The following is a 126,334-nucleotide window of genomic DNA, read 5'->3' on the forward strand; positions in this document are numbered from 1 at the left end:
AGCTATAGCTATGCTATAGTGCTAGACGGGAAAATAAAGATAGTTCATGTAGGCATATGCTTTATCCTCCCCCCCCCCCCCATTGTTCGCTTTGTATTTAAAATTCATTTGTTCACAATTTATATTTTTCAATAAAAATTTTTACCCTGAGAAAAATTTGAGATATTATAATAACATTTGTTGTATGTTTACCCAACAATATCTTAAACAAAATAAATACATTTGAAAATTTTACCTCTGAAAATTCAAAAAATTGGCTATATAAGTATATCGCTACATACAATTAATTTTATTGAATAATACTTTATTGGATAAAATATTCATCTTTTACTTTGATCATAATGAACCTCATTTGTTCAAATCGTAAATAAATAGCTGAGATACCAGCGATAATTGTTAAAATGCATCGCAAAATTTCTGTGTGAAACAGGTATTAAATCGATTGCATCTGTGCAGTCTGAAAATACAAATAAATAAATTTCAATAAAAACTCCCCGGTCACCCTTCTGATGTTAGATTCTAATTTGGCGATCCGTAGATGTAATAAGCCTCACGTTTATATAATACACGAACAATAATTATAGTTGCCTACGGTACTCCAGTGTATAAATCTGTAGTAGATGTATCCGGAAACTTCCAGAATATTATATGAATCAAATCATGAAAGGATGTTATTTTTCTATAAAGTTTACACTTGCGTACGTGTAAGTCACTAAATTTATGTTTATGAAATGTTTAGAAACTAAATTACGTGTTATATGTTTTTTAATACATCTGTTAACCCCTAATTACAGGAAGTGAAATGACTTCCCGTTGCCTTCTTTACTCAATATCAGATGACTAATGTTTGGTTTGTCGATAAACTAAACGCATTAAAATTCGGGTTCCAGCATTGTAATGACACTTCCGCTCTAATCACAACAGGGAGTATTTGTATAGTGAATATTATTCAGGGTACTGTCCGAGAAAGTCGGCTGTTCCAGTCGGGTGTTGCACATACATCATAAACTGTAATAAGTATTTTAAAGCGAAAAGTAATAAACTACTTTTTGCAAAGAAATAATGCGTTATACAACAAGTAATAGGAATTATCTCTTAAGTATGAACTATAAATATGCTATTTATTTCATATTAAGTTTTATTAAAAACTTAATTATATAAACGGGCGTAGCTTGTAGTGTTTAAATCAGTAATTTTATAACAGTGTAAAGCAATTAAATTTTTTTTGTCTTTGGCCAGTTTCCTGTTTATTTCTGGCAAGTAGGCGAAAACTGGCAGTATTTTTACCTTGGTCGACTTTCCTGTTACCAAATTATAAAGTATGCTTAAATAACAATCTGAATATAAAATACATGAATGAATATTTTGCTGAAAATAAGTATATATATACTCGCGTATTTTTAACAATAATAATTTTTTTTGCAACGTTACATGAAAAAAAGAATGTGGTCCTTCAAAATTTTTCTTTTTGTAAAAACAAGATTACTTTAATTTAACGTTTCCTTGAGTTGGGAGATTTGTCGATAGATATCCCGTAATACGTACGAGTAGATCCATAATCTCTTAAAACCCTCTTCATGCCGTATACAGAAACAGCTTTTGCTTAACAAGCACTAATATTTTAAAAATTGTTAAGCTGAATTTCTCAAAAAGTAATTTGTATAGAATTTTTATGTAGAATACTTTATTTTTGCAGATTACTTTTTATTGTAGGTCACCATTTTTAAAATTTGAGCAAAAGGATTTTGTATTATATTATTCGTGCATATTATAATTACAATTAATTATTGTAAAAAAAGATTAAAATCGGTCTTTAAGAATTGATACAGTAGCTGGTAAAACACTCATCACAATGTCAATTAAATATTCCTCGCAGAATAACCAGGGAATTTTTTAATTTCTTTCCTTTTTTAATTTTTATTGTTAATTTTGAAAGAAAATCCTGTTTTTGATGATACTAAAATAATAAATATTTTTATTTCACTTAACTACAAATCTAAAAAGAGTAACAAAAACAAAAAATAAAATAAAATATTTGTCTGGGAAAGCGACTGAATTTTTTTGAAAAGTTTCGTCCCTTCTCATAACTTTGGTAACTAAGACAAAATGACTTTTATAACAAAGGTCTCGGTTTTATAATTTCCTCGTTTAGGTTTTGAAAAATTCATTATTTACTGCTAGACCTGCTACTGTTAGTCGAGATAAAATCGTTGCATTAATTTTATTAAAAAAAAAAAAGAGAAAGGATTTCGTTTTCACTGTCGCTTGACCTAACATATTAGAAAGGAAAGGGAAAGGTAATATAAATTAATTTTATTACTTAATTTCTAAATTTTTTTAATCAGTTTTCCTTTTCTAGTTTTGAAATTTTTGTTTTTTTCGTTAAATTAATTAATTTTTTATTTATGTCACATCAACAATTAGTCATTAATGACTTATCAGTTGAATGTAAACAGTACCGGTAAACGTGTAGTCTTGGACAAACTAAAATACCATTCCTGTGAGATGAGTGATTAATCCCAACTGTCAAAGTACACCGGTATCCACGATCTAGTATTCAAATCCATATAAAAGCAACTTTATTAGGAGAACTATGTACTTCGAAATCAGCTGATTTTGAGTTTATAATAACCCAAAAACTATTTTAATTTACGGTACAGAAAAAGGAACTTACTTAATCCAATAAATAAACATCACGACCGTGTAACAGGAAAACTCTTATATTATTTCTATTTTCTTTTTTTTTATTCAACAGTTGTAGAATACGACAGATCTCTTTTATTGTTTATTTTCTATTCCAAATGTGCACTTTGTAATTTGTTCAAATTGTCAGCAATAAGGTCCCGGGTTCGAATCCCGGTCAAGCACGGTATTTTCACACGCTACAAAATTGCCATTTCATCTCATCCTCTGAAGCAATAACGGTGGTCCCGGAGGCTAAAAAGAAAAAAAAAACAATAAGCGACCGCCAAGGTCCAATGAGAAGAGGATAATTATTTGTGACATGTAAATTAGGTGTAGTCTTGTACAAATTCTGATCGACCATTCCTGAAATCTGTTTCCTAATCGAACCCCAAACATCAAAGTATACACCGGTATCCACTGTTTAGTATTCAAATCTGTACAAAAGTAACTTTTTACTTTTCTATATATTAAAACTTTTCTGAATACATAAAATCTGCGACTTCGAAATTTAGTTATTAAACAGCTGATTTGAGACGATTTTTCAAAATAAAATAATATTTATATAAAATGGACAGGTCACCCAATCTTTTTTAATAAAATTAAAAAAAAGTTCAAAGAATAAAAATTTAACACAGAAAATAATTCTGAAATTAGTAAAATTCGGTTTGTCTCGTTAGTTAAATAGTTAAATGCTTGCTCACAAACGCTTTACTGGAAAAAAAAATTTGAAAAAATTTTTTTACGGTTAGTTTAGGATTGAAATAACAGTATTATCTGGATAGCATTTTATAATAATTTCAGATAACAGGCCTGTTTTATTTGAATGCTTTTATTTTAAAACCACTTAATAAAATTATACTTTTTATATATTTTTCTTTTAATTTTGAATTTTTGAAGTCGGCGCCAAATTAATAATTAATAATTTTAATTTTTCAAAAAGTTGAAATTCAAAATGAATAATGAAGAAGATTTTTTCTTACTTTTTAATGCTCAAGTCTGCTATATTAATTTTTTTTAATAATGCAATATACCTATTTATATATAACTTTTAAAAAAAATATATTTTTTAATTAGTTTTCCTTTTTCTCGTTTTGAAATTTTTGTTTAAATTATTTTAATTTTGATACAGAAGAAAAGAACTTATACAAATACTAATTAGTCTTAAAAATATCAAGACGTGTAACAGGAAAGCTCGTGTATTATTTCTATTTTTTTTTTTAACCGTTACATAATCAAAACAGAGACATAGTCGTAGAGTAAAGTAGAACACCTCAATGTACTAGTATACGCAAGCACTAATAATAATGGAACTCAAAGCAGTCTTTATAATGAAAGATTTTCGATAGATGAAATGAAGTATTAATAATTTCAATTCATTTTAAATTTTAGTAAATTGTATGTTTATTATTATAATAATCTTTTAAAATATAATTATTATTATTAATCATTATTTTAATTTAGAGAAAGTTATTAATTTTTCCCCGTTTAATTACATTTTTTCTATCAAAAGGTTTTATAATAGAATCAAGCAATTCAAAATAAAGTTTGTAGAATACTGGTTTTAGTTATTTCACTTTTTTTAAATTTATTATGACCAGGTAGATAACAAAAAAACAATGTGTCATTGATAAACATTTTCTTTGTTACAGACATTGTTTTGTTTGTTATCTACCTGGTCATAATAAATAAAAAAAGTGAAATAACTAAAACCAGTATTCTACAAACTTTATTTTGAATTGCTTGATTCTACTATAAAACCTTTTGATAGAAAAAATGTAATTAAACGGGGAAAAATTAATAACTTTTTCTGAATTAAAATAATGATAAATAATAATAATAATTATATTTAAAAATATTATTATAATAATAAAAACACAATTTACTAAAATTTAAAATGAATTGAAATTATTAATACTTCATTTCATATAATGAAAATCTTTCACTATAAAGACTGCTTTGAGTTCCATTATTATTAGTGCTTGCTATTTACAAACATTTTCCTTAAACATAAATAGAACAACTTCGTTATAATTTATTTAAACTTTTTGTGAAAAAAATTTGTTTTTCATATAAAAAAAATAATTTTTAATGCTTTTATTTTATGTTGGCTATATCTATGTATGTTTTTACCTATGTATGTTTTATTTATCTATGTTTTTCAATAATAAGCAATTTATAAATAGATTAATTCTATTAATTAAAATGATGGTTAGAAACATCTTTATTTAATAAATTTCAGTTGAGGTTAAGATTGAAATTAGGTTAATTCATCGAATAAGGTTTGTTAAGATCGATTCAGTTGTTCTTGCACAATATTAGAACAGATAGAAATCAAGATGAGCTATTTATTTTAATTTTTGAACGAAATGTAGTGATTTCAATAAAAACTTTTAATTGATGTAGGCAGATGAGTATTTAAACTTTATTGGCAACAGATCGTGACAGAATTACAATATTTTCTTTTTATAATGATGGTTATTAGATTAACAATAAAACATGATTAATCTTCAGTAAAAACTGAATTTAAGACGATCAGCTGGTTTAGAAGCCAGAATGGAGACTACTACTTCAACTTGCTGACATATTATTAAAGTGTATTATTTTTTGAAATTAATATTTATTAAGGCACAATATCTGATTAAAATCTCCTTGTAATAATTAGTTTCATTCATTGAACAGAATCATGAGATATTAAATGCTTAAAAATAGTGAATAATTCATTTTCAAATTGCAGGGAAATGGTTTTTCCAGAAGACTTTTTGGAGTTAATTAAACAGTTTGTCTTCTCTTCACAGCCATCTTTAAAAAGTTAGGAAATTCCTTTACGTGCGTAGTTAAATAATGACTACTCAATTAAGCTTATAAATAACATTCTAATAAAAAAAATATATCAAACAAATTAATCTACCTAGTAACAGAGAATACAAAACTATAATATCAAATAATTCCTATATGATTGCCAACGTTTTCAGTAAAAATTATTTTACTGTGCCATTTTCAAAACTATGAACAAAATGTAATAGATCATGGTGCATTAATCAAAATACACTGGCAAATATAGAACCGAAAGGTGTCCAGATTATACTTTAATAATAATGAAAAATACTCATCGGATCAACCAGACGTTTATTCAATCATAAATACAAAGCACTCCTACAGGCACTATACATAGCAACAGATTTCAAATCATCTCATAGAAACAAGACACATATACAATAACATTAATCAAAACATTTAATGTGTATTCGTAGTGCATAAAACTCAAGATCATGATGCAACTGGAAAAAATTAAATAAAAAAAACACTAAATTTGTTTTAAAAAAAGTATATTAAACAAATATTTACTAATATAAATAGCGTTAAATTACACACTAATGACATTTTGCAATTTATAAGAGTGGTGCCAATAACAACAGTCACAAATAACTCAACTGATGAAGGAGCACTGTAATTACCTCTAGTTTAAAATGTAATTTTAAATGGGGATATAATTTAAAGTAATTAAGTTAAAAAAAAAAGTGGATAAAAAAAGTTGAATTTTTACTTTAAATTAGTAATTGATTGTAATATTCATGTTAACTTGTATGGGTTTTTTTTGTAATTAGGAGTAGATTTATTGTGTTAAAATGTGTCACACATATTTCACAATTATTTTCTATTAACTTTTTAATTAACCTGCCTGGTGATCAAAAAGTCATTGATTTGAAACTTATTACTGGTAGAACATCAACCAAGTACTTTCTCCGTTTATTTTATTAATTTTAAAAATTAATTTTATTGAGTATAGCATAATTAATTATGTAAAGATTATCTATGGGTTTTACAAAATTTTACAGTAAACTAGGCATACTTTGGAGAGCTATGAATGCAGAAATAGAGATAGATTTTCCCAGAATCAAAATTGTGATATAATCATTAAATTGCTTCATCAATTGTTTTTAATTTATTGACTTCAAGAATTCTATAGTTTACTAAAATGTAACAGTGTTATATTTTTTCATGAGATAAGAAATAAGATATAAATTTGTTGCTTTAGACTATCTATTCTAGTCTTTCTTATGGCTGTGATGTTAAAATTCACTTTAGGTACAAGATGTAATAGTCAAAGTTTCCTTGTTTTAGATTAATGATGTCCACTGTGCAACCATTCCCTGCACTGTATAAAAAGATTGTTAATTGTAGGCCTAAATATCATCTTCTCTTTAGTGGGCTTTGTCATACTAATATACAATAATATATTCACATCATTAAAGAAGGCCATGCTAATTAGTATTTACCTCCTATTCATTGTATTTAACAGGTTGTAAATCATATTTCAACCCTTCTCATCACCAATTGAATTTTGTTTGTAATAATTAATTCTTGTTTAAATCACATTATCTTTAGTAATACATATACTCAAGTCATGGCAGAACTATACATATGTACTGCAGAATCTTATTTTCTTCTAAGTTTAGTTAAGATAACTTTCCTTGTTGTTTATCTATTTCTGTAACATTAAATTATGAAAATAGACAAATTATTTTATAAAAAATAGATTTCAATTCATTTAATCTTTTTCTATGTTTTGTTTGCAGTTGACACAGGTAAATAAAAGGTGGCAAAAGTATAATAGTGATCGTCAGATTTATGTCCAAAAGCTGTTAAATACCATACAAGATCAACAGGAGCAATTAAATAAAATGGGTGAACAGAGAGCATTTCCTAGTTCTGAGGTTGGTAACTTTTTTCTTTTGACTTATTTATGATAATCAGTTTCTAACAATGGTTATGACAGAAATGTTTAAACTTAATCTAGAACATGGAGGGAAAGAAGTTCAATTTTAATTCTTGGTAAATAAGACTTCAACTGATTTGTGTATCTTTATTATTACAGACCAATCTAAAGGAGCAGTAAGTAGGTTAATTGGAATTCAAGAAAATTCTACTTGGATAAAGATTTTATTCCTGAAATGTTTTTGTTAACGATTTGTGCATTTAAATGTAAAAAAAAAAAGACTAGAATGTTTAAAAAATCAAAGCCATTTATTTTTTATAAGCTTCTAAGTCCAGTCTTAATGAGGGGATCATTATTTTGAAAATTATTCATTTCCGAGATAAATTGGTTCTCTTATATCTTTATGATTTCAATTTTCAGTGAAATAAAATATTATAATCGTATCATATGGATAAAATCCATTGTAAATTACACAACTTTAATCTTTCTATTTAAATTGTATTGGAATAATTGAGCTGTTAGAATATTAAGAGCAAGAGGTACAATAATACACCAAATTTTCTAATTTTTGCAATTTAATTAAAATTTAATATTAATGGTATACACCATTAATAATATTAAAGGTAAATTTTTAATATTATGAAGTATTAATATGATTATGAACTGGGTATAAATGCATTGTTAATTATAGCTTTACATATGAAACAAGTAGTAATAGTAATTTTTATTTTAAATTGTAACCATGATGAACATCAAACATCTGAATGGGTTGTGAAATACTCTTTTTAAAGAGGAAATTTTAGTTTGTGTGCAAATATATCATAATTTTTTATGTATCTACCCATTTCCCATATCGTTGATTTATTCATCCCCATGTTCTATGGATTTTGGCTAGATACTCACTGGATTTATGTAAACAGTTTGGGGTCCTGTAAAATTACTTCATTCCTGGTATTTTTACAGTTTGTTCTGGGCAGCTTTCTGTATGGAACTGTCCGATGGCTTGTGTTTAAACCTATATATTTTTTAAATTTTTAACCTCTGGGGCCTCTGTTAGGTATTGCTACAGAGGATGAGATGAATGACAAGGAGCATGTGAAAATCCCATGGCTGACCGGGATTTGACCCGGGACCTATCTGTGTTCAAATAACCTAACTTGAGCCATCAAGCTGTCGTCCTACACATTCGCACTTTTAGAAACCTATTTTAACAACATAAAATGTTGAAAAATGAAATCATTCCAGACCTTGACTGGAATTAACCTGACACTGGTTTATCTAAAAACCAACTTAGTGTTGTCTAGCTTTCTAATTCATATCTTTCTTATTTAAATCCTATTCTGGCCACTTCAGATTTGTATTTGACAGACATTATGGTAAATATTTTTCCATCGTAATCAATTATCTTTGCTAAAAATTTTCAGTGATAACAGATGTTCACCATTTTACCTCCTATTCATTGTATTTAACAGGTTGTAAATTATATTTCAACTCTTCTCATGACCATATATCTAATGTGTTTAGGGACTATCAGTCAATCAACAAAGTTTTCTGACCTGTAAATATTTATTGATTTAGGTAAGAATGTGAGTAATATTTCAATTTCTAATTTGGTTAGTGTTCTTAGTTATAAATTGGAATTAATGTTGTTATTCATGTATGAATACTTAAGTTTTAATAATTTGTTTCATACATATAATTTTCCTCCTTAATTTACATTTCATTGTTTCTTTATTTCTGTTTATTATGTAACACTTATATATATATATTTTTTTTTTACAGGTACCAGCAGGAAATTCAAAAACAAGTAGCAATATTAAAAGCACTTCTTTTGAAAATGAAATTTCACGGTTTCAAGAAGCTGAACGAAGATTAAAAGAAAAAATTGAAGTTTTAGAATTTCAAGTTAAAGCCAATCGTGATGATTGGGAGGCAGAACATAATGAGAAAAAACAAGCAGTGAAAGAAAAGGAAATTTTAGAAGAGAAACTGAATTCATTGAGAGATGAATTGTTGGAACTTAAGGTAATTTACACTTTTTTCTCTTTTTTGAAAAGTAAAAATATTATTATTAAATTAAATCATATTTTTGTTCATTGATACACATTTATTGTGATCGCAATAAGTTTTACTTATTTACTTTTTAGTTTTTCATTATCTTTTAATATGTAATTCAAAGAAGGAAAGAACTGCTCAACTTTTAATGAACCTTTTAAAGAACTGCATAAATGTAAAAAATTATTCAGCTCTTTAACATCAGATTTGTTATCATTATTCAGTATACAGTCAGATAATATTTGTGAGGTGTATCGTGCCAAAGTGTTATAGGGTTGAACCTAATACATTTTCTTCTTAAAACTGTATCACCTGATATTAATGACAAAAAGTAAAAGATTATTACAACTCTTGTATTATTAATGTATCCTTTTAGTGATTAATTATATTAATAGTTTATCAGGAACTCGATCTTAGAAATAGTTTTTAAACATTGTAATGTTGCAAATTTGAGTACTACTGAGATGTAAATCAGGCTTTGTCTTACACATGCACTTTCTTTTTATATAATCTCTATTACAAAGTGGACTTAACTATTATAATGTTACTTGAGTAGCTTTGTTAGTTGTTTATTCATATAGACTTCAAGGTTTAAGTTAATTACAATAAAAGCAAACAAAACAGGGCAAAGAGCATTAAACAACTTTTGAAATTAGGTAATAATACTTGAATGACCAAAAGAATTAAGCCAATTACATATCTTTTAATAAGTAAACATATTCTTCTAAACCAGAGAACTTGCACCCTTGCACATACTATAAATTTTAATTAAATAGATATATTTTAGTAATAGATATAACATACTTAAACTTAAATCTGATGGTTTTATAAAATTTTGAGAGTAGCATAAAATTGAAAAAAAATTAATCTTTGTTTTGTATGTCTAGTGTGGATTAAAAACAAAAAATGTTTTGTTTTTAAAAACAAAACACTCATAACAACTAAACCTGGATGTATAATATCCATACCTGGATATATAATATGGATAACAGATGGTCCACCAAACTAGTTTTAGGAATCTGCCACAATTTCTATCAATCCATCTAATTTTCTACATTCCTGCTATACCCCATAGCAAAAAGCTCAGTTATTTTTCTTTCTGTTTATCCTATTGATCATGTTTCAAGAATTTTTTTGCAGTATAATTAGAAACTGTAAATATTGTAAACTAAGTAAGTAGAGACAAGTGGGGCTTTTAATGGATGAAAGATATTCATTGAAAGTAGATTTGAGATTAGAAAGAATAATGGAAATACTATCTTCAAGAAGTAATTTATAGATTAATGACAACTTGAATCTTTATTTGATATAAATTATTTATTCTTGTTTCAGCAATCAATTGTAGAGAAAAGGTTACCTAAAGAATTTACATCGATCTGTCAGACATGTCAAGCAAAGTTTCAAGTAAATGGTAACCATTTAATTAATGATTATCCTGGTCATTCTAAACTTTACCGCACTGCTGTTCATCTACCTTGTTCTGTGAGTATTTAAGTCACCTTCTTTTAATTATAATATGGAAATTTTAGTAAATATTATTAACTGTACTGATTTTTTTCACAAACAAAATTGTTATTTTAGAATATCAAAACATGTACATTGCTAGTTTCATAAATGCTACTGAATAGCATGTATTAAATTTTATTGTTTTCAAGATAACATTTTTGGGTTTATTTTTTCCACGATCAAACTAACTGCACAGAGTTGCATTAATATAATGTACAAAATCATGATAGCTAGGAATATAGATAATAAGGAATTAAATAGTAAGATAAGAGAACATGATTTACCAGAGGAACAAAATTCTACAACCTGTTGTTGTTTAAGAAGTAAAATGACAAAAGACAGTCAAAAGTAAGGTAGAAATTAAAAGCATAGAGAATCTCGTGCTGAAAAGAAGTCTGTTTGTAATAAATATAGAGCTAAGAATGAAAAAAATATTGGCCAAAAGAGAGTGGTTCTGCTTAAAGCAGAAAAGAAAAAAGGAAATATGGTATTACTAGAGATAGTTGAAATTTTGCTAGGTTTGTAAAATACAAATGAGGAGGTGTTAAGAATTACAGGAGAGGAGTAAAAACTGTAGAGAAAAACAGTGATTGGGATTAATAAAACATATAACATTACTTCTACACCCTATGTACTTGGTTATCTAATTAGTGTATATAATATAATTAGCGAGATTATTAGCATATGTAACACAACACAAAGACTGGAGAAAAAACATCAAACTAGTTAAAATGACTGATGATTCCAGATGTAAATACTTTATAATATTAAACATTCTTTTTCTTTTTCTTACTAATTTGTCTTAATTTTTATGTTTAGAGTCGTAATGAGAGACCATTACCGAGGAATGAAGATGATTTGGAAAATGGTGATCTTGTTGTGGATGGAGATAATGAAAATGGACGTCATAATGGCCATTGTATTGAAGAAAAATTACAAAATTCAGATCTGATGGACAATAATAATAAAAAGACTGAAAATAATAGTAGTAGTAGTCTATGTTCTTTTAAAAGTAATTTGGATAGTGAAGCAAAAACTGTTACCAATATTTGGAATATAGGACATTCAGCTTCAGCCTCGGATAGTAGTGTTAAAAAAGATATAGGTGCGTCTTATTCTCGTGCATCAACTATTCCGCTTGTTGGTAGTCCTGTTTGTTTACATAATGAAACTGTACCCCCATCGAATACATCAAGCACGTCAAGTTTAGCTTTAACAACAGGCTCTTTAAAAGAAGAACCTGTTAAATATGAATTTACAACTAATGGTGGAGCAACTGTAACTTCATTTATGCAAATTCCTATCGTTAAATCATCTTCTGCACCCGATAGTAAACCAGAAAGTACAATGAAATCTTTCAAAACATCATTAGATTCATTTAATATGTCGTCGTCTTCTTCTGCACCAGTTGCATTGATCAGTACTGCTGAAGATTCATATGATTCAAAAAAGTATGAAAATCATGTAGATGAAGGCATTGAAACGTTGACAAGAGAAGATGTTATTTGTCTAAGTTGCGGTTCAGTATTCCCACCAAAAATGCATATTATGTTCCTTGATCACTTTGAGTCCTGCCAAAGAATTAACTTATAATTAAAAATAAAGGTTAATAATACAATACAACTCAAGATAAAACTGTACTATCAAAAAATTGTCTATTCTTAAGGAGATTATAACTCGCTGTTTTATTATTTATTTGTTTTATTTATTGAAAAAATATTGTAACGGTACTGTTTTATTAGCTTAGTTTTATTTTGAATATTTATCTTTTTATTTATTATAATGATAAAGTAAAATAAAAAGTTTGTTGTATATAATTTTTTATATTTTTTTTTTATTTATCTTTCATCAATCAGCAAAACAAAATTTGTTTAAACTTTTTTTAAGAAATTAACATAATTTGATTTTTTAAATATATGGAATTTTGCTTCCAGAATACACATTTGGAATTATATTATCCAGCTCCTCAATCCGAGAGGTTTTAGGTGACAATGCTGTTAACAGCATCATCTCGAAAGGATTGCACTATACAATGATTGAAATATAGATGTAAATTTTATTTTTACTGCTATATTGTTGACATCATACTCTTACAAAAGCAAAATGAAACAATGTCTTTCATATACTTTTCATTCTCTTATTGTTCACTGAAGAATATAAATTCAAACATTATTGGAATTCTTTCACTATAAAAGTTGAAACAAGCGAACTCAACAAATTTAAAAACCCAACACGACTGATTCAAATTATTTACAGTAGATATAACCATCTCATACAGTACAAACCAGTATTTTTTTTTTTAAATTGCATCACCTAATATAAAAATCACAGTCAACTTAAAACCACATCAAAAAACTTAGTACAATACAACTTAATTAATGTACATTAATTGCTACTCTCACACACAATTTATAAATATAGAAAATAACAAAGTAAACAAAATAGCACTAATATAAACAACCAATGGTCACAAATTTGAGATTTTTAAGAAAGGTAACTGCAACGAAGCTATATATAAACAAAATCATAGAACAAAATAAGCACTGATAACATAGCTAGGAATATGCAGATTATGCTGCAATTACTACAAATTACATTGGCTAACTGGAAACACATTCTCTCACAAACTCAAAGATCTACAATCACTTCAGTAACTGATTACAATGCAAACCATATCATACAAGAAACAGGGCATACATATTAAGATAATAACCATAATATTAAAATTTAACATAAACACATCAAATTTACAATCCCTAAATGCTTTGAGCAATATTAACACATTAATCGTTACAGAAATGCAATGAAAAGTATTGAATAAACTAAACAAAGTATACTCAAAATCATTTTGTCCTAATTACCTGACTGGTGTCATTTACAACAATGTATTCGTAATATACTAACAAAAGAGCTGTATAGTACCAAAAATCTGGAAAACACAATCCCATGTATTTAGAAAGTAGTTTCTATTAGTTTTTAATTTTATTACTTTTTATGTCTGTCTGTTAAGATTAGTTCCTTTTTTATTTAAAAAATACTTTTTTCTTAAAATCAAAAATTATCCTGTAATTTTAAAACTAAAATAATTTCTTTGTAATGTATCAGAATTTCAAAAAATTAATGTTAGTAAAATTACTGTATTACTTCAAATTTGTAATGCCATTAATGAATTTAAACTTCTTTATATTCTAATAATTTTTTTTAATTTCGGTGAAAAATATAAGAAATAATATTAAATTGCATTCAAGCATGTCGTTTTTTAAATTATTATTATTATACATTCTTTAATTGTGCCAACCATTTATAGCAAATCACTAGCAGTTTCCTTCAATATTATTTTTTAAATCTTTTGTTCCTGTTATTCACTATTGCTAATATTCATATAATCTTCATTTATTGTCACAGTCATTCCACTAAAGATTGTGCATGATAAAATCCTCCACGTTTAATGATGCACATTAAAAATGTTACTAGTTACACAATTACATGCATAAATATTTCAGTTCACAATTAACTATTTGTTTAAATGTAAACAATTCCTTGACAAGTTATCATGAACACATATTTGCAATTTTGAGATTTTCTAAGTGATATTAACTCGTATGGGAATTATACAGTGGCAGAAGCCTAGTCAAAGGGCTTAATTATTTAGCTCCAAACATTTCATTTTTACCTTATAATATTAGATTTTAAAAACTATAATCATTTTTTGTTGTAGGCTTATCTAGAAATTATTCAGCCTGTCTTAAAGTACTGTCCACCTCTTCCAGCAGCCATCCCTCATATGCAAATTAAAAATATATCTTTCATGTTTGCAAGCAACTCCATTTATCTTTAATGTCGTCTGTTCTGTTGAATCTTCCACATTTAATTACAGATTTCAGTTTTAAGAATAGCAATTTTCTTACTTCATTTTTTCACTTAACTCATGAATTAGAAATGCTGCATACGTGTCCACTGTCATTATGCAGTAGCAATAACTTGCATTCTACAGCTCAGGTTTTTCCTCCAGATATTTTACAGTTAAGAGCAATGAAAAGTTCAAGAAGGTATTGAGAATACTATGGAATGGAGTGTTCAAATTCATCAGCATGAATTTGATAACTGGGATATTCATTTTGTCAACCAATTCATATGCATAATTTAACAACTATAGACTGCATTTTGTGTTTTCTACAAAGACTTAATGGTACAGAAGAAATTCTATACACTAGTGTATCTTCTCAAATGTTCAGTTAGTGAAAAGATTCACAATTTTCACTTTGACTACAGAATCATACTTAAAAGGCATAACTGTACTGAATTTAAAATACTGTCAATTAATTCCTGACCAGTTTTAGAATATTAAACTATACATAGAACTGTGTACAACTGAGGCAATCATTTCCACAGGCTTTTAAGGATGCGATAAGGATTTTCACAAAAATTTGTTGCTTATATGCTGTTTTTAATTAGCAATCACAAAAACACAGACAGTACAAGAAGATATTTGTCAAGGGTACTGTTGCAAAAGATGACAAGCACAAGTGTGAAATTTTGTATGTGAAAAATATATTAGATTAATTAAATATATTAATTATTATTTAATGCAGTTTTTCTTTGTTTTAAATCCTAATTTTTCTGATCATATGAGAGGATTCAATAGGACATGATGATAAAATGAAACATAATGGTCACATCAGTTTATCTGATGTAACTTGACAGTTTCGTGAGGGATCTGGCTGGTGCAACAAAATAATTTTGGCCTTACAAATAACAAATTTTAAACATTTTTATTTATCAAACTATTCTTTGTTCAAAATGTTACAAATTTTAGTACTTTTTTTTAATTGCATAATGTATATAATAATAATCTTAAACTTGAAGCTTTACAGTAATTTAACTTTTTTTTTTTTAAATAATGCTAAAGGTAATTTTCTTAACAGCTGTAAAAATATTTTTGAATGTATTGTGCTGTAAATTTTCAAATTGATAATAATTTAGATGGAAAATGCTAGTCTCATTTTATAATTTCTTTTTCCATTTAACCGAATTATATTTCATTACTGAATAGCTTTAATAAATTATTATTTTTTAAATAAAAATAAAATGTAAAAAGAGAAATACATTATGAATTTCCTACTATTTTTAATTATTTAAAAATCAGTATTAGTAGAAGCTAATTCATATGTCTCATATGAATATAATGTAATAATTGTAACTAATGTCTTTATAACTACAATTCATATGAAACTTTAGCAATTCAGTCTTTTTATTTTATTTATTTTTATTAATATACTGTAAAGGTATTCTATTCTATCTGATATTATTTGTATTATGATAAAATCTGTTAAAATAATTTAGTTTTATAAAATTTTTTTTATGTGTTAAATGATAAAAATAAATGTATAAACAATCAGAGATTACACTGCTAAATGGAACCAAAATAAATTATGTTTTTATTATAAATAATTTGTACATGTTTTATTTTTTTACTTGTATTTGAATGTTTTTAAACAAGGTTTATTTTTTAACACCTTTGATTACAGACTGGTATAACCTGTTGCCAAATGCTGTGCTTAATGCCAGCAAGTGCGACGCTAGCCAATAGATATCAAGAGAACTTGCAGGCCACTACACATGTGTTCCTTCCACCAAGCCGGCTGACTGTGCAAGCAATGGTCTCACTACATGCAGGTGGCTTTATAAGCAACACTATGGCAATGAGAGAGCATTTGATTGCAGACCAGAAGTATATGGAAGAAGCTCCCTGGCTGGCTCACAGGCCTTGCAGCCACTGGGGCCCTGCCCTTGAGGGGAAGCTAGGTCTGATTCCAGTGGATGAGCTGCAACTCCTTAACTACAGCCAACATATCTGGAAATTAGCGACTGGACTCAACAGCCCTTTTTAGGGCTACCTCATTACACATACAAACAGTGCTTTTCAGGGCCACCACTACAAAAACCCAAAACAACTCAGGGCTACCACAAGTTTCTATTGTATCATATGCCGAGACCAGCAAGGGTCTTGTTGTGGTAGCTGATAACAAGGAGACTGTCCGAGTCATCACGGAGTCTCCCGTGGTCAAGAAGCTTGAGGTCAAGGTAGACCCCAAGCGACTGAGGAGGCCCAGAGTCATTGTTTATGACATTGAGCGTAGCCTGCCGGACGAGGAGGTTCTGTCTCTCATTCGAGAGCAGAATACCGAATTGGACGAGGCGACGTTCAAGCGTGAGTGTAGGTTGGTCTTCAAGACCGGGAAGCGTGATGCCCCAAAATATCACGGAGTGTTCGAGCTAGGTGCTGGTCTCTTCCAGAAGTTCGTGTCTGAGGGACGTCTCTTTTTGGACTTCGCATCCTGCCGCGTTAAGGAATACCTTGACGTGCAGCGATGCTTCAAGTGTTGTCGTTATGGCCATAGGGCCAAGTTCTGTAGGTACGCGTCGGTCTGCGCGCACTGTGGTGGTGAGGGCCACAAGCGCGAAGACTGTCCGCTTAAGAAAGAGGCTCCGAGTTGTGTCAACTGAAAAAGGTTGCGCAAAAACTGTAGAGTCTCAGTTTCCAGCAGGGAGTGCGGTTGTTATCTGAGAGCAGTTGAGATTTATTTCAACTCTCTTGATGGTTAGGTTCGGTCAGCTCAATGCCCAGGGTGCCTACGCGGTCCAAGTGGAATTAGGTGAAGTTGTCGAACACCGGAGCCTCGATGTCATCCTTCTTCAACACCCTTACGTAGTTAAGGGTGATCTGCCAGGTTTTTCAGGCTAGAATAAATTCTATGTAGGTGACAGTAAATCCGCCGTGCTGTGCAGGAAGTCATTAGACAGTGTCTTCATACGGCAGGCCTCTGACACGCATCATGTCGTTGTCAAGCTTGCTGTGGATGGTATAGACTTGGTTGTTGTTAGTTCGTACTTTCAGTACAGGGATCCCACTGAACTTCATTTGGAAAGATGGGATAACATAATTAGGGTGGTAGCGGGCTATCCTATTCTTATAGGAGTTGATGCGAACGCCAAATCGCTTCTTTGGCACAGTGGGATCTCGGATAACAGCGGTGAACTTCTGGAAGGCTTCATTGCGCAGCATCGCTTTGATGTGTTTAATGTAGCCGGCGAGTTGCCAACCTTCGCCGGTGCAGTTGGATTGCGGGGGGCCTTTGGTGGCACCAATATTGATGTGACCATGGGTAAGGACATCCCTGGTAGGATTCTTAATTGGTCAGTAGTCGATGATTGCGAAAGCGATCATCGGCTGATAGTTTTCGATTGGCTGGGTAGGCTGCGCAATGTCTACAGGGCGGACGTTCCTGTTCAGCAGGGACGCTTCCTGCACAGGCGGGCGGATTGGCCCAAGTTTTCTCACACTTTAGCGGCCAAGATGCGGGCTTACACCGGCAACTTGGACGATGTACCCCTAGACGACCTGGCAGAGTCCTTCTCCTCGGCGGTGGTTGAAGCCGCCAAGCTTTCCATCCCCCGTAGCACGGGTCGAGAGAGGGTAGCTGGTTGGTGGACTCGTGACTTAACTGCGGTAAAACAGGCTGTGGGCCGGCTCAGGAGAGCCGCACAGCGTGCGCGCGATCCTGATCGGCGTGCAGTCCTGTTTGCGGAGTACCGTCAGAAGAGGACCGAGTACTTCCATAGTATTAGGTCTTCCAAGCGGGATTCCTGGCGCTCTTTTGTCCAAGAGCAAGGGAATCGAGACCCCTGGGGTGTTGTTTATAGGGTTCTCGGACATAAGCGGAAAAAGGACATTCTTCTGTCGGCTCTCTCGACCCAAGACGGCGTTGTAATAGATAAAGATGGGGTCCTAACTCATCTAATGGACGATCTTCTTCCAGATGATACCGAGGTTGGTGAGAACTCGTATCATCGGCGAGTCCGAAGGGAAGTTGTTGGTTTTAATTCAGAGGTTGCATCGGCTGAGATCACCGAAGCGGAGGTCCGCCACGTGATCTGCAGCCTAGCTAGGAATAACGCCCCCGGATATGATAGTATCACGGTGGAACTCCTTGTTCGCACCCTGCCTGTCATAGTAGGTGTTTTGACTAGGGTTTTTAATAGGTTGCTGTTTGCTGGGCACTTCCCAGCGTGCTGGAAACGAGGTATTTTGAAGCTGCTTTTCAAGGGTGGCGACAAGGAGCCCACCGTCAGCTCCTCCTACCGTCCTCTGACGCTCTTGCCTGTAGTTGGTAAAGTCTTCGAGAAGGTCCTGTACCTCCGTATAAATGCTAGGTTAACTTCTAACCATATGCTGATGGACGATCAGTATGGGTTCCGTCCCGGCAAGGGCACGGAGGACGCGATAATTAGGGTTATGAATTTGGCGTCAGGCAGCGAGTGCAAATATGTACTCTGTGTCTTCTTGGATATATCCGGGGCTTTCAACAACTTGTGGTGGCCCTCAGCCTTGTTACAACTACAAAAGCGTGGTTGCACGCGAGACGAAATTAGAACTCTCTCGAGTTATTTCAGCAACAGAACTGTCGTTCTTCGTGACGGCAGTTCTGAAGTAGGAAAGACCCTGTCTAAAGGATGTCCACAGGGCAGTGTGTTAGGTCCACTCGTTTGGGTCGTCGAGTTCGATTCTCTCATGCTGTTGCGGATGCCCGGCGGCTGTCGTATCGTGGCTTACGCCGACGATGGGCTGCTGCTGGTCGAGGGCAACTCGCGTGCCGAGATCGAGCTCAAGGCGACACAAGCATGTAGGGTTTTGCGGTTGTGGAGTCTTCAACATAAGATGGTCTTCAGCACTGAGAAGACCACTATGATGTTCTTGAAGGGCCGACTCGCTGCAACCCGTCATCCGCGGGTTGTGATGGGCGGCCTTCCAATTAGGTATGTCACAGTTCAGAAGTATCTGGGTGTTATCCTTGATGAGAGACTTCTCTTCAAGGAGCACCTCCAGTTTGTGGCGAAGAAGGCTATAGACGCCTTCTTCGGCGTTCGTAGGGTGATCCATCCCGATTGGGGGTTGAATTACCGTACCATGCGTATTCTCTATAAAGGCGTTTGTGAGGCCATACTGTTGTACGCTGCGCCCGTCTGGGCTCATCGTTTGCGTTTTCAGTGCTATAGGGATATCCTCTTACGAGCCCAGAGACTTCTATTATTAGCGGTTGTCGGTGGTTACAGGACTGTCTCGCGAAAGGCAGTAACTGTGATCGCAGGCATCAAACCAGCGGACATTTCGGCTACAGAGCGTAGCCAGCGGTATATCTCAAAGAAGGCAGGTCTTCTTACTACCGGGCGTATGCGGGAAATTGAAGACCAAGGTTTTGACGCTTGGCAAGTTAGGTGGGCCGACTCTTTCACGGGTCGATATACGCATGGTATTTTTCCAGATGTTAGGGATTTGCGTGCTATTAGTTGGGTTTCCCCCAATCGGTATATAACTCAATTTCTTTCGGGACATGGTGCCTTTAGGAGTAGTTTGGCTAGGTTCAGGTTGGTTGATTCCGGGTTATGCCCGGAATGCGGAGTCGAGGACACAGCGGACCATGTCCTGTACACATGTCCCCGGTACGAGGCTGAACGTACCAGAGTTGGTAGGGAACTCGAGAGAGTGCACTCCTTTTTGGATCTGCGAGTCAACTGGAGGACTCGCAGTGAATGGACAATAGTGGCTAGCTTCCTGAAATCCCTTGCCCAGGGCAGGGCGGCAGAAGGGATTTAGGTTAAAGCCCGGGCGGTTAGGTTCCGTCTGGACAGTTGATTGACCGAAGGTAGGCGGTTAGGCAGCGTGCCTCGGTAGATGTATTGGTGGTATGATATTAAATACGCTGTCGGCGGAGTTGCGGCCGTTGTCGGCGGGCGGGATTATTCTCGCCCGGTGGGTGCGGTCGCGCTCCGACAAGGGCATAAATGAGCTAACGACACTGTCGGCGGGGCCTCTCTGGGTACTACTTCGGTGGTATGTGGGGGAGTCCTGGCGGCAGTCTGCGAAAGATGGTGAATGTCACGCGGGACTCCGTGATGGCGCTGTGCGGGGGTAGGCGTTAAGTCTCCTCTCCCGGGCAGACCGGAGCGGAGTCAGATAGAAACTCATTTCGAGTATTAAGCGGGGTTCTTAAGGGAACTAGGTCTAAATTTCGATGTACAAACTTTAGTGGGAAGTTTATTTAAGAGGTTGTTAGTGCGGATCTGGCTCTTTTTAGTAGGATCTAGGCGCGGGGTCTTCTTTCCGCGGTTAGGTTTCCTAGCTTAGTTCTTGAGGGCGACGTGGTAGCTGCAGGTGTCCGTTGTCTTCATTCTGAAGGCATAAACACATAAATCTATCTCGGGGTGAATTTTTACCGATGTAGATGTCCCTCGGGGCATCTGCATCGGTGGCATCTCAGCGGGGCCTAGACTGAAAGCTGTGTGGCACAATCAGTTTGAGGGCGAGAAGATGTCCTCCGTTAAAGCCACTACTGGCTAGGAACGGAGGGGGTGGTGTAGCGACCGGACACGCTACGAGGTGGGATCTTCTCCCCTCGGGGGGGGAATCGAGATGTATCATATGCCATCAGAACAAATTGGCAACAAATCATATAACCACTTTTCATTGTCTGTTAAATGTAATCTAGTTTCTCTTGCGTTATTCAATTACATATCTACTAAAATTTTAAATATAAATTAAATTTTTATTGTGTTTATTTGTTATTAATAATCATAAAAATAGTCAAAATTTATTTATTTTCTTGACAATAATTTGTTAGCAGCAATTATAACTATTTAAAAAAAGAATTCATTAAATTCTTCAATTTAGTTTGAATAGAATTAAAATTATTTAATTTGGGTACTTTCCTGTGGAATTATAAATAAGGTATTCTGGAGACTCTTTATTTATCGAAAAGTTGTTTGGTACAACAAATTATCTTACCAAATATATTCACTAACATTGCAATGATTAAGATCTGGAAGCGTGGAATTCCACGCTTCCAATGACTAATTTAGTCATTGTCATTATAGTTGACAAAAAATACATCACAAATCTGATACTTGCAGTCATTTTAAATAACAATTATCCAATGCTAGGGGTACTAAAAAGAAAATAAATATAGGGATACTAGGAAGAAAGTAAACAAGTGAAGAAGTTTCCCATTGCCTTTTTACAAAGCCAAATGCACTTGTATACTTAAGTATGGCAAATCCATCAGAAGTACACAAGGTATTAGTAGACCTGAAAAGTGTCATTTTAAAGCTCATGAACTTGACACTTTTTAGGTCTACTCTATGAAAAACAAATGAATGTCAATTGATTCAGTGCAAGTTAACACACTATAAATGACATCAAGATCAAAATTGTTTGTTTTTTTTTACTTTATGAGTAATAACTTATTACAAGTGAATAAATAAATACGGATAGTATACAGTAAGTTATTTGTGTTTTCAGTCATGAGCAAGACTAATCTACAGATCTTTCAAAAGATTCACTGGCAGACTGTATTATGCTGTCCCTTCTCTTTCCCTTTCTTATCACTGATCCCTTCTTCATTGAACTGGTTCCATGAAAAGTTGGTCACCTGCCATACTTTCTGTAACGCTGAGGAAACAGACATAGGAATTAAGTTTAGCATCAGTTCTGCTTGTACAGACTAGGACAAAAGCCTCCAACTAGTGGTAAGGTGCTACTGGATAAAGCAAAGTATCTAAATTTTAAAGTCCAAGAAAGGCAGTATAAATAAATAAAATGCATTACAATTGTTTTACGAATATATATTGGAGCAAAGAAAAAATGTTAAGTATCATTTTTACTAATAAACTTTCTTTTAATTATATATTTGTTAGCAAACTTTTATTGATAAACAAAATAATTAGAATCTACATTTTTAGTTAATTCAGCAACTTTAGGCAATCAATCACCTTAAAAATATAAAGATAAGAAATATGAGATCAATCTACACATATTTACATTTGATTTTATAAAACTCAAAATTATACGTACTTTGGTAGACACATTAAGTGAATTTTTTTAATATATTTGAATAATTTTCAACAGAAGAGACTTAAAAATGACAAAAGAGACTTATTCGATGTTTAAGTGTGTTTAAAGTTTTTTTTTTTATTTACTTAAAATAAAAAGCAAAACATTAATAAATTTATCTCATCATCAACAAAAAGATAGAAATTTAATTAAAAAAATGCAGAATTACAGTTTTACAAGGTGACTGACTTTTGTATAGTAGTAAAATTGTCAAACAACCTATTATTTACATCAGTAACATTAACCACACACATTTTTCAATAACTGAATTGGATTAGATCGAATTATTAATTCCCAGTCTGATATTACTTTAGAAATTAAATCTGTAAAACAAATATAATCATCATTTAACAAGTTATTCAGTTGTGACTGCTTTTGCTTCACCTTATATAGTTCAATACATAGCTGATTAAAAATTTCCTGTAAAAAAGATGATTCAGTATTAACACTTATTTGTTTACTTAGTAGAAAAACTTATACTTAATGATACAGTATTTACTTATCTATGTATGTATAGGGCCTGTATGAATCAGTGGCCCTGAATTCGACGAGTATGCAACTAAGCTGTACAACTGATCACTAAATTGTGTATGAAACTGAACTGTTTGTTTCTGGTACTACAGTTTCTTATTATCCCTGAGTAGTATTGAATAACATCAAACTAACCACTGTGTCATTAAGATCTAGAAGCGTGGAAATCCATACTTCCAATGACTAATTAGTCATTGTCCTTATAGTTCAGAACAAGAAGTGAAGTTACACAGAGTGTTCATAAAGCCACACAACCTAAACTGGCCCCGAACCTATACTTGTTTCAGGATTCTTGTTTAGACAGATATTTTGCCAAGACTGTAATAAACAAAATCAGATGACTTGTCCCTCAGTCTGTGTCACTAGTTCACAGCCAAAATGAAAATCAAGCAGCTGTTTACATAAGTCCAGTATATTTATTGTTGAACATTATTTAATCATTTACTTAAAATGCCAGAATGTTTTTACAGCTAATTTTTATAATAATGCATTACCAAATAAATTAACAACTTTCTGTTTAGTGCCTAGATTTTGTAAGACAGAAAATGTAGCTGATCATAAAGGTAGTACTCATTCCGTTTGCACGATAATAAATAATGACATGAATAAATGCATGGACAAAAATGATGACAGTGCATGACATCTATAAATCTCTTAGGTTTTCTATGAAAATCATTTAGGATATAATCTCAACAGACTGACTTTTGTTAGGGTTGTTTACAAAGCTACAAAAAAAAAAAATCAAGTTACATCTGTAGTAAACTCAAGTAGTGCAAGATTTTGAAAAATCTGATTAACAAATGACTTCAGTACTGTAGGTGATTCAAATGTTTCATTCACGATGGTTGTACATGTTTTGAACAAGGTTTTTTTTTTATTCAGATGAAGCTTGGTCTCATCTTCTTGGATACATTAACTGTAGTGTATGGAGTTCTGAGAATCCTCACATTTATCATGAAAGAGCATTAATTGCTCTTTTGTAATAAAACTGAAGTTTGCTCTCTTCAGCTTGATGTTGAAAAGGAAAAGTGGTGATTACATACCATACTGCCAATCTGTAAATTTTTCGGTTTCCAACAAAATAAGGTCTCCACGGTCCCCAGATATCTTGCAACTAAATTTTTATTTATGGAATCATCTAAAAAATACTGTTTAAAGACTAACCTTCACATTTTGAATGAATTAAAATACTAAAGAATATCTAACATTAGTGTAGAACTCTAAGAAAATAGCACTGAATATAAAAAAAAAGAGTTGACACCAGTGCATCAAAGCTCAAGGTGTACATTTATTGAGCAAAGGAACAAAATTAAAAAAAGTTTGCGTAGTTTCCTGTATTATACAATTAAATAATTCTGTCATTAAATAAGTATAGTTTGTTTTACACATAGATTACATGACTTTATGAAGATCCTTTAATTTCAAACCTGGGAAAAGTTCTGCTTTGTATATAATTGAAAAATAGGGTTGTTGTTGGGATTTGTGATAAGTATTATTAGTAACAAAATTTCAATTTGATGATTTTATCTCAAGTTGATTTTTTTATTTTTAATTAAAATTTTCTTTATTTTTTTGAATTGTCTTGCAATTTTAGGATACACAAATGAATATTGATGCTCTACTGTCACTGTAAAATTGTTTCTTTCATTTATCCTGAATTGACCTAAATTATAAAAACATTATAAGTAAACAGGCTTAAAATAATTTGTGTGATATACCTCACAATCATGGTCATGCTTCATAGGGTGCATTATCATTTGTTAGGAGTGACTGATTAAATACAAAGTTCTCTCAAGTAAGTAAATTTACGATGAAAAGTATGATTAGCATGTAGGGCTACTTTTCATATGATGTGTACATATGTATATGTATATGTACATAGTACATATTTCGTATATGTATATGTACATAGTACATATTTCGTATATGTATGTGTACATAGTACATATACATATGCATATAGTATACTAACTGTACTAATGTATAGCACAAAAGTAGTGAAAAAATGTGGGGGAAAATTTCTTGTTTCACAAGATAATTTTTTTAGTTTAAAAAAAAATTATCTTAGTTATTCAGAAAACTGATTAAAATTATATTTCAAAAAAATTCTTCATTTTTCTTGATTTGTTTTTATCATTATTTTATACAAGTAGCAGAGTAATTCAATAGTTTAAGTAATAAAAACAAAAATACTTATACTGTAAAATATATAATTTTGTATTTTTAAATTTCCTTTTGAAAACTGGTTGTACAAGAATACAAATGTATTAATCTTATAGTTACTTACCACTTTCTCTCTCATTTCTTCACCTTGACGATTAACCATATCATTCATCAATAAAACAATGAAGTACACAAAACATAATTTCATAGTCCACAAATTCCGACAGTTTCTTACTAATGTTAACAGCTCTTCCAACTGTTAAAAAATAATACTGATAATTAAAATAATAATACATTTATTTTATAAATAATTTATGAAGATTTATTTCTTTTGCCTTAACATGTCAAGTCATACAGAATATTATAATGTATTTCATACCTTCCTCCTCTCACTAAAAACATTCCCACCGTCATTTACAGTATTATGTAATGCTAGAAACTGAATTTACATACAAATATACATAATTGTATATATATAAATTTCAGGATTTTGACTCCCACTGAGAGCCCCAAAGAATTTTTATTTTATTTTTAATATTTTTGTTAATGTTTTTCCTTATTTTAATTGTTAATGCTATTCTTTCATAAGTTAATCTTGTTTTTCTATTTACTTATACTAGAACATAACTGAAAATTTTATTATTTAATTCATTATATTATTAAAGTTGTTTTTCTACTTTTAAGTTTGATAATTGGACTGCATGTTTATGCTTGTGCAGAGAGATAATATTTTTTCTTAAATATACAAATTTTTCTAAAATATACAATTTTAGGCTATCAGCAGTTGTAACCACAACATCAGTTCTTGTATTGTTGTTGCGGTGAGTTTAGCGAGTTACTATGTTCTTGGATAAAGACAAAGCAAAGTGTGTTTTATTGATGGCTGAATTAAAATCCGTAATTTTAGTTCAACGTGCGTTTCGACATGAATTCGAAAGAGATCCACCACACAAAAATAACATAACACGTTGGTTCAAACAATTTGAAGAAACTGGATCGGTTAAGAAACAGAAATCAACCGGCAGACCAAGTGTACCAGATGAAACGATTGAACTAATTAGACAATCGACGACAATTAGAAGTCCTGGGAAGTCCATCCCCTGTCGAAGCGTCGAACTAGGTATTCCAAAATCAACAGTTCACAAAGTTTTACATAAAAAACTGAAATTATACACTTATAAAATCCAGATACTGCAGGAATTGAAACCCAATGATGGTGTAAAACGTTACAATTTCACTGTTGACAGAATAAGTGAAAACAAATCATTTTTAGATGACATAATTTTTACAGATGAAACTACATTCCATGTGAATGGATGTGTTAACAGACACAATTCACGAATATGGGGCTCTGACAACCCGCACGCAATTATTGAGAAACAATGCGATTCGCCTTAAGTTAATGTTTGGTGTGGTGTGATGAAAAATCGTGTAATAGGGCTTTTCTTCTTTGCTGAAAAAACAATTAATGGAGTTGTGTAACTTGATATGTTAACCAAAAACATTAACTTGGATGAACTCAAAAACATTCATCAACTTCATTTCCAACAAGATGGTGCTCCCCCGCACTGCATTGGTCACTGATGCTTTGAACGAAAAATTTGGAGATCGATGGATAGGCCGACAAGGACCCATACTTTGGCCTCCAAGGAGTCCAGACCTAGACACCTTGCGATTTTTTCTTGTGGGGGTACATCAAAAGCATTGTTTATACACAAAAAATTTGCGGCCTAAACCGCTTAAAAAAAAACAGGATTAATGAAGCAATGACGACCATTAACGAAAAAATGTTAACTAATGTTTGGAGAGAAGTTGAGTATTGTTTGGACATTTCTCGAGCAACTAAGGGCGCACATATTGAAATTGATTAATTATGTAAAAAAATGTTTGAGACGACAAATTTGAAAAATAAAAAACAAACTGTAAGTAATTCTGTTTTAATTTAAACCATGTTCAAAACCGCACCATTCTTTTATGATAACTCTGTATATAAATGCTGTCACCCTTCATGGTTGAGAACTATCATTTTATTAAGTGAGAAATGAATCTTAAAAAAGGATTTATTGAACCTTTTTCATTTGAAAAATAATTTCAGCATACAATGACAACCATAAATCAATTTATTCCTTAGTTTAGAAATAGAAAGTTATACCTTTCCCAAATTCTGCAATCACTGAAGATGATCTGTCCAGTCTGTTTTCACAGAATCCCTTACCTTGCATAATAATTGGTGACTTCAATGCCCATCACTACTCTTGGGGCTCAACGTTGTGTTCATCCCAAGGAACTATTGTTGAAGAATTTAGATCCCTGCTTATTGAACAATGGATCATGCACATTTGCATCATCTTTATCAGGTACATTTTCATGCACTGATCTGTCCTTATGTTCAGATACTCAACTTTCATGCCTTACTTGATGCGTTTCCAAAAACTTCTTTGGAAGCAATCATAGATTGGTTGTAATCTCAGTCAGTAATTTCTTCAGCCAGTATGACAAAAAGCGGTATTGCAATCCACTACATTGCCAAGTTTACACACCAAATTCTCAATAGCACGAATGAATTCATCCCTTTCACATCTGGAAAGCCAAGGGCCTGCTGTTCCTTGGTGGGATAAAGACTGCAAGTGTGCACTAAGAGATCAGTGTAGGGCTTTATGTAATTTCAATCGAAACTGACACCTGAATTACTCCGAGTCTTCCACAATACAAGGACTTTTTGCCATCAAGTCTTTCGAGTTCTAAAAGGAAATCTTGGCTAAATTACATTAAATTCATTTATCGTACAACACAATCATCTGTTTTATTGAGAAAGGTTTGAACTATGTGTCGATCAGTATATTCACCGCAGCTAACTGGACTGCAAAGTGGCAAGAGACCTTGTTACCACACCAGTTAATGGCAGTTTCACTTGCATTGTCCTGAGTTCATGAGAAATAAGTTGCAGGTAGAAAATATCCCGTTAATGATAGAAGACTCGCAAACTAAATTAAATATACTCTTTTCTTATAAAATAAGGTATGCCTTGAATAATTCTCATGATACTTCCCCCAGATATGGTAATATTAGGCTCAGTACGTTATCACACCTCCCAGATAGTGAGTGCACTACATATCTTTTGTATATCTATAATAGAATATTCTCTGACCAGATTCTTGATTAGAGGCACTGGTGATACCTGTAATGAAACCTGGTAAAGATAAAACATGCCCCATAAGTTATCGTTTATCTCCTTGACCTGTGCGATGAAATGAATGATAAAATGTTGTCTACTGTGGTACCTTGAGAGAAACACCCTAATTGCCCCAGAAATATATGGTTTCTGCCAGTGTATATTGTCTATTGATCACATAGTTGCCTTAGAGGCTGCTATTCAGAATGCCTTTTTATTTCACAAATGGCTGGTTGCTGTATTTTTCAATTTGCAAAAGGCATAAGGCATAAGACACGATAAGGAGGAAAGAATCCTTAACACACTTCATGAATAGGGTATAAAAGGTAATCTCCTTGCATTTATCACAGGTTTCCTCAAGTATTGTTTTGTTTGCTGTAGTCAAATAGTATAACAAACTGCGTTAATAAATCCGTTGTGTTCTTTATTTGTAGATGGTTTTTCTATTTACAAAGCATGTAGAACATTAGCTACAGATGAGAGGCTGTTTGAAAACACAATAACCTATTTAGAATCATGGTGTAAATTTACTGGATTCACATTTTCCTCAGAAAAAACTATGTGCATTTGCTTTTCCCGGTTGAAAGAACATGTTGATCCTCAATTATATTTACATGGTGAACCAGTAAAGGCATTCACGTGGGTTGGACTTGTAGGTATGTGGCTTGATCAGTAACACATTTAAAGGGGCTGATAGTAAAATGTCTAAAAATGTAAGATATACTGAGAGTTCTGTCTAATACCTGTTACAGAGTTGATCATATGTACATGTTGCGCTTCTACCAAGCTCTGATCCGTTCCTGCTTAGACTACAGTAGTTTATTTGTCTGCGCAGGCCACCGCTCTAAAGATGCTCGATGCAGTCCAATTATACATCTTGCTACGGGTGCATTTCAGTCAAGCCCTGTAGTAAGTCTGCTGGTAGACAATGGTGAGCCATCTCTTTGTAATGGACGACAATAAATGATATGCTCCTATGTGGCTTGCATTAAAGTGCAACTGACTCATCCTTGATGTGTTATTCTCAAACCAGCATGTTAATCATTACCAGGAACAGCCTAGATCTACTGTTTCCCTAGCCATCAGAGCTCAGTGTCTTTTTTCAGCTCTAAATATACAATTACCTCCAGCCCTTACTGTTACTCAATGTTATTACCACCCTTGGCAGCCATCTCTTGTTAATTACTGCTTTGATCTTTGTCTGTATAATAAAAAGAGAGAGAGGGGAGAGAGAGAAAGAGGGGAGAGAGAGAGATATCTGGCAGCAAGCTGGTAGAACTGGTTAAAATGATAATAATTAGATTATTATTATGCCACACAATGATAACATATATTTATAGTTCTGCAAATAATGATATTATAAATGAATATCTCCTCCACTTGTATTACACAATGGATAGGACAGTTTGACCAGAAAGAATCAAATTCTTTTTTTATTAAATCTAGTAAAATATTAAAATAATGTAAAGAAACTTACTCCGTATTTACAGTCACACTCTGAAACAGTTTCATCCTTTTTATCATCATCCTAAAAAAGAAATAAGATAATAAGTTTTAAAAAATATCAACAAATTTTGTTACTTCACTTGTTTCTCAGGAGAAAGTCAAATATTTCTACACAACTTTAGAATTACATAATTCCTTTAGGGTTACATTCTCATATACACTGTAACCACTGTCTGAGATACAAATCACTTTCTTTTTCAGTTCCCCAGGTAATTTTTTTTCAGGTTGTGGAACTGAAAAATATAATCTTTGAATGTAGATCTACATTCGAAGATCTACTGAGGATAGATCCAAACCCTTTATGGCCAATATAACAAGCCATTAATGCAGTTTTTTCTGCATGTATAAAAAAGAAAGTCCTCATCAAATTTTCTCTAGCTTCAAAAAGCCATAAATATTTCTAAGAAGATCCTTAGCGGAAACAATTTATATAGACAGGTGATTGCAAACTATCAATCAGTCACTTTATTTTATCACACCCTTATTGAAGATACAACAAAATAAAGGTAAAAGGTACAGTCACTGACCAGTATTTTTATCTTTTGTATTAGGAAGAAATTTTATATAACCAACAGCAATGCATTTTACGATTTTATCGTTAATACTAGATAAAATAATTTCAATTCGCTTGTAATTAATAATTTCTATACAATATTACATTTAGTAGAACAATATGCTTTTACAAGGCCTTAGCTCCAATATACTGCTATTATATTTACATATAAACTACCAAAAAATGTGGATAATACTGTAATAAAATTTGATTCATTTTAAATCATTCCAATATGGAGGCTTAATTTTTGTTTAAGTTTACTTAAAAATTGAATTGCTATTTGGGGATAGATTTGTTTTTACATTTACATATTGCAAATAGTTAAATGGTCTTAACATCTAAAAATAAATCACAGTCCATCAAATATGGCTTAAAGTAATATTTTGCTTGCTTATCAGTAACTATATCTAGCCAGATTTAATATGAAGCAATCTTCAGAAGCTATATGAAAATTTATTAAAAATAATTTTTTGATTTTCTTGATAAATATTGAAATTTGATAAAAAATATTTTCAATATTTATATAAAACCACTCAGGTTAAAACCAATTTAATATTGAGATAGATGTATTTTTTTTAATGTCTTCCATTATTGAATGTAAAGATAAAAGAAGTCCATAAGTAAATTTTTATAGAGTTGTTTGCGAAAGATATCGGACTTGGAAATTCCACACATCAATAAAAGAGAACAAAAGCTGTATTTTATTATGTTTTACTTTAAATGTAAATGATTAATGACAGGCATTAATTTGGTGAGTTTTTTCTAAATGCGGACAATATGATGTATAATCATTTACTGAGGGCTTCTTTTTAGAATGTGCATTATAATTTAAATACCATTAAAAATAAACTTTTTTTAAGTAACATACCTCATTTTGCTGTACTTTAATTAACTTTGATGTCAGTCTTAGGAGATTAAATGAGATACACAATGCCAGTTCATTGCCACGTTTTGTTCTAGGAAGCACTTGTGTGCAAATATTTACTGCGTTTGGTAAATGCTCCTTCTCAAAGCTCAGTTCATTACATATTTCTAATATCTACAAGAGAAAACCTTTGTATAACTTAATGCATAAAAAATATCTTAATGACCTCTCTGACCAATGTATTGCCATCAACTGATTATATAGAGCCTTTCTTCAATTTATTTACATTTTTGCAAAACATTTACTACCAATATATTCTCAATGAAGCTTGTCTTAAGTAGCATGATAAACCAGCATCTAACAAGACATCGGTTTTGAGGTTAGTGGCTAAATTTAGAGAGACAGGTTCTGTTAATAACAAGGAACACAAAAGATCAATGGCAGTGTTGAATGCAGACACAGGTGCTGAAATCAAAGACTTGTCAATCAAAATCAATTAAGACACTTGTCAGCTGAAATTAATTTACCAAAATCAAGCATCATCAGGCAACAAAAAAATTAAACTAACAACTTATCAAATTCAAATACTTCACCTTCTTGATCTAGCAAGAAAAACAGCTAGCATATTGTCATTGGTTTTGTCAATTCATGCGTGAGGGTATTCATGTTATGGGCTCAAATTTTTTTCAGACGGCATGGTTTTATCTGCACGGCTATGTAAACTGCCATAAGAGTAGGATTTGGACTGCTGAAAATCTCCACATGTATCATGAAAAACAATTGAACCTGCAGAAGATTGGGATTAATGGTGTGCGATATCATGAAAAAAATTATTGGTCTTTTTTTCTTTGAGTACATCATTACTGCAGAACAATATCAGAATATTTTATTGCAATTCACTGCAGGAGGAAGATCAATACTGCTGGTTCCAACGTGACTGTGCAACATCACACTATACACATTTAACTTCTGATTTTGTTAATGAATTCTTTGTTGGTCATGGTTTATGAACATTGAGATCTTCAATTTTTTTTTGCGGTTACCTCAAAGAAAAAGCCTACAACAACAAACAACAACCAAAGGTCAATATCAAACAAGCTTTTTAAATAGCAACCCACAAACTATGAAAACAGTTGCAAGAAACAGTGAAAAGTGTGGAAGCATGTATTCATGAAGATGGTGGCCATTTCCAATATTTACTCTAGAATTTAAGGTACTGGTAAGTTTGGAAATAAAATAATTTAATAACTTACAAATGCCTTTTTTTATTTAAATATACCTACTGACATAGATGGGTTGCATTTTATATGGGACAGCGGTACTTAGAACAACTGTGTAGATGCCCATGCTTTACAACCATAAGTAAGAATAGACGTAATTAGTGTTAACTAAACTGCATAACTCAATGCATTGATTTTTAGGTAGTTACAAAATTTGGAAAAGTAAGTGCTACAAAATAATGTAACCAAAGTGGAAAATAATTTCAAATTATTTATCATGCAGTGTGATTTGTCATCTATTACTAATGGTGACCACATCTGAGTTAGAAACAGTCATTACCTACGCCTTTTTCTCATTAATCTGTGCAACCTATGCAAAGTATAACTTTTTCACCCTAATATCTACTTCCACCACTACTAGGACTACTGTATAATCTTGTCATGTAAGTTTCCTCTGCTAGTAATTTGGGAATCTCTTGCAACTCTTTCAAGAGCCAAATTGAACAAGACATGATGCACAGATATCACCCTGACTCAGTCCATTTTGAACTCTAACATGACACCAATCTTTGTCAGCCATTTAAGCAACTTTATTAGTGAACTGGAACTTCTACACCTCTTATATACAGTGTTTAACTTAAAAAGATGCCCCATCACTTCCATCTTCCTGGCTAGTCTTATTAGCTGATCTCTGATTTAATTTCCCGGATGGCATTGGTAATGTTTATCTTCATTCCTTCAGGGTATGTGGATTGCTCCAATAAACAATCTCTTTTAAGTAATCACCCAGAAAGAAGTCTGGACTAGTCAGATCAGGGAATCTTTGTGACCAGAATCCTTTAGAAATGATTCTTTCTCCAAAAAAAAATCCTGAATCTCCATAGTAGAGCGAGCAAGTGGTGCTGTCCTGTTGCAACCAGCAGTCACACTCACACTCTTGCGGTAAGGCTGTGAATTGTTGGATATTTTCTTGATAGACAGCAAGATCACAGGTTTTTTTTAAAAAACAAGGGTTCTATTACTTATCACCTTGAAACTGCACACCATATACCTATTTTCTGTGGGTGTAGAAGAGATTTAAAGAAAATGTGTAGGTTTTCAGTATCCCAGGTCCAATAGTTCTCGAGAGTTCCAGCGTTCAAGTCCTAGTAAAGTCAATTATTTTTACACGGATTTGAATACTAGATCGTGGATACCGGTGTTCTTTGGTGGTTGGGTTTCAATTAACCACACATCTCAGGAATGGTCGAACTGAGAATGTACTAGACTACACTTCATTTATACTCATACATATCATCCTCATTCATCCTCTGAAGAATTAGCTAGACGGTAGTTACCGGAGGCTAAACAGGAAAAAGAAAGAAAGGTCCAATAGTTCTGACTGTTAACATACTCAACACTTTTTTTTTGGATGCAAATGAATATCATCATCAGCATTCTTGACATGATATGTATATTATAAATAAATAAATATAAAAACAAAAAATTAAATTAGAAACTAAAAACCAGTAATATAAAAACACCGCATAACCACAATAAAATATTACATAATCTAATTAAATTAAAACAACAATTACTATCTGCTACATGCACCAAGATCAGACCATGCTTCAACTGTGATAAACACTTCTAAAATGCCAGTGTTCTCTCTAATAAAGTTCTTGAACCACTGGCAATAGTGAACACTCTTAGCATAATCAGCATTAGTTAGCCCATGGAAAACCTGCACTCAATACAGATAACATTTTAACATTCCCCTTACTGCAGTGTGAGCTGAACCAAGTGAAATATTCTTTTCCCTACTTAGTCTATGCAAAGATGTATGAGGAGAACTTGTAACTGCTGCTTTAACGTCCTGTACGACCTACGTTCATTGAAACTGACCTGTGTAGCACATTTCTATTAGCGCTAATTAGCATAGAAATTGATGTCAAACTAAAAAATTGAAAGATAGTATTTACTTTCTTCTTAATTTTAAAAAGAAAGTGTTTTTTATCTTTTTTAAATGAAAGTATCTGTTTTATCATACAATTTTAAATTCATTTATTCGTAAAAGTTTCTATTCATAATAGTATCAAACAAGAAACATCATCCATAATAAAATAAAAATTCAAATAATTCTGAGAATTTGCTGAGGATGGTAAATTACATTTATTTAAAACTATATTACACAAAGTTTGTATACATGTCATGAGTTACACTCTAGATATATAAAGTATAAATCAACAAGCAAAAATAAAATGTAAATGACTGAAGTTGCATTAATAAATCAATTTCATAGATCACAGAAAAACATATTTTCCCCTCAAATAATTGCTTCCTTACTGTTGCCAATTTATACATAAAAAAAAGAAAAATTGTGGGTAGAATCAGTTACCTTTATTTTTTTAGAATAATAATATAAAATAAGTCATATCTTGCCAGAAACTGAATCCAGGGGCAACTGAATGATTGAAATATGCTGATCATTACTAAAACTGACTACTAACCAAATACAGTAACGATGCAATACAGTATTATGCTACTTTCATAATCAAAATAATCAATTTACTTACTGAATTTTTCAACAATTTGCTGTCAAAAACTTCTAAAAGATGTTCAATCCCAGTTTTTATTTTTGATCTGTGTTGTAAAAATTTTATATCTAATGCACAACGAACTAAAATTATTATTAATTTTATCAAATTTTTATGTTTATGTTTAGTTGAATTTATAATAAAATCCATTATCTGAAAAAAATAAAATAAATACTGATTACATATCGCAAAATAAAAAATTATTTAACATACTCAAACAATTAAAATTAAAATAATTCATAAGAAAAATCTGGAATGTTTTATTTTGTATAAAAGCAAAAAAACACAGCAAACTGGAGCCTTTCAACTTGCATGCATGAAATTTAATTTTGTCTTGTCATTCATTGGCACATGCATTACTTTGAAGACAATAAAGGTTATTTCAGCAATAACTTTTTATCTAAAAAAAAAAATGGTGAAATATAAAAACTATCTTAAAGTTACAAATTGTCTATAAATAAAAAATAAAAACCAAATACCAAAAAAAAATTATATTTAAACAAAAATATATTTAATTACATATAAAAAACTATTTTTTAAAAAAGCTTTTATTTAACTAATATTAACATTAATAAAAAAAGGAAACAAATTAGAAAAACCCTCTAAAAAGTAAAAAATAATTAAATCAAATTGAGAATAGCGTAGGGGTAGCGCATGGTTCATATCCAAATTCTAACACCGTAGTATTGTATTGTCATCGAAGTTACATACGTGTACCAAATTTCATTGATTTTCATACGATAGATCAAAAGGTATAGCAGTTGCAAGATTTGATTATAACTAAAGCAAGTTAAATGAAAGCTTATAAAAAAAACTGGTTAAGTTTTACTTTTATTTATGAATTATATGAAAATTTTAAAATCCTTTTCATTAAAGTTGTGAATGATTATCAATTTGGGAGGCTATAAACTTGTGAAAGCTATTGAATTTATGTATGTACCTGTTCAGGTAATAATATCACCTAATTACTACTTATTCTTTTAAAAAAATAATTTTCACTTCTATCAAACCAGAACCATTTTCAAATTTTATAGCTTAATACCTAACTTTACAAGAAAAAACATTTCCAATAAGTACAGGTCTACTCCCAATTACAGCTTTCTACTACTGTTTTTTTAATAGTAAATTAATTTTGTAGTGATGAAAAATGCCAGTTTGGCTGGGGTTTTTCCAGATGCTGTTATTCCACCATAGAGATCAATGAAATTGACTTCTATGTTTCAGTTACTATTTTTAACATATTACCTATAATTTTTAAAGATCTTCTGAACCATTACAAAATTTTAACAGCAATTATATAAACCTAATGTTTTTTGAATAAATGTTTAATGTGTTAAAGTAAGTACTCTACATTTTTTAATTACCATCTTTCAAATATTTTTTTTTTTGTATTGATTTTATTTATTTGTTATCTTCAATCAGATTTATTTTGCACTTTGTAACAATGTTCTGTTGTCAAGATTTTTTCAAAAATCAACCATTTAAATAATGTAGCAGCTCCTTTTCATTATAAATGGATTAAGATCACTTGATGCAATTTATATAATGTATTTATATTTTGATCTGTGTAAAGTATTCTTTATAATACATTTATGTTTTATATTATAAATTCTTTGGTTAATGGAAATGAAAGAAAAACATATATGAAAATTTAATGATTAACAATGATAAAAGATTTTTACAGTATAAGCAATATTAACAAAATAATATTTTTTTAAAGTTTTATGAATATATTTTGAAAACAATTTTAAATCCCCCATATTTCCTTTTTGGGTATGTAATGGTAATTTTTCGTGGATTATAAATTGCAAATTAACAATTTCTTTCAGACTGATTGACACAAACATATTTAGAGATTTCAAAATAGGCTTTTCAGTACCTGCTGCATTCATATTTTCTCTTTCTAAAATTAATGAAATCGTTCTAATGAGCCTTTTTTTAACTCCGGGACCACCATTAGATATTGTTTCAGAGGATGAGATGAATGAAATTTTTGTAGCATGTGAAAATGCCATGCCTGACCGAGATTCAAACCGGGGACGACCTGAATTCTAATGAGCCTGGTTGAATAATAGTTCTTACTGAAGAATAAGAGTATGTATTATCTTTACAGTGTAATACTTATTTGGTTAATATGCCAACAGTAATATATGCTTTTGAAGGGGAAATAATTGAGCAATCTACCCAATAATTCATGGCTCTCAAACAACTTAAGGACTGTTAAAAGGAAGGTCCTAATCTTTAGCAGCTGATTTCACCATTTAGATAGGTCAAATCAAATTTGGACTAATAAACATTCATTGTAATACTATGTTTAAAAAATTAACTCAAATAATTGAATAGTACAGTAAAATTTCCCAATATCGGACATGGCTCAGGAACAATCTATTCATTACTTAGAGGCATGAACTATTCAGAAAAATATGAATACAGTATTATGTTAGGTTATTGCTCAGAAAAAAAACACTTTGAAAAGAACAGCAGTACTGTGTATTTATTTCATGTAAATTAAAATTTAAACAAAATTAGTTGCTAATTAAATCAACTGTAATAGTTCAAGTCTTTTTTATTATTTTTCTAAAAATAAAACACTGTCCTCTATGTTCATATTTGAATAAAAAAGTAATTTAAATAAAATATTCATATTGAATAATATTACATACAGTATTTGTACTACTGTAATCGACCAACAAAATAAGGGAATAAAATTACTGTACCATACAGCTCAGTTACAAGCTAAAGTATACAAGAATATTAATAAAAACACATGTACAAAAATTAATGTAAAAATAAAATATGGATATGTACAATTTATACACAGATTGTTTAAAATAGCTGTCTATTTTAGTTTGAACTAAGTCCTGGTACACATTTTTTTCAATAAGTGACTGGACTTCTGACAAATTAACACCTTCTGGTAATCCTTTTTTTAAGAAATATTGCTTTAATTTTCAAACTCTTCTGTTGCTTCCTTACTAGCAATGGTAAATCTGCATTCATCATCAAGTCACTGTCGTCCGTTTTGTAAGTAGTCAAGTCTGAGGCAGCAACAAGATCACAGATGTCAGTCAATATGTCCTCTGTGTTGAGTGTGTTTTCAATCTGGGTACTTAATATTCAAGTACTCTTTGTAGTTTCCAAATGGTTCAAATATGTTCTTGTGATTAATTCTGTCCCCCAGAATTTTCATTTTGTTCAATAAATTTTCAATGTCCAATATGATTTTCTACTGAGGTTAATTCACTGAAACAATTTCTCACTGTCGTAGTAGTAACCTGCTTTATTACCATATGAATCCATAAAACTGCATACAACAAACCAATGCTTTTAGAAAGCTTATCCAGCTTTCGTAACTTTATTCATTGTTGACAATAAGTACCATAACACCTTTTTTCTGTACTGAATTATAAAGTTCTGAATGATTCCCTCATCAAGCGATTGACATACTACGGTAGTATTTGGAGGAAAAATACCAATTTTACATTTTCTAAGCTAACGTTAGCGTGGGAGTCCAAGAATAGTACGATTTCCCTATTTTGGCTTCCCATTCTATTATCAAAAAACAACCAGTCCATCATTATGTCCCTAATCATCCAATTTTTGTTTATTTGAATACCATTCAATTTCTACATATTCATAACCAAAATAACACTTTTTTTTTATTTCTTCCCTCTGTTCATTTTTCCTCTTTCAAACACATTGTTTTACTAGGCAAAGCCTGGAAAAAACCAGTCTCATCACAATTAAGAATGTTTCTTTCATTATAATTCACACATATTTCATTTAACTTTTCCTTCCACTCTGATATCAAATTCTCATCTACAGCCCCCAATTTGGAATTTAACCAATCCCTTGTGCTTTAAACTCATTGTAACAGAGTTCTTTAGCAATTTCTAGGGCTTTATCACACATCAAAGATCCAGAGACCGGAATTTTATTAGCATGAACTCTGTAAAACCACTCAAATTGGAAAACCACTCAAGTCAAATTGTCAATTGTTGGGACTGGTGTTTTAAGAAATACAAGTTTGCTTTTATGATATATCTGAGTTTTCCTGACATCAAAACATTTTGCCATATCATGGACACTGAGTTTTTCTTTTTTCATAGACGTTTATAACTGTTACGTTTTCTTTTAACGTCAAGCGTTTACATTTTTGAAGCGCTTTAAGTTGCATATAATGGTTTTAATGATTTTTATAAAATGCACAAAATTGAATGTACAGTAAACGTGCGAATAGTGTATATACAAAATATATATAAATATACAATTTATAAGTTGTACATATATGAATAATAAAAAATACAGTACTACACTATAACAAAACTTGTAGTACTTTGGATTTTTATTCCTGACCAAAGCTAATAAATAACAAATATATAAGAACCATGAAGACAACATTTGACCATCAATCAGTAAAACCAATAAGGATGACTACTGTAAATCAAAATGTTGAATCTATTAAGTTAATATGTGTAAAGTATATTTATACTTGTTCTACTCACCACCTCCACATGATAAGAATTTGGAAATTCATTTATATTACTCACTATCACCTTATCACTTAGTTCAGACTTTTTGAATGGTAGAATTACTCCCAGAGTTTCTGGAGTACCTCCTAATAAAAAAAATAAAAGTATGAAACATAGCATAATAATATATCATAATAAAAAATAAAAAAATCATATATAAAGTAATATTACAAACTGCAGTACACTTGGAACATCTAGGCATCCTGGTAAGTGAAGACTATAAAATGAACCTCTTTACTTTGATTTAAATTATGGTCTTACAACAAAAAGTTGTGTAATAAAAATCTAATAATGCTTATCAAAAGATATTTTTGGTGAATGGCTAATTTTTTTGTTGTAAAGACAGCGTTAAGTGATTCATTAATGCTAACCTTCTGATATATACAATGCAATCAATGAATTTGATTAATGGTTTAATTTTATTTGTTAAACCAATATTACCGGTAGTTCTGAGAACATTAACCACCTTTAACTGGTCATGCTCTTTTTATAACATTACTAGTTGTGTTGGGTCACTATGACCCGAACATTCGTAAATTAAATTGATAATACATTATTGGAATTACAAAGAAATGAATACTTATATTCAAAAATGGAACTATTTTTTATTCAAATAAAAATTAATATCTCCTTGTTTAAAACAAAATAATCAAAGAAAAACAAATTACAAAACCTTGTAACAAATAAAGATCTTTATTTTAGTTGGCATTTGCTATCGTAAATATATAATTATTCCCAATTCATTATTGAAGACAAACTAACAACACATCTGTAGATATGTTTCCAAATTAAAATATTTGAACTGAGCCGAACATCTACAAGTAAACAATGGACAATTTGCCTGGATGTCAAATTGATGTCCTGAGCAGTACATTTGTATATATTTTTTCTTAAATTTATAATATCAGAGTTAGAAAGTCTTTATTTCCAACACTAACATTGTTCACAATCTTTACAAATAAAAGAAGTGTGATTTTTACACATATGGTGCCCACATTTCACACAAACAATGTTATATGTATTGTCCTTGGTGCTCGGGCAGAGGTGACAGCATTTGCGTTTCCGTCTAACTTGCACATCTCGCTCGTCTGGTTGTTGAACAACAACTACAATAATGTCGTGTTCTTCAAATATATTTTTATTTTGTTCTTCAAGTTTTTTTGGTTTCCCAGAGTAAGATACCTTTTTACAAGTAAATTTTTTGCTAAAAGGTGGCCTAAATTTTTAAGAAAATATCTTGCTATATCGTGTAACACAACTGGTTGCGTCGGGTCAAATAGGTTATTTCTGTTACTTATATTACATAAACTAAGGGAAGCTGGATACTGACAGTTAGGATGAATTACGAGATTAGCAGGCTTGCCAACCTAATAACATTGAGGCAAATATTAACCTTTAAGTATAAAGTAGTATCTCGGGTCATATAGACCCAACGTGATGAGTTAAGGGTTAAATGAATCATATTATATTGAATTTAAAAAATTGAGCTATCTACAAAATTGAATTAGTGAAAAGAAAATTAAGGTAAAGTGCAAAACATAATTATCATAATTCATGGGAGGTTTTGCCAGACAAAAAGTAAGTATAAATGTAATGTAATGCTTCATTAGAAATATTATAAACAGTTTAAATATACAATTATAACTTAATTATTATAACAGCTGTTACTTGCTAATGGATAATGGACATAATCGATGCTATCAAGGAAGTCCACTATATGCCTCTTTCTATTGGAACAATTATTTTGTAAATAAAATTTAGTTACCATCAAAAACTATTATCTAGTGATAAAATAAGTTGGTAATCAAAAACAAGTATATGGCTGGCTAGGTATTTAGAACAATGTTCTAAAAAAAAAAAATATTGCAGTACCACAGAAGAAATCTAGTCTCAAGACTGTACTGTTAGGTCTGTAAGTGGAATACTAGCTTATTTAATCTAGTTACTTAACTAATTTAATTAATTAGATTAACTGTTTAATAATAAGTTGACAATTAAATCTTCCCCACCACTGTACCTCTCTGTAGACCAATCTAAGAAAAATGTTATTTAAAAATCTTAACTATGTCACATATACACAAAATGCCAAAAGGGTGAATTAATAAGGATCTTACTCCACTTGATTTTCCTGATTATTTTTCTTTTCAATAATTTAAGATTATATTTTTACATTTTTTTAAATATAAAAAAAATCTAGTATTTAGGGTCACCATGCTTGTATTTAGTTCAGTAAAGAAGGTAACAGAAATCCACTATTCCAACTACAAGCCTACCATGTGATTATTTTTCTTAAAAATTGCTTAACATTTTCTATATAATAAGCTATGTTTATCTCATGTCATGTCACCTATAAAAAGTTATGCAAAATAGCTTATATTATTATTATTATCTTTTATGATCGCATAGAATCAGTTTAGTCTATTTATTATCCAAGTCTGATGGAATGTTTAGGCCTTGCTGTCCTCCCAGTACTTTATCATAGCTTTTTGCCCTTGAATCTGTGGAGTCTTCTGGTGTAAGGCCGATTTCCTTCAGATCCTCTCTTATTTCTATGATTCATCTGCATCCTGTTTTGTTGTTTTTCAATTCCAGATTGTACTGTACTAGTTGTTTCAGAAGTCTTGAATCTTGCATCCTCATGATAGGTCTAAAGAATTCTAGTCTCCTAACAGCATATACATTATTTAATAAAAGACTGTAAAATAAAATATCTACACTTACCCCATGTTAAAAACACCCCAATTATATCATTAAATCCTGGTAACCACAGTTTTTTCCTTAAGTAATGGTATCCATGTTTTGTCCAATTTTTATCTTCTGTAATAGCTATTAGATTAAAAAGAAATTTTGATAATCTATTCTGTATATCTCTATCTGTAGCATAAAACTGAAACAAATTTCCAATTTTCAATAAATACCATATACTCAATTACTACTGCTTTTTTCACTTACAATATATTTTTTCACAGGAAGAGATTTTAATAGAATAAATAAATATAAAAACAGATAACATGCATTATGCATCTATTTTTCGATTTACTCATTACCTGAATTAAAACTAATAATAAGCTGCTGGTAAGAACTTGTCACATTTGTACCACAGTTTTTCTTAAATCTCCTGAAGCATCCAACTTTTTTTTTTATCTACCAAGATTAAGTAATTATGTTAGTCCTCAAGAGAGTTCTATTCTATTATATTCTATTGAAACATAAAAAACAGTCTCCCATGTTCCACAAAATGTTGATCACCAAGTCTAGTGTTACAGATTGGTACACGGTTGTGATGCGCTTTTGCGGATTGTTTATGTCCCTGATCTTGATTATGTAAACCTGGGATTTTACACAACCCCACATAACACCATCCATAGGGTTTAAATCTGGGGATCGTGGAGCTCATTGCACTCATCCCCTGCGACCAGTCCACTGGGGATAGTATTTATCTTGCCAATCATGAACCTATGCACCATAGTGTGAGGGTGCACCATCCTGGTTTTCCAGAACCCAGCAAATCAAAATCAAGCAGTAATTCATTTCCTAACATTGCCAAAGTAAGTTTTGCTGTTAACTATTCTGTCAAAGAAGTAGGGGCCAATGATCCAGTCTTTTCATAAACCACACCAAATCATGACGCAATCAGTCTTTGCTCCTTACAGTTGATAAACCAGTGAGGGTTACTGTCGGACCAATACCATAAGTTATGTCGGTTCACCTCACCATTTACAAAAAGTTGCCATCATCAGAAAACATAACTTTAGAAAAAACTCTGTTCTTATCCAAATGGATCAAAAACCAATTGCACATTTCCATATGGCAATCAGGATCGTCTTCTGACATGTGGTGTAACATTTGCACCTTGTACGGATGATACTTGTTTTTTTGCAAGATCCTCCATACTGTTGACCGAGAAACACCCACTTTCAAGCTTGTTAGTTGTTCGGCAAATTGATTTTTTGAACTTGCAGATACCTTGGCCAAAACCTACATCTTCTGAAATGCTCGCTCAAGATCTTTTAGATGAAGAGTCCAGATCTTTTAGTATCAGCAACACTACCTGCAGCCTTGAACTTTGCTAGCAGTCTGCCAGCTGTAGTGTATGATACTGGCTCTTACTGAGGATGCCTCACATTAAATTCATTTGCAACTTGTCTATGAGAGAATTCTTGTCTTCCACAAAGGAGGATAATCTCTACCCACTCTTCAGTGGTCTTTTAGTCCTGCAACTAGAAAAAAGAGCAAAATTATTTAAATCCCTAAAGTCCGAGGTGGACATAAGAATGTCACTTTACTGAATGTAAACTCATTCAAATAACCATTCATGATACACCCTTTTTGTAGCAACCAAATTTTGTTAGAATTGATGTGTCAGGAGATGATTTTTCTTCTGCATTGTCTTATGATTGTCTGTACATTGAGAAAAATGAGAGATTAAAATCAAATATGATGATGAAGTTTTTATGACCACCTAATTATAAATGGAAAAGGTTTCAACATTAACCTCTACAGTTAGTAAGAAAATGTTTTTGTTTTGTACTACTCTTTTATTTATTTTTTTTTATTTAAGACAAAGAAATTTTTTTTAATAAAAAATAAATAAAGCTATGTAATAATGAAGACTAAATGAAGTTAAAAGTACATTTTTACTCTTGCAGAAACAATGTCAGTTCTGAAACTAACAAACAAATACTCAAACTATGTCTTTTAAATGACAAAAAAATACTACAAATTTACCATAAATACTATAATATTACAGTGGTACACAGTAACACACTAAATACTGCAAATTCTCCTGTCATACTCTGATCAACTAAAAAATTTTCAGATGTCCTCTATCTGCAGGTTCCACATTATTGTAGTCAACTGACAACATTCCTTCCACAACCTGCTCTAGAACCACAAATTCTGGAATTTTTTTACAATGAGCCATTCTCTGAAATCTTTCTAATCAAGTTTCAAATAAAAAATGATACAGTTCAATGAATCAACAATTTTGATGATAGTCAAGGAACAAAAGAATATGGTTAATAGTGACAATGCTAAAATATGGACTAAAACCAAATTGAACTACTAACTGAGCTAAATAATTATTAATCTCTTATTGAACTACATTAATCCATCTTTCATAATAATAATTTTCATTTTATAAGATTAAAAATTGGCTTAAACAATAAACAATCACCATATTTTCTGTAAAGAAACCATATTTTTATTATTCTAATACATCAGTTGATTTTGAATAAGCAAAATTCACTTCAGTTTAATATTCAAAGTATATACTTACATTAAAAAGTCCAAAACTCAATAATTTTTTGATATCTTCAACTGATAATGAACAGATCTCTGCTATTTGAGTAAACAGCATTTCTGGAAATCAAACAGATTACAACATTAATAGATTTAGTATTAAGAACATCTATATACTTGTCAATAATAGAAGTCATTACTTTACTAGCTGATGGGCGTTTAGTATTATTGCTATACAAATCCGTGAGAGACAAATGATGTTGTAACAAGATCAGTATAACAGACCTGAGTAATAGATTTCTGCCAATTAAGAAGACAGCAGTAGAAAATATAATAATAGGAGGATCCAGAAAGGGGATAGAAGGAACCCTTTTGGTAAAGCTATCAAGTCTATTTAACAGTCGTTTTTCATAATATTGCCTGCTAACATCTAAACAGATGTTATTCCATGAGAAGAGTTACTGGACCCAGAGTAGGAATGCATGGGAAAATAAAAGGGCTCGGTCAATCGTTCTCACGCTCAACTGGGGTCAAGAGGATAGGAGTATAAATACGCCAGGGAAGATGAGTTGAAATGAATTCTGTGAGAGAGTCTTAAGTGGGGAGTTATTATGTGAGTTTGAAGCAAGAGTATCCTGCAAGGAGGTCAGCATTTCAGTGAAGGAGCAAATTTCTAGTGCGTACAAGTTCAACACAATTAAGGTGACATCACAAGTAATTCCAGTGTGGACAGTACATGAAAACAAGAAATTGTTCAGTGAGTTATTGTTAACACAATTAGTGAAAAGGATAACGTAATAAATTCATTTATATAAATTGCTAGGGCAGTTTTATTTGTGAACAAGCAATGGTATTTTCAGTGAAAGAACTTATACTTGTTTTATCTGTTGTACTGTTGTTGTTAATACAAGATTAGTTGTTAAAGAGTGTTAAGATCAGCGGTCACGCTAATGTCTTTTGTCAATGGGACTGAATTCTGGTTTTCAACATTTAACTACCTGTAAATAAATCCTGACGATTACTTTAAATTCTGTTTTGTATGTAGTCACTGTTTATTATTGTGGTTGTGATTACTATTATTATTGTTGTTTATTATTGCTATTGTCATTATTTTTTTGTCTTGTTTTACTTGCTTTTAAACAAATAAATTGTAATTATATTGTAACATTTTCAATTGTCATCTCTCAATATCCTGATTGAGCCGCGAACACGTGACAATATTTAGGGCAATCAGCTCTAACTGGTTCAAATCTGAGCCAATTAAGAAGCATTATCAGTCAGTTCTAAATTTCATCACTCATTGGACTCATTTCTGAAAAGTGAAGGAATTGAGAAAACTGACTTGTAAGCAAAAAGAAGACTCTGGACTCAAGCGCTATTAGACCAGAACCATTAAATGAAATCATTAGGTCTCTTGCTATAAACACAATTCAATTAAGTGAGGAACACAGGAGATAAGATTTTCCCAATCAGAATTTTGTAAGGGACTGCATTGGATATCTACCCTGATCCTAACTCTCAATAAGCATACAATGAGACAGCTCTAATAAAAATAAGACATTTTATTCAAAAGCACAAAAAAACTTTGGGAATCTGACTGAAATTCTACAAACAAATTTTTAAGAAAAATATAGGATACAGGATACAATATGCAAATTTTGGGTTTTGGCTTTTGCCTAAGAAGCAAAATGTTGAAACTTGGTCAGTGAAGAATAGAATCTGACAAAGGACAATGAACAACTAAGAGCTTAAGAACAAAAATTCAAAAACACCCTTGTGGCCAGTTTGAAGGGCTTACTCCTTTCAATTTCCAATCTAACAAATAAAGATCCTCAGAGACATAAAAAAGCATAAAATGTATGCTTAAATTTGTAAAATAATACTTTTAGGAAGAAGTAAAAATAAATCTATAATTATACATAAGTTTAATAACTTTCATTATCAGTTAAAATTCTTTCAGATGACAGAAATGTAATTTTGATAAAAATTACTACTACAAATTATTAATATTGCTATCACTTCTAATACAGAATTATAAACAATAAATTAGGCTGACTGTTTGATTTTCACATTTCTTTTATTTTCTTTTAATAGTGATTTTATCTGCTTTACACATACTTCTTACTTTCCAGCTCTACTATTGTTTGTAGTCCTTGATCTTCACCACAATTTACCACCACACTTGTTAGTCTCTATTCTTCAACATGAGCATATTATTCTAAATAATTTTTAGTCATATTTTCTTGGGCTACCTCTTTTTCCCATTTTTCCATAAAAACATATTCTTGGGTAATATTTCCTTTAATATTTTTTTACAACTGCACAAACGAACATTTTTTGAGTCACGATGAGGTTCACACCATACCCCTCAATGCTTATTAGTTGTACCACTTCATCATTCCTTCCAATTATCTAGTTACTTCCTTCAAGAGAGATTATTTATCTTATAAACTTACCTTCAAACATGCTAAGCATGTTTTCTTCACTTCCATTTGAGTTGTAAACTTTTAACGAATTCAAGTAATATATAGTCAAGTACAATCTGACAACTGGATAAATCCCATACACCATAGTAGACAGGGAGTAGATGTATAATAACAAAAAAATCAACACATGTACAGAACTGAGTATGGCACAGACAATCATAACAAAAACATACACATTCACTGGAAAAATATTAAGCCGTTAAAGTGGAACTAGTTTATTACAAACTACTGTAATAAATACTTTTATGTGCCCCTCAGATGCAAACTATCATGTTTGCCGTGGTATATTTTTTAATGTATGTAATTTTTGGAATAAAAAGTCCCCATTGTCCAATATTCTTGTTTCCACAGATTCATCACAAGAAACCTGTATCTTACAAACTTTCACTTCTTTAATGCTATTTGTCAGTCATTGAAAAAACTATTTGTAAATTTTATATTCAAATGGTGCAGTACCAGGTCCTGGGATGAATTTAATTCTAACATCAAAATTTAATCTTCAAGATTTCTCAGTAAGTCAAAAAATAAATGGAGGACAGCCAAAAATACACCTGCCACACAGAAGGTAAACTGATGGGAAAATAGGGTGCCTTTTCATAATTGCTTGTTCAGGATGTATGTAAACGGTACTGTAAAATGTTAATATGATTTTATTAATATTTTATAAATTTTAAGTATTATGATATTGCACATGAAACTTTCTTCCAATAATTTATTGCTCATTTCTCCTCATACATATTATTCTCATTATTGGTTTTTATTCCTAAGTATTTTTTTTTTCTTGAAGAAGGCTTTTTTTCAAGAGTTGCTTGTGACTCATGTCAGGTCACCTACCACTGTAAGGCTATTGCGCAACTGACATACTCTTACATAAATATTCGTTTAAATAAATCTTAAAAAAAAAATATTTTAACTATCACTTTTCCTCTAAAAATGAAACAGAAAACTAAAATGTATTATTTTTATTTTTAAATTTCAGATTATAACTAAGTTACCTTCCGTATAATTTCCATAAAGAGAAGGATGTTGTATGAATATATCTCTTCCTGGTGGCAAGTATGTCCCATAATTTCCTCCTGTATTATTTTCCATTAAAGAAAATACAGAAACAATCTTGATAAATTTTTTTTCTGTTAAAAAATTAAGCATGCAAGCACACACTACATGGTTAATAGATTCTATGCAAATGCAATGGACAAAAATATAAAACAAACATTTTTAATTGGACATAAAACAGATTGAAAAAAGGGAAAGTTTAATTACATACAAATGCATAGTACAGTACACTGAAGTTACTAAATTTAGCTAAAATTTTAGTTAAAAATTTTAACTAAATTTTTAATTAAATTTAAGTTTTAAAAATTTTTAATTTTTTAGTTAAAAATTCAATCTAATCCTTTCTATTTGATTGTGACACTTTTATTACAATGTTTTTCTCACAGACTGTGTAAATAAATTACTCTTTTTTCAATAAAGCAAGCCATAGAAGCTTTATAGAAGCACTAAAGATATCCAAAGAAATTTAAAACTAACATGCAAAGGGGTCCAAATGCAAAACTAGATATTTCCCTTTTGCAGCATTTTCTACAAATTAAAAAAAACTTCCTAAACAAACAGTTTTTGATTTAGCAAGATAAAATTTTTTTTTAATAATTCTTTAGGGCAAATACCTACTTTTGAACATGAAATAAATGATGTAATGTTCAATGTAAAGTGGTTATTTTGGTTTAAAATTTGGAAATGTCTGGTTAAGCACCTGAAAATGTAAAAGTCAAATTATGCAATTATACACTTTGGAAATGTCTGAATTAGCATCTTACATTGTGTAGGAGGTAAGGAAAATAAAATCCTACTGAATGTTTTTGATGTTAAGATGATTTATTTTACATTCCAACAAATAAATTACAAATAAATACATTCAATACAAAAAACTCAGATTAAACATGAAGGTCATAATTCATCTCTCAATGTTCAAAAACTGGATCAAAATCTTTTGTTCTACAAGCTGGTATTGTGATTAAATAATGAATATGAATAAAACCAAAGATCAGCTATCAATGGTCCGTATTGCTTTGATAGTAACTTATCTACATCATGGAACTTTGACTGTTTTATTTTCACTCCCTTTTGTAATGCCAATGGATTAATGTTGGCTAGTGTTCTATTTTGTTTCATCAGAGATAATGCATTGCCGATGTCTGATTTGTAGAATGGCTCTCCTCTAACCAGAAGTTTGTAACCTTGTGAAGATTTTTTTAGTGCTATTATGATCCTTGAACATTTACTTATTGAAAGGCCAGTTGGACAGAACTTACACATACCTAAAACTCAGAAATATTAATAAAGTACCATAATGACTGAAAATTTCTAAATAGTCATTAGGTTGTATTATAATAGTTTTTTTGATGAACTTCCATTTCTATTAGGCCAAAAACATGGTCTGTTGACAAGTAACTATTTCCTATTACAGGGAACACATGCTCTATATTGACATTAGTAGGAGCATCATGGGCAAGCCACTTTTGGCACATCATAACCAGTGTTGAATTTTTGTTCTGGCCCCCATACCATTGGGGCCAAATGAAGACCAGATGAAGTGTATCTATTTCTGAGGAGAGTTTGAATTTTTTAATCTGTTAGACGATCAGGTTCTGACCATGTATAATAGAAAATATTATCTTTGGTCAGTTCACTTTTTGAAGACCTTTGAACTATTGTAAAATTATAAATGTGAATTTGTCTTGAGCAGTATATAGCTTGGTCAGGTATCTTTGTTAGTGGCAAAATTAAATTTCATAACATTAGGACTTTTGTCACCCCAGATTTTAAAAAAGGTTTTTGCCAGTACTTTATATAAATGAAGTTTTATTATATGTTTTGAGTTTTTTCATGGTCTTTAGCGCGTTTAAATGCCTTCATCTATAATTAAAAAATAATTTTATCAACAATAATTAATTCAGTAGTTAAAATAGTAGCTACGAGGAAACCTGGTTTCATTAATATTGATAAGCACAAAAAAGATCTGGTAATATTGCAACTGAACTAAAACAGGACTATCTGATTGGTCAATGGAAGAATCCACTTTTGCTCCTCACTGAAGGTAGGACCTTTGCATCTAATGCAGGCAGGCGTTCACACACAAACTGATACCAGATGTTAAGTTTTGGTAGAAAACAAGATTACTATTAGGTATTACTATTAGGCAAACCTTTACAATAGTAATCTTGTTATAGCCAAAAAGTAGAAATATTCAGTTTTGCATTTAGACCACTCAAATACTATAATAGGAGTATTAAAAAAATTTTACAAAGAAACAATTTTTATTGAAAGGAATGTAAAGTGAAAAGAATTTTTAATGTTTCAAATGCATTTTCATTTTACAAAAACTATTCTAAGGGAAAACTATTTTTCAAGGCAAAACATTTCACATTTCATAACATCCTTAAACATACACAAATAAAAATTAAGTACATCCTAAGCATATGCTAAGAAGTCCATTTAAAAAATTAAATTCTCAAATGGGTATAAATTGAAATTGACCAACCAATCCAAAAATATTACACAATCTCAAGAACAGTAAGAAAACAAAAATTGTACATTTCACTTACATAGTGAATAGGCAGTATTTAAATTTTTTTTTTATTACAAGCAGCAATGAGAATATTCAGTAACATTTTACAAAAAATAACATTTATAAAGAGATATGGATTCTGATATGTTGTTTTAAACAATTATTGACAGTTATTATTAAAAATTATTTGGTGATTTGAAGATTGAGAGTTTTTCAGAAAGTAAAGTGTTTGGTCATAATAAATTTAAAACCTGCTAATACCTGTTACCAAATAAATGATTTAACTTTAGTAATTGAGAATTATAAAATATAATTTATTAATGAATCAATAATAAGATGATGAAATAAAAAATGTTAAAACAACTGTTATTACAAAAATAAAACATAAAATTTAAATAACCAAAGGTTTGAAGATTGTACAAAGTAATAATAATTAAATTAAATGAAACTTCACTATTAATAAAAAAACAAAATATAATTTTATAAATTGATTTTTTTGAAAAAGAGGAAGCACAATCAACTCTAATTACACTGAAATTATATATTATTTATAAATATTTAAAATGTTAAATGAATATTTAAAAATTATTTAATAGAATTATAAATAAGTTGTGAATAATTAATAAAGCAGCTGTTAATATCATTAATGCACACATTGTTTGCATGCTTCCAACAATGCTGCTATGCATAATTTTTACAAACACTGATAAGTAGCCTAATTTTCCAACCTCATTAATTGCTGGTATTTACTGTACAATAACTTTTTCTTTTACATTCAAAGTCATCGTTTAAATTAAAAAATTTATATCAGTAGGAATCCACTGGCAAATATCACTTTGCACTAACTTTGTATACAAACAATTTTGTAAAGGAAAAAACTAGAAAATCTGATGAAATAATTTAAGCAAATCCATTAATCATCGATCCTTAAAATAGTTCTTAAAAATAATTATTGGAACTGCATCAGTAACAAAGTAAATACAGTGTATTAGGAAAACAAACCAAATAGGTATGGTATATAGATATAAATGTACAATATGCCAAATATTAGAAATAATCAAAAGAAGGAAAATAAATTATAGCTTTCAACAGTGCAAAGTATTACCAACACAAATTTACCTAGTATCTTGTTTAAAATGTGTAAAACGTTATGTGAATATACTGTGACAGTAGTTTTAGTAGACCTTACCTGAATCAAAAGTTACTCCAAAAAACAAAAGCCATTCTCAAATATAATAAGCATTCCATGCAAGATTAACTATGGAAAGGTTTCCCCATTGTCTTCAGTAAGCTGCATTTGTGCAAATATCCCAGCAATACCCACTGGAAAACAGTAATGTTGCACTGCAGTAATGCCTGCAAGTGATACATTTACTTTGTTCACCACAAGGAGTGAACTTAGTGAACATCATTACTCTAGGGTTAATTATTAATAACAAGAGCCTCTTACACCTCGGTGCTATACATGTGTCACAGCCATAAGAACAATTTTGGTAAACAGTGAAAATCAATTAATTGATGTGCCACATTTGTAATGAAAAAATGTATCATACACACTGGTTCAACTTGGCAAGGGTAAGTAAAAGAAGATAATAAATAATTAGAATGAAAAGTACCAAGAAGAAATGAAACAAAATTTACTTTATTATAGTCATCAAGAAGGTTAAAAAATTCTAAACAAGAGATATAAATATAGCAATACAACTGGATATTTTCACAAAAAAAAAATGTTAGGTTATACTATATCAAAAGAAAACTTACAAAAGAGGCAACTTTAATATATCTATGATGTGATAAAGTACATTAAGATTAATAAGTATAAATTAATAAAAAATAACAAATTAACAAAAACTTTATTTTTTCATTTTCCAACATGCTTGTTACTTTTCTGCACCCTCTTTCCTTTCTATTTTACCTTAAAATGGCTGAATGGGCAATTTCCTAACTCTCCTTAAGGGGTAGCCAGTCACAAATTTATCTTATGATTAACAGGTACATTTATTTGGATATAAATAGATCAAGAACTGAATTAAAAATTTTTCAGTTCTGCATTTATTGCGCTGTCACCGTGAAAGACCATAATTCCTACAACCAACCCCACCAGTTGATTAATTTAAGTAGAGTTGAGAAAAGACAATGGATAAATTAGAAATTCTTAAAATATATCACTGTATTCAAAATAAATCATGCAGTAATCATAAATAACATTAATAATAAATACCTGTATCCATCCTCGGTTTTTCCCTGTATAAAGAAAAAAAATTATTACAATTATTACAGCAGCCACCACGTAAAATTTAGTTTTTTCAAAAAATCAATTAATAAGCAATTATAAAGGCATATTTTGGAATAATGGAATAATCATTATGAAAGAGATTTACAATGTACAACAGAATTTTTTTGTGAGAAGGAAAACTTTCTTAGTAACTTTTATTCTATAATAAAGGCCTACATCAGTTGTAAGCATAAAGAAATGCTGTAATTTGGAATTAGATTAGGCTTTAGGAGTAAATTGGTGAATTCTGTCTGAATTTTGTGTGAATTCTGCATTAAGAGATAGAACTACATTTAACACAAAGATTAACAGCTTGACTTTTTATGCCTTTCACTAAGCATAGTGGAAAAAAGAAGAAGGGTCAAAGAGGGATGAATACAAATTTATTTGCCTTACTTAATTGATGATAGACATAAAATAAAACAGAAAAATTTAATGCTGGCAGACAGATGATGGACCATTGAAATCATTTAAATAATTTGGATCTCAAATAACAGTTATGTAATTTCTGCTATTCCCAATTTCAGTGAACTGAACGAACTATATGCATATATCAAGACTAAAGAAACACAGAGCATCAAGCATCAAACACTGAAATGAAGCTATGATAAATGAAATGTACTCACGCAGCACAAGAGCACAAGGTTGGAACCTGAAATGTTACCACATGGAAAGAAAGCCACAGCACACGTGGGTCTTCAAAATCAAGATAAAAATCCTAATATGTCTGAGGGATGATATGAAGCAAGATTAGTCATCAAGAAGTAGTATTTGTAAAAAAAAAGTTAGTGCGATTATGCAGCCTACACATAGGCTAACACAGAAATCACAGTCACCAGTCATTGTCCAGTTTAGAAATTGACAGAATGTTCTTGGGAGTTCAACAACTGAACTACATTATGTATGTTAGCTTTAAGATAAAATCTATACCCAGTGGCCTGGCAGATATGTTGAGGTTTCAAGACAAGTGGGTAGCTTTTGCAAACATTCTAAACTGAAACAAATTTCCAGATCTTGTAAAATGAAACTATAGTTTAATCAGGATTTAAAGTAAGAGATCAAGATTACTGTATATTTATAAAAGTAAAGGAAAATTACAATAACTACAGCCCTTTAAGGGTAAAAAACAAGATGAGCTACAAAAGTCATATAAATCTAACTAAGAAGGTAGAACTTGGAATCAAAAAGTTATTACTATTACCAATTATGATCCAAAATAGTGGATCACTAATTACAGTTACAGTAAGTTACTTAGTTAATGGCTTTATCAATTTCTACATGCACCTGCTTATTTATGTTAAATAAGCACCAACAACTTGCTTTCTAATAAAGATGCAATGAAATAAGCCACAAAGGAATGATAAATGAAATATTAAATAATTACAATCATAAAAGAATAACAATATGCTATGTTTCTACCAATTACAATTTGCAATGAAAATGATTTAAAACCAAATTTTAAACAATAGACTGAACCAAATTAAAAAAAAATATATTAATTCAATTTATTTCTGAAAAAAATGGTCTTTACATTTTATTGCCTCTTATGATTCTCACTTGGACTACAGTATACATTAATAACATTGGTTTTGTTTATTGTTTAACAAGTTTATATATTTAAACAGAATTAAAATATACAAATTGGGTTACAAAAATTAAAAAAATAATACAGCAAACACTGACAATTTAAACTAAAAAAATCTTAAGTAATCAGACACATTCAATAAAATTATAAGCTAGACACCACATGAATGAATATACTACAAAAGCTACAAACTAAAATTACAAAATCCCCAGGCATTTCAATGGACATAATTAAATGATGTGAAATTCAATAAATATATATAAAATTATTATGGATGTTTAAAAGGAAACACTTCATACAAAGCATACCATAGAAACTTTGTGTACAAAATTGCAGTGGAAAACTATCAATCTGACCCACAATATCATAAAAAAAAATTAACTACCACTACTTAGGCTCTTAGAGAATGGTTTAATGGGTTACTTCTTATTGTTGTTAAGTTTACACAAATGATAATACTTCAAAAGTAAACAGTATACCATTAGGTAACCACAACTGTTGTAATTTCCAAAATTACACTCAGTGTATTTGACCCAATTTAATGTCCCACGCCTTATACTATTATCCGATTTTTATGTTTTTTCCCCCCACCCATTGTTACTTACACAAAGTACGGTCCGCAGCTTCATATGGATAATAACAGATATATCTATCACAATTTAATTAAAACAATGACCCCTAAAATAACTGATTAAATCAAACACTTATATTATTAAGCGTAATAGTTACTACTCTGATAAAATGAGCTTAATCAGTTACCGTCAGCAATTTCCATCTGCCGGTTAAAACGATGAAATAACTAATAACATAGAGTATAAAACAAAAGAACCTAGATCAAAATTTCCAATCTTAACGTAATTTATCCTTAATTCAAGATAAGTTAATAATTTTATTACAATAAAAAGTGGACTGCAGTAATATTTAAATCAATCAGTTTTACAAAAGTTAGGCAATTTTCGCCAAATTATATACTCTTTTCGATATTATTGGTGTTATTCATTTGAAATTGTATTACCAACATTTTAAAATAAATTTTGTAAATGAACCGAGTATTTATTCTGGAGTTAATTAAGGATGATGAATCTAATTAATAACAAGTAATGTATTTGGCGATGAAGCATCTCTTGAAGTTAATAGGAGGAAAACGGTTTATAACGCTAAATATTATTAATTTTCAAACGCGGAGTTTGTAAGATGGCGGCACGAAAATTAGTTTTGGGTAAGTCACCTGGATTCAGAATCAATTTTCATACAAGTAGTTCTATCATTTTAACTCTATTTATTATTTATTTATATTACGTTTTTTGTTTAAAGTTTCATTACTGTTTTAAGTTTACTGGTCGAAATACTTTTAAATTGAAATTCTGCTTTTCAGAAAATGTATGTTTGCAAACAATTCAACAACTTTTTTGGTGTAATTTTTTATTTACAATCGGTTTGCCTTATAGAAACCATAAGTAAATCTTATGTTAAATATTAGGTAAGAGGAGAATACACTGATACTCCTCAAAGACAAAATAATTCATAAATAACTCAAATAACAGCCGGAATAATAATAAACACAAAACTAATCGTAGAATCCGAAAAGTAAATAACACATAATCAGAATAATAGTAAGCCGCAAATATATTATTAATATAATTAATCTAGTACAACCCTTTCGAGACGCATACCATCGTTTTGAATTGTTACGGAACCTCACGTAGATCAACTAAGGAGTTTCATCATCTCCACAATCAGGATCTGATCCCTAGTCCAACACGTGAAGCCTTTTGAGCCGTCCGAGATCCTCGCTAATGTCCAAAAAAATTTAAATGAGATGGTTTACATGAGAGTTAAATCGAGTTGATATACTTCGTGCTTAGACATTCAATCTCATCGCGAACAAACGGAATCCCCAAGTACTCGTGAATTTCAGCATTCTGACAAAAGATATCGGTAAATATGAAAAACATAAAGATTCGTAATGAATAACAGTATACAGTAAAAATTGTTTTCTGTCAATCTGAATAGTTTTTTAAGTGGTGGGAATTTTTATAAAACGTAGTTTTGTGAATCTACTTTCACTTATACTAACGTATGTGATTTACGACAAGGGTTTTTCATCATATTTTGCCCAATTTTCAACCGATTTGCTTGAAAGTATTATTTTTAAAATCAGCAAACTGTGTTTCATAAAGACAAAAAAAATTTGCTAATAAAAAACGCGATAGAAGTGCGCAAAAAAAATCCTGCAATTAAATTATCATAATTTCTGTAGTTTCATTTTTTTTTTTTTTGTTACAGGCATAAAAAATATCAAATAGTAACGGGTTTTTTTTGTCAGAATCTGTTAAATCTCTTTAATATACTGTAATTTTTTGAAATTTTTTTCACAAGAGGGTAGCATAAGAATATGAAGGGAGGCATACCAACATATTTTCGCGGAGCGCTAATCAACCGCGGATCATTGTGATGGGAAAAGGTTAGTACGAGTATACAGCAGCGGCATTGAAAACGTTATAAAATCTGTTAGACCTTTCAAATATCAAATCATAATTTGAGCTTATTAGTATACCTTCTTTCTTTACTGTTTAGCCTCCAGTAACTACCGTTTAGATAATTCTTCAGAGGATGAATGAGGATGATATGTATGAGTGTGAATGAAGTACTGTAAGTCTTGTACATTCTTAGTTCGACCATTCCTGAGATGTGTAGTTAATTGAAACCCAACCACCAAAGAACACCGGTATCCACGATCTAGTATTCAAATACGTGTAAAAATAACTGGCTTTACTTTGAACGCTGGAACTCTCTACTTCCAAATCAGCTGATTTGGGGAGACGCGTTCACCACTAGACCAACCCGGTGGGTAACTTATTAGTAGACCCATATATATATATAATTTACAACAATGAACATTTTATTTTATACAATAATTTTTTACAATTCATATATAAATTCAAAATTATAATTACCAGTGAAATATTTCCAGTAAAAGCAAAGTTTTACAGTATCTTAATTTTTCGTTTTTGGATAAGGATTTTTTAGTAGAGTTTTTTTAATAGGCTATTTGCTAAAGTATGGGTGAAAAGAAAAAATTTCTTCTTTTCCATACAGAAGTCAGATGCTTATCTCGGGGGTAAGTGTTAACCAGGTCAGTTATTGTAATTGCAAGATGAATTAATAACACTTTTCCAGGATAAACAAAAGCCATTCTCAGTATTTTTACAGAACAATGAGTATATATGTTGCTGTTGGCTTTCTTAGCTGATGTATTTTCGCATTTAAATGACTTCATTGTGAACTTACGTGAAAAAACATTTTATTAATGACAGATATGCTTTCATTAAGAAGATTGATATCTAGATTATTCACCATCCGAGCAAACATTTTGATGTTTCCTATCAATTGTTTGCGATTATATTGAGGAAAAATTTGGATGTAGAAAACACTATTGTTCACTACACTTTAGATAACATGAAGATGAATTTGTGTGAGCTAGAAATTCAGTTGGCGGAGTATTTCCCGGAAAATAAAAATGATTTCTAAAAGAGATGGGTACTGAATTCATTTAGTGAAATCGTTGTTGCACCTGCGAAGTTACCGGTTGAGATTTATGACCGCTCGTAGAAATGGTCTACCGATAAAACGTTAAAACTACAATTCACACCTTAAGATTTAGATACGTTTTGGATTGCTCGTCGAAGTAAATATGGAAATTTTGTAACAGAAGCATTGAAAATATTAATTAATCCTTTTCGCCATGTATTATCACTATGAAAAGGCTTTTTCGTCTATGGTTGTGCTAAAAACTAAATATTGGAATCGTCTTTTATCACCTGAAAACAATTTGCTTGTGAGTTTCTAACATAGATCCACGTATGGGGAAACTTTTAAATGTAAAACAAACGCAACCATCTCGTAATTCTAATTACCAGTTGAGGCTTGTATAGCGATACTTACGCTACCTGGTGGAAGTGGTGGGAAAACAAAAGTTTTACAGCCCTGTAATGTAAAACAACGTTAACGAATTCTGTTTAGACAGCCCATTATTATTTTTACTTTTTATTATGCAGCTTTTGTTACTCAGTTAAACTGATCTCTGTGACGAGCTAGTATGCCGCGAGAAAATTATTAATATATTTACGAATTTTGTTTGTTGTATAGATGCCAACAATCTTTCTAACTTCTTTATTATAATTTATATCAACAGAAATTAACGTACACGACTAACAAAACGAGTAAGTATATGATTTTAAGACTACTGAATCGCTATAATTTTAAATTCAGAAACCACAGCCAGCTCGATTCAATGAATTTTTAACTTGTAAACGAGGCACGTGCCTGCTATTATCACACTGAAAAGTTGAAACCTGACGGTTACATAAAGGCGCGCTTAGTCTTGTAACGGTTTCTGCACCCTACTCTTGTTGGAATTCTTTGTTCAACGTTAACTCCTGAACACAACCCACCGAATTGGTCTAGTGGTGAACACGTCATAGCAAATCAGCTAATTTCGAAGTCGAGAGTTCTAAGGTTCAAATCCTATTATATACTCGTATGTTGGTGCAGAGACTGAAGGTCTATTCATTATAATTTTATGTACTAGTAACATGCATTAGCCTCTGTTACAAGCAAACTAAAAACTTTGTCATTTTCTATATGTTATTTGCGGTATGGTTAATATATAAAAAACAAGTTTCATAAACTTGCTGTAGTGTATGTGTTTTACTCTAAATTATATATTGATGTTCTGATCTAGGCCTGCTTCCTGTTGTATAGCAACTAATAGTAATAGAATCGTACAAACATATGAATTGTAAACACAACACGTACTTCTAAGAATTTCATTTACTTATTTTAATCTAAACTAATCATTGAGCTGTGAAGAATCATATGTCACACATCGCTTGTAATTATGTTCTACAAATGGTTATTTTAGAAACATTTATTACGGTATATTTTACTTAATGAAGTGATTAGCTGTTAGTGATATATTTTTACCATTTGTTGTGTTGTTTTTATTTAAGGCTTTGTCATAAATTCGGTCATTTAAATTGTTAATATTTCAATAGTAATTTTCTTTTAATATGTTCAAGTTAGGAGGAGAAGGTACAGTAGTACCTAGCCAGGCGAGGGAAATTTTATACAATGTTTACAATTTTATTTTACAAAAAAAATGCTGGAACCGGAATAGTGAGGAAAACTGAAATGCTGAATATGATTGTTCACACGACAAAAATATGAAAACGAACGGTCCAAAGAATTATAGCAGAGGGGAAATCAAATGAAACTGAGAAGCCATCGTATTCATTTCGCCGTGAAAACGTGTAAATCGTCCCAGTACTGTGTGCAGAAAAAAAATTGACGACTTCGACAAATGCATTATTAAGCGAACTTTAACAAATTTCATGTGTTGCAAGGCCACCACTCAAGTAAGAAACTTACTGTGTATTAAAAAAATCAAAATTAATTTTTCAGGTGAAAAGGGCGTTACGACAAATAATAAAAAAAGGATACAGATGAATAAAATGCCCAAAAGATAACTTTTCAATCGAAAAGTCTTGATTGAAAAAAATCAGAATATCTACGAAACGTTATCCAGGTACAGGACAAAAGATTAACCAAACGCACGGATGAAACTTAGGCGTCTAATCAATGCATACTACATCAAGTTCTTGAACGAACGATTCACAGGAAATAACCAGGTTAGTTGACCAGCTTCTAAGGTTCAAAGAACAATTATTTTTCATAATGGCGGTGAAAAAGTGTTTGTTATTAAAGAGTTATTGATTTTTAAATCCGGCAAATGCCACGATTCTATCAACTTCACAAATTACGAAAACTGTTAAAAAGCAAATTTACTAATTTTATAAGCAAATTCATATTTAGTTATTGACAACGTAGAAGTGGCGGATCGCGTATAGGCACTGTGGAACTTCAGCACCCCCTATTTTTTACTTGATATTATCGATAATATTTCTTTTTTCTTCCTTTCTTTATACTTGTACAATATAGTATTTTTTTTTATTCTTTCTTTATACATGTACAATATACAATCTTTAAGATTAATGTCAGTAGCCATCCCCCAGTTTATGAAATAGATACAAAAATTGTTGTATGGAAATGTGCATTTCACAGTTCCAGCGTTGGTATTTGCCTGTTGCGCACATAGGAAGCTACACGCGAGGGAGAGAATAGTGCCGACCTGGCGTAAGATAGATTTTTTTTACTCCGCGTATGTTGTGCTTAAAAACCGTGTATCATTTTCTTGAATGTAATAAAGTCCATAATTAGATTATTATTATTATTCTGCTTCTAGCTATTCTATTCGATTCATTTTTTTCGGAATTTTATTTTACAGAAAATTAACATGGTTGTAACAATTCAGGTTAAAGTAAGTAAAAAAAATGTTTGATTTTGTTCTTTTAGGATTTTTGAAATTTCTGAATAAATTTTCTTTTTATACATGTTTGTTTCCTTTTACACAATTTTAAAACAAAGGCTAAAAATTTTCTGGAGCAGCACCCCCATTAATTTTAGATAAGAGCCGCCACTGCAACGTACCATATAATATTCAGTTGATTACAGCGGTATCCGCGATCTAGTATTCAAATTCGTATAAAAGTAACTGCCTTTACTAGGACTTACTTTGATACAGATATTATTGGGATGACCAGGGCAAATATAAAAGATCACGTTGATAACAGTAATGTAATAGTTAAACTGGATAACTTTATCAGTTTAGCACCAGAAAAAGTAAGTTTAATACGAGTAAATAACTGTGACTAATGTCAAAGGTGCAAGTATGTAAAAGAATTAGAAGTATTTATTAATGGTAGCCGCGTTTGAATTATCGTAAATAATTATAGTAAACACTAAAAGGGGAGGTACTCCACTGTTTATAATTTTGACGAATAAAAGCTTCATAGAAAAATTAAAATTGATATCTATTATTTGAAAACTATATCTATTTGAGTATTATATGATCCACTAGACGTAGGCTACTTCCCCCTCGACCGTTGTTCCCGCTGCTGGGAATATATCCTCCATCGTAAGCGTCTTACTTGTTTTCCGAATGATAAAATAAAAAAAATGCCGACCAAAGATCACAGACGCAGTTCTCAACACGTTGTATACTTACACTAAAACTAATCTAATGACATTGGTTACGCTGTCAACTGGCATTACATTATAATACTTGATTTAAAGTTACATTTGATAAGATTTATATTCATTAGTTCATGCAACCTACCTGTATACCCGATAGCGAATAAAGTCGCTAAACTTAAAATACTATAGAGCACAACTAATAGAAGGAACATTAATATTAGAACACAATCCTAAACAACATGAAACATGTTTTGATCTTTGGGAGGGAAGCGTCCAGTGTTGTCAAATGTAAATTTTCAACGTGATACATTCCACAATGAATGCAATAACCCGAACACTAAATTCACTGTAGACATGAAGGCATCAACCTCTACTTTAATATACTGCTAGTTATATTTATATTTTACCTGAAATAAACATTGTTTAAGTGGTCTGTTGGCTAAGCTCTGTTTTAAAAAGGTTTGCTCAATGTAAAAATAAAATAGATGCGACTGGTATTTTTTTTTTCATTTTACTACACTATCTAATTAAATTCATTTTATAGAAAATGTTATTTTCAATTACATAAATTTTTAATAAATGGAAAGGTAACCTTACAAATTTTGTTTTATATTTTTGGGATATTGCCATAACTGTGGTGGCAAAACTTATCAGCTGTACGAATTGGTGAACTTATATGATTAACCTCATTTTGAGAAAAATTGGAAATTTTGTTGAGTAAAAATGGCTGTTGTGAAAGACAGTGCATTGCTTGCAAATAAATTTCGTGGTTGTTTGGTTGGTGCCTTGCTTGGTGATTGTTTGGGGGCACCGTATGAAGGTGAATATAATATCTCAAAAGTAGTGTTACAAAAATATTTTGATAAATTAGAAGGGCCGTATTTTGCAAGTAAGTATTTAAATTTCATTTTAAGTTATTTTTAACTTTAGATGCTAGTGTTAATTACATTTTTTGCTTATCCTATGAACTTCAAGTTTTCTTTATTCTCTTCCATTTAACCTAATAAATTATGTTTTTATAGATTAAGCTTTTTATAATAAATAATTTAAAAAGATAGTTTCATTACTATGATAACAGCAGAATGACTTGTGTAGCTCAGTAGGTTCAGAAATTTAAGCCCTGGAAATGTTTAATTTTTCATAAAAATCTACTTTCTGTTGCTATGTTGCCTATGGTCCCTAGGGGTTAAGTTAGGTTAGCTTTGTAGAGCAGGGTATGTACAAAAACAATCACTTACTTACTGTTGTATAAATCCAATACTGTCATCAAAAAATACTGTCACATTCTCGTCAAACTGAACATCCAAATAGGTACTCTGCCAAATAGCCTTCCATATGCTCATTCTTGCCAAATAGTGCTACAGAATACTTCACACTACGCCACCTGCTCACTATTGTTTGTGTGTGTGTAGAAAGTTTTTCATTATTTAATATTTGTTGATTTTTTTGGAAATCATCTTCACTCTCCACTGTACACACAAATTCTAATGAATGATTCACACGAAGATGTTTAAAACCTCATCGTTCAAACAGTTGTATGCCTTCAAGCAATCTAAAATTATGGTTATTCCTGCCAAAATTTTTTTCTTAACCATTAACTGAGAAACCTTGCTTCTTTCATTAATGTGTACTAGGAAAAACTTTGAGCTGTTAACACGCTGAACACCTCTAAACACACACTGTCTCTCCACTCCTCGACCTTTATTATACTTCCTTTTCCCAAAATTTGACTCATCAATTTCGATCACTTCGCCTACTCCACCTATTTGTTCAGAATTTCTAAGCACACTTTCAGTGCATATCTCACTACAATAGTTGTTGTAGTCCACTACTGTGTTTTGGCTAAATTTCAGTTTGTGGCTGAATAAAGTCTCCCTATCCTTTTGAATTTTACACCAGTATACCACAAATGGTAACATTTTCACGGATAACTTGTTTTTTTTTTTTTAAGTTTCCTTCATAGCAGATTTCTGTCAATGACACTTAACTCCATTAACATGGTGTTCATATCGAAATAGAACTTTTCCTCCATTTTTTTATTTTTAAGTCTTTATCACATTTTCCACACTGTCTTCAAATTTAATAATCCATTTGTCTTCTCAAATTCTAATAACTTTGCTTTGTTCCCAACATAAATACATATAAAGTTGTAAATAGAAATATCACATTCGATACACGTGCCTGCCATTATTCTACTTGGGTAACTACTTGAATCATATTCATTCTCCCTTAAGTACGCTTCCGCTTAGTGCATGTAGTCCCAACAATATTATGTATTGATCAGTTTTACAGAGTGTATTTTTATTTAATACCTCTTCCAAATTGCATTAATAACCATTACTCTTTAATTTCTTCAACACTTCTTTTCTGTAAATTTTTTAATATTTACCTAGTTTTGGACCTACTCTGCTATATATAACACCAGCAGAATAATTAGTGTGTGGATGAGCAAGATTGTAAACATATATATCTGTAGTTTTAAATTAAACTTCATAAAGTTATATTCTGGTGAAGATTTTATTTCCTGAAGAAAAGAAAGACAACCCTTCTGTGATAGTGAATTTTGTTTTTATTGTTGACATTTCATGTAACTTAACACGAAATTGAATACTGTCTGAAAAACAATCGTGCTCATTACAACAGGACAAAATAGAATAAAAAATTGTGCCTTTAACCAGATTACCATTATAAAGAATATTCTTTTGTATGTTGGATAAAAAATAATGAAAAAAATGTTTTTACAAAAATCGTTGTAATATATTTATATATAATAATACTTTTAACTCCAAGCCTGTATTTAATTTTTAAGTTACTATTTAACTACTGATTGGTTCATATATACTGTATTTTCTTTTTATATTATATATATATATGTGACATTTAAAGTGGCAGTTAAATTATTAATAGCAAACTGAAAGTAAGTACGTAACACTCAAGTTCTGCTGGATGTTCTTAATTATTCTATAAGCTTCATCTGTACATGAAGCATTTACTATACTGTAAATGTCAGTTTCTGTAAATAATGAAATATATGGAAGACATTTAATTTGATTGATTTATAATATTTTATCACTGAAATATGAAACCTTTCCATTGGCAAAGAAATCCTTTCTATGCTATTACAACACAGAAAGGCTGGTTAAAACTTTTTGCTGTGGCATGCCCTGGTGTTTCTGTTTAAAACTTAAGTATCAAAACAAAGTAAGATTTATTTTAGTTTTCTTAAAGAAATGTTATTGTTGGTTATTATTGCCCTGAAAAGTGGAAAGATCATTTTTACTTAAAAAAAAACCCTTTTTTTGGTTTACTTTAATTGATACCCCCATATAAACCAGATAAAAAACTTTTATTGTTGTATTCAAACTGTAGTTCAATATTGTCATTTTTATAATAATTTACAGTGGGTTGTTTTTGTCTTACGATATAATAAAAAATCAGATGTGGACAACACATGACTTCCTTGTATGCCTATTAAATTACATATACACATTTTTTTTAAATGAAAAGTACATAAAATTTTATTTCATTAAAAACTTATGATATTTTTACATATCCTTTTTTTTGTGTTATTATTTAATTATTATTTATCATACAACTTTTTTTACAATGAGGTTAATAATTATTAATAAATCAGTATATTTAAATTTAAAAAAAGGAGATAAAGTCAGATTTGAACCGATGTGCCTTCCTTGGTAAGATCCAAATATTTCATTAATTAAAATTTTATTTGACTATAACTCTAGAACTGAAGGAATTAAATACCACTTATGATATGTCTTTGAAAAGCTCTCAATGAGGGCTAATTACTGCAGTTATGAAAAAGTCCAAAATCCAATTTCTTTTTGGATTTTGGGCTTTTTTTGGCCACTTTTGGTTCGGTTGATTGCAATCAAAAGGGGAGATGCAAAACTAGTTGTAACAGCAGTCCTAAATCCAAAATTTCAACATTCTATAACTAATCGGTTTTGAGTTATGCGAGTTACATACATACAGATGTCACGCTGAAAGTAGTCAAAATGAATTCAGGAATGATCAAATTGGATATTTTTGTTGAAATCTGAAAACCAAAATTTTTCTCAATCACAATACTTCCTTTACTTTGTACATGGAAGTAAATTACGATAAGAATGAAAATAAAAAAGAATCACTTGTAGGTGAGCATATTTTGATAAAGAGCAGTTCAAATTAATAATTTAGAAAAAACTAGGGACTAGTTTCTTCTCCTAGGAGAACTACTAATAGTTCTACTAGTAACTACTTCCTTCCTTCTCACTAGACATTAATGTTCACTTATGTATTCCTTCTCCTAGGAGAAGGAACCAGGTCCTAGTTTTTTCTTGTAGGAGAGGAATTTGCTATAGAAATTTACGTTTCACATGTTCACAATTTACTCAAGCTACACATTTCTTCCAACACTGAACCAGGTTTCTTGTTCCTTCAATGAAGAATGCTGATGATGATTCCTTGATCCCTTGCCTTACTACATTCATCAGTTTATTCGTTCATGGTGAAATTAATAACCTTAATATCTCTCTTTTATTGCAAAAAGAAGTGAACAATCACAAGGTGCCAAATCTGGTGAGTACAGAGGGAGTGGAATAGATTTAAATTTCAACCTCACAAGAGCCTCGGCAGTTGCACACTGTGTGTATGTGTGTGTGTGTGTATGTGTGTGTGTGTGTGTGTGTGTGCACGCGCATGCGCATGCGCATGTTTGGTCAAGCAGTATTGTGTGGCAGAATTATCAGCTCCAAGAATTTTTAAACTCAACACACTTCTTATAAGGTATTTTAATATTTCTATGTATCGCATAGAATTTACACTCCACCCAGCTTCCTTGCATACAATTGTTAGAAATCTCAGAACGTTGTCAAGAGAATCTTTTGTACACAAGGTTGTGTTTTGAATTTTTTATTGTGGTTAACCATAGAGATCAGTATTCCATGATTCATAATATCAGTCTTCTGATTCATAATAATGCTATCAAGTTTCATCTCCAATCAGTATTGCAAAGTAAGTGATTTCCCTTGTTATAATAACATTTTAGAAGCTGTTCAGAACATTCTTTTCGTTGTTGTTAGTTCTTTACAGTAGCAAATTGTAAGTTATGATATCCACTATGAACAAATTTTACTGAATTCATTTGTGCAGTAATATGTCCTGCTTGTTCTATTGATATGCCTGTCTGGGTGGCAACGCGTTGTTGTGTGATACGATGGCCATTTTGAATCATTTCATTCATCTTCTTTTGGTGCTTCTTATCAATCAAAGAAATTGATCCACCATTGCGAGATTCAACCTTAATATTCATTTTAACGTCTTTTGATGCCTAAAATTTTATTGCATATTTACTTATAATGCTTTGATTAAGAATTTTCTCACCATAAATTATTTTTAGGTGATGATGTTTGCCACTAGCTTTCACCTTTTGCATTATTAATAATTCAATCATTGCACTTTGTTTTAGACACTTATATATAGTAGACATACCCGACTTGATAACAGTTGATCAAAAAATGAGAGGTCGTGAAAGAACAAGTTCTGGAATGTTAGTAGTAGGGAACTGATACTACAAGATGTCACTTCGTGTGGCATTTTGTTCTTCTCTTACATTCCAAGCATTATATTTCAGCCGTTCATCATAGTAGTAGATATAAGGAACTGACCTGGTTGGCATGGTGCATTTTCAAAACTAAAAAACTTTCTTTTACTTTTTTGTAGGTTGAAAACGTTTTTATAAATAATGAGGTAAATAAGGTATTCATATTTTGCCAGTTTAGGGGAAGAAGATATCCTAGTATTAAATTTCTTACCTGACTCTTAAGGTAGGAAATGTTTTAAATAACAGTGGTTTAATTCGTAAACTAACTACAATAAACATTACAAGATTTGGTTATGCAGCAAAATGAATTTTGAGTATACTAAGATGAAGTTCCATCTTCACTGTTTCCAAAACCCCTTTTTGACCCTCTGTACGATGTAAAATAAGAATGCTACAGCTCTTAGAAAAAGTGAAGTGGCTGTTTTTACCTGTTGACGAGTTAGAAAATAGTCTATTGTTCAAGAAACATTTTTTTTTAAATATAAAAAATATTTTTTGATCACTACTATTTGGGTAGTTATCGTATACCAAATATCATCAAAATAAAAAATAGTGATGCAATAAAATTTTTGAAAATTTGTAGAATTAAAATGGAATACCTCAGCATTGTTGTATGATAGCAGTAATACGGTACCACTAATTTTATTTTTGGCTTTATTTTCTTCATTGAAGAGACAAACACATCATTGAACCATTTAGTAAAATTTTCAACATCCATCCAAGCATTTGTTGGGTGTAAGTAATTAACTGAAAAAATTTTTCAGATTAATGCTTTTGAAAATTGGGTTTCTTGAATTTTCTTATAACAGTTAATTTTAATCTGTGGGAACCTTTTGCATTTGCTTACGTCATAATTGTCACACATTCTTTATTAACTTGGAACTCAGAAGCAGATTTTTCATTTCTGAACAATTAAATGTTTTTTGGAAGAGCTCTTCAGTTAAGCCCGGTCTCTTCTACGCTGTAGATTGATTTAATATTATATCCCTTTTCTGTTATAATAAGCAAAAATTGTTTCTTAAAATTATTGGCAATTTAAAAATTATCAGAAAGTTTTTCGCTTGAAATATCTAGCTGATATATACCATGTCTCGATTTGAATTCTTGCAACAGCCTGTCGCAGTTTTAAAGTGTGGTTCGATTATATAAATAAAAATAATCTTAGCTTAGAAATTAAATTAATTGACAAAAGACTGCTTCTAGCGGGAGAGAGTCACTGTGCGCAGCCGTCCGGTGCACTACTATTGGTCCGCTCTGCACCAATAGCAGCTAGAATAAAAATTTGAGCACATACGACAAACAAGCAATCCCTCTCACAATGCTTTTTTATGAGAAAGATATAATATTTTTTGTTTATTTAATTCAATGATTCTTACTAAAGCGCGTGCGCATACCGTACTTTATTCACGCGGATGTGATGGTACTAGCAGCCACTTTAAATATTTTGTTACACTTTCTGTGACGTCACTACATAGACGACTACAGAAACTGTATGTCAGTGATACACTAGTGTTCCTTGTGGTGAGGGGGTACTTTTGACGCACTATACCCACTTAGCCATTTATTTAGAGAATTTTTTGGGGTGGGGGTGCGATTTTGCAAAATTCTTTGTTGCAAAATATTATTTTTTAATTGTTAACTAATGTTCCTAAGAAAAATAAGTACTTAATTGGGCAAAATCTTGAGATACTGAGGGTGATTTTGCTCTACAGCCTCACTCCCTTGATCTATAAGTTGAAAATTTAATGGCTTCAGTGCCTCATATATAGAAATAATCTGACAAAGTTTGGTCAAAATCGGTTCAGTAGTTCTGGAGATATAAAGTGATTTAAGGATAATACCGAACATTCATATATACGGACATCCGGAAAATTTCCACCTGGTTTTTGGGTTCCTTAGTTGTCAAAACATGAAGAAAACCACATACGCCCAAATTGGACCGATTACAATACTTTCCCTTCAAAGGCTATAGCGCTAGACGGGATAGTAAAAATGATGACATTGAAAAAAGCATGATATGTTTTTTGGAGCTAATTACACTGGGAAACAAAAAGGACTTTGTTTTTGTCTCAGGAAGAAAAATATGTGATTTTGATAGTATTTTTTTTCCTGAATTCAAATATGATATCGGGTTTTCCCCAATCACGCAAGGTTTCTGAGAGACAGGCATTTATAATTTCAAACATTTTAATACATTTTGCATTCTTTTAACTACACAATATGCAAACATTTGACTCGCCTAAAAAGTAAGAAATGACAATTTTCTTACTTTTATCTTACACAGGCTATATTTTGCCTGTGGAGCATCCCTCTTGATGGTCCAACAATAATCTGCCAGCATATTAGGATTCCATTTGCCTCGATACCTCTTTTCCGTAGCTGAAATCTTCTGATGAATGTGCTCCCCATGTTCATCACTCACTGTGCCAAAATTTTCCAGGAAGAATTCAGGTGCAAGTGCAGGAAGTGTTTTTTAAGGATATATTACAACCAAAATTTTTATAAGATATTATAAGATCGGTGACAGTATCACAGTAACTTTCTTCCTTAGGATTTCCCAAAAAACTCTGAGTAACATTTTTGAATGCTTGCCAAGCTGCTCTGTCCAGTGGATTGAATATTTCCTCAAACTTTTCATCATGCATTAGTGATTGTATTTGTGGACCCACAAATATTCATTCTTTAATTTTTGCATCACTAATTTTAGGAAACTTCTGTTTTAAGTATGAAACCAGGAGTATTGCCCATAGCCTTGATGAAATTCCACATTAATCGTCGTTTCATATGTTACGGAGGTAGATACACATTTTTCATGATTTTCATGTTTAATCACCAGTGATGATTCTGTCTAAGATGTCCCCTTCATTACCATAGCGACCCAAATGTTTTTGGCAGATATCCAAGTGTGTTTGTTTATGCAACTGTGTGAGTTGTTTTGGGACCCATCTTGCACAGACTTTATGAAACCCGTGTGGATGATTTCGTAAGCAGAACCGTGATTATTTTGCAGACGATGTGCCACTTCATCAACAGTTACTCGTCTGTCTAAGAAAATCATTTCACGTGCACGCTCAATGTTTTCCTCATTTGTGGCCGTAAACGGTCGTCCGGCTCCTTCGTCGTGCGTAGCACTTGTGCGACCGTTTTTGAATTTTTTAATCCATTCGTAGACACTCCGTTGCGGCAACACACTGTTCCCGTTCTGTACCAAAAGTCTTCGATGAATTTCGGCCCCTGATACACCTTCCAACCACAAAAAACGGATCACTGAACATTGCTCTTCTTTGGTGCAAACAGAAAGCAGAGAAGCCATGGTTAACGGAAGGCAACGATAATGGAACTAACCTAGCAGTACCAAATCTGCACAGAGATAACAAGTAAACCACGCATGCGTCATCTACGCAACACGACAGTACTACCAACATAAACAAAAATACTTGTGTTAATAGAATTTTGATAGCCTACTTGTTAATGGGTCCATCTTAAAAAGGTTAAGAAATGGCTTAAATATATAATTAAATAGTACATTGTAATCTAGCTGTGCTGTTTATATAGTATGTTTTTTTTTTCAAATTTAGTATGTGAATGTCATATTTAAATTTTGTTGATGTGGTTTTTTGCCTCTAATTTTTCATTTTGTGTTATGTTTGACTTATTTCTATAAAGTGATTTGGAAAATATAATTCTATTAAATGTAGCAAATGTAACCTTGTTTGAAAGTAAATGTGAATTCAGTTTTCCTCTGATGAAGTATTTCATTTAGTTCTGTATGAGCATTCATATGATCTTGGGTCACTATATTTGTCTGCCTGGGTTTTGCTAGTTTTCTCCATGATCTTGTGTTTAATTTTGTTTGTGGTTTGAAAACAATATAGTAGAATTCTTTCTTGAAAATACTGGGAATTTTGTATTATTGCCGATAGATGTGTATTAGCTTTACATTGTTACTCAGTGACAGAAAGTACATTCATCCATTTATAACATTTTTTTGTGGTAAATAGATTTAGTACATGCTGTTTCTGACAATTTACTTGAGTTAAAAATAGTTGATTCATTTAATTAAATTTGTTGATAGCAATATTTATATTATTTTTAATTATTGTTATTAGAACATAAAGTATTATTTATATTGCTATTATTAAATTTAGTTAATATGTATTTATGTAATATACAAAAGAATGTATAATAATAGATTTTAGTCTTATATAATACATATTTTCTTACACATACTATTATCCCTGCTGAGAAGGAGGAGGACAAGCTGAAAGTTCAGTTGATACTTCCACATGCCACATAATCTGGAGATGAGATTTTTCCTTTAGCGACCATCTCAGATGGTCTTTTTATCTCTGAAGTAAAGGCATTTTTATTAGCTTTTTATTGGTTTAGGTTGATACTAAAATTGTTGAAAACTAATGTCTTCCTCCCATATGGGTAAAACTACTCTGAACTCTAGGGATTGTGATCAGTATGGGCGGGTACTCACTGTCTGAGGGTGTCTCCAGATTTATTTGGGTGATGGGGTTCATTGTCTTATATTGACTTTCTTTCAAGGGTAGGTCATCCTTCTTACCGCCCAACTATATTTTCTTGCCTAGTTTCAGTGTTGTGGTTGTAGTTCTAACGTATTAGGCCAGGAAATCAGTGAATCCTTCACTTAATCTGTTTTTATGCTTATAGACTGACTCAGGTATTGTGTTTTATTTCTCTGATTTCACTGGTGGCTGTGCGTGCAGTAAGCCTAACATGTGATATGCTGATCAAGAGAAATAAATTTTTCATTAATTTTTAAAATACAAATATATAGTTGTAATATGTTTTATATTAGGTTTAATTTGGTGTGCAGTATTTTTAGTTTTTAAAATTAATATTGTTTTTGTTTTGAGTTAATCCATTTTCTTGAATTTGCTAATCCATATATAATTTAGACTTGTAAAATTTATTTAGCTTTTTACATATCTTTTAAATGCATTAATTTTGTCTGTTTTTAGGCCCAGTAAAACCTTACACAGATGATACAGCTATGACTAAATGTGTAGCAGAATCACTAATTGCCAAAGGTGGCATGGATCAAAAAGATTTAGCCGATAGGTAATTCAGTTTTATTTACTATTGATCTTATCTGATTTGATAATTTTTTTTATTAGCGCATAATTATTTTCTATCACCATAGTAGACAAGATAAGCCGTTCCTGGGCCAAGGTCAACCGGTTCTGGGACAAGGTCAAAGAACAAGGTCACATCAGGTTCTGAGACAAGGTCACGGCAACACCGCAAACGATTTGGCAAACATCGCAATAGATTTGACAACGTCGTCACATAATAATACGTTGTTTATTTCGCGCGTTTTTGCAGGAAAAAATAATTGTTATAATTTTATTTTCCTGTTTACCAAGAAAACACTGCATTTGACAACGTCGTTGCATAATAATAATACGTTGTTTATTTCGCGCGGTTTTGCAGGAAAAAATAATTGTTCTAATTTTATTTTACTGTTTACCAAGAAAAATAATAATAGTTTTAATTTTAAAGAGATATGGCAACACCTCAAATGATTTGACAACACCGCAACAAAAGATTTGGCAACACTGCGCCTTGCATCATCTTATTTTACAAAGGTAAGCGACTTTTTATTATGAAAAAAATTGTTTAAATCTAAATATTCTTTAATAAAATTGTGTGTAGTATGTGAATAAATATTGTGTTTAGCACGTGAATAAATATTTATATATTCGTTTCATTTACAGATTAAATTAAATTAATATATTCTTTTCTTTTTCAGATTAAATTTTAAATTATACTCTTTACGGTGGTATCTTGCATCATCTTATTACAAAGGTAAGCGCAACCTTTCATTATGAAAATAGTTTAAATGTAAATAAATGTGTAAATATTCTTTTTTTATAAATATAAACCTTTAATTATGAAAATAGTTTAATAATTACACAATGTATTCACCAAAATAAATAATTATAAAAAAACTTTCATTATTAACTACTATTCCAGAATAATTTCAGATTAATTGGTATTAGTTAATATTTTTGTTTTATTCTTATGAAATAGTAATATATTATCGTTATTTCTTTTTTAGATTAATTCAATTTAAAAAAACGAAAAGATTGGATAATATACCTTATAAAGGTAAGTAATCAAGTGTATACAAAAAAGAAATCAATTTACCGTAACTAATATGTACACAGATGGTGTTGCTGTTGGTGATGATAATGAAGTATGTGTTGATTGTGCTGGTATTGGTTCTGAGTATTAAACCGTGTGGGATTTAGCTCCTGATGATAGTTCTAATTTAGACAGTTTATTCGATGCTTGTGAATAATATTTTCCTGATTACTTAGTAGAAATGGTTTGGATTCAGATTCCGAGTTAGAAAAATGTGAAATGGATATAGATGTACCTTATGCAATTAGAGTGATAACAGAAAATCCCATTCCATTTTCGCAGATATTTCATCCGCTGCACCTTAACGGATGGAGTGGGATTATTTATTATTAAATAGTAAATATTTAAGTTTGTATTGTCGTGAAGAGATTTGCAGATTTGAGGTGCGAGCGTTAACTGCGTTCCACTGGCGAATAGCAGGTATTACACCGCACCATTTTGTCTATGCTATTGCGTCTAAAATGCAGAGCATAATTTGCGAACTAGAGGCGGTCGTGAATAGAACCCATGAACTGATAAATGAATGTTTTGTTGTCGCAAATATTAACAGATTTACTGTTACTACCGTTGTTGTGACGTGTATTGTGACGGCGATAAAATCCCACCATATTCCAGTAAATGTAAGACAAATTTTTTCGGAGATAGGATTTATTATTCCTATTTCTAAAAATGAATTCAAAAGATGTTTCATAGAACATATCCCGGCAGTGGACAAGAAACAGTTCGACGAAGCCGATGTAGATTTACTGCGGTTTATTATGAAGCCGCAGAAAGGAACAAAACGGACCTTGAAAGAGGTCTTACTCGGAGAAGAGTATGAAAAAAGATCTCCTCAATCGTATGAACAATATATTCGCGTTTTATTAGATGAAACGCAAATTGATCTAACGACATGTCTTACCGCGGGTGATTAATTAAAATTGAATTATTTAAAACCCCTGATATCGAAGGTAAAGATTGGAAAGAGCGGTTTGGGAAGGCTCTTAACCGTGCTGTTCTTGTCGTTAACGAAGGAAGTCCGGTTCTTATCACATTCGATGACCTGATGTTGCAGGCCGTTGAAAAAGTAAAAAATTACGACGGTGCTAAACGAATCGTGAGGAAGATAAGCGCGAAGCCGTTTTCCGAGTGAATCTCTTCTAGTTGTCTGTGTAGTTGGTAGTGGTGTAGTAATAGTTGTTTGTTTCTTTTCGGTTTTTAGGCATGGCAAATTCAAATAGTTGCAAGCGTATCCGATTAATGCAAATAGGAAGAACGGACCGATTTCAGTTGATAGAAAATGCGTTTGCTTGCAATCTCCAAACGTACTATAAAAATACCGATAGAAATGCAAAAGACATTTGGAATTTCTTAGAGAATTTAAAAAGTGATATGATTCAATTATTGTCTGAAGTAGTAACAGCGGTAGGTCCAATTAAATTTAATGTACTACTAGAGTGCACGTACGGTAAAGAGTTATTGAATGAGACCAAAGATATTTGTTTTAAGACAAAAACGTAGAGTTGCTCAATTTAAATAGCGTATCAGAACTTATCGATAATGCTATTTGACGAATTATTGTTGAAGAAGCCGTTTTTGAGGGGAAAGGGAGCGGGTGTGGACAATGGTGTTTATCGATGGTATTCTGATAAGAATTAATAAAAATACCAACCTTTGCGTAGTACTTCGTATCTCCCATTACCGAAAGAAATATATAGGCGAAAGGCGGTTATAAATATTAAAAATAATGATGATTACTGCTTTAAATGGGCTATTCTTTGTAAATACGTGGAAGGCCCGCATCGGGAAAGGGTAGACGAAAGATATAGAAGACTGATGAATCGGTACGACTTTAGTATGATAAGTTTTCCTACATTATTACGTGAAATACGTTACCCTGAAAAGAAAAATAACGTTTCTGTGAACGTTTACTCGTTAGACGATCAGAAACAAGTTTTTCCTGTTAAGGTATGCGACAGTGAGTTAGAAGACCATTTTGATTTGCTTTTGTAAAAGCAGAATGATACTAGTCATTATTGTTATGTATCAGATTTTTTCCGTTTAGTTTCTAGCCAAATAAGTAAACATGGACATAAAATAGTAATTTGTAAGCGATGTTTTACACATAAACATGATTCTGAAAGCGAACGCAAGATGGCAACTCACTTGGAATTATGTAAAAAAACAGAATCCGTTAAAGCTGTAGTTCCTGAGACAGAAAACGGATTAACACCGATTTAAAAATTTAAAAATTATCACCATAAATTTCCCGCTCCTATTTTTGTTTATGCGGACATTGAATATATTTTAAAACCGGTTCATACCTGTTTACCATCACCAAAATGTTCGTTCACTGCAGAATCCGAATTACATATTCCAATGAGTTACTGTCTGTATTTGTATTCGATGAAACCGTACCATCTGCAATTAAAGATCTAGTTCCCAATCCGCTTATCCTTTAAAGAGGTCCGAATGCGGCTGAGAGGTCTATGAAATGTCTTACAGACATAGTTAAAAAAATTGCCCGTGCAATCTATAGGAATATTAGTCTTATTATGACAGATGAAGATATGAACGCTTTTCAGTCGGCTAAATTTTGCCAAATGTGTGAAAAATAATTTACACGAGACTTACCACCGCATCGTGACCACTGTCACCTTACTGGCAGATATCTTACTGCATTATGTCGAAAATGTAATATGATAAGACAAAATCGCATGAAAATTCCTGTATTCATTCATAATTCGTCTAATTATGATTCGCACTTAGACAGCTAGGTTACGATACGAAAAGTATTTATGCTGTACCAAACTCTGAAGAAAAATTTATCTCGTTTTCAAAAAGAATATCAAAAAATCTGACCATTCAATTCGTCGATTTGTTTCGATTTATGCGGGATAGTCTCGCGGGTCCGATTTCAAATCTACCCGTATCTAAATTGAATCATATCAGGAAATACTTTTCTAAAAATGAACTCCCGTTAGTAACGCGCAAAGGTGTATATTCTTATAAATATACCAGCTCTTGGTCTCTGTTAGACGAAACAGAGCTACCGTCTAAAGAAAGGTTTTATAGCAGTCTAACCGGCTCGAGTATAGATGATAAAGATTATGCTCATGCGAAAGCTATGTGAGATTATTTTAAATCCCAATACGATAACGGCGTTTTCACCCTTGGAGATTATAGTGATCTATATCTTAAATGCGATGTTTTGTTGTTAGCCGACGTATTTGAAAATTTTAGATCCTTGTGTCTTATGGAATATGGACTGGATTGCGCACATTATCCTACCGCAACAGATTTTTCGTTTGAGGCGATGTTGTAGAAAACGAAAGTAAATCTTGAACTGCTGTCCGATTATGATATGATTCTTTTCTTAGAAAAAGGAATTCGAGGCGGAATGTTGATGTGCGTTACGAAATACGCTTCTGCAAATAATCCTTATGTAAAAGACTGTTTCGATTCTTACTCCCCTCGGAAGTATCTTGCCTATATCGATGCCAATAACTTATACGGTTGGGCCATGAGTAGGTACTTACCTTTCAAAAATTGTATGTGGGTCTGCGATGATTTAAAAGATATTATCCTGAAAGACGTGTGTAGTATTCCTGAAGAATCCCGAATAGGATTCATTTTTGAGGTCAACGTTGAATACCCTGAAAGCCCGCTCTTAGATCACAACGAATTACTATTCCTCCCAGAGAATAAACCACCACCTTTTTCTAAACAATGCAAATTACTAGCTACTTTAGAGACGAAGAAAAATTATATCTGTCATTATAAAGTCTGGAAACAAGCCGTTTGTTACGGTTGAAAAGTAATTAAAGTGCACAGAATTCTCCAGTTTGAACAAGCAAGATGGTTGAAACCGTATATTGATCTAAATACGGCTAATAGGCAGGCTGCATCGAATGATTTTGAAAAGGATTTCTTTAAATTAATGAACAATGCGGTATTTGGAAAATGTATGGAAAACGAAAGAAAACGAATGAAGTTAGATTTAGTTTCGTGTCCGCGTCGTCTTTCCAAACTTATATGTAAACCTACATTCTTAAGACAGGATAATTTACGATGAAAATTTATGCGCTCTAAAGAGAAAATATATTTCAATTAACCGATTTACGTAGGTTTAGCCGTCTTAGATTTAAGCAAATCACTAATGTATCAATTTCATTACGATGTTATAAAATCAAAATATGTCTCGTACGTAAAGTAAATTAAATTATATATGGATACAGACAGTTTTTTTTATCAAATGGAAACTTGATTTTTATCGCGGCATGCAAAACGAAGATTTTATTCAGTATTTTGACACCTCAGATTATCCGTTAAATCACCCTCGTCATTTGCTTGCTAATAAAAAGCTTCTTGCTAAATTCAAGGATGAATGTAAAAGAGGCCGATTGTAGAAATCAGGTTTAAGAACGAAACTATACATTTAGAACGGCGGCTGGAAAGAAAAGAAAGCGAAAGGTCTTAAGAAAAATGTTAACGAAATTACCTTAGATGATTTATAAAGCCTGTTTGAAAGAGCACGCGTCAACCTTTTATTGAAAGATGAAAATGTTTCGATCTAAAGAACATATTCATACGGTTACGGTAAATAAATCAGCGTTTTGTAATTATGACGATAAAAGAATTGCAATTGATGAAATTAATACAATCGCTTACGGACATAAAAATACGCCATTGGAATTGAGCAACCTATTTGAAAATGACATGCTAAAAAAAGTGTAATATGTTATCATTCAATAACATCTATTTTGTTTCTTTTCAGTTTATAATGTTTTATTTTAAATCAAATTATAGTTTAACAAGACACAGAAGTTCTTTTTCACTAGTAGCATATTCTGTTATTTCATTGTATTTATTTTTTAGAAATAAAAGTTAAAACTATATTCGCTTTGTTATATTGGTTAAAAAAATGTATTTAAAATTTATATATATATTGTATTTTATTGTTTAAAAATAAAGTTAAAACTATATTCGCTTTGATATATTGAAAAAATGTATTTATTTTAATACAGCTAAATACCATATATATATATATATATATATATATATATATATATATATATATTGAAATAAATAAATATAATTATTAAATAAAATTTGGTCTCTTTTTCCTTTCTCAATTATTTTTTTAATATTGGGTTGGTTATTCACTTTACGGATAAAAAATGATGAAAGTAAATAAATAAAATACTGGTAGTTATGAATGTTATTTTAATTTTTTATTTTAAGTATTACAATCACATAACATGTTCAGAATAATATGAACAAAAAAAATCATCAGTTAAATTTTGTTTTTAGGATAAACATTGTACTTGGTGATGAACTCGATGAATTGTTTTAAAATGATATTGTTATAACACAGTAAACCGAATAATTCGTGATCTTTCTTTCCAAATCTAACAACTTTATTGTTGAACTCGTTAAACTCATTGTAGTTTCCGTTCTTAAAAAAATAAAGCAGTCCGTTGTTGAAACGAACCATGTATATCTGCCGGTATTCCTGGAAATAGATTAAAAACGAGGTCTGTTCTGGCTGCAGTGAAGGTGCATTCGTCTATCACTGACACTAGTCCTCGTTGTAGATCAGATACGTTTTTCCAGTATATGTGTTTACAATCCCGTTGATTTTACAGGATTGGACAATATTGAAGTGCGAACAAACATTCTTAGGATAACCTCCGATCAGTTGTTGCGTGTGAAGGTTAAACATGTACAACAGTTGGTCTGAAAATGGTAGTATTTCTCCATTCAGCCGCTGATAAATCGCGTCCACTCTTTGGAATGTGCCGGAAACCTCAACCGATCGATGATAGATAGAGGCCTGTAGCAGCTTTTGGTTTCATGTTTACCAACAGTGATGTCTATTATCAGTGATGTCTATTATCAGTGATGTCTGAAGTCTATTATCAGTGATGTCTATTATCCACAGCTGCTTCTTGAAGACTACGTAGAGTTTACCGTTGACTAACAAGTAGTGAATTTTATAGTTACTATCTTCGTTTATCGCACATACGTCGGTGATTACGGGGGTTGCGGAAGGTGTAGATGACGGTTTCTGAGTAGTATTCATCACAGCTATGCTGCTGCCGTAAAGCGACTGCACGGCTAGTATGTCGTCTTCGCTCAAGTTTGCTACTCGCCCATTTAGATATGGATACATGACCGCATCCTTATTGTAAGAGTGACGAATTCCTAAGGCATGTCCGATCTCGTGCAAAAACGTATGAAATAGACTGGTCTTGCCTTTGTCCTCTTTACCGTCAAGATCATAACTCCAATTCTCCTCTTCATCTATATGGATCTCTACGAGTGTGTTTACTGTATTGGGATAAACGCGTGTCCCAAGATACCACCAGGACCATCAAGTATATTCGGGCACCTGACTATCGTTTTTAGCATATGTGTGGGTGCCGTATTTGTCTGAAATGATGATATCATCTTCGTAGTAATTGTGAGTGAATGTCAGTTGGGTGTGCTTTGCCCATTATTCGAAGGCTATTCTCGCTAATTGCATCTTTTCAGCCGATGTCCGCTGGTAGTGCCATTTTATTTCCCGTTTTCTCCAAGCGATTCTAGATACCGCGTACAGAAAAAGGTCTGCTACGCCGCATCTGGAGGCGCGCATAAAGGCTTCAGTCTCGTTCAAGTTTCCATTTACAGGAAGATTGAAAGAATCTTGAAACAGCCTCACAGCGTCTGCTATCGCTTCTTCATTGGCCAGACTCGCGTTATCTCCTCTTTTTAGGAAACCATAGTTTAGCAGAAACTGATTTGGATCGAAGTTGTCTGCAGGGATAGTAACCACCGCTACAGAAACAAACCGATAATTAGTAGTACGATCATGTTTCCGCAGTTTTCGTTTGAAGAATGATCATACCGGTTCAATCGCAACCCCTTAAATATATATTTCTAATAGTTTAGAGGAAGGAGCGGTTAAATTATATCTAGAAATGAATGAAAAACAAGCCTTTTCTTTTTCATATAAATTTATTTTCTAAAAACTAAAACGACGTTACAAAAAGCTGTAACGACGTTACAATGTACTTACATATATATGTAAATGGAAAATATAATGTACAAACAGATTGACGATAAATTTTACATACAATAAATTTTTACAAAGATAACAAACTAAACTTTACTCCAGTCTTTGCCGGCTTCAGGAAACGGCTGACTGATCTTGATTTCTGGATCTTGCTGCAGGTAGGCAGATAGATCTTCGTACACCTTTGCAGGGACGTAATGGCCGTAATAGTCGATGATGAACGATTTAGGAAGATAGCGTGGGACTTCCTGTCCGGGACTGTTTAAACAACACTTTTTAACTTTTTCCATAGCGTTTCCCACCGCTTCTACGGTATTATAGAATTTGCTTTGCTCGCACCACCACATATGCAGCCATATAACTCTGTTCATAGCGCATTCATGATTTTCACCAAAAGGACAGGTTTTGTTCGTTTTACAATTGAGCATATTGATCGGAGGACAATCTTACCCATTAAAATCCATCACTGTAGCGTTTATCATTATTTAGTATATTTTTTAGCAAAATCGTTTTGTCTTCGCCTTTTGCATATATTGTAAACGTAGGCGCCAAATATTTTAGGACGAATGTTAGCCTTGAACATGAAACGAATCCTGAATTCCAACTATGACATTTCTTTTTGTATTTTTGATCTTGTAGCTTGAAACATTAAATCGTAGTAGTCGAAAGGCGGCTTAAATAAATATTGTTCGAATTGATTGCCGTCCAATGAAACAGTAGCCATTTCCTTGACATACACATCGTCGACGATGGTATCAGATAGGCGAAAACAACTAAAATCGACCACGAAGAATGACATGTCGAGTCTAAGAAATAATAATCTTATACTAATCAAGAAACACTTCTTACTGTTCCTGTTAAAGGAGTATACTGTATGACGTAGTCACTTATCATTAAACAATAGGCAGTCGTGTTATCGTGTTATGTTGACAGAAGTTTGGATCTCGATTTTTATTTCGACTGCGCCAGTTTTCAAGGTATCGCTCTGTTTTTAACAATCTATAAAAATCAGCGGTATAAAAGGGTATTTGGACGGAACTATTAATGTGCCTTCAGACTTCCTGTTGTAATAAGATCGATGAAAATTCTTAAACATTTCATAAAATATTAGCCGATCTCCTTGAATATTTTGATACGGATAGTATATCGAATTTAAATATAAACGTATATTGTTAACAGAAATGGAATCAAACTTAGAAGCGCTTTTAGTCGCATCTCCTTTTCTTGAAGTTTGAAATCCTACGATGATATAACGAGGGTTTTCCGCTTGCGTCGTTGTTTTACCGTCCATATAGTGTCTTTTCCGTTAGGCAGAGACGGATACTCGTACAGATTCTATCTGCGGAAAACCATAGAAATGGGTTCATCTCTATCAACGAGTCTGAGAAGCGATAACCTCCTTTCATCTGATACGTTCACGTACAGTATTTTCCATACGATTTTTACGATTCTTAATGCGAACGTTTTTCCAGTAGGAACAACTACTGCAGTATTATCGATGGAAGCCCGAAGCAAGACTAATTCTTTTTTTACGTTCAACAGTATTCGGTTGTAGTCCTCGAAGAAACCTAAGAGCATCCTTAGTGGTAACATAATGCTAAATCCTACCAGATTCCCCGCTGATATAACCGCCGTTATCTGATTGGATATCGTCTACGGCAGACGATGTCCAACCCGCCGTGAAAATTTCGTCTTTTCCGAATTCCTGAGCGAAATAGCGTTTTTCATTGTTGAAGTTATGCCTACATTTCTGACCCTATCGACTTCTTGTGCGGCTATTTCGTACCGGATTTCATCGAAAAGAAACGCGGCCAAATTGTTACATAATTTTAGCGTCGGATCTGCCGCTTCATTAGCGTCGCAGTACGACCCGTAGATGTGTAAGTAACTGTCGCACGGAAGCGTGTACACGTCTTGCTGAACGGAGATCCGTATCTCATCGTTGTTATTAAATGTTGCAGCCGTGTAAGGATAGTAGGTATGATATTCGTTACCCGTAATTGTGTCATCGAACACCGCGTTTACTGAATCGACATTAATTATCTGCCCGCTTATTGCGCTGCTGTAAGACTGTGAAACCTAAAGATTTGAGAAAACGCACGTTCTCTGGTGTTAAACGAATCGTTTAAGATTTACAGTCCGACTGTGTTGTCGCGGTTGCATGAGGAGATTTATATTCTACATCATCGAGAAAAATCAACCCCATCGTTCCTTCGTTTCAAATGCAGCCTCACGGTCACCTCTTCGTCGCCAAAATTTATTAGCTCTGATTTCTGGTCGCACACCCGTACGGATATATTTCGTATAGACTTGGTGTTCACCGGCAGGTAAATGACGCTGTGAGGTATTTCGACTATCTTATATCCTCGCCCGACGCTAGGAAAGAATTCGTGAATTCTTTATTAATATGACTTTCTTCTCCGTCTACGTATGATCCTCGGATGATGTTACAGTTTATACGTATCGCGTTTACAGTTGAAATACAGATCGGACTCTGAGATATGTGCAACGTGTTAGGGAGCAGGATGTTCACGTCAAATCCTAAAAGATTACGGATAGAATAGGGTTTTGTAAAATCGACTATTTCAGAGCAAAACAGTTGCGAATGCATCGTCGTAGGATCGACCGCGATGTTCAAAACACATTTCCGAGAGATTTTCTTACTGCGATGTTGCGGTTCATATTTACAATCGCCCTTCGAATTCATTAAACACGACAGATAGTTTCCTATGCTGCGTTGACGCGAATTATTCCGGTCTTCATCATTGTTAATCGTATTTGATTCCTCCGTGTTATCGACCTCGCAACCGGCGATCCCATGTTTCAGTTTCATACGCAAATCTCGTACATCCCCCGAAGTAGCGTTAACGTTTTACCGTCACCGTAATAAAACATGTTGTTTTTTCCTTTTTCTACGTTGGCGATGTTGTTGTAAGACATGAAATCGACGAGACCGATTTCCCACGCGGCATCGGCGAATTCTATCGACGGGAAGAAATTCGTAGACAACACGGACGATTTTCCGCTCAGACAGAACATATCAAAAACTTCAAACACAAATGTCCGCAGATGACTGAATCAAATCCCTGTCTGCGATATAAATTATAGTTGATTACAATGTCGTTTACGCCGTCGCCGGATCTGAGTAAACGCGTTAACTCTTTAGGCGGGCGTAGGTTTCCGTAACTATCGAAGTAAACCGCGTTTACACCTCGTTTTTTATAACACCCAATGCGTACCCGAATTGTTTACGCTGTCTAAATTCACTATCCCCGATTCGTAATTCTTTATTTTATCCGGTAGAGTGTCGCGCATGAAAACCCCTCTGAAATATGTTATATTCACTTTGCGTACAAGTTGTAGAAGCGCTATGTCAGTCAAAGGTTTATTCGGAAGGTTGCGCACTAATTTTAGCGCCTTTGCCACGATGTTGTCGACGACGATGACGACGTCGTTTTTTTACACCGCATCCGGTCTTTGGATGATATGGCTCCAGATAAACACCCTTCCCTTTTTTACTTATTGTTTTTCTCCGCACACCTCTGCTCGATGGTCTCTTTAGTTTTCCGCCGAACTTGCTTTTTAATTTCATAGCATTTGTTACCGCCCACGCGGCAGCTTTCTCACCAATACTGGAATCAGGTGCTGTCACACCATGCCAGGATCTTTCTGCTAATTCCTTATTGGCTTGAACTCTCCGAAGAGTATCGCTGTAAGCGTTATACGCTATATCGTGCATTTTACAGGCTTTATCGAGAGGGTTTATCCCTGAACCTTCTCTCCGCAATCTTTTCCTTATTTGGTTCCAGGTCCGCAGTATTGGTAACCCGGTATGTGAACTCCAAAAGGAAGCAAGTCTGCCGCTCGATTGAGGTACGGTTCCTACCGCTCGATTGAGTAGTGTTCCTGCAATACTTTTCGCGATCGAACTTACAAAACCGCCTCCTCTTTTCTTACTGGTTATTCGCTTGTTCGCTCTCCGCATTTTATAGCCGACTAAAAGTCTTCATATGATTCCTCCGTTTTTATATCTGATTCGTTTTCAGTCTTCTTATTAGTTCCTATGTTTCCCCCAGGGTCGTTCGCGATTTTACCAGTGAAAGAGATTTCTTCTTCATTTTTCTTCTCCATGTTGCAGATCTCGTAAGAGGTTTCTTCATTTTTCCTCATCATATTGACGACCTCGTCGAATTTTTTCTGGATGAGGAACCGCGCGTAACTCAACGTTATTAGATCGTTTTCATCTTCTGGATTAGCAGCGTTTTTGGCGCGACCGCCTTTGAAATCGACAGCTTTAAGATTGCTCTGCTCCTCGCACATTAAGATACCGCGATTTGTAGCGTACTGCTGGATGATATACAAGCAGTCGCTCATATTGACGGCATCATCGTAATTATCTGCATACGCTAAATTACAGATTCTTTTTTCGTGAGGTCGATATTTCCTTCATCGGTGATCCCGAACGGGATCCTGGAGCTGAGTTCAGACTGACCCCCAACCTGTTGACCGGCATGTTCGCAAATGGCTCGACCACAGTACGCTTTTCTCTTTTATCAGCCCTCGTTCTTTTAATTCTTCGATTATCGATATAATTTCATTATAATGAGCTGTATTACCGACTTTCTTTGACGCAATCAACAGTTTTAACCTCTTGGAGATTTCGTTAGGATCGTCAAAATAAACGTATTCTATTTTACGGTTTTCGTTCAACGTCATCGGAGAAGGTATCAGACCTTCTACTCGTTTTTTAGAAGGGCCGGGCGGAAATAGTTTGCTTATTATATCCATGTACTTGCGTCCCGGGTTTATCTTCACGCGTTCCAGAGCGGAATGATGTCTTCTATGCGCGTTCGTCGCGATCAGAATTTTTTTATACTCTTCCAGATCTTCTTCCGTATACGATATGGGTCGCTTCTTCAGACAAGAACAATTCTAACAGACCTCGACTCGCAGGGTATGTCACTTCTCTTATGAGAATATTACTTTCTCGATCAAAGTCTACGATTGCATCACCGATCTTCAGACTGTTCCCGTCGAAGTGGACACCATACACGCCGTCCATGTTGTTTTCCGTGTCCCTGATGGCGTCGATCATGTACTCTTGCGCCAATCCTTCCCGAAGACTGGTTCTGACAGTCATGCTCGCCCTCATCTTCCCGTCAGGCGTACGCAGCAGCTCTTCGATAGTCGGTTCTGTCTCGAACGTCTCTTCATGTTCGTCCTTTGTTGTTGTCGGCGGCGATTCGGTTTCTTCGACCGCTGCTAACGTTTCGATCCGGCGTCGAGCCATGTAGGAATTAAACCTCTTAGCTTTTTGCTTTCGTTTTAAACCGCTCATCTCGTCGTCGGTCGTGTCAGGCGGCGGGAGCATTTCCAGTGGAAGCAAACCGGTACTATCCATTTTTTGATGTAACTCGCTAAACAACCGTTTTTCCCCTTGTCGAACCTCACCGAAAGAACGCATACTCGGCGAACCATCATCATCGTAGACACGTTTGCCATACTTCATTCTGTCGTCTTCAGTCAACTTATCGAACATAGCACTCATATCCAACTTTTTCTCAAATTCACGATAATCCTGCTCCTCTTTCTTTTTCAACTCTTCGGCGGACTCGCGCGGTGGCGGACGCACCTTCGGGTATACTTCTTTCATCGGCTGCTTTATTTTAACCTCTTCAGAATCAGCGATTTGTTCAGCAAGCTTAATCAAGGGTTCGGTAAGCGGTTTAAAATCTTCTCGTAATCTCAGGTCAGATTTAAACTTCCCTCTTGTCAAATCGGCATGTTTCCTTTTAATACTTTTGCGGATTTCTGCAATTTCTGCGGTAATCCGCTCATGTTCCGACAAGGTAGCCATTCAACCTTCTCGATATTACCGTAAACAATGAACGTTACGATGAACGTAAACATATGAGGATTTACTTTAAGTACGCTATGAAAAGTTTACACGATAGCGTACAGGCTTTTAAAAGCCTGTATGCCGGCCTGTACGCTAGCATGCAAGCGTTTTCATGCTTTTTTCAGCAGGCCTTTTAATGAAAGTGTCGAAATTAAACCTGCATCGGCCTTTATCTATATCTCTTTCGATATCTATTACCATGAATCCGTTTTGTGTACGCTTCCATGCCTCCTTGCATATTTCCTTAAACTGTTGAAAAGACATATCAGATGTAACGTGATCGTGATATATGTGTCTTAGGTTTCTTTCGTCTTGGCGAAAAACCATAAGGAAATTAGCATTATTGCGAACCAATTGCTTAAGGATTTCACTATACGTCTGACTCATAAATTAACATTGATATTATTGTAGCGACCCATTGTGAAATATTTTGTTATATTATTTTGTTTTTCGCATATTACATCGTCGAATATCATTATCGAATTTGGCTCTGTGAGCCTGGTGCTACAATGATATCGTTGTCGCTGTAAGGATAATAACCTATTCCTTCGACATCGGTCAACAAACTTTTTAAAAATAAATATTTAGGTTGATACAATGATTTAGAAAAAACATATATATTATTAAACTTTAATCCGCTAGGATCAAACAAAAGGTTGAAAACCGCATTTGTTTTACTACAATTCGAAGGACCTACAATTAAACATTGATATTGTTCGGAAAAAGAGGGCTATGTCTCTTTTTTGCATTGGAATCGATTATATCGCCTATTAAACGATCAAAGTTAATGACTGTTAACTTCCGATCTTGCTCTTCAGCGGCGGCCATCTCTACTATGCTAACATACTTTGAACAGAGTAATTTATTTTATAAGGTCCTTCTTTTCTACCCACGAATCTTCTTTCTTATCGAACCCCAACCAACGAACAAATAGTTTATTACCTCTTTTTTTAATATCTTTTCCACCAAGTAATCGTTACCATATTTAGTTTTACTAAGTTCTTCCGTATAAAACCTTCCCTTTACTACTTCCCCCTTCCAATCTTTAAGAATGTACGTTATAGGTTGTGTCGTTTTTTTCGTCCATTCGACTTCATTCGTCCAATTCGGAAGATATCCTTTTGCAAATGTCTTTTTATATTTACTTATCCTTACCTGATCGCCTAGATTAAATTTGCTTCTTGCAATCGCATGGCGACGGCGGTGTTTTTCGTACAGCTTGTAATATATTCAGTAGCACTTCGCGTTCGTTTTTATAAGAAACATCTTTCGGTTTAAAACCGGTGGTCCTGTGTACCCTATTGTTTTAAATATTGACTAATTCATCTAATATACTTACCCAACGGTAGTTTCCTTGTTCGGTAAATTTACGCTACATATTAGATTTGAGAGTTCTATTGAATCGCTCAACTATTGACGCCTTTTTATCCGAATAAGTCGAATAATGATTGATATTAAATTTTATTAATAATGATTTCAATTCTGAATTGAACCATTCCCTACTATCATCGGTTTAAAAGTGTTTCATTTTATATTTTTGAAATATCGGTTCGAGAACTTTTACAACTTCATCCGCTTGTTTACTCTTCAAAGGAAAAGCAAAAGCGTATTTGGAAAAACAATTTATTAATGTTAGAATATATTTATATCCTCTGTTAACTCTAGAATAATCAATCATTTCAACTAAATCGGCTTGATACAAATCAAATACCCCTTTAAGTTCAACATGTCTCGTTGGGAAATTTCTACGAGCTTGCTTACGAAGCTCTTGCAATACCTTGTTTAACACTCATAGTTCAGCGTTGAATTAACCTTCATTACATTGCGACCATTACTTATATACTAAAAAAGAAACACATAAGGACAAATGACAAAAAAATTATTGTATCACAGCTACAATTATTTATTGAACTATTTTTTATTCAAAATATTTACAAATAATATACAAGATAGAAATTCCATTCTGACAATCTTTCGCAAAGTTTCATATTCGATAACATCTGAAAGATTTAGCTTTACTACATCAGTTTTGTTACCGAAGTATTCCCCTTTTTTATTATTTCAATTATTGATAACGGAAAATGCTTTTTTAGAATACATATCAAATGGTGTAATGATATTATTTGACCTCCTGGAACAAATCCGATAATCCACGAATCGCTGGAGATGTCGGACTCGGATTCGGAGGGAGTCTCTTCGTCAGTAGCAGATTCGAGAGTCTCTTTTTCGTCAGTAGCAGATTCGGCATTTTCCTCGCCGGTCGGTGATGCATTTTCCTTTGCAGAAAAATATTTCTTGCTCTCGGACGGTGATGAAGAGGACGAACTCATTGTTTCTTGTCGGCTACAGCTTGCTACTCTTAGAACAAATAACATGAAACGTATTAGTGATTTGCTTATATATATCAAACGGGACTTAGTTCGCGCATGAATATAACGAACATCAACTCACCTCTTCGCCCTTTGACGCGTTGACTAGTATGCAGTTTGGAGACGCACGTTTATGTTCCTCAAATGGATCATCATCATCCATCCACTCGACTAATTAAACACCGCACTCTATACATGCCAAAGTATCTAACACGCCAGTAAAATAGAACCCCGTCTCTAACATATCAATTTTAAGCGATTTTATCGGCCAGTGCCTGAATGTGTTACGTAATAGTATATCAAATACATCGCTCACTTTAAAGAATTTGTAACAATCATAAGCTTCTTTGGCGGTATTGCAATCAGGATTGAGTTCGTAGTGCCATAAACAACTGTGAAGAAATATAGTTTTTGATTTGAACACAAAACTGCACTCGACACATAAATATTGTTCCGCGTTTTGATAAATACGACATTTCTTCAAATCAGATTTCGATATGGTTTGGTTTCTTCGACTCAGTACCGCAAACGGGACAAACATTTCTCAATTTAATTCTTTTGATGCGATTATTAATTTTATAGATTTCTAATTCGTTTTCCAGTTCCTTTAATTTTTTATTAAACGATGCCAATCTCTCACAATATTCATTAACTAAATCATCCTTTTCAGTTTGCGACAACGATTGCAACTGAAAAAAAAACAACCACGTTAGTAAATGAGCGGATAATACTTAAAATAAAAAGTCGCATAAAGTATATATATACGTTTACTTTTACTGACGAAGTCTGTTTGCTAAAACAACAGTCTCTAACCTTTCCCATTCTCCTGCTAACCGGTGGTCTTCTTCAGCATTAGCATCATTGTCGCTACTAACTGATTTGTTAACAGGCTCTCTGTATTGTGGCCAGCGTGGTCAGTCATTTACCACACTCTATCGATAATATATATATATATATATATATGTATTAACATTTAATACAGGGTCATTCACGGGAACCGGATGTTTTTGAAGTGGGATGTACTCGGGCGTTCGTGGTAGGAGGGGCACGTGGCTGGTGTCTGACGTTTCCTTTGTTCATAGCTTTTACATTTTAGTCGTTGAGGAGTCGTGGACGCTAGACCAACGCCTGTACTCGTATGACAGTTCTGTGCGAAATGACGAATCCGCAACTGCTGTTCAACGAGATTTCCGCCGTTAGTTTAATATCCATCGTAATGCAAGTGTCCCTTCTCGTAACATAATATTGCGATGGGTAAACAACCTTCGAACAAGCGGATCAATATTGAAGAAAAAACCACCGGGTCCCCGACGAACTGCTAGCATTCCGGAGAACATCGAACGAGTAAGGGAAGCCATTGTCAGAAGCCCACGCCGCTCTATTCAGAGGCATTCAGCAACGCTTCAAATGAGCACAAGTACGGTAAGACGAATTCTGCATACAGACCTGCATTTCCATCCTTACAAGATAGCCGTCGTGCAGCAGTTAAACGAGCAAGATTTCACGCAGCGATTACAATTTTGTCGACTAATGCTTACCATTTTTGAAGAAAATGAAAATTTGTTATTGTTAATGAGTGACGAAGCCCATTTTCATCTGAATGGCTTCGTCAACGAACAGAATTACCAGTATGGGGCAGAAAGAAACCCACATCAGCTTCACGAGAGACCACTTCATAGCCCAAAGGTGACTGTCTGGTGTGCAATAGAAAAGGTTGGTGTTATTGGACCATATTTTTTGAAGAAAATGATGCTGCCGTAACTGTAACAGCTGATCGTTACATTGCGATGTTGAATACGTTTTTCATCCCTGAGTTACGAAACCGGGGAATCGATTTTCAAAATGTGTTATTCTAGCAGGATGGAGCTACAGCGCACATAGCGAGGGCAACGATGGCTGTTCTCCGTAAATTGTTTCCAGGACGGATCGTTTCCATATTCGGCTACATTCCTTGGCCCCCTCGGTTCCCCGACTTGAGTAGTTGTGATTTTTTTTCTGTGGGGGTTTCTGAAATCGCGTGTGTACGGCAATAAACCGCGTACATTGGAGGACCTAAAGATCGCAATTCGTCATCACGTCACCCAGATTTGATGTAGACATGCTGCAAAGAATTGAAGCTAGTTACCGTGAAAGGCTACAATGTATTACCCAAAATGGACATCACTTGCCGGACATAATTTTTCGTTCATGAGTAAGTAACAAATGCTTTGATTTAACAAATGTTTCAGTACTAATAAAATTTTTTTAAATTAAATATTCAATTTTTTATGATTATTTTAAAAACATCCGGTTCCCGTGAATGGCTTTGTATATTTTTTGGAAATTTTACAATTATATATATAATTATCACTAGAATTAGACAAAATATTATATTATATTGTTAAAATGACGTTTTACTTACCTTAAATAATAAAAATGGCGAATATTTTTTTAATTGCTACAAAAGATAAGATATGATTACACACACATTTAAAATTAAAACTAATTTTGTTTTTTCTTGGTAAACAGGAAAACTGCGAAAAGTGGAATTACAGATTTTATGCATTACAAAAGATAAGGTAAGATTAAAATTATTATCTTTTTCCTGCTAAACAGGAAAATAAAATTAGAACAATCAGGAAAACCGCGAAATAATAAAATAAACAACTTATTATTATTATTATTATGCGACGTTGTCAAATGCGCCGCAGTGTTGCAAAATCTTTTGTTGCGGTGTTGTCAAATCTTTTGAGGTATTGCCATATCTCTTTAAAATTAAAACTATTATAATTTTTTCTTGGTAAACAGGAAAATAAAATTAGAACAATTATTTTTTCCTGCAAAACCGCGCCAAAGAAACAACGTATTATTATTATGCGACGACGTTGTCAAATCTATTGCGACGATGCCAAATCTTCTGCGGTGTTGCCGTGAACTTGTTTAAGAACCTTATGCGACCTTTTGACCTTGTCCTAGAACCGGTTGACCTTTTAACCTTGACCCAGGAATGGCTTATCTTGTCTACTCACTATTTTTTTAAATAATCATTAAAAATTCAGTTTTATTAATGATTTTAATCGTCTTCTATCCAGTATATAGCAATTTTTTATCTCTGCAAATATTTTATTAAATCTTTTCTTAACATTTTTTACAAATAAAATATGTTTTGATAAAAGGTAATTGTTATAGAGATACTAAAGTTTGAAAAATTAATGGGGTTATGGTTTTGAAATTTATGTTGTGTTTATACCAATAGTTTTTTATTTATTAAGAATGTTTATGCAAACATTTACACATTACAGTGATTCCTCAATCTTGAAGAATTTGTTGAGCAACAAATTTTTGGTACTTATCAAATACTGGTGCCACTGATTTATTTGTAAGAATACCTAACTCAATTTTTTAAGAATATAGGATAGAATTTATGAATATATGCTATTTGATGTAATTCCTCGAGCAGAAAGGATAAGATAGAAGTAAGTTTCCTTATCATAAGACATTAATTCTACTCAGTATCTGTATCTAATATATTGCAGCCTAGGTTATCTAGAGTCTGTTCTGTGCATTTATCATAAAGGCAGTTTAATTTTACTACGTATGTTTAACATGAACGTTTGAAATTTTCAAAATAACAAACATAATGCCATTGAGATCCTGCAACTATGTACATTCTACCAGGAACCAGGACATGTCACAATGGAGATAGTGTATGCATCTATAGAAAACCTGATAGTATTGTATGGCGATGCAACAAATGTTGTAATGCCTAGTGTTGCCATATAGATTTATGGCATTGAACACATGTGAGGGTCGCTGAAATGGCAAATAAAAAGTACAAGGAAACTGCCAGGCACTAAATGGAATCCCACTTTGCCGAATTAATGTTGCGTTACATGATAGAAGACAAGTTACCTGTTTCAGAAAATACTTGTTACAATATGAGAACCTGACTGCCAGCCACCATATAGACGTTAGCAAGTAAATTTTATTTTATCTCTAAGTTGAAATGATGCACTAGCATATAAATTAACAATGAGTAAAGAAATCTGTTCAAAAAAGTCATCAATATGAAGAGAACAAGTGTAGCGCTGGTATTTAATAAAAGTATCAACTTTTTTCTAAAAAATATAAATTAGTAGATATAAGAGAAGCATTTTTTTGTTTATTTTCATTCTAGAATCCAGAAATGAGTTGCCAGGTACACCTTTTTGTTACACCTGTACATTGCTGTTTTGTAGTTCTGATATTTTTTATTTTAAAGGATTTAAAACAAAGCAGTTTTTGCACGTATATTTTTGTCTCACATGTTCATATGAAACTCTGTTTATTGTGATAATTCTTCTGTGATCATATGCAAAGATCATTTACCTGACTATATTAAAATCTTTGGTTGTGGAGGTTGGTCTTTTTCATTTTATTAGCGTGATTTCAACTCCAAACCCACATTCTATCAGTTTTGACAGTTCAAAACACGAACACATGACATTTTCAGTTACAAATTCAGATAGTCTACATTTTAACAGTAAACAACACATTGTGTCAAACTGCTTTGACCCAAAAAAAGAAAATACTTTTCATTTCTTCAGATCATTTTTTTAAAAATATGGAACATGTTACTGAAAACCAGTAGCTTGTGGTATTTATTTGCATGTTACTTGATAACCTTCTCTAAAAATTTTGACATTTAAGTGCAGTTTTTTCCATTAATTAATGGTTTAATATAAACTATATAATTGTTTCAGTGCTGATGAATTTTGAAATTCTCTTTAAATGTTCTGCCAATTACTTAATGATTTCTGGTTGCTGGATGTTTTAATGTAACATATAGCCACTTCTGTATTCATTAGTTGTCAAGATATAAAAATTCTATATTTGGCAGCTTCTTCTAGTTTTCTCGTGGAACTGTGTTCTTCGTAACTATTCATCGTAGTTCTCTTCTACTTTTTCCTTTATGACTATTCTCATGCAACATAGTTTCATGTACTGAACTTTTGAAATAAGTTTTCACATTCATTCTGGGCAGCCATCTCAACTTCATAGGCTGAAACTTAACGAGTCTTTTGAAAAGACTCGAGTTTAACGAGTTTCTTATTTTGAAAAGAACATGTTTTATTTAAAAGGGCTCTTTTTGTCTTATTTTAATCCAATATATTTATCCTAAATAATTTTCAGCTATTCCATCGTTAGATTTTTTCTGTTTATTTTCCTGTCTTACTAAGTGAAATGCTAGGTAAAAGCAACATATTATTTACATACAGTTTTATTATTTAAGGTTATTTTACATATTGTACAATTGCTGACTTATTTACTTATCTCAAATGTCATGTCTGCAGGTTTACAAAGGAATATTTTAAAGATCCACGAAGAGGTTATGGAATGGGTGTTGTCAGTATTTTTCATAAATTACGTAATCCAAAGTTAGATAATGTATTAAGACCTGCTGAAGAACAGTTTGATGGCCAAGGCTCCTTTGGTAATGGAGGTGCGATGAGGATTGCCCCAGTTGCTCTATTTGGTTTAAATAATTATAATAATATGTTAGACATGGCAAAACAAAATACGCTTATTACACATTCTAATATACTTGGTATAAATGGAGCACTTTTACAGGTTTGTGAAAAATATTGACAGTATATGTATATTTATTTACAAAGTAGTGTTTTTTTAGCTTTTCGTATGTCTTCAAAATATTCATTTTAACCACTGTTACAAATATTACTTATAACAGATGCTTTAAGTATGTAATGACATACTTAAGTACACAAATGTTTCAGGAAAAGCAGATTGTGTACTGTAAGAATTTATCCAGTTTGTAAAAGAAAATTAAGCATACATAGTTGAGTTTGCTGTATGGTTTTTCTCCATCTTGCTGCATTCAAGAATTGTGAAAATGTTGTGAAGTGAACAAACCTTAATGTCACTGAGGTGTTATTGACTAGGAGGAAATAATACCAATCCTATGTTCCTACCCTTATTATTCTCAAGATCTCATAAAAGATGCAATCAGATCCTAATTGAATACAATGAATGTTAATAAAAGGCGTATATTTTTACAGAAATGCAAATGCCCACTGCTTTCTGACAGTGAAAGCATTGATGAACCAACAACACAGAAATGAAGATGTTAAAGCACTGATGTGGATCCAACTTCATTTGCTGCAATAAACTTTATCTGAAATGGAAGTGGAATTATTACTTATAATGAAACCAGTAGAATTTAAACCACATTGCTGTTGATTATTCTTTATCTGGTTTTTGTTATTGATTGTTTACATAAAGCTGAAATGAATACAGCATCAATGGTTCTATGCTTTCTTGTCCACTAATATTCTACTTTGTCTAGAAACCCTATAAAATTATTTTCCTATTTACTGGTTAAAGTTTTGATGTAGAATTACTAAGCTAGCTTAGTTTTTAAGAATACTTCCTCCGTATAAATTATCCTCCGTATAAATTATTAATTCCCAAATTTTTTTGCTGATAATAGTCTGTTTTTGAGGAAATATTTTATTAATGCCCTCTCTGTAAACATAGCTATAATCAATCATTTATTTTTAGTAGAAATACATTTACTTAGAAGTAGTAAGGTGATATATAATTATTTGTTTTAGAGAATTCAAGAATCCTTGGTATTTGTTAGTTTTTGTACTTTTTTCATGAGAACTAAGGTAGTTAAAATGGGTTTTCTTTTTTTTTTGTAACTGTAGGAAATGTAAGCATGTTAATAGATTAATATTTTAACTAATGGGTTTTTTATTAATTTCTTATATTATGTAGCATTTTGCAATTAATAAGGTAGTTTGATTGGGTATTCAATAAAAAGAAATTTATATACTAAATTTCTAGTTAATACTATCCTTCTCTTCATGCATTATTTTGTTATGGTTGTTTTTTATTTTTTTTATTTTTCCAGTGTATTGCATTATACCAGTGCCTTCATTTAGATCCTAAAGAACCTTTAGATGTTAAATCTTTTACAACAGATTTGAAAGAAAGAATCAGTGCTATTGAAAATAATTGCATAAAGTAAGTATTAAAATATTAAACACTGATGTATGAAAACATAAAGAATTGTTAGTTCAAGTTACAGACTACAGTTCCTTTGATGATTAAAAAATTCCAGTTACTTGAAAATAATTGGGGTTAATATGTTAGATGAGAAATAGCTTACTGTGATTAAGTTTTTATGCAACTGCATTTCCAGTAATGAAACTTGTAATGATCACACTTTTTCTGAAGTCGTAGACTACATCAGCAAGTTTCACCTTAGGCAATGTGATGAGAGCTCCTAATTTAATATTCAGTTCTAAGGAGATGTGTTTTTCTGTACGGTACATAATATTAGCCAGCAAACCTACACTATTCTAATATCAGGTAACAGCAGTGAAGGCAGAATAGTATTTTGTCAAATTAAAAATTGCTTTAAGTAATACTCGATAATAACACTAGCACAATAAATACCAATCACAGTTAATATATATGTAAAACTAGTGTAAATGTAATTGTAGAAAAAAAAAATTATACAGTGATGCTTAATCTTTTTAAGTACTAATATAATTAGTTATCACACATATTTTTATTTATTTTAACTTTAATGTAGTTTTGTTTTGTATTTTTGTTGTGCTCAGATCTGTAGAGAATTCAGTTCATCTTCATCATAACTTAAATAAAAAGTAGTCTATTGTTTATATATTATATATGTAGATAACGTTTTTTTTCAATCATAGGTTGCTCTTACAATATCGCTGGTTTAACAACGGATTGGAATGCAATTAAATCCGTCTTAAATTCACTAAAATAATAATAGACAAAAATTGAAAAATTAGATCCGAGATTAAAAATAACCTTTTAAAAAACAAGCCCGATTAGAATGATCCAGCAGCAAGGGACTCTGTCCAGGTTCTGCGATAAAGTAGGGAGTAATAGACTCCTGCCAACTTTGCATTCCATTCCATCTTACAATATTGATTTTTTAAATGTACAAAAAACTTTATTGAACACATTGCAGTAAAATATAATGTAAAGTATACAGTCATCTTAACTTTATACAGTAGTTTACTTGCATTACTCAATTAATTTAGATTATACAACTATAATTTAATATAGGAACAATAAAACACAAAACAATTTGTTCTGTAATCAAACAAATTTTTGATGTTTTATTTTTATACGAGGGTGTCCAAAAATTAATGACACAGCAACTGTAGTTTAAAAAAAAAACTTTATTCTGAATCTGTGCTCACATGTTCCTTTTCAGAATAGTTTTCCTTAAGTACAACAGACTCCTTCCAGCATTTGATATACTTTTCAGAAACGAAATCCAGGCCATTTTTCAAAAGCACTTTGCATTTTGTTTACACAGCTTTTACAACCTCTAGATTCATCTCAAATTTTTCCCCTTTGAGGTCCTATTTCACCGCTGGAAACAACTAGAAGTTGCATGACCTAGATCTAGGCTGTAGGTGAGTGAAAACGGTTTTAATTTTTTTTTCCATTCAGAAAATTTGCAGGCTATCTGAGTGACATGGGGTGCACATTATCATGATACTATGGAAGTTCTTCTATTTTTTCCAGGGCATTTTTTCTGAAGTAAATCAGATTTTCTTCAGCATATAGATGTACCAGAGAGTATTCACAGGCATCTGTAGGTATCTGAAGTTGGTAAATGAATCTTTCATGATCAAAAATATCCTTCATTACATTACCTGCACTGTGTGCAGCTGTTACCTTTCTCAGAGGTGTTGAAGAAGTTTACTTCCATCAGAAGCTTTGTTCTTTCATCTCAAGGTCATAATGGAACATCCAAGATTCATCAACGGCTACCACAATATGCAAAAAGCATATTCCTTTCTTCTTGTTTGTAGGCCAACAATTCTTTGAAAACAAATATATGGCACTCCATTTGATTAGTTATTAAGAGCTATCCAACCCAAAGATATGCATTGCATTTCATATGCATCCACTCACTCAGAATATTGTGTGCACTCCTTGTGTTGTGTGGCAGTTCTTCCAACTGCTGATTATCAAATTACTGTAATTTGATAATCTCAAATGATGAATAGTTGTTGTGTTCAATATAACATGCTCACGTAATCAACAGCTCAGTCGACCTGGTCTCTCTATGTCTTCCATGCTCTCTTATCCAGCCAAAAATGTATTATGCCAATGAAAACATGTTCCTTGTGACATACAAACTCATTGAAAGCTTCTTTCAACATTTTGAATGTTTTGGAAGGGGATTTCTTTTTTTAAATGGACACAAAACTGAGCGACGATGGAAAAAATATCAATCTATATTTTTGTTAGGTGACTATCCAACAAAGTTTATATGAATAATCACCGACTACAACAGTCAACTTTAAATTGACATGAGAAGAAAATAAGATATTTAAGAACTTGCATGCATGCAGGACTACCACTTTGCATGCTTTAAATTTCTTTGTAAAAATCAGTTTCATTACTTTTTGGACCAGCCTCGAATATTCTGATAAATACATGTGTACCACTGTTTTGAGTTTCTTAAATGTTGTAAATATATATTTCACTTGTGCATTTATGGATGCATCATATTTTATTTCATTTTTGTATGTATGTACATAATTTATCAGTCTGCTGGTTGATAAGATCTTCCAATGTGCAACATTGACAAAGCTCAGTACACAAAGCTCAGGCAGCACAGTAAGGTGACTTCGGCTATAGCAGAAGTAAATTGAAAAATTTATTTATGTCCTTCATTTTTTGGACTGACGAAAGTTTTTCCAAAAGATGGGGATCAAGGAAGAAGCCTTGAAAATTGTGGTTACTGCAATCAGGCGAACAAACTCTCACTGACTAGATACAGAAATATCTGTGTTTTTCTTCTTTGTCTTCTCTATTAATCTGAAATCTTAGTTCCATTCCATGTAGGAGTGACCAGCAACAAAAAACTTGTGGTCCACAGTTTCAGTGTGAGTGTTCAAGGTTATATAATGCCAAAGTTTAACAATGTACAGACTTATTTTGCCCTGTACAGTTGTTGCTGTAAACAGTGATATGCTTCACTGTACAGGGAAAACTATGTACAAATTTCAGGAGGCAAGATGCAATGTTTTGACAACCTCTTGATCCCCTGACCTTCATGCCATGTGAACATGTTGGCTTGGTCATTGACCAGATTATGAGTACAAAGGTTTTAAGTCCAGAGCTAGTGGTAGTACTAAGCCATTTTACTGGTTAATGATGATGTGGAATGGTTTTCTGAAAGTAAAGACAAACAACATTAGTCGGGTTTTGTTTAGCTTCTACATCTTTTTTTTTTGTATCTTGCAGCTTCAGCTTTGTAAAAATGGACCTCTTTTTCAATTTTTGCTTTCCTTGAGGATTCTTCATTACCATGTTCTATTGAGGATTGAAAAGTATCATTGTTGCATATGTTAGTAAGTGCCTTCTTAAAAGAGAAATAAATTATATTTTAAATATGAGGTTATAGAAACTTTTTTCTGTTGCAACATGTTTTTCAGCACAATATTCTACATACATATACAATTTTGAAAGTGATAAATTAAGAGACAATTATCAACATTAGGCGATTTAACTCTTAAGTAGAAGCTTATATACTTTGGTATGGATTTGATGTGATTTATTATGTTACGTTCTCGTTTGGGATTTTGTTTGAAGGTCCATATTTTGTTTTGATTTTGTTTTGCTTTGTTACCTCTTTGGTCCATATAAGGACAGTTCCTTAAGGTGTCAGTTTTGGAGTTTTTAGTAACAACTTTACTTTAACAACATCTTTTATCGCTAAAATCAAGTGCAACATAAAAAACTTTTGCAAACCCTATGTCCTTGTAATTGTATTATAAATAGCCCCTTTGTTAAGTCTTTTTGTATCACTCAAAGTTACTGAGGAACTTGAAAAAGAGGTTTGAAAATTCTACTCACCTAGTTTACAGTATGCATCAAACAGTTTTTTCTTTCCTCTTCAGATACATTTTGATTACACTTATACCTGCATTTATGATTGTACTATTTGACAGTTTTCCCTTCATGTATTTTTCCTCTTCTATGAATGTATTCTTTACCATAATTTTGGGCTTTCTTTTCTCTCTGTCTTGCCCAATCCTTTAACCTATTCGTTCACATTTTTCCTGCATGTTTATACTGTTTTTTTCCATGTAATTGTTAATTGTTTTTGAGTAGTCATAAGTTCCTCACTTGAATCTAAGAACAGACAAACTTTGTATACAAAAGTAATTTAATAGCCCTATCAATTTTTTACCAAATATTCTTTATTTAATACTTATGTGAACATTAGACTTTGCACAAAGCTATCCAATAGTGCAGACTTTATAAATGAAGCACCAAACTTGTTGAAAATAACCTATAAAATTTGATCAGAGTTTGATCACTCATCTTTTATAACGAACCCATTTTAATGATAATAAAATTAAACTAAAACTAAATTAAGTGAAAAAGGCATTAACTATCAGAAGAACCATCATTGTCATGGTTGTAGTTGGGCTCATTGTCCGTGTCATCTGAAAAAGAAGACGCTTTTGTAGCAACTTGTATTTAAAAAAGATTTTTGATTATTACAGCTAGTGCAATAGCTTGCATTATTTAGACTAATTTAAAAACTCTTGCGGTTTTCTTTTACTTTTACAGATTAAGTAAATTGTTCTATATAAAATAAATCTTTAAGTAAAATTAAAAAGTTAGACTTACCTTGTAAAGAGAGTTTATGTTTTGAGTCTACATCAGTACCAAAGCCACACGATGTTGTATGCCCTGAGTGACAGTAATATATGTATTTTCAGCTTCAAAAACAGTATTTAGAGATGACTAATAATAAATAAAATGATAAAGAATGGCAATATACCTCAAATAAGTACAGTTTAGTTACAGTATGATGCAACAATACACAATACAACAGTAGGCTGTTTATCTGGAAGCCAATGGTTACAAGTACCACTTGCACCCCTTAGCTCCTACATAACTCAGCTGCTTTTTGAAGTAGTTATTTCTTTCACCAGATCTCAGCACCTAGTAGATATTTACTTATATTCCTTGGCCACCACAATTTCTGTGACCCTTGCCTATCTATTTCTTCTCTTAACTTCAAAATGATAAAAATGTCACTTGTACCTCTTGGCTTCTAGAATCCTTATATACAATTAAAAAAAACAAGAAAGAAAAGAATAGAGGGTTTTTAAAAATGTATTGCAGGTGAATGTTTGAAATTAGACAGCCTGATAAAGTAATATGAAGAAGTCTTAAGAAAAATTGAAGTGAACAATTTGTGGCAGATTCATGTAGACAAAAAACTTGGTTGGTGGACGACTATTTATTATTACATCCAAGAGTTGTTTATATATAAATTGAAAAAATGTGTAGGGTACAAAAATTATAAGATAGAAACTGGAGTAACTGATAACATAAGGTAATAAATAAACGAGCTTAAAAGAGTGACTAAGAACCAAAAGGGATGGAGATAACATGTCTAAAACCAAAAAAAAAAATTAAATTAAGTTTTTTATTCAGGACATGTGTAAAACTTTGTGCTTGGAGTGGTTTGTTTGTATTAAAGAATGTTTTTGGGGTAAAGATAAGGTGCTTTTTATCCTAAGTAAAGAAGTAGTTAAGAGTGTGATTACATGATTTAGGAAACATATGATGGGAAATTTTTGAATGGTGCTAATATAATTATTGAATTTAATTCTTTTGTAGCTAATATTCAAAAATTAAGGAGAAATATGAGGTGTGTTAAAATAAGTATGAATTTACCACCTGCATACAAGATGTAAGTAGGCTTTGTTTAGTTCAGTTATTTCAGTTAATAGTCAGTTGCTGCAGCAATAGTTTAGATATTTTATTGTTAGTTTTTTATATTCATTCATTTATAATAAATGCTACAATTCGTGATCCTGTCAAGCATAAAGTATGAGGAGTAATCCAGTTTTTGATGGCAAAAAACAATTGTTGGAGCTGAAAATCACAGGCAAATTTGTACTTTTATGGACCGAATGTTATGAGTGATGCTAAAGTTTTACATAGGTGCCATTTATTTTAAGAAGGGTGAAAAAATTTTATGATGAATATAGGAGATGGTTGTTGGTGATATCGTATAATTGAATTGAAAAAGTTGTTGAAAAAATTTGAGAAAGCCAATGCTTCACCATGTCACAGTTGTCTGATAATTCACGATCTTTGATTTAATGAGGTTTTGACTGAAAAATTGTGTGACAAATGGGTACCAAAAATGTTAACCATCCCACACGGAAAAGTGTCTTGCTGCAACGTGTGAATTTTTTTGCAGTGTTACAAAAATGAAGGTGATGACTGGAGGACCATATAGGTCACTCACTGGTAAGTGATGGGTGACCGCATTGTTACTGGGGATGAAATCTAGATTTCTTAATTTGAATATAGAGACAAAGCAGCAGCCGATGCAATGGTGGCATTCATCTCCTAGACTGAAGAAATTCAAACAAGAATATTCAGTAAAGAAGCTTATGGCTACTGTTCTCTTGGGATTAAAAGGGTATCTTGCTTGTCAAATTAAGTAAATGTGGAACTGCTGTGAATGCTGATATATAATAAGAAACATTAAAAATTTTAGAATAGCAAATCAGACAGAAGCAATATGAAAACTTTTGTAAAAAAAAATCTTCAATCATCTACCCCATAGCCCTGACTTTGCTCCCAGTGATTATTTCTTTTTCTTCACTTTAAATTGTGGGGCTTCACCTTAAAACATTATTCATCTGATATTGCATAATTCAAGATCAAATGCATCATAGTTATTTTGATTCATTGAAAACCAGAACAGTATCACATAACATATCTTGTTATCTTGATGACTAACATCTTGCAAAAAGAAAATTTCCAACACTAGAACATAAGAGTGGCAAGGAAAATGGATTCATATAATAAGTGTTATCAAAGAATAATCAAAACTGAAGTGTAGTGGAATCTTTGGTGAGTAATGTGAAGAACAAGTCCAGTAAAATAATAAAAACAGGGAAGAGGATGAAGTTGAAAATAATCCAGTATGAGTTGAATTTGTGGAATAAACTGTGTAGGAATTATTACAATTGATTTATTTTACCGATTTAAAAATAACTATTAGTAAAATTAAGAAAATAGATATTAATCTAAATTGTGTGTGTGTGTGTGTGTGCGCGCGCGCATGTGTGTATGTGTGGATGATTAAAAATTGTACAGCAATACATTAGGAACTGATTTGGTACATTAATATAAAGACATATTTTGCCCTGATTTTTAATGGCTATCTAAACCAATAGATTTAAATAAAATAAACCTATTCTGGAATTCTTAGGACTTAAAGTAATGAGTGAATTATATAGTTTTATGTACTTCTACCTGAAAAAATTGCATGCAGGCCACAGAACTGTATCTCTAGTAGTTTCCAAGAAAATTATTGCAAAGGCCAAAAAAATAGTCTAAATCTATTAAACAGTTGAACAAGATCTTTACACAAGTTTTTTGTAAATTAACTTTATTATGTTAATAAAGAAATACAAATTTTGAGAAAAATCTTCATAATGCCAAAATATTATAACTTAATTTAAGAAAGTAAGATTTTTTTTAATAACCTTGAACAATTAATTTTAAAAAATTAGGAAAAATTGTGAAATAGCATAAACATTTTTAAACAGTTTGATTTGATGTAGATTAGTTTAGTTAATTTATTAATATTTAATTTTATAAAAAAGAATTATTTTTTGGAATTGAAAAAGGTTTCAATTATAGCAATTTTGGATGTTAAATTAACTTTTTTTTTTATAAAGTTAGGTTTTCTAGTTATTTTACGTAATAAGAAATTGATTTAAATTATTGAAAATGATTCACTTTATTGTTTTAGTGGTGATTATGATTATGAAGAATGTGGAGATATAAAAATGCCTTATCATTCAAAATTAGAAGCAATGGAGGATTTATTAAAAAGAGAAGAAAAAGGTTTACAAATACCTGATGAAGAAGTAAATAAAGTTTTAGGTACTAGTGTAACAGCATTACACTCTGTACCTACAGCAATATATTGTTTTCTTAGAGCTCAAAAGGAAATCCCTGGTATTGAGGTATTTAATTTTGAAGTCTTTTTCTTTAATTTTGCTTAGGCATTAATAAATTTAAATATTGCATTATTTTATTTTATTTAAACTAACTTTGAAATATTCTTTTTATAACATAATTATTTATTTTTAGAGATGAAATAAAATATCTAGTTGCAATGTCAACCTTGATCTACCTGTTTAATCAAGTGTAGGAACATTTTAAAATTATAAAGTGGTTTAACATAAGCTTTGTAATCCTTTGATGAGCAACATGTGTGTCAGTATGGTTACAAGAGAGTATTTTTTTTTTAAATATAATTTTATTATGATCTCAAATTTGCATTTACTATCAGTGATTTAACAAGATGCTAGCTGAGATAACGACCATGATTAGAACCTGAACTTGGACATTTTCCTTTGCTAAATCTGTATAAGGAAATATTTTCTAAAAGTGTTTTGTTATATTCAATAAAACTTAATAATTAATAGATTATGACAGTTCTAAATGTTAAGCCTATGTTAAACTTCATTTAAAATAGTTTTGAGTGTAATTTACTGGTATTATAATGAAAAATATACTTATTTACTTTTTAGATTTAAGTTAAAAGCAGACAGATGTTAAATCTTCTGCAAAGGTGTAAATTGTGCATCCAGACTGTGCAATCAACAGAGTCAATATTTGTAAACTAATAATATTTTTTTTCAAAAATATATTTTATACCTATTAATATCTTTTCTACTATATCCAACATTATAAACTATGAATGTTAGAAATCACATAAAATAAATAATATTCTTAGTTTAAGTTAAAATTTCCAGATTTAAAAAAAATATATAATTTAAACAAAATTAAATGAAGCAAAGTATAAAGTTAATTGGGTTGTTTGTGATTGGTTGAAAAATGCCATTTTAAGTATTTCTTTAATAAAACAAAACACTTATGTGAATTAGAGAAATTTATAGGATAAGGGATACAATAAAACCAATTGGCTGATTATTTGCTGATCGTTATATACTGAAAAGGGGAAGAGATTATACTAAATTCTCATAAAAGTTTTAATAAACATATTACTTAATTAATCTAAGTTATAGATAGAGAGGCATTAATGAATTTATAATTAGTTATATATTAAAACATATTGCAAAATTATTCATGATAATTTACTGGAGAAAAACCCGTAGTAGAATATTAACTTAAGTTCTGGTATATAAGTTGCCCCATGATGATTTTTAGTTATTCTTTTATACATTGGTTATACTTATACATTGGAATTTATGGTATTTACAATTATAGTATCCACTTTAAATGAATTGATTAGTATGAGAATAATTTATGGATTTGTCCTATGTTCACATAATTGTTGCTTTAAATAAACTATTCTATTATATGAGGGCTACTTTTTAAGTAAGAACTGTTTTTTAATACAAACAAAACTGGTAAAGATATTGTCATAAACCTTTTTTATTTCACTGTACACTTTATGTTACTGTTCTACATAGCTAGCTTGTTTAATCATTTACCACAGCATTTTACTAAATTGTTTATGTCCATGTCATAGAGATCAGCTGCCTCTGAATACAACCAGTCTTCAACTTTTGTTTTCTCTTCTTCATCGGTGTCAAACCACTGACTGCCAAGAAACTCCTACAGTTGGTAATCACTTGGTGCAAGGTCGGGGCTGTACTACAGTAGATGGTCCATTTGCTCCCATCCAAAAGATCTGGTTAACTCCTGAGTTTAAGCAGCAGAATGAGGTTGTGTAATGTTATGCAACAACAAAACTCCAGATGACAATACGCTTATTCTGTATGGCATGCCAAAGTCAAGGTTTTGCAGTGCACAGCTGAGTTTATTGTTTTCTCTTTGAGTATAAAATCAATTAACAGGACACCATCTCTATCAAAAAACAAAGTTGCCGTAATTTTGTGTGTTGACATTGTCTGGCTTTCACTTTGAATGAAGATATTGTGTGTTGCCATTCCATTGACTGCTACTTTGATACTGGAGTGATGTGAAAAACCCATGTCTTATCCGCTGCAGCAGTGTTGTTAGAAAGTTCATCTCCTTCCCCACTGTATCTGGTCAAAAATGTTAAAGTACTACTCACCTTTTTTTTATGTTCTTCAGAAAGTAGTCTGAGAACTCTTTGCAAGCAAAGTTTTTTGAACTATAAGACTTCAAAAATGATTTTGTGTGAGATTTTGTTCTCATATAGCACTGATCTTGAAAGTTGCAGGAATGTCGGTGACAAAATGGAAATTCGTGAATTTGGTTCGTGAAGTTGATTCACGAACCAAATTGTCTGTGATAATAGATGGTCGGCCTGATCGCTGTTCATCATGGACATTGTCTCGCTTGTCCTCGAATAGTCTTACTTATTTACACACTTTGCTGTCAGTCATTGAATTAGGCCTCGCATATCTGGTGATGAATGTTCACTGCTGACAAGTTTCCTTACCGTCAAAAATTGAATCACAGATCGTATCTCACTATCGGCAGACCACTCAATTATTTGAAACATCTCAACTTCACAATATAAACCGTACACAGTGATGCTATGATACTATAAATGGCGTCTGCATTTATGCAAGGCATGCCAGGATACTGGGGCACATGCACATTTCAGCAGCCGCACAAAATTTACATAGTCAATTAAACCTTACTTAAAAAATAGTCCTCATAAAGTCATACACTGTATAACTCACCTTTCTTTCCCCATGTGATTTTGTTAACGTTTGCCTATTTTCTTTATTTCAGTCTCAAATAATTGAATTAACCTCAAAATGAAAATCAGTACTGTCCTTGTTAAGTTTTACATTGTAAGTCTTGATTACATTTTTTTTATATTGTTTGTGTTAAAAGAAAAAAGTAAAATTTTATGCCCTAATTAATTATATTGTTTGTGTTAGAAGAACAAATTAAAGTTATATGCCTTGTTTGTATACGAACTTCTTAATTTACACAGAAACAACAGTGTCTAGTTATGAGGTTATTTTAGTGTTATATAATAACTATTGATTTGTTAAGTTAAATTCTCTTAAGGAGGAAAGTGTAGTGATCATAAGATATTGTACATTTAGAAATTTTTGATAATTTTTCTTTCTTTGATTTTTTTTTATTAATTTAATCTACTTTAGATACCAGCTAAATGGAAACAATTCTATTTAATCACTCCCTAATTTCAACAACCAAAAAAAAAAAGAAAAAGAATTCTTAATTATTGTTTGTTCTAATTTACCTGTTGATGTGTTTTAATTTTTTGTTTCAACAAGATCTTAAAAAATTGAATTTATGGCTACAAGAATTTATGTTGTGATTACCCTCTGAGATTAATGTATTGTATTATAGTTTAGGGGGATTAGACGTCAGACCTATTGCACTGTTACTGAATTGGCTAAATGTGTTTTGTTTGGAGTTTATATTAGTTAGTATGACACCGATGTGTATGTCGCTTGTGGCATTTGCATTGGTGGCATTCTGGCTGAGGCTTGAGATGTCATTGCCAAGGTACTGAAGATGACCTCTGGTAAAACCCATAAGGGCTAGATACGGAGAGGGTGGTGTGGTGACCAAAACTGTCACATGGAGGGTGTCTTGTTCTGTGGGGGTCAGGATGCTAATGAATTGGAAACAGAATCTTTGGGTTGGTTCACAGTTGCCAGGATCTGTAGAGCCTTGGTCCAATCTGGTGGTGGGAACTGTGAACCAACCCAAAGATTCTAGATTCTTGATCCAGTTAGATCATTAGCATGACCTAACTGGATCCATTCTTCATCCACAGAACCCAAAGTAGGGAAAAAGAATTAAAAATCAGGGAAAAGGGATAGATGTTGAGAAAGAAAACTACTGAGGAGAAACATGGCATGAAAAAACAAGAGTATATTCATGGGCCCTTTCCTAACAGTAAGCACTTTTCTCATCCACACTCTTATCAGGAGATCGGGAATTTTTTCTGATGATGAGAACACCATTTTACTAGTCAATGCAAAAAAATGTCTCTCCTTTAAATAGGTACAGAATTGAAAGTAGAACCTTATCCAGTCCCAGAATTTTATAAAAGTATAATAATTTTCAATTGTTAGGTCAGATCCTAAGTGGAGATAAAAGGATTAACCACATTATATTAACCTGGTACTAAGGTACAAATGTGTTAGTTGAAAATTAAACTATTTGAAATAACTTTTAAAAGTATATTCAAAATGTTCATATTTAAGGACAATTAATACATATTATTTTTCTATAATTACAGAAGAGGTGTATCTGTGTACTGTATAATATTTTTTGTTTGGGTAGTTTATATTCATGTTTTAAGTTTTACTTTTTGTTATCCTCAGTTTTGTACTCCTTTAGTTAACCTATTTTTTAGTCACGTTTGTGTGATTAAAATTTATAACATTTCATCATTTTTCCATTGATGATGTACTTCATTAAAGCATATAATTCAGCTATCAGTATCATATGATCAAGGAAGTATTGCATCTCAAATTAAAGTATGATAGGAATGAAATGACATGATCAAAGCCAATTTTATTAACCTGTTTGTGTAGATCACTAAAATTACTCACCTAAGGTCACATGGCTAATAACCATAGAAGTTAGTGCCATTTAAAACTCATAAAAATATCTATATCCTGTATCCTGGATAAGATAATAGTTCATAGCCAGCCATCTTGTTTTATCCCACCAACCATTTATCCTTTTTGTTATCCTTTTTCTACCATTACATCACTGTTTATAATATCCACTTAACTTTATCAAACACCATTTCCTTAGGTGTATCTCTTGGTCTCTTCCCATTTACATAATTGATCATTTTTCTAAATATTTTTTGTTAAAAGCATGTATTTCTAAATAAAAGCTTGAATTCAGCATGTGTTGCCGTAGTATAATCATGTACTTACGAAAATCAGTTTTTCTTTTCTGTAAGGAAAAGTACGCAATTTAAATCAAATGTTGCTTGTCTCTAGGTTTTTTGTAGTGCTTGATTATCATGATCCCCTGAATTTAAAAACACAATTTTAGATGTGAAAAGTTCCAGAAAGATGTACGTTGACCTGTTTTTTCCTGATATCTTCAGACAAGTGAATTTTCTATGGATTTCCTTAATGGATCAATTTACATGAATTTTGGTACAATCATTTCTGCATATGGAGCATTGATGCCATTTAATTTTGGACACAATCTGTCAAGGTGGCAGGGATTTACAGACCTTATGGGTTCCGTATCTTTATTATTATTTTACCCGGAGGGTAAAGTTTTACGCATAACTTCATGCTCCTTGGGTAACTAAGATATTTTGTAATGGTGCTTGATCTTATTCAAACTCCCCCATAAAGGAGTGAGGACAAAAACCCGTTTTTATTTTTTCTTGTTTCTGGACTCAAAGTCGGATTTTTGTATTAATGAAATGATTCTGTTACATTATTATCACACTTTGTTTATTTATTTAAGAAATATTATTTAGGGGTGGGGGAAAATAGGTATTTTTTTCTTCAGTTATTGTTTTTTTGATACTTTAAACTGGATTGATTTTTATGAAATTTTATGCAATGAATTTTTAATATGGTTCTTTGATGCCATTTAATTTTGGTTACCATTGATCAAAGGGGTGGGGGAGGTACATTCACCATTAGTCCGTATCAAAATCTTACTTGAAGATGAAAATAATACTTTTAAAATAACATTTTACTTAAAAAATTTATGTTCAAGTTAAGTTTCCTTCTTAATAATAATCTGTTGAACGTGAAGCCCTCTGCAGCCAAAGTTGTATAATATTGATGGTGAAGCCAGTAATTTATGCAACTCTTTGCCAGCGCTTTTTTTTAGTTTCATCTCATAAAAATGAAAAATTGATTATTTTTTTTGTTAAAGATGTAATCTTTCTTGTTTTTGTTTTATTTTTCTTTAACAGACTGATAGTGCCTTTCGACGAACACTACAATATGCTATTTCTCTAGGAGGAGATACAGATACTATAGCTAGTATGGCAGGAGCACTGGCTGGATCATATTATGGTTACGATGTTATTAATCAAAATATTCAAAAACATTGTGAGGCATTGGACAAAGTAATTGACTTCGCAGATAAAATTTATAAATTAGTTAAATAATATGTTGTAATTTTGTTTTTAGAAATAAATTATTCATTTTAATTTGTACAGTATTTTGATTATTTTAGTGAATTTTTTAGTAGCAGTTAAATATCTGAGTTCTGGATTGTTGCATAGGAATGTTGATTATGTAATATTTTTGTTTAATTATGTAGATTCTTTTCAAAGTGACATTATTTATTATTTTTAAAGATTACTCATTCTTTTATTCTTCAGTAAAGTTTATTGTAAAATAAATTTAAAAAATATAATATTTTTTCTTTATTTAACTATTACTAAAGTTTTAGTCACATTGATAACTTATATTAGTATTTGTAATTAAATTATTTTTAAATATTTTTTTATTAACTAGTTTGATAAGATGTATTAATTACTGTAGGATTACGTATCTTACACCCACTTTACAAGTACCACTCCGTTTATAATTAGTTAGTGGTTTCTTTCCCATTGCCTCCTTCTCTGATTTGTTAGCAGCATGGAATTAATGTCTCTTCCAGTGAATTCTTACTAATATAAGTAAGTTAACAGCCATTAAAAAGTTAAGAATTAACCAGATCAAAATTAAATATTGCAATTATTAAATATAAAAAACTTTCAAAATACTGGAACTTCTTTCTAGGTTCTGTTTGGAATGGTCTTTATGAAATGTTACTTTATTTTATTTCTGGAGATAATGAAATATCTCCAATTAATGGCAATTGTTGCGTTCAAGGTTGAACTTTGTCTTTTTCATTAACTTTTAAAGAGTATGGTATCACATGGTGACAGTTATAAGATGAGACTTAAAACCATCCCAGCATATTTGAATCTTTCACATACTGTAACTCTATCACACAAAGAAATTGTCTGTCCACACTCTATCTCTGCACTATTTCAGACTAGATGATAGTGTCTCAGCCTTCTATCAAAATTATCCTAGGTTCAAATTCCAGTCAGGCATAGTATTTTTTGTATGCTACAAAATTTTCATCCACATTCCCATGCATAAATATCAACCTTATGTAATGAATTAATCACTAGCCTCAGAAAAATATGGGCTGTGCTTTTTGTATGAGCTTAAGTAGTGGCTGAATGTTCATAATCCAAAGTAACTAATTTAATGTTATGTTCTGTGTTAATTTTAATATTATATTTTTTTGGACCATTTAAATTATGCATTTATGAGCAATGATGTTTGTGTTAACATCCCATTTACCACAAATGTGCAATATATATAGTCCATTTCATGTATCGAATATGTTGTCACATAATACGCTTGGTCCCTTAGAATTTATCAACAAGAAACTACACAATAGCATTCTCTATCCAGGTATGTTAATGCCAATTATTTTGCATGTTAACAAGATTCATACGGTGAGTGATTATGCTTTGATTCATGTTTATGTTTTCAGTGTAACCATTTAACCATATGGAAAAAAAGTTCCTGTGTTTTGAAAGTCAAGTTCAAGGATAGAACTTACCAATCCTAGCCAAATATGTGTCTTAAATCCTTACATCCTAACTTGCCTCTTATACTAACCAAGTATCTAAAATAATATAAAAATCATATTGGGAATGATTAGCCCTGAGCAAAATCAAACACTGAAAGTTGCAGTTGTAAAATTTAGATAACATCATTGGTAGAGATCATTTCTATATACTAATTTTGTACATATTATACAAATGTCTTATTTATTTGATGTTGAGGCCTAAAGAACTCCTTTTTTCTATCCTCTTCTTTCAGTCAATTCTTTTCTGCATCTTTCATGTGCTTCATTCTCTTAACTTTTACTTCATTCTTAGCTGCTATTCATTATTTTCCCTTAGATCTTTTCTCAATCATTTGGTCATGTGCTTAAAAAAATCTGTCTCCTCATTCCAGTCAAGTACCCCTATCACACAAATATTACTATATAATTGACATGAAATTTATGATTCCAAATATTAATAAATGGCTTGAGATTTTTATCAGGATGATGGGAATAAATAAATGCATAATATAATGTAAGTGTTGAAATAAAATTTCTAAGAAGTATGATTTTTTATTAGATGACTGGTTGAATTAGAAAATAAAAAAATATTGGAAGACTGAATACAGAATTTTTAGGGAGCAGGTAAAAGAAAGGTTTCATTGCTTTTGATGTGTAAGAATGGATGAGAAAGGATTAATAGAAAAATATTGGATATGTCATGTATGAAAGACATCAGTAGGAAGATCATGGTTGTTTTGAATAATCTAGTTGAAAGTTCAGAGCAAAATTAGATGTGTTTACTAGATTATTCTTTGAATATGATCATGTTACAAAAAACTTTCACAGTCGGGTAAAATATGATCATGTCAAAGAAAAATTAATGACTAAAAGTAGAAAAATATGCGATAGCAGTAATGATTGAAATATTTTATCTATATGTTTATATAGTAAAGTAAGGTGGACAATGTACGGAACATGCTAATTATGTGTTGATTAGGAATGAATAGTTTGAGAAAGAATTGGGAAAAGTCTTCTGTGGTAGTTTGGTTAAGACCAAACCCATTCCCTTGACCTTGATAAGTCAAGGGGGTGGAAGAATGGATGTTTATATGGCGATTGAAAAAGATGTAGGAGAGAGGGATGAATCTGAGAGGAAGGATAAAATGATAATGTTTGTAAAGTTAAAGAATAGTAACTGCATCAGGAAGGAAGTGATAAGTCGGGTATTACCTCTGATTAATTGAAACTAGCTCATCGATAAATATATTAAACCATGATTAATAATTAATTAAAAATAAAACACATTTTCAGTATGAGCTAGTGTATATGAAATCTTTGGAACATTTTCATTATAGTGAATATGATCAATGAAAGCAGAGTGTATTGGTGTTTCCATATTTAACCCTATTTTTAGATTATGTTGGTAAATAAAAGGAATTTGAAAGAAGAGGTACAGTTTGAATCTTTTTTACAAGATTATATTTATAAATGCACTGTTGTAATGATATACATTAGTAATAGTCTCAGAAACCTCTAGAAGTGGAGTAATTACAAATTAACTGTTGGATTAATTTTCAGGTCTTTATTTTCTCTGGAAAAATGCATTCATTAGATGGGAAAAAGTTAAAAGAAGAACTGTCAAATGAAAATTAATAAAAGAAGAATAAAAATGTTAGCAAATGAAAACTTGACAATTTTTCTGTGTCAAATAAGGATTCATATTAGGTGATGAGAGTACAAATGATGCAAAATATTTGTAATTTTGAAAATAAAAGAAAGCAAAAAATAGATGTAATATTCATTATTTTTATAACAGCTTATTAGAACCTAATAAAGTATATTAAAAAAAAACTAGTAAATGAATAATTAAATGAAGAATTTATTTCAATTTTATTAAAATTGTTGGAATTAACTGAAAAAAAATAGTTTATATTGAAAAGAATAGAACATTTATAACCTAGAAAAAGAAGACTAATGATTTAAGAAATTATGGATGGATTAAAAATTAAATATCAAGAATAATTTTACTGAATGAAAATGATTCATTAATTTTAAACAAAATAATCTGAGATCATTTTTCTTAATAATCCAGTTGTTTGATGTAGACTAAGGAAATTGCAAAGAAAAATTAATGATTGTTGGAATATCAGTATGATTATTGAATAAAATATGGTTACAAATCAGACCAGCCAAATGCAAAAGCTAGTACTACTCTGATGTGTGCAATCACTATTCTGTAAAATTTTAAATCAAAATTTCTAAAAAATGGTTGTATCATTTTTATTAAATTTTATTCTTTTAACACTATCTCTATTATCTTTTTTAGTACTTTTATTTTAATTTATTTATTTTTAGCACCTGTGGTCAATTTTCATGAAATTGATTAGAAAAAAAATCGCTTTTTTCATTTTAAACTGCTCCACATTATCAGTTTTCATTTTAGAAAGGAGTTCGAGGGACTTCACATTGATGAAATATCAAATCTTTACAACTATCTATATATATATATAAATAGTACTTGGCGGTGAGCGGATTTATTGACTTCGGCAATCTCTGACAGACTGCTCAGACTACACACTTTCATTCGCTATGGAGTGTAGAACATTGTGTGTTTGCTGTTGAGCAGTTTTTTTTTAGAAACAATGATTCTGTGGTCATGGTTCAGTGTCTTTTCCTTCAAAATTTTAAGGTTGAATGTCAAGGTCCAGTTCCAGATTGAAACACCATACTTTGATAGGTTGAGGCGTTTAGAAGTAAGTACTGGATCTGTGATGAAGAAAAAACCACCTGGCCTTCTCCATTCAGTCCAAACTCCGGAAAATGTAGACAGAGTGAGAAGGGCGGCAGTTCTTGCTAGTCCAAAACAATCCACTAGGCAACAGGCTGTAGCACTGGATATGTCACATTGTTTGCTTCATCGCATCTTATATGGTGATCTCAAATTTCACCCATACAAAATAATGATAGTCCAGCAGCTAACTGAAGGGGATTTTGTACAATGCAAAGAATTTTTGTGGCATAATGAAAGCTATTCTTACAGAAGGTGCAAACGCCCTTATAATGATGAGTAATGAAGCCCATTTCCATCTGGATGGCTATGTTAATGTACAGAACTATCGGTACTGGGTGTTGTAGTACCCATATGAACTACACCAAAAACCTCTCCACAGCTCAAAAGCAACAGTGTTGTGCGGTGTCTCCAAGATAGGCATCTTGGTCCTTACTTTTTTGTAGAGGGGGAACTGCAATTACAGTGACATCAGCCCACTACATCAACATGTTAAAAACTTCTTGCGTCCAGAACTGGAAAGGCATTGGGTGAACATGAGAGAAATGTAATTCCAACAGAATAGTGCCATAGATCACACAACAAGAGCATCGATTGAAGTGGTTCGACAAATGTTTCCTGGACATGTCATTTCACAGTTTGGTAATATTTCTTGGTTTCCATGCTCTCCCAATCTATCGATTTGTGACTTCTTTTTGTGGGGCTACCTGAAATAAAGAGTGCACATGAACAAGCCACACACAATCAAATACCTGAAAATTTCCATTTGTCAAGAAATTGAAGCTGTTCGAATGAAGTGTTGGAGAAAGCTGTGCAGAGCAAAAAAGAGAGGCTCCAAATTTGCATCCGACAAGAAGGATGCAAATAATGTCTTACTGGCATTATTTTCCAAACTTAATTAAGGTATGGTGATTTCAAAAATGCAATAAAAATATTATTATTTAATGTAAAACTTTTTTTTACATGTATATATATATTTATTTACATGTATATATATATATACATATTATGAAAATTATTCTGAATTATTGATTATTCTGAAAATTTTTATTCTGATGATCCTAGTGTAGTCATATCTTGTTCATAGTGTTTTTTTGCATGAATGTATATGGTTGATGATTTTATTAATCTTATGTGGGGTTTTCACTAGAGATATCAGTTTCTATTTATTTATATTTTTGTATTAAACAAGAAAAAATTCACAAAAACAGAAATCCTAGAAATGAATTTAAATTAATGAATAGCACATAATTTCAAATGCCTATTTACTTCAAATTTAAAACCATAAATTTTAGAAGTAGATAAATCAGTAGAAGTGTAGTCTGAATTGAATAAAACTAAGTTTTAACTGTACTACCTAAGACAATTTTTTGTTGTTAAGATGTAATTTTCCCAAATTGGTTCATTTTTCATAATTATTTAAAAATTTTATGATTACTGAAATTGTAGCAAGTTTTAATATACATTTGTAAATATTGTAATTAAGTGTTATTTTACAATTGCTTATTGTTTTGAAAGATTAGCTTAACAATATTCTATTTGAAATTAAATTAAATATAATTAAAAAACATTTTTTGGTATTTCTGTATATTGAGGTGATGCTACAGCTGTCAATCTTCTAACTTTATATGCAGAAAATTGACGACATTTTTTGAGGCTAGGACTAAGCAGTTATAATTTTAATTCAATCTTCATACTATCTCAGGGCACCATTGTATTGTTGGATTTTAATTAAAGCCTCCCGGTCTGGTAATATAAGATTATAAAAAACTCTCCATACCCTTGCTACATGGGCAAGGAATGCAGAAGTCTATAAGGAAATAAAGCTCTTCAAGATGTCTGAAGAGACTATTGGAATACACAAATCAATCAATCTGTCAGTTGATATTTAGGCCTCAGGGCATACTATTCTTTTTAATTAATCACTGCTGTGCCTGGTCATGTTTATATACTTATGTCTGCAAGATTTTTTCATCCATTGAACAGGACTGTTAAGCATTCCCAACAGTAATATACCATGCTAGTTTTATTAAGAAAAGTAAAGTAAGTGATGGTTTCTTGTAGATTTTCTTGAGCCAAAAATAACATTGTAGATCAGCATGTCAAATCCATCAATCCTACAACTGATAGCATCTTTCAGTTTACCTCATTGATTGGCATACATTGACAGCATTATTGTTACACAATTCTTGACTATAGTTTTCAGATATTTGTATGTGTAAGAAAGACGAACAGGTAGTGTAAAGCAGTAGATTAACGTTCAAATGTTCAAGGACTGCTGAGAAAGTTCTTGACCTGATAAAAAGAAAGCACAAGATTTTTCAGAATTTTTTTTATTTTTCATTGTTGTCAGCTTACAATACTACGCATTTAGACCATTGATTCTCAAACTTTTTCGCCCACATTGAGAATCAAAAATTTTCTAGCGCCCCTCAAAATTTACAAACTTACAATTTGTTAAAAATTGCAATTGCTGTTTTTAAGATGCGCTCTTAAAAACAGCATTTAAAAACCCCCTTTAATTTCTATATTTATTTGTATCAATATGTGGCTTAAATTGAGAGATATGCTGCATTAAAGACAAAAGTGACCTTTTCTCTTTAAAGTTGAATATTTTGATAATGAGATGTATAAAAAAAGAAATTAAAGCTAAAGCCTTAAGCTTTTAAACGATTTTAATGCTGTTTACTGAAAAAATATTGTTTCCCCCATGCGCTCGATCAAACACAAAGAAACACTTTAAAACTTTTCTTCTCATTGATCTTTTTTTTTTTAATTTGATGATTTTAAAATCTGAAGTATACTGTCAAAAAGTAGAGTATTCAAACTTTAATTTTTTTTATTTGTCTCTAAGCCTCTTGGTTGCAAAGTTAAAGTAGTTAGAAAACAATCATTTTTTATCATAAAATACAGGTGTCCCTTTAATTTTTTGTATTAGCGCAGGAGGTATTTAATTTTAGTTTGAAATATCAGGAAAAGATCATTTTTGCCTTGTTTTAATCAGTCATCACCTTCCTAGACCACCTTAATGCCCCCAATTTTCTGTCGGCCTTCTACTGCCCCCCCTGAAGTCCTCCAGCACCTACAAGGGGGGCATTATTGCCCACTTTGAGAAATTTTGCTGGTTCCGGTGGACCCCCTGCAGCTACATTTCTACCATATTTCCAGTCGACGGAAAATGTGAAGATTAGATCTAACTATGAAAACTTGCGTTACGGCTGAGTTCCACGAACTAACAACTTCCGAAAAAAGAGTGAGAATTGATTGGTTAATTTTTGATTGACTGTGCTGTGAGTGGATGTCAAAAAAGTAAAGTTGGCCAATCAAAAAAAATGCTTCCATCCAACTTTACATTTTTGACATCTACTCTCAGCACAAGAAAGCAATCAATTCTTACTTATTTTATGTAGAAAACTTCCCATTCAGAGTGGTAAAAAGCAAAAGAAAAATAGTATATTTTTTTGTGTTGCATTTATTCAAATATGTAATCATTACACTATTAATTATTATTGTTATCGTATTGCTTCTTATCTTGTTAACAGCATTAATTACAAGTTGAAGCGATTGGTGCAATCTATCGCTCAGATTTTTCCACAGAGAATTGCAGTTACCTCTGGTATAATTCTTTTAAGATGGCTTATAAACCCACGATATCGCCCGACCATGGCAGGAGCTACATCTGTTGCCACCGAAATGACGTTTGTGAATGGAATTGATTTTCGTTAAAAAAATCACTCAGGACATTAAATATTAATTCACCTTTAGTGTCCGTCTCCAAAGTTTTCGCGAATAGTAGCTCTTCATGAATTTCTTCGTCCATAACAAATCGAACGTATGCCAATAATAATGCTTCATTACCAGGTAAAGTTGACTCGTCCAGTTGAATAGAAAAATGAGTTGTCTTGTACACAAGAAACTTTCAATATCAGAGCTCATTTCATCAATACGTCTTTGTACAGTGTTGTTACTCAAAGGAATTCTTTTGAGTATGTCAAATGGAGATTTGTGCAGAACAGTTTTTAAAACCTCTTCAACAGCGGGTAAAATTAACTGTTCTCCAATGGTGTGCGGTTTTCCAGATTTCGCTATAAGTAATGAAATATTGTACGATGCCCGCAAGCCATCATCGTTACTTTCAAACGTTGAAGCGAACATACTGTGCACGGTAGGTCTCTTTTCATATTTTTCCTTAAATGTTTGAAAATATTTCAAATCTTTACCTATTTTATCAGGATGACACCTTCTTAGATGATCTTCGAGCTTCGATGGTTTCATAGTCATTGCTCAAAATTTTGCTGCACAAAAGGCATATAGGCAATCGCTTGTCTGCCTTTGATGGAAAAAAATCCAAATTTTAAATAATCAACACTGTACAGTCGACATTTCTTCTTAGATTCAGCCATGTTTCGTATCAGTTACCTACCGGTAAATAAAAAAAAACTTTGTTTTAGTAATCTCAAGGCGGTCTTACTTAACAGGATATGACTATTTTAACAGAATAGGATTAATTAATTATTGCAATGAAATAAAGTACCAGCGGTAAACTGATTCTAATTATTAAAAGCAATAAATCGGTAAGATCCATAATAAAGTTTTATGAAAATGGTTGCACCGATTTTAATGTTATGTAAAACATTTTTTCATTAATTATATTTTGATATAATTCTGTAAATTCTACAGAAAATACTTTTAAATAACCAACATTTTGATATCACAACTCTGCGATTTTAATCATTTATTTATTACTTTGATGCACGTTACGAGTATGTAAAGACAGGTACAATTTATGAAAATAAACAACGTGTTACGGAATAAGTGTTACAACCGGGAAATGGTATGTTCAGGATCAGTTTTTAAGTCGATTCCAATAGTTTTTTATATATCTGAAAAAAAATTTAGACCAAAAATTAATAAATCCTTAAACGGAAGAGATTTCTTTTAGGAAAGCCTCGCCTTTTGTACCTTTGTATTTTTTGTAATTTGTGCAATTTTTGTTTACTGACGTGTACAATAAATTGCCAAATAAATAAATAAACAATAAATAAAATGAAAGTAAGTATAACAAAAAAGCAGGTAAGAACTTACTACTTTTTCCGACACTGGCAAACGCTAACATCTATTCACTTTACTTTTCTTTTCGAAATTCTGGAAACAAATGAGTAACGTTTTTCGTTGGCAATCGTATTTATATTAGTGAAGAATCAAACAAGTTCATGCAAGATTGCTAGCACACACACCACAAGTCGTATTTCGTCCCTTAGCACGTCTGAACAAGCGTTGCGGAAGGCGGCGGCGCTTTGCAAGTCTCGACACGTTCGTTGTACTGAATATGGAATATGCAAGTTTTTACAAGTAACAGTCGCTGAGCTTCTCAAAACATTATCTGCCTAGATTGATACGCAAAGTCAAGCCAATATTTTAGTTCTTCACTATCGAAACCAGATGAATTTTCGTGGACCCCCGCTTACGAATTGTGAACCCCCATTTTTTTGTCACGCCAACGTAGACCCCTGTCGAGTCTCCCGTGGACCCCTGGGGGTCCACATGGACCACTTTGGGAATCAATGTTAGACCAACAATACCTTCAGTATAATGTGGTTTACCAAAAAGCAGTCTCAGCTTTGACCTCATCATTTGACATGATAAGGTCCTCTTTTTTCAGATTACCAACAAAATTAAAAAATTATTGGCCAAAAAAATGGAACTTTTTAAAAATAATTGACAATTCTAAATCTGAACTAGCTAAATATTTATGAGACTATGAAAATCAAACAAGATGCATATCCTCAAACTGAACTGCACTATCAAATATTAAACTGTAATAATATTAAATTTGATAGCATGAAGTGATTTGCTTTAAGTTTCTTCTTAAAAAAATTTTAATCATCTTGCAAATGCTTATCAAAAAAGTTTTTCTTTGAATTATTTTATATACCACTTACAACATTAAACATTTTAAACTACAATTTTAGGATTCATTTTAACTATAATTTTTTGCTGTCAAGTATGAAACAGAAGATGCACTACAAATAGAAAATTATAGCATGTTAACTCCAATATTTAATTATAACATGATAAAATATGTTTGAGTTTGTCATTTATTTATTATTTGTTTTCAAATATATTAGATATTACTTAAAATCCTTTTAATTTGATTAATTTAACCGTAGAATGTTAATGGAAATCATTATTAGCTGGGTGTTAAATAGATTTTTTAATACAGAGTGATTCAAAGAAACGGGAAATTTTGAAAGTTGTGTTGGTAGCCGTGGGCGATTGGTACCACTTGATAAGTGGCGCCAGCCTCTCTAACCTAACCTGCCATTTAGTTGTCATGGATCCTTGGAGTGGTGCGCAACGTGCATTTGCTATCAAAGCGTTTTACAAAAACAATGACAGTGTGGAGGGAGCGCGTAGAGAATTTCGCCGTCATTTTAATCTGGGACGGCGCGACCGTGTTCCATCAGTACATGCAATTAAAACACTGATATCTAATTTTGAGGAAACCGGTTCGCCAATGAAAAAGAAACCTCCAGGCCGTGAGCGAACCGTCCGTACACCACAGAATGTTCATGCTTTACAAGATGCTGTCACACGAAGTCCACATCGGTCAATTCGTCGTCTCTCTGCATCTTTACAATTGCATAGTTGAAGTGTTCGAAGAATGTTAGTGAAGGACTTGCAATTCCATCCATACAAGTTGCAGATCGTCCAGGAACTGAAACCGAACGGTGCAGTTGTGCGAGCACAATTCTGTAATGTAATGCTTCAGAAGATAAATGATAACGAAGAGTTTGTTCACTAACTGTGGATGTCAGACGAAGCGCATTTCCACCTCAGTGGATTTGTTAACAAGCAAAATTTCAGATACTGGGCACAAGAAAATACTACGCAGCTACACCTGCGTCCGTTGCACAGCCAGAAAGTGACCGTGTGGTGTGCTATGTCATCTTACGGTGTTATAGGCCCTTATTTTTTTGAGGATGACAACGGTCTTGCGATTACAGTGACGTCGGCTCGTTACGTAGCCGTGCTTGAAACCTTTGTTGTGGAACATCTCGATTCCCCCCCGAGGGGAGAAGATCCCACCTCGTAGCGTGTCCGGTCGCTACACCACCCCCTCCGTTCCTAGCCAGTAGTGGCTTTAACGGAGGACATCTTCTCGCCCTCAAACTGATTGTGCCACACAGCTTTCAGTCCAGGCCCCGCAGAGATTCCACCGATGCAGATGCCCCGAGGGACATCTACATCGGTAAAAATTCACCTCGAGATAAATTTACGTGTTTATGCCTTCAGAATGTAGACAACGGACACCTGCAGCTTCCACGTCACCCTCAGGAACTAAGCTAGAAACCTAACCGCGGAAAGAAGACCCCGCGCCTAGATCCAACTATTAAAAAGCCACTTTCTGAATGTCTCAGGTCCGTACTAACAACCTCAACAATAAACTTTTCCACTAAAGTTTTGTACATCGAAATTTAGACCTAGTTCCCTTAAGAACCCCGCTTAATACTCAAAATGAATTTCTATCTGACTCCGTTCCGGTCCGCCCAGGAGAGGAGAATTAACGCCTACTCCCGCACAGCGCCATCACGGAGTCCCGCGTGACATTCACCATCTTTCGCAGACCGCCGCCAAGACTCCCCTGCATACCACCAAAGCAGTACCCAGAGAAGCCCCGCCGACAGTGTCATTAGCTCATTAGTGCCCCGGTCGGAGCACGACCGCACCCACCGGGCAAAAATAATCCCGCCCGCCGACAACGCCCGCAACTCCGCTGACAGCCTGATTAAATGCATACCACCAATACATCTAACCGAGGCACGCTGCCTTAAGCGCCTACCTTCGGCCAGTCAACTTCCCAGGCGGTCCCTAGCCACCCAGGTTCCTATCACCTACTAGATCCCTTCGGCAGCCCTGCTCAGAGCGAGGAAGCGAAGGAAGCCAGCAACTATTGTCCACTCTCTACGAGTCCTCCAGTTGACTCGTAGATCCAAAATAGAGTTTACTCTCTCGAGTTCCCTAGCAACTCTGGTACGTTCAGCTTCGTACCGGGGACATATGTGAAGGACATCGTCCACGGGTCATCGACCCTATAGTCCGGACAGAATCCGGAATCAACCAACCTAAACTTTGCCAATTTATCCCTAAAGGCACTATGTCCTGAGAGGAACTGAGTGGTATGCCGATTGGGGGATACCCAGCTAATCGCTCGCAACTCTCTAACATCGGGAAATAAACCATGACGACCATAACGACCTGTCAAAGAAGTGTTCCACCTATCTTGCCAAGAGTCGAAACCTTGGTCTTCGATCTCACGCATACGCCCAGCAGTAAGACGGCCTCCCGTCTTTGCAACATATCGCTGGCTACGTTTCGTAGCCGAAATATCCACAGGTTTGATGCCCGCGATCACAGTTACTGCCTCTCGCGAGACAGTTCTGTAACCACCGACAACCGCTAACAAAAGAAGACGCTGTTTGTTGTGGAACAACAAAAGAGATTTCCACCAATTCTTAACACAGCCTGGTTTCAACAAGACGGAGCAACGTCACATACTGCACGAATATCGATGGCAGCTGTACGCCGATTGTTTGGACAACGTGTCATTTCACGAAATGGTGACATTATATGGCCTCCCAGATCGTCTGATCTCTCAGCTTGCGATTACTTTTTGTGGGGTCACCTTAAAAGCAAAGTGTTCCACAGTCGACCTGCTACAACGGAAGAACCGAAGGCAAAGATCCGAGAAGCAATTGCGGAAATTCCATTTGAGATGTTACGTCAAACCATGAACGATTTGACGAAGAGACTTCGTGAGTGTTTACGTAGAAGAGGAGGTAACCTGGAAGATGTCATCTTTAAAAAAATAAACTAAAATGTATGCATCCTAAAATGGCAACATTTGTACAATTACATGAAATAAAATTCATTTTCTAAAAAAAATGTTTCATTAACGTTATTTAATTTTTTTAATTTCCCGTTTCTTTGAATCATTCTGTATAAAGCTTAAAATGTCTCTATTATTAACAATTCGTGTAATTTTGAGCTAGTACAAAGTAGTAGATAATTTACCTATATAAATCTCACCATATCTGATTAGATATTGGTGTCTCTTGGGCAGCAACATTCGTCTATGTCAGCATTATTGTTTAATAGCACTTATTAAAGCGCTTATTGTTCACTAGTTGACCCTGGTAGACCAGACCGGAGTCCATAATGAAACAAAGTCAGGGGTATGAAATGAAGTTGAGTTCACTGAGGGAACTAGAAATAAATAAACATTTTTGGTGGTATGTTATTATTCATTTACCTTGAATTTTATTAGACATTTACCACACAAATTGGCTCTATAAAATGTAGAACTAGACGCGGGGCTTGTGCTTCCATGAACTCAGTTAGCTAATTGAGAGGGCAGTGATGTAGGACATTCAAGATGTCCGAATGAGGCCTGTAGCGAAGGCAAAAGCTGAGTTTATAAAGCACTGATGTAAATGTCTGCTGAGGCATTTACATCGGTGGCATCCCAATGAGGCCTGGCTTATTACTATGAGATGGAAGTTAGAGGGCAAAAGATGACTCCCGTTAAAGCCCATCTGGGCTTGGAATGGGGGGGGGGGTGACCAGAAGCATCACAAGGCGGGTATCTTACCCTATTGGGTTAGGATTTCACTAGTTGAACAGATTGCAGTGTACACATTAGAAAAACAAAACTTAAATTTTTACTAATATTTAGTTAATTTTTGAGATAAAGCTTGGAAGAGATAGCATCAGCAATTAATTGGAATTTGAACAACTTAAACCTATTTGACTGATATTTATTAATATCATATATTGTAAAATATAAAAACTGCTATACAAATTTATTTTATTATTTGAGCAGACTGAGCACTTTCCATTGTATCTCAGCTGTTTGAAATCTGACTTGAAAATAGCAAAGTGCCAATTTGTTTACATTAAGTACTTAACATTTTAGTTAGTTACTTCCTAATATAAGTTTTTATGTTATCAAGGTGTAAACAATTCAGATGGCCACAAAAGTTTGAAATTTATAAGCATAAAATTTCTATTCTTATTTTGAACGAAGTATAGAGTGTATATAAAATATTTCCATGATTAGAAAAAAACTATTACAGTTTTAGCTGTGTGGTTTATGGGAAAAGAAAGAAAAAGTTACCAAGTTTTTTTTACAATGTCAATAAATATGTACACCTTTTGTTGCTCGTAGAATGTCCAACTGATAATCGATTTCACACCATGTGTTTGTCAACATTTCTTCGTTAATGCTAGCAACAGCTTCAGTTATTCTCCATCTTAATGTGTCTAGATCAGGTATGGGTGTTGCACAGACTCTGTCCTTAACATAACCCCAGAGGATAAAGTAAGGGAGTTATGTTTGGTGATGGTGGTGGCCAGGAAGTGGGACTGTTATGCCCAGTCCATCTACCATGAAATGATTCATTTAGAAAATCTCAAACTAGTAATACCCAATGTGGTGGTGCATCATCCTACTGGAGAACCACTGCAGGTTGCAAGTAATTTAGTTGAGATGTAGCAAAGTGTTGCAGCATATCCAGGTAAATGTTTGTTACTTATTGCTCAATGAAAAAAAGGGACCGATGATTCTGCTGGGTATCAATCTGCACGACACATTCACTTTAGGGGAATCTAATTTTTTGTGTGGTAAATAACAGATTTTCTGAACCCCATATTCTCACATTATACCTGTTTACTTGACTGAAAAACACACGCTGCCCATTGTTATCAATTCATTGCAAAGGCAGCACAAGGGCTGTCATCTGGCTATAGATGTTGCAATATCTGAACTTTATATGCGTGCAACCTTAGTTTCTCGTGTAAAATTTTGTGAATGTTGACTGGTGAATCCCTAGATCATAAGATGCATGACGAGTAGATTTGTAAGGGCTATGTAAAGATGCTTGCTGCACAACCTCAACCTTCTCTTCACTAATGGATGGCCATCCCGTTCGCAGAAAGTTGACTACATTTGCACTCTCCTTAAACTTTGCATACCATGCAACGATACTCTTTGCTATCAAGTGCTGGTTGTCTGTATTCCCTTCTAAAATTTTACTGCACAGTAATTGGTGATTTTAACTCGTGATACCACAACACACATTGTGCTTTCTCCTGGATTGACACCATTCTATAAAAAGTTGATCACAGTGCCCTCTATCTGCAACAAACCAATTAAAAAAAAAAACTTTATAATTTTTTCTTTCTTTTACCACAAACTGCACAGATGTAATGGTAATAGTTTTTTGTAATCATGGAAAGACCTTATGGACACAGAATGTCATTAAAATATTTTAATCTGTTTTGGAAAATCCTGTTTAAAAGCCACAAAATGACACATACTAATAAAATATCTTTGGACATATATTAGTGAGAACGTTTTTCTTGTACTGTCTGTAGTAATGCTAATAAAATATTGGACTTGTACACTACTAGGTATCATTGTAATATTGTATAACATTGTTTAAACAAAATACTGATATTAGAAATTGTGAAAGTGTGAAAAAACAAAAATAAATTTAGAAGACATTTCATAAATAAAAAAAC

General features: G+C 32.2%; 3 protein-coding genes across 10 annotated transcripts in view; 2 read left to right on the forward strand and 1 right to left on the reverse strand.

Annotated features, from left to right (window-relative positions):
* The window catches only part of LOC142325538 (uncharacterized), a 344,160-nt gene extending 327,746 nt beyond the window's left edge, over positions 1 to 16,414 (forward strand). For all 6 annotated transcript variants that reach the window (XM_075367410.1, XM_075367414.1, XM_075367408.1 and 3 more), the window contains 4 exons: positions 7,263 to 7,400; positions 9,185 to 9,427; positions 10,790 to 10,939; positions 11,783 to 16,414. In XM_075367410.1, coding sequence (XP_075223525.1) covers positions 7,263 to 7,400; positions 9,185 to 9,427; positions 10,790 to 10,939; positions 11,783 to 12,556 — 1,305 coding nt within the window. In that variant the 3' untranslated portion in view covers positions 12,557 to 16,414. The remainder of the gene's footprint in view (positions 1 to 7,262; positions 7,401 to 9,184; positions 9,428 to 10,789; positions 10,940 to 11,782) is intronic.
* Positions 16,415 to 22,776: 6,362 nt separating this feature from the next.
* Positions 22,777 to 62,551, reverse strand: LOC142325540 (uncharacterized). 2 transcript variants are annotated; one of them, XM_075367415.1, is made up of 11 exons: positions 62,424 to 62,551; positions 53,548 to 53,570; positions 48,751 to 48,831; positions 45,307 to 45,389; positions 42,750 to 42,915; positions 40,002 to 40,114; positions 35,476 to 35,649; positions 31,704 to 31,874; positions 30,254 to 30,304; positions 25,729 to 25,860; positions 22,777 to 23,330 (listed from the first exon to the last, which is right to left on the reverse strand). In XM_075367415.1, the coding sequence occupies exons 2-11, from the start codon at positions 53,555 to 53,557 to the stop codon at positions 23,151 to 23,153; spliced, it is 1,161 nt and encodes a 386-aa protein (XP_075223530.1). In that variant the 5' UTR covers positions 53,558 to 53,570; positions 62,424 to 62,551; the 3' UTR covers positions 22,777 to 23,150. The 2 variants fall into 2 exon arrangements, with proteins under 2 accessions (XP_075223530.1, XP_075223531.1); XM_075367416.1 differs by lacking the exon at positions 48,751 to 48,831.
* Positions 62,552 to 62,908: 357 nt separating this feature from the next.
* LOC142325541 (ADP-ribosylhydrolase ARH3-like) lies at positions 62,909 to 114,270 on the forward strand. Of its 2 annotated transcripts, none has more exons than XM_075367418.1 (7): positions 62,909 to 63,170; positions 72,875 to 72,974; positions 94,680 to 94,956; positions 96,260 to 96,372; positions 104,210 to 104,426; positions 107,161 to 107,222; positions 110,315 to 110,447. In XM_075367418.1, exons 1-6 carry the CDS (start codon positions 63,005 to 63,007, stop codon positions 107,188 to 107,190), a joined length of 903 nt encoding a protein of 300 aa, XP_075223533.1. In that variant the 5' UTR covers positions 62,909 to 63,004; the 3' UTR covers positions 107,191 to 107,222; positions 110,315 to 110,447. The 2 variants fall into 2 exon arrangements, with proteins under 2 accessions (XP_075223533.1, XP_075223532.1); XM_075367417.1 differs by lacking the exon at positions 107,161 to 107,222 and adding an exon at positions 113,542 to 114,270 and having other exon boundaries at positions 62,912 to 63,170; positions 110,315 to 110,470.
* Positions 114,271 to 126,334: the final 12,064 nt, after the last annotated feature.

The sequence above is a fragment of the Lycorma delicatula genome, chromosome 5, assembly GCF_047948215.1.
Source record: "Lycorma delicatula isolate Av1 chromosome 5, ASM4794821v1, whole genome shotgun sequence".
Lineage (NCBI taxonomy): Eukaryota > Metazoa > Arthropoda > Insecta > Hemiptera > Fulgoridae > Lycorma > Lycorma delicatula.

Coding starts and splice junctions, on each gene's coding strand:
- LOC142325540 (XM_075367415.1), bottom strand. Junction 40,115..42,749: donor TGGGGTGTTTTTAACATGGG/GTAAGTGTAGAT, acceptor TTTTTTTATTAG/GAGGTACTCCAGAAACTCTG. Junction 35,650..40,001: donor ATTCTTATCATGTGGAGGTG/GTGAGTAGAACA, acceptor TATTTTTTTCAG/ATAATGGATTTTATTATAAA.
- LOC142325541 (XM_075367417.1), top strand. CDS start 63,005: ATGGCTGTTGTGAAAGACAGTGCATTGCTTGCAAATAAATTTCGTGGT. Junction 72,975..94,679: donor CAAAAAGATTTAGCCGATAG/GTAATTCAGTTT, acceptor TCATGTCTGCAG/GTTTACAAAGGAATATTTTA. Junction 104,427..110,314: donor AGGAAATCCCTGGTATTGAG/GTATTTAATTTT, acceptor TTTCTTTAACAG/ACTGATAGTGCCTTTCGACG.